The following is a 142,048-nucleotide window of genomic DNA, read 5'->3' as shown; positions in this document are numbered from 1 at the left end:
CCAAAACTTAGTAGCCCCCTATTTGTCGGCTATAAGTCATGTATACTGTCGCGATTTGGTTGATTTTCCCAACCCAATTCCAAGTGATTCCGATGTTCAACATTCAATCCTTGTTTTAAAACTCGGATCAGAGGGCAACCCGTTTTACTGCCCGGGTCACGGGTTGTAATAACTTCTTTCCTACTAGCATGCTTAGAAAAATATGCTATGAAAACATGCATACTTACTAAATGAAAAGTAGATGGACCCAAATTTTTCTTTACTAAACATATAATTCTTTACATAATACAAAATAACATATACAAGAGCTTTTACAATGGTGCCATTTCTCTCTGCTTCTTGACGTCCATCCAACCGCTTCTCACATATTTCTTGCAAAACATGGAAAACGAGATAAGCACAAAATGTTCAATAAGCAAATCATCTACTCTTTCCATCCCCACGACTTATCCTTGAGTTCTTTCCTTACTCTATTTTTTTCTTCTTTATTCTTTCTCTTTTCTTCATTGTTTCTAGTTCTCACTATTCTTTTCTTTCTTTCTAACTCTCTCTATTTCTTCTTTCTCTCTATTCTTTCTTTCTTTTTGTTCTTTCTTTCTTTTTTATTCTCACTAACCATGATGAAAATCATGATAACATGCATGAATGACATGCATATGCAGTAATGCATTTTTTTTTTTCTTTTCTATTTCTTATTCGATTTCTTTTCTTTTCTTTCTTGCTCAAGCTCTTCTTTTTTTTTCTTTTCTTTCTTTTCTCTCTCTTCTTCTTTCTTATTCTGTGGAAGTGATGTATGGGGTGTAGAGAATGGGAGGGCTGGTAAGGCTAAACCCTTATTAGCTCATATAAATAAACATTCTTTCCCATTTTACCCTTACACTTTCTTAGAAATTTCATCTTTATTCTTTAATTCTTTACAAATACAATCCCATCTCCAATACATTCTCCATGAAATTTTTTTACATTTCACTCCCCACATTTCTTGCTAATTAGGGGTAGAATGGTCACTTTACCCCTATGAAAAATTCCTCTAGAAACTTCACAAGAAAATCAGCCAACTCTTCGCCTCGACGAAAAAATACAAAGCGTATGTCACTGCAGCAAAGTTTATTCTTCGCCCCGACGAAGTCTGTAATTCTCTATTTCGCCAAGCCTTCACAAAATTCAAGGCGTCCAAGCAACTTTAACAACATACCAATTTAACTAAGGGCCAACACACAACTTTAAAGGCAAATAAACATGAATAAGCTATATACCTCAAAGTGGGCGTTACACAGGTCAATCGGTCCAACCAGTTGGACCGATCGATTAGACCGATGACGTCAACGACAATTTTATTTTTTAAAAATTATTATTAATCCCTCAAATTTTAATATATTACAAAAATTCTCCTAAAAAAGTTCAAATTAGTCCCTAAAATTTTTATTTATTTCAAAGATGCCCCAAAAAAAATTACCAATTAATTCCTAAACTTTTGACATATCTCCAAAACACCCTTATAAAATTACAAATTAACCTTTATAATTTTGAAATATTATAAAAACCCCCTACGACCTGAACCGGACCGAAGAAGCTGCCAAGTCCCGGTCCGATTTTTAAAACAGAGAATTCAATCAAACACCACCACCTAAACCACCGACCTCCACTCTACAATACCCCTCTAACCCCGACACTTAATAGCCCCTCATTTGTTGACCATGACTCGCATATTGGGTTGAATTTGCCAACCAAACTCTGACTTATTCCGATGTCCAAAATTCAATCCAACACCACCCTTTGAACTACCAACCTCCACTCTACAAAAACCCTCTAACTCCAACATGTGGTAACCCCTCGTTTGCTGACGATCAAAATAGGGATTTTGTGAATAATGAAAAATGGTAACCTGGACCAGAGAGGCTACCGAGTCCCAATTGGGAGCTGTCAACAATCGCCACACTATGTAATATGAAATGGTGATTGATTCTGACCTAATACAACATGCTTCTAAGTTCTAATTCAATAACCCTCAGCACGCTTGTTGCATCTAAAACACGTGCCCCGCTAAGGAGCAGACCCACAAAATAAAAATCCTACAAACAAGTTGCAAAACTAGATATCTTTATTTGTCAAAACACTCAACTTTCACCACATAACAAAGATATTTGGCAACGGATCGATTAGATGAGGTTCTTTTTGGGTTATCTCCAACTTTGTCATGGTTGACAAACAAAGATGTGCATGACATAACAAAGGCTAAAATGACACCACGACCCAAATACAAAAAGTTTTCAGTCGTTAGTGATGAACTGCTTTGCTCAATAACCAATTAGGCCACCTTAATCAAACATAAATATGACCTCACCTCCAATAGAAACACAATGAAAGAAAACTAAATTCAAAAAGGGGTGTTGCACCAAATTAGTTTCAATTACATAAAGAAGCATCACATCTAAAACCCAACTGAAGGCTCGGAAGTACATGTATCCAACCAACCATTCTTCTATTACAATATAGTCATAAGGTCCTAAAAACAAATATAGCAAAACAACAATCCAACTGTCTCAAGCAAAAAGGAATTTTTAAAAAAAAAAAAAAAAAAATAGATAATATTCACCCCTGCATCCAGAATTGCCAGTCCGCAAATGATCTTTAATGGCTTCATGCCTACAATTCAAGAAAACAAGAGAAACTAAGAACAGAAAAAACCTAACAGCAAAAAGTGAATATAGTACCAAGGCATAAAAAAATGCACAGATCAAATTCTATGATGGTAAAAAAACCCAATGTAGTGAATTTGAGTGACCACAAATGGAGGGCAGGCTTATGCTGCTGGATCGACATACTTTTAAATTTAGAATTTCTACTGAGCACAGTTTGGTTCCTACAAATTGTAGAAAATTTGTAAAATGGGATGCTTTCTCACCTTGTTAGCAATGTTGTTGGATAGCCAATCCAGACCTTCTTAAAGACCCTCACCAGAGGTTGCACAGGTGCTTTGGATGTACCTGAAAAAACAGAAGCATATTAGAACTCATCCAAAACATGATGCTAACAAAATAACAGCAAAAAGCGGCCAATTTTACCAGTGACGCTGCCTGAGGGAGTGGAGGCCGAGTTTATCAGTAATCTCAGCAGCATTCATTGCATTTGGAAGATCCTGTTTGTTAGCGAATACCAGCAAGACAGCATCTCGCAACTCATCCTGAAACCAATGAGCTTAAGATCAACTAACCATTAAAATGCTTCAAACTCAGAGGATGCTAGCTAGATTAGTAAGGCAAACAAATATTGTTGTGTAAAGTTAGGAGAGGGATGTATCTTGCTGAGTAGCCCATGGGTCCATGAGCCTCTTAAACAAAAAGGAAAATGAAGTAGACAATGGCTACGCAGAAATATACAAGTTGTCCATATAACATATCTTTTTATACTGGACATTTAGAGTGAAAATCTTTGAAAACATCCAGTGTAGCCAGAAGACCAAAACAAATCAATCAGCTTTTGAGAGATTAAACAAGATTGGTGTTTTGAGGAGCCTTGGGAGAGTAAAGCAGCAAACGCCAATGGAAGCCACCTACTGACCTTATTCCTGAGCTACATTGGCGAACGGCCTCCTTAAATAGACCTCACCAATGAGGACTAAATTCATGCCAATGAACTCTAAATGAAACTCTTTATTATTAGTCTTTTTGATGTTTTTAAATATTCCTTGTTCAAATCCAGGTCGGTATAAGTTAAAATTTAAAAAATGAATGAACTTCAATATTCCTTCTACAACCCACCACAAGTCTAGCCTTATCATCAAAAGGACGGTTGAGATTTGAGAGGTGGTGGTCATAGTCATTGCAGATGGATAGATGGCATTAAGGCATATTCATAGATATACTTAAAAACCAGGAGGAGAGATGTAAAGGCTATGCATGCATCAATAGTGGGAGTCTTTTCCTCCTTGCTGTAAAATATAAGAAGAAAATAAAAGATATGTAGCAAGCATCTGTGGATTAGAATCAGAAATTAAATTGCTGGACTTTGGAAATGATACTAAGAGAAACTGCAAAATTAATTATTGGAGACTTCTGCTAAAAAATGTTCTTCATTTTAAGTCACGTTTTCCAGAATCAATTAAATTAAAGCGAATAATATATATCAAATCTATAGCCAATCGTATTAAGTATCTTACTGAATACGTATTTTTATAAACTGGCCAGTTATAGTAATATAATTAATCTTCCTCTTCTCCTTCATATCTGAGTTATGGTTCTTGATGAAAATATAGAAAGATTGATTAAGAACATGCTATTAATGACCAACTTAAAAATATTCGGCCTTCAGTACTAAGAAAAGCATATAAAAAGAGAAAAAGAAGCAAAAGGAGAAGGAATAATATTATATGATGAAAATGCAGTGAAGAGCATGGAGTTGTGACAGCACAAAATGAAATGCTGTAGTGTTCACAACACAAAACAAAGATTCTCAAATCTGAATCTGTTTGATTTTGAAGGTGATATGATGAAATGGTGTACCTAACAATTACCCTCCTAAACAAACAAAATCCTAATTAATTAATATCATATTCAATGTAATTATTTATGCGTTGTCAGGCTTGAATAATTTTCACACTGCCAAGAAGGTAAGCATTTAGCGAGTGCGGTGGCATGATTGAGATGGGGATATATTAATAAATAAATATATTAATAATTAATAACTATTTTCTGAAGAAAAGTATGTGATTGTGGTGAGAAGTAATGGTTTGAATTGTAATTGGGAGAGATTTACTGTTAGCTCTATAGCTTTATGGGGTCAATGTGTTCTTGGTACTGCTCTCTTTTCCTTTTCGGCTTTCTCAGTTTCTCTGCAGAATTCACCGCATCCCTTTAGTAAAGATGTTTTGGGCTCCAAAAACCCGTTAATTCCGTTGGTCTTGGGATTTTTTATTTATTAATTTTCCTTTTAAACTTTTGTAAAGCTTTAGAGACATTCATATATGTTCAGGCGTCAGATCGACTCAGTCACTCAGAGCCATAAACGACATGTAAAATTAAAGATATTCCCCATAAAAGAAAAAATAAATAAAGTCTCGAGCTCATTGACGGAGGATTGTGAGTTGGTTTTCAAATCGAATAATGCATAACTTTTCCTTTAGGAAAATTATCATATAAGCTTTTAAATAACTATTAATATCAATTGCAAAATATCCTGTTTTTATGACAACTGTATGTGATAATCGGATGGATCTGTAATGGTAGATTTATTTTAATTTTGGTCAACTAAATTAATCAATAAGATGGGACATAATATCATAATCACAGAAACGTCGGTCGTGCTCTTGGCTTAAGTGATAAGTGATTCTAATATATTAATAGAATAAAAATATCCCAACTATGAAAGCTACTGAGATCATCTGGGGCTACAGGTTAGCAAATCTCAACTCTTTCTTCAAATGTGACCAAAGCAAAGGTCCCTTAATATACATTAATCGTGGAATAAAGAAAAGCTGAAAATATCTTTCACCAGGTAAAATCATCCTCCTTGTATTTATTAACATTATCAAATTTAAAGGATAAACACAAAAAACATCATGCAGAATCAAATACAATCTTAAAGATAAAGTAAAATACAATAACTAATTAAGAAATCAAATAGCTTTGTGTTACTTTTGGCTCCAGCAATTAGATGTAAATTTTAAGGTAGGAGGATAAGAACTGTGTATGACGGTGTATTACTACTGTTTAAGTTACTGTGACCGACTAATAATTATATTTTAATTTTGTACTTGACTGATCTTTTCTTTTGAATGAAAGTAAGAGCTAGGTTCAGTGATACTTCACATACATGATTAAGCATAGTCAAACTGCTTCTGATCCTCAACAGGAATTATCCCTGGTAGTGGTAGGAAGACCTGGCGCTGGGAAGAAACATAAAATCCAAATTTTGCTAAGTTCCTGTTATATTTTTCTTGATGTTCTTGTAACATGAATAAATGTTAAGCGTATGTTGAGAACGACATTAGTTTTGTAGTGGGTGTGGATATTTTAATGGTTACTGTTTTATTTCAGGTGCAACCGACGCAGCAATTTTTATTGTCAGAGGGACCCAAATCCGAGTGATTGAAGAAAACGACTGAGATATATGCAGTTTAATTGAAAAGGAAGATACAGCCCCTTCCACATAAACCTTATTGGTAATTAGGAAAATTACAAAATTAAGAGATGTGTACCAAATCGAACTGAGGCTCAGCCTACCAAAATTAGAAATTTGGTAGAATGAGAGTCATGCAGTTGTTTGTGGAATGTAGTTCTCTCAAACTATTCCAGGGGTTTCTGTCCACGGGGACAAAGTCAAATTATTATTGCCTAACTTGATTGGACAGAGAAACTGCTTCTCCTTCCGAGGTTATTAGCGAGCTGGGACTCAGTGTGGTGCATAAACAACCAATCCCTCTTCATTGGAAAGCATGCCCTTCGAATTTTCTGATGCGTGTGGTTAATTCACAAGTGTGTGTGTTGAGAAATTAGTGATTATTTCTTTCTTTTTTAGGTTTATTTCATGATGGGAAACGATTGGGTTCAGAAACAGTAGTTTCCTAATGCACATAACGCAACAGAATCAACACGTCCAAAATCACCACCACATAATTACTATCCTGTACATATATTAAACAATAATACTTTATGTGCAAAAAATTTATAAAGATTTATGTAAAACGTGATGTGATCGGAGGTGAATTAAAAAAAAATGCAAAAAATTAAACCTCATATTATCTTCTATTCATTTTCGTCACATCATTTTGTACAAAAAAATCTTTGCAAATTTTTTTATACATGTAGTATTACCCAATTAAAAGAAAATTTCAATAACGTTTAGATTTAAGATTGTCTATGAGTACTAGAAATATCTCAACATGCAAATTAAATATTTTTTGACTAGGACACATCGCAACCATGTTTGGTGGAGGATTTAAGAGGCTGCTTTTTTTTTTTTTTGGAGAAAAAAAAAAAAAACAGAGAGAGCTAGAGAGAGAGAGAGACGAAGAGGTATAACTTATATGCAGTAGGGGAAATAGACTAAGCAGCACCATAGTTTAAATAAAGGAAACTCCCTCTGGTTTAAAGAAACAAAACCTTCAGAGTATTTCCTAAACAGAACAAGTTTTTTTGTAAATTAGCTGCAGTGCTTAGAAAAGAGAAAAACTATTTTAGTCGGTGAAAATTTCAGTCTCATGTTCTAAAAGTTGACGTTTTGATACAAGATTTTTGGAAATGGCATTTATTCTCATAAATTCAACAACTATTACACAAATATAACTAATGAAGGAATATTGACAATAAAGTATAAACAATAACAGCATTTTCCCAACAACTTATCCCAAATTCATATCATAAGTATTGTAATTTGTTATCCTTTGTGGTATTGACATGTATAAAATATGATGTATTGAACGATATGTTAATACACATATATTGATGCATCATTTGGAATGTAAAATTTTGATAATGTTTGGGATGAGTGGCATACTCATGTATAAATACCTTTAATATAACCTCCATTATTTATTTTGAGATTTAATTGAGATGATTTGTTTAAAAGATTCATGTTTTGCCTAGTAATCAAACAATTTTGGAAAAAAATTCATGTTGATTTTTTTATTTGGAAAGATAAGAATTTAATTTCGTTATATTTAAGGGTATTTGAGTTTTTTGACATAATTTTTAATGGTTTTAAGAGCTGGGCATTTGGGACCGGGCCAAAAGCCCAGCTCCAAAACGGTCCTAGGACCGGTCTCGAGAGGACCAGACTAGGAGGCCTGTCCCAAAACAGGACTAGGCCTAAGGAGGAGGGCCGAGCCCTCCACTAGGCCCTCCTCCAATTCCCAGGCCTGAGCCCAAAAAATTTATATTTTTTCAATATAGTCTCCTGCCAAATTCATAAAACCCCCTGTTAATTTGAAAATAAATAAAATTAAGAGGCTAAAATAAAATTTTACAAATTTATAAAAAAAAAAATCTTCCATGTCTAAAAATTTATAAATTTTACCCTAAAAAACCCTCATAAAATTTCATTTTGCCCCAAAATATAAAAAAATTGAGGGGGGAAAAATAATTTTCCAAGCCCCATGGGACTGGCCTAGGACCGGTCCTGGGCCCATAGGACCAGTCCCTACCAGGCGTAAGGCCTGGTCCGGGTCCTAATTTTTCTCATGGGCCTGGGACCGATCCTAGGCCCATGAGTGACTGGTCCCATTTGGGACCAGTCCAAAGGGACCAGTCCCAAACGAGCCCAGGCCTGGGCCTGCTTGGGACCGGTCCCTGCCCACCTCTAGGTTTTACTAATGGATTTTAACAATAAGGGGGTAAATGTCACTATTTTCTAGAATATGGGGACTATAATATTTTACCATCGTAAGAACTAAAATTTCCATTAACTCCCACAAAAGCACATGACATGATTGTGGAATTCTAACTCAACTAATGTCAAGGCCTTGAAGTTGAAACCGGGTAAATCCTCTCAATGGTCATCCCTATTAGCAATCCAAGTGGATCGAACTTAGGACTTCTTGAGTAACACCCAAGAATCCTAGTTGACCACAGGGCCACCCAGTAGTGGTTTGTTCGTTTATTTTATCATTGAGACAAAAACTCATAACCTAAAACTACAGACATAGGGATATTATTAGTTAGGGTACAAACTTTTCAAATTTTATTAGAAAGACATAAGTTACAAATTTTCAATTAAAGACAGTAATAGTTACTTAGGGTTAGATTAGCTTTTATAAGGGTAAATGCGTAATTGAACAAATTTATTTTTTACAAATAAAAATTAAAAATAAAAAACACTAAACGAAAAAGAAAACTAGAAAATGTTTAATTATATTTTTTATAAAATTAGAAAACAACCAAAGATAAAAATAAAAAAAATAAAAATAAAAAAAAGCTTATTATATTTTTCTTAATTTTTATTTTATTTTTTGATATCCCTAAAAAAAATTGGTCTTAGTCTTTTTTTCTTTTTTTTTTTTTTAATTTTTAAATTATTGTAAGAGCTAAAACTAACTTCCAAAAAAGAGAAAAGAAAAAATCAAAGGCATTTAAGTTATTTTATCATTTTTGTTGAAGTTAACAGTAAATTAGATGTCCCTTAATTAAACATCTCTTAATTAAACAATTGGGACTTCGGTCTTTCCATTGAAAAAGGCTAAAAATTAATACCTTAATTGATAATTTCTTCTATTAATCATTAAATAAAAATAAAGGTTAAAAATAGGTCAAATTCATAAGAGTTCTCCATACACGTAATGAGTTATCTAACTATGACTATGATGAGAAAATGGGTGACCACTTTTAGTTATGACAAATTTTGCTTAACTATTTGTAATAATTGCATGGGGTAATTTTTATGTTGATTGAAGTTAGGAATCCAAGTAAAAGAACACTTTGCAATAAAATACCAAACATGTTTTTCACTACTTGCGTACAAGAAAATAATTTGTTAAAACTATAGATTAAATTTAGCAATGGACTCCAACAAACCAATAAATAAAATTGTATACAACTGTCAACCATATTTTTAAAACCAGACCCGTTAAGGCACTCGATAAGGCCATCGGGTCCTGGGTTGACCACTCCGACCAGTTAAACCGACGGCCTAATTGGTCATCCAAAAAGTTTAAATCTTGCAAAACACCCCTAAAATTATCAACCCTACAGGTTTAAAATCTAGCAAATTTACCCTTGTGATCTGTTTGCGTTTTGACTTTTCTGACAAAATCGTGGCCAAAATTCAATCTAACACCACCACCTGAACACCCTTCTCACTTTATAAACCCCTCTAACCCCAAAACTTAGTAGCCCCCTATTTGTCGGCTATAGTCATGTATACTGTCGCGATTTGGTTGATTTTCCCAACCCAATTCCAAGTGATTCCGATGTTCAACATTCATCCTTGTTTAAAACTCGGATCAGGGGCAACCCGTTTACTGCCCGGGTCACGGGTTGTAATAACTTCTTTCCTACTAGCAGCTTAGAAAAATATGCTATGAAAACATGCATACTTACTAAATGAAAAGTAGATGGACCCAAATTTTTCTTTACAACATATAATTCTTTACATATATCAAAAATAACATATACAAGAGCTTTTACAATGGTGCCATTCTCTCTGCTTCTTGACGTCATCCAACCGTCTCTCACATTTTCTTGCAAAACATGGAAAACGAGATAAGCACAATGTTCAATAAGCAAATCATCTACTCTTTCCATCCCCACGACTTATTTGAGTTCTTTCCTTACTCTATTTTTTTCTTCTTTATTTTCTCTTTTCTTCATTGTTTCTAGTTCTCACTATTCTTTTTTTCTTTCTAACTCTCTCTATTTCTTTTCTCTCTATTCTTTCTTCTTTTTGTTCTTTCTTTCTTTTTTATTCACTAACCATGATGAAAATCATGATAACATGCATGAATGACATGCATATGCAGTAATGCATTTTTTTTTTTCTTTCTTTCTTATTCGATTTCTTTTCTTTTCTTTCTTGCTCAAGCTCTTCTTTTTTTTTCTTTCTTTCTTTTCTCTCTTTTTTCTTATTCTGTGGAAGTGATGTATGGGGTGTAGAGAATGGGAGGCTGGTAAGGCTAAACCCTTATAGCTCATATAAATAAACATTCTTTCCCATTTTACCCTTACACTTTCTTAGAAATTTCATCTTTATCTTTAATTCTTTACAAATACAACCCATCTCAATACATTCTCCATGAAATTTTTTACATTTCACTCCCACATTTTTTTTTTTTTTGGTGAAATGATATTCACTTTATATTATTATTGATGTGATTTGATGATTATATTAATATAATCGCTTATTATTATTAGTTTATTTAAACACTTTTATAATCACTTATTATCTCACCCCCTTTCCCTTTGGTTAAAAACAAAGTTGTAGAAAGTTCTTACCTTCAAGGTTCCAGTCTGACTCTGATCCCTTTATTTTTATTTTTATTTTTACAGAAGAATCGATGTGGTGGCAAAGCGTCTCGAAGGTTGAAATGAACAAGAATTATAATCTCTTTAAGACCTAGGAATGTCCTCTATATTTAATGACAAACAAGGGGAAGCTATACGGAATTTCTTATAATTATATATATATTTATATTAGACAAAACTTACACATTCTTGTAGACATTTAAGAAACTTAGATCAAACACATTACCAAGAGTCATACCATACTGGCTTTGTATGAACTCTCGCAACAAAGAAAGGCCAAGTAGCCTAAAAAAAGTATATATGCATCTGCTAGTAGTACACCAACAATTTAAACGCTCTCTTCAAATCAAGCGACTTTTCAAGCGGCTGAGGGAGCCGGAATGTAAGAAATGGCAGGTTCCGGCATAGTAGAGATGATGGATGCCCTTGAATACGTCTCTTCTTCAGGAGCAGGATTTTCTGCCTTGAAATCAAGAGACTCATCATTATATATATCCCACCATTTTTCCACTAACACCTTGATGTCCTCTCTGTCCATATTAACTTCCTTACCAGTATACCTCCAGGGCTTTGAACCCTATTTTAGTTTACAAAAAAGAAAATCAAAGGAGGTTAAGAGTCTGAAATAAAAGGATTCTTTAAAAAGAATTGTATAATTTGAAGGCAAAAGAGTACTTACAGCAGCACAATAGTGCACCACCTTAACTTTCTCAAGCTCCACATTCTCAGGGTGGCGCCATAACATAGCGAGAACCAAGTTGTAGGCCAGTGGAATAGGTTTGTACACCTTTTGGAAGAACATGTTCAAGAAATCCTGTCAAACCCATACAATAAAAAGATGAATATAATAAAATCATAAAAACCTCTGAAAGAAAGTCCATGGTTATATTATATCTTTGAAGATCTCTAGAGATATATTTAAGTTCGAAATTAATTATTGAACTCACTTGCTCAGCAAAGGGTGTTGGTGGAGTGATCTGAAGAGTCTCGAGAAGATTTTCATAGGTTAAACGGCTAGGCTCGAACACAAACATTCCGGCATTAAAGTACAAAGGAGGAGGAGATCCCATCTTGGCAGGCCATGTAACTTTATCTGGGCACTGCTGGCAATACCCAATAGAGAATTGGGGCGAGTGGCTCCATGTCTTCTCGCAGAAGCAGTCCATTACGGCGTAGAAATACCCGTCTGCCATGTCGAAAAGATTGTCAATATTCTCGAACACTTGAATATCGGCATCCAAGTATATCATCTTGCTGTACTCCTCGAACTGTAAACATAGATAAACCTAACTATATCAAAATTCATAATATCCAGAACTGCCCCGTTTAATAAAACAACGAGTCTTAAATTCACAATTTTGTTCGCTAGGGACAAAAAATATTGGGGTCAACCAACGATCGATTGAGAATATGCATGGTCAAATCGAAAACTTGTGAGGTTCGTGCATGTGTGCCAACCAATCGTTTAGTAAATAATCTTACTTTTATATAAATATTTGTTCACAATAACAACAAATGGATTTAGATTTTTATGCTCTCCTGTCTATACCCATGTAACCCATCTCGGCCGATAAAATCCCAGTTATATGAATTTTCGATATATAAATAACGTACGGTTAACCAAGTTATGAATTACATCTTGATGGGATTTTTTATTGTAGTAAAATATATACGAACTTATGCTGAAAAAGAGAAGTATTAAGTATATGTGCTTAATTTCCAAATAAAAAACACGATGATGAGGATTTTGTTTTGATAGAGACCTAAAAGAGTAGCTTTGTAATTCTTTATACACAGTATATACTCGTGTGTATGGTGTTAAGGTTCACAAAAAAAAAAAAAGTGAGAATATTAATATAAGAGAATATCATGTATATTACTTACATTCCATATGCGAAGCTTGGAATAGTTGATGACATAGTAAGCCATGGCAAATTGAATCTGATTTTGTGGGGGATAAATAGGCTCGATTTCCTGAACGATGCATCCCTGAGACCTTAAGATCTCACGGTGCTCTTCGGGGACATCAGGCAAAATTGCAACAACTAGAGGGTATTCACTTTTTGCCTTGCGCAAACCCTTAGCCAACCCAACCACTCCTTTAACATAATCGCCATTGCCGGCTAAAAATGTCACGTAGGCCCTTTTTGAATAGCCCGTGTTCAGTGTAGAAATCTTGCCGCTGCCCGAGAAGACATCTACAGGAATTTCTGGGGCCATCACGTTGATTTTTGTTTGTTTTAAGGTTATTGAATGCTTTTGAGATGGCTGGAAAATGTTGAGAGATTAAACAAGATTGGTGTTTTGAGGAGCCTTGGGAAAGTAAAGCAGCAAACACCAATGGAAGCCACCTACTGACCTTTATTCCTGAGCTACATTGGCGAACTTGGCCTCCTTAAATAGACCTCACCAAATGAGGACTAAATTCATGCCAAATGAACTCTAAATGAAACTCTTTATTATATAGTCTTTTTGATGTTTTTAAATATTCCTTGTTTAAATCCAGGTCGGTATAAGTTAAAATTTAAAAAAAATGAAGGAACGTCAATGTTCCTTCTACAACCCACCACAAGTCTAGCCTTATCATCAAAATGGACGGTTGAGATTTGAGAGGTGGTGGTCATAGTCAATTGCAGATGGATAGATGGCATTAAGGCATATTCATAGATATACTTAAAAACCAGAAGGAGAGATGTAAAGGCTATGCATGCATCAATAGTGGGAGTCATTTTCCTCCTTGCTGTAAAATATAAAGAAGAAAATAAAAGATATGTAGCAAGCATCTGTGGATTAGAATCAGAAATTAAATTGCTGGCTTTACGTGGACCTTTGGAAATGATACTAAGAGAAATTGCCAAAATTAATTATTGGAGACTTCTGCTAAAAAATGTTCTTCATTTTAAGTCACGTTTTCCAGAATCAATTAAATTAAAGCGAATAATATATATCAAAATCTATAGCCAATCGTATTAAGTATCTTACTGAATACGTATTTTTATATAACTGGCCAGTTATAGTAATATAATTAATCTTCCTCTTCTCCTTCATATCTGAGTTATGGTTCTTGATGAAAATATAGAAAGATTGATTAAGAACATGCTATTAATGACCAACTTAAAAATATTCGGCCTTCAGTACTAAGAAAAGCATATATAAAAAGAGAAAAAGAAGCAAAAGGAGAAGGAATAATATTATATCGATGAAAATGCAGTGAAGAGCATGGAGTTGTGACAGCACAAAATGAAAATGCTGTAGTGTTCACAACACCAAAAACAAAGATTCTCAAATCTGAATCTGTTTGATTTTGAAGGTGATATGATGAAAATGGTGTACCTAACAATTACCCTCCCAAACAAACAAAATCCTTAATTAATTAATTATCATATTCAATGTAATTATTTATGCGTTGTCAGGCTTGAATAATTCTTCACACTGCCAAGAAGGTAAGCATTTAGCGAGTGCGGTGGCATGATTGAGATGGGGATATATATAATTAAATAAATATATTAATAATTAATAACTATTTTCTCAAGAAAAGTATGTGATTGTGGTGAAGAAGAAGTAATGGTTTTGAATTGTAATTGGGAGAGATTTACTGTTAGCTCTATAGCTTTATGGGGTTCAATGTGTTCTTCTGGTACTGCTTCCTCCTTTTCCTTTTCGGCTTTCTCAGTTTCTCTGCAGAATTCACCGCATCCCTTTAGTAAAATGGATGTTTTGGGCTCCACAAAACCCGTTAATTCCGTTGGTCTTGGGATTTTTTTTATTTATTAATTTTCCTTTTAAACTTTTGTAAAGCTTTAAAGATATTCATATATGTACCGGGTCAGACCAGACTCAGTCACTCAGAGCCATAAATGACATGTAAAATTAAAGATAAAAAGAAAAAATAAATAAAGCCTCGAGCTCATTGATGGAGGATTGTGAATTGGTTTTCAAATTCTGAATAATGCATATCTTTTCCTTTGAGGAAAATATATTCATATAAGCTTTTAAATAACTATTAATATCATTACAAAATTGCAAAATATCGTGTTTTAATGACAACTGTATGTGACAACCATGGTGGATCCTGTAATGGTAGATTTATTTTTAATTTTGGTCAACTAAATTAATCAATAAGATGGGACATAATATCATAATCACATAAGCTTTGAGAAACGTCGGTCGCGCTCTTGGCTTAAGTGATAATGTGATTCATAATATATATTAATAGAATAAAAATATCCCAACTAAGAAAGCTACAGGTATAGCAAATCTCAACTCTGTCTTCAAATGTGACCAAAGCAAAATATAGATTAATTGTGGAATAAAGAAAAGCTGAAAATATCTTTCACCAGGTAAAAGTCATCCTCCTTGCATATATTAACATTATCAAAATTTTAAAGGATAAACACAAAAAGCATCATGCATGAATCAAATACAAATCTTAAAAGATAAAGTAAAAATACAATTAACTAATTAAGAAATCAAATAGCTTTTGTGTTACTTTTGCCTCAGCAAATTAGATGTTAATATTTTAAGGTAGGAGGATAAGAACTGTGTATGACATTGACGGTGTAAGTTACTGTGACCGACTAATTAATTATATTTTTAAGATTGTCATTGATAATCTACTTGACTTGATCTTTTCTTTTGCAATGATACCTTACATACATTGTCAAACTGCTTCTGATCAGGAATTATCCCTGGTAGTGGTAGGAAGACCTGCGGCTGGGAGGCCATTGCCGCTTATCTAATTTTGTCTACACTCTCTCATTATGTGATGCATGTTAATTTAGTATTATATATATTATTTATCATTTATCAAAATTAATTATTTTAAATGTCATCACATTTGTTGATGTGTGATTTTGACACTAACGAAACGCATGTGTGAGATGCTGAGCTGGTCCAGAAGATACACGTGAAAGCAAAAGAATCGAGAGCAAATACAGTGAGAAAGGAGTTTTAAAATGGTTCGGATGCTAAGGAAGCAAGTCCTACGTCCACTGATGTTTGTATTAATGATAAGGGTCCGGTCGCTTTAGCCAACTGACTTTACAATGATAATACAAGGTATCAAATGTTGTATGTTCTAGAGAGAGGGTAGCTAATCTCTCAAATGAGAGGAGAGCTCCCAATTTATAGTGGGATGGATTAAGGTTATCATTATTGAATTTGTGAGTTGGTGGGATTATCCATGCAAATCCTTCTTTATGTCACATTGCCCACCTTCTAGAGTAATTCACGCGATTTGCTGCAGGGATTGGACACGTGGACATCCTCTAGCCTTTTTTCAGTCTGGCGCACACCCACTGTACTAACAGGAGTGTGCTGCTTGCATCATCACGCGACGCGGCTGTGCCAGAATGTCAGCGGACTCTTCTCGAGGTCTGACCTTTCGCACTTAACTAAGTGCCACGTCAACCCTATTTTCCCAGGCATAACAGAAGTCCCCTAGTTTTTAAGGTTTGAGAATCGAACCTTGGAAACTATAAATGCCTCGATTTGGTGTCCGAAGAGATGCTGGTCGCTACGACCTGTTTGTAAAGGAGATCGAGACACTCTCAGGTAGTTGAGGATCTGTGACCTCGTGGCCAGCGACCTGGCCTCGGGTACTCGATGCTAGTGGTGACCCCGACCTGAGGAGATTCTCGACCTGTTCTCACTTGGTAACTTTTTAGGACGAATAGCCATGCTGCTTCGCAGCAGGCGTCACATCACTTCGCAATTGTTGCAGCCCGAACAATCAGGTCGCCTCGCGATCGTTGCAAGATGGTCGAGCAATCGGGTCGCTTCACGACTGATGAGGTTCGAAGAGTCGCATCGCCTCGTGACTAGCGACGAAAAATGTTGCTGGTAACGACTTCTTCAGATATCTGTTGCACCTTTAGCTGTGAGCGCATTAAATGAAATGCTCTTTATTCTGACAGACATGTCCTTTGCGCAATAAGTATCACCTATGCACATTAAATGCGAAACATGTTGAAACGACATTCCTTATCAGGGCATTGAATGCGACAGTGGGGGCATTGAATGCGACAGTGGGCGTATTAAATGCGGAAAAGGGAAACCGTGCTGTCGCTTGAGCGTTTCAACGGGAGGGGGTGACGGTCTGGTTTCCTAAGGCGTGATGGTCACTCTTCCTCGTTGATTCGTGACACATGGTCGCGATCAATAGTCAGATGCACTTTTCGCTCAAACGTCGTTTGATTTCGGGAAACCAAAGCGCCACTTCCTCCATTATAAAAACCCCAAACCTTCTTCAGGTGAAGCCACAACATTTTCATTTTCAGAGAACAAGAAACCTTTGCCGTTCTTGATTCCTTGCTTTTCAGAGCGGCGTTTATTTGATATCTGGAACAGAAGAGTCAATCCTTCTCATTTTCAAAGGTATAGATGACTTCCTTTTTATCTTTAATGTCTTTAACTTTTGACAGTCATTGTGCGATGGCTGTCCGTTGGTAGCTCATCGGAGATGACATGTTCTTCGTCGGGTTGGAGCCGCTGAAGGCTCTAAGTATACTTGTTAGGGTTTTTATGGGTTTAAAGAGGAAAACTTTTCACCCACGTCATCGTACGAAAATGTACGAAGACTGAATGGTACCCTTTTGTCACTTCTGCAGATTGCAAAATGGACCTCCCAACGACCAGAGCCGAGGAAGGGGCTAACTTGCCCATAGAGGGTGCTTTCGCAGACCCCCCTCAAGAAATTTACTTGGCGCTTACCGCTGACGAGCTGCGAAGGGTAGTTAGCCAGTTCGCTGTCAGGGTAGATGACTTCCACGAGGTGGCATATACTGCCCGGGATCCACCACGTGGGTTCGCTGTGATCTCCGAAGATATCTTTAAGGGTGAGGGATTGATTCCTTTCCACCCTTTCACCAGGTCGGTCCTCGATCATTTCGGGATCGCACCGATGCAGCTTACCCCGAACGCGTACATGATCGCCATTGCCATGTACATCACGTGTCGGGAGAATGGACTGGGCGAGCTAACCGCGGTTGAGCTCGGCTGCTCGTATTTCTTAAAAAGGAGCAAGGACAAGGATTCCTTATACTTGTCCAGACGAAACACAATACAGGCTGGGATACATAACTATCCGAGCAATGCAGGAGCATACGATACAAAGTTTTTCTTTTTCCGTTATGACGGCATTAGCCGTTTCCAGGATCCGAGTAGGTTCTGTTTCCTTTTGAGCTCAGTTCGATTTTTGCTTTTTGCTAACGAGCCGTTTGCTTTCCTTGACAGTTAACAGAACGACCAGTCTAAACCTGCTCGTAGACCCAGACAGGATTGTAGCATTTGGCTTTCTACCCAGAGAGAGACACGACGCAAGGTTGCTCATGACAACCGAGAACTTACAGAGGTACGGCTTTTTCAACGAGTCTGCAGCGTTAGAGCCCCCACCGAGTAAGTTTCGACTGTCCTTTTGTTACATTTTTCTTTTGTAGCGAACTGTTTTACTAACGTTCACATGCAGCAACCATGCCTCCCCGAGTGTCCAAGTCGCCGCGAGCAAGACAGTTTTCTTTTCCCCAGAGGCGAACCACAAGACCCGTTGGAGCTGATCCCAGTGATCCCTCAGTCAAAGCACAGGTGGGTGCTCCAGCCCGACCTGCTGAAGTTCCTCCACCCGCTGCTCGCCCGAAGTAAAAGACAACAGCTTTGAGGCCCAAAAAGAGGTGGCAAATCCGGACCGAGGAGACGGAGTCTAAGGGGGAAAGTATGGGCATTCAGCCCGAGAGGTCGCAGCCTTACCGAGTGCTCGGCTCGGGAGGGCCACCTAAGAGCGCGACCAGCATTTCCATTGGTCAGCTGTCGCGACCTGCGACCGTAGTCCCTAGGAGGAGGTCGGGCAAAGAACCCGCGGGTCAGGCTCCACTTGCCGAGGGCGTCGACACACCTGTGCTAGAGTCAATGGCCCATCTCCCGGACCACCTGCAGCCGGTGGTCCTAACACTCCTGGAATGTAGGCTCGCGGAGTCGTTTGAGCAGTTTCTGACATCCAGTTCTGCCGAGCTCCTGTCCACATCGTTCCAACTGTTTAGCCAGGTAAATGAGCTGTCTTGGTCGGGGACCTTTATTCCTTAAAGGCAAATATGCTAACTCTTTATCTTATCGTGCAAGCTTGGCTTTCCCTGAACATGTCTTAGCAGAAGGCCCAGCTGGGGTCTACTGAGCAATTGGTCGAGTTGTGGGGGGAGAATGCCCAGCTCGTGCAGGACCTGGAGGCCACACAAGCTGACAGAGATTCGTCCATTACTCAAGCAGACCAATTCATGTCTGAAAGGGATGCTGCTCACCGCACCGTGGACTTCCAGAAGACTGAACTGGACAAGTGTGGCGAGGAGGTGAAGGAGCTCCAGCGGACTGTGGCTAGGCTTTCCAGGGAGGCTGGAGAGAAGGATCAAGCACTGTAGAATTCCTCTAAACGAGCTATGCAGGCTAAACAGGAAAGGGCCAACCTATGGGAGGCTACTGAAAGGCAGCGAACAGAGCTCGAGGCCGCGTTGCCTCGCTAACCGCGGAGATGGAAAGGCAGGAGGCGGAAACGGAGAACAGGGCTACGGACTGGACGATCAGGTCCATCTTCGCTCTTCAGGTGAAGAACCCTGAGATGGATCTGTCCGATCTTCCCAGCGAGTACCGGGATGAACTGGCTGCTTTAGCCCAGGCTGAGGCTAAAGAGACAGCTCAGGTGCCTGATCTGGAAGATCATCCAGAGTATGTCCCCGAGGTGGTTTCGCTTAAACAGGAGGAACAGGAAGTCGGCGACCAGCCTAGGATCATAGAGGTCGCTCCTCTGGGGCTTGGGAATGAGGATCAGTGATTCGTCCTTGTAGCCCTTATCCTACTTTATGTTCCCCCCCCCCCCCCCCCCCCCCCCCCCCCCCCCCCCCCCCCTCCCCTTCTTTTTATGATGAATAAAAGTCGCTTTGAGTAATTTTTCAGCGTGCATAGGAATTTTGAGTACCTTCTATTGCATATGAGATCGCATAGTAGTTGCTTACAATTACATTGGAATAAGTCTATGCGAACATAATTCTACATTCTATGCGAGCAGAATTGGATATACAAAGCGATTACAAAAAGAACTAAATTACGTTCGCTATTTACAAAAGCTTGCGAAAAATAAAAGTTTACAAGGAAACTGAGTTCGGAATTACTGATAGTAAGGTTGTACATGCTCAGCGTTCCAAACTCGCGATACCACGGAACCATTCAGCCTTTTGAGGTGGTAAGTCCCCACGGAACCATTCAGCCTTTTGAGGTGGTAAGTCCCCGGTCTTATCACTTTGGCAATGCGGTATGTGCCCTCCCAATTTGGTCCCAAAACTCCGGCACTTGGTTCTCTAGTACCGAGAAAAACCTCTTTCAATACAGGTCATTGACCTGGAAGTCTCTTCGTCTGACCTTAGAATCAAAGAACATTTTCGCGGTTTTGCTGATAGGCTGCTATTCTTAGCGAAGCCTTGCTACGACGTTCTTCAACAAGGTCCAGACTTGCGCGCATAAGCGCTTCGTTGTCTGCTTCATTGTAAAGGTCCCTTTGAAGTGAGCCGGTTCCTACCTCCACATGGATCATTGCTTCGTAGCCATAGGATCATTGCTTCACAGCCATATGCTAGCAAAAAGGGAGTTTCCGAGGTAGAGGTTCTCGGGGTTGTTCTGTACGCCCACAGGACTTTAGGAAGGTCGTCGGCCCAGTTTCCCTTGGCTACGCCAAGTTTGGCCTTCAGAGTGTGCTTGATGGTTTTGTTGACGGCTTCAACTTGACCACTTGCTTGTGGTCTCGCGACAGAGGCAATTTTTTTATGGATACCCAACTCGTCGCAAAACTACTTGAACTCCTCGTTGTCAAACCGTTTACCATTATCTGAGATGAAGGTATGAGGAATCCCATAACGGCACACGATGTTCTTGAAGACGAAGTCCTTGAGCTTTCTGGTCGTGATCGCGGCTAATGGCTCGGCTTCGACCCATTGGGTGAAGTAATCCACCGCGACCATGGCATATTTCACTCCCTCTTTACCAGCCGACATGGGGCCGATGAGATCGATCCCCCACATAGAGAACGGCCAGGGGCTGGTCATAGTCGTCAGTTGGTGAGAGGGAGCTCGCGGTATGTTCGTGAACCGCTGGCACTTATCACACCTTTTGACAAAGTTGTAGATGTCTTTCTGGATCAGGGGCCAATGGTACCCTTGGCGAACAACTTTGTTGGCAAGAGATCATGCGGCGGTGTGATTACCGCAGATCCCTTCATGTATCTCCCTCATGATATAATCCGTCTCTTCGTTATTTACACATCAGAGGAGAAGGCGCTGAACCCTCGCCTGTACAACTGATCTCTGATGAGGGTGTAACGGACAGATCTTGTTCGTAAAATCCTTGCCTCGACCTTGTCGTCAAGCAAGGTCCCATCTTTGAGATACCGAATAATGGGGGTCATCCATGAATCTGAATCTATTACATTCACGGCCTATTTGATTGGGCTGATACTAGGGATCTTGATTAATCGAACAGGAATGCTCTTCGGTGCATCCGACTCCAATGATGAGGCTATTCTTGCCAAGGCGTCTGCCATAGAATTGCTATCTCTAGGAATTTGAGTGATCGTAAAGTGCTTGAACAGCTCGAGTGCGGCTTTAGCTTTCTTTAGATAATTGATCATGTTATCTTCCTTGGCTTGGTACTCTCCCAAAATCTGGTTAATGACCAGCATGGAGTTACTATGGACGTTGATCGCGGTTGCGTCCATTTCCCTGGCCAACCTTAGTTCAGTGAGCAGAGCTTCATACTCGGCCTCATTATTGGTTGCTTTGAAATCGAACCGGAGAATGCCATGAATGCGAGCCCTTTTGGGACTCAACAAGAGAAGACCTGCCCCGGCCCTCTTTCTGTTCAATAATCCATCGACGTAGAGGGTCCAGGTCGAGAGATTTTGAACAGTTTCCTAGATGACTTCGTTGGGCTATTCCGACTCGTTCGCTGGATGATGCGAGAACTCTGATATGAAGTCGGTAACAGCCTGCCCTTTAATAGTTGCTCTCGGTTTGTAATGGAGATCGAACTGACTGAGTTTCATGGCCCATTTGAGTAATTTACCCGACGCCTCTGGTTTTTAGATGACCTGCCTGAGCGGGTAATTAGTCAATACGTGAACTGTATGGGCATGGAAGTAAGGTCGCAACTTTCGGGAAGCGATCAGCAGGGCATAGCCTAATCGCTCCATTTTCAAATACCGCATCTCGGCATCCAACAGATGCTTGCTCGTGTAATATACTGGCCATTACATTATGTTCTCTTCCCGAACTAAAGCTGCACTGACCTCAAACTACGAGACGGACAGGTACAAAAAAATGATCTCTTGTAGGAGAGGTTTGGACAGAAGTGGTGGCTTCTCGAGGTGTTCCTTTATTCTCTAAAAGGCCTGTTCGCACTCGGGAGTCCATTCAAACTTCTTATTGGCCCTGAGTACATTGAAGAATGGCAAGTAGCGATCTGTTAGCCTCGATATGAAGCGACTTAGAGCCATTATACGCCTGTTCAGGCTCATGACCTGTTTTTTGTTGGTCGGGCTCTTCATATCAAGGAGAGCTTGGATTTTTTCGGGGTTGATCTTAATTCCCCGCTGGTTAACCATGTACCCTAAGAACTTTCCCGAGGATACTCCGAATGAACATTTGAGGGGGTTCAACTTTATTCGGTACTGTCGGAGGGTGTCGAACATCTCAGCGAGATGTGCTACGTGATCTGAAGCGAGATGTGCTACGTGATCTGAAGCGACATGCGACTTGACCAGCATGTCATCTACGTAGATCTCCATGGATCTGCCTATCTGTTCGGAGAACATCCGGTTAACCAGTAGCTGGTAAGTTGCACCAGCGTTCTTGAGGCCGAAGGGCATAACTTTGTAGCAGTATAGTCCTTGGTCTGTAACAAAAGATGTATGTTCTTCGTCTGGTACGTATATCAGAATTTGATTGTATCTCGAGTACGCGTCCATGAAACTCAACAGCTCATGCCCTGAGGTGGCATCCACGAGCTGGTCGATCATTAGTAGGGAAAAACTATCTTTCGGACATGTCTTGTTGAGGTCAGTGAAGTCGACGCATGTCCGCCATTTGCCATTAGGCTTCTTTACTAGAACTGGGTTGGCAACCCAGGTTGGATAGAGTGCTTCTCGGATGGATCCATTTCGGATGAGGCTATCCACCTCAAGCTTCAAGGAAGCATACTGCTCCGGATCCATCGCTTTCCTCTTTTGGTGAACTGGCTTGGCTTCATTGTCGATGTTTAATGTATGGCAAATAACATTCGGGCTGATCTCGACCATATCTGCGTGCGACCATGCGAACACATCAATGTTTTCCTTGAGGAAGCTGGTCAGTTCGGTAGCGAGCTGGGGATTGAGATTTTTACCGATCCTTAACACCCTGTTTAGTTCGTTCTGGTCGACCAATACTTCAGTTAGGTCCTCAACTGGCCCACTGGAAGGGCAGTCCTGAATGCGAGGATCTATATTATCCTCGGCTGGGTCAAGCTGTGGCTCGATCCGGCTGATCGCCATTGCCTGGTTGTGATTGCCACACGAGGTGCCTTTGCCTTTGCACGCCATCTGCACTGCTTTCACATAGCAATCACGAGATGCGCACTAAGACCCGCTAACTTCCCCAATCCCCGTCGGGGTGGGGAACTTCATCTTCAGATGGTATATTGAAGTGACTACCTTGAAGTGTCTCAGCAGAGGTCGCCCCAGGATTCCATTAAAGGCGGATGGACAATCCACTACCAAGAACTCAATTACCTTGGTCACCTCGTCAAAGTCACCTAGCGTGACTAGGAGTGAGATCGTTCCCTTGGGGAGCAGGTGGTCTCCTATGAAGCCATATAAAGGGAACGAGGCAAGCTTCAGGTCGGCCTCATCCAAATTCATTCTTTCGAAAGTTGAAGCGAACAAGATGTTCATAGCACTTCCGTTATCCACTAACATTCTATAGATATTATGGCGCCCTATGAGGGGCGTGATTACAAGAGCATCATCGTGAGGATGATGTAGTTGGGCCGCATCTTTTTCGGAGAAGGAAATTTCCTCCTCCCGGCGAACCTTTTGTGGTCGTTGTGCCACGCTCATCATTCTGATGGGGTCGTGATGTGCCTCGCAAGCATACCTTTCTTGAGCACCTCGTGAGTTCCCCGCGAAGTACAATCCCCCGAAGATTAAATTGAGGGTGTACACTCCTTTCTGATCAAAACGCTTCTTACTTGGCTCCCCCTGATTTTTCTCTTGTGAGGGAGCAGAGTCATCAATATACTCCTTGAAATGTCCCTACTTGATGAGGTTTTCGATCGCCTGCTTGAGAGCTCAGCATTTATCAGTATGGTGCCTATTGTCCTGATGATAGCGACAATATTTTTTACTGTTCCTGGCCGATGGGGGATTTTTCATGGGCCCAAGTTCTCCGAGCAGGTTGGCCTCTTCTGATTTATCAAGAATAGCCGATACAGATGCATTCAAGGGGGTATATTGGTTCTTATCGCGATCGCGACGAGGAACTAAGGTATAAGACTTTTTGGGCTCATAGCACGGCTTCTTCCCTTTTTGCTGATCGTCAGGAGCCCATCTGCGATCAACTCTCATTCTTTCTTCCCGACCAAGCGCACTGCTTGAGGTGCCGCGATCGCGGTGGTGGAGTGCCGCTATAGAACTTTCAATACAGAGATACTTCTCCGCGAGATTGTAAAAACGGGTGAGGGAAACATCATCCTCAACCTGTAGCTCTTTCCACAGGTCGGTTTGTGGACAAACTCCTGCAATGATGAGAGTCCGAATAGACTCCTCAGGAGTGTGAGCCACTTTGTTGAGTTCTATGTGGAATCTGTCTATATATGATCGGAGTGATTCATCCCTTTCTTGCCTTATGTTGTTGAGGTAGCTCAAAGGCATTGAGAACTTTATGTTCGCTTGAAAGTGTCTCAGAAACGTTGTGCTCATCTGAGGCCATGAGTTGATCGATCCCGCTAGGAGCGACCTGAGCCACCGTTTGGCATGAGAGGTTAAGGTCACTACCAAACACCGACATTTTGCCAAATCTGAAACCTGGTGAAGCTCCATCAGGTCGTTGAATTCATATAAGTGATCCTGCTGATCAGAATTTTCATCGAACGCCCGCATGTCGGGCATTCTAAACCCCGATGGTAGCGGGGCGGCTAATATCGCCTAAGAAAAGGGAGACGCCGATGCGACCTGCCCTTGCTCGTTTTGCTGAGCTTTCAGTTGATCAAGAGCTCGCTACAGCTCTTCGATTTGAGGTAGCGGCGCTACCTGGGGATTACTTTCTGCAACGTGGGTGCAACCCTCATGGTTACGGTTGAGGAATGACCGTAGGTCGGATTCCCCCTCGCCTCTGCCAGCAGTCTTGACCAATCTTAACACACGCTGGCTAGAGCTGTGTGATGGTGTTGCATTATTCGGGGAACTTTCACGACCTTCGCGGTGGTGCGAATCGACCCGCGGAGTGTGGTAGTTTCCCGTGCGACGATCAGGATCGTTCTAGCGGTAATGAGAATTGCCCTGCCCAGCACTTTTGTAGGGGTTTTCACGCAACGTGGCGTGAGATGGCTCGAGCTGCACCCTTTCACCGAGTCTCAACGCCACAGGTATTCTACTAGGGGCGTGGTCAGCGTTCGCCGGGCCTTTTGAGCTTTTAGGCCCATTCGCCACTTGCTTACCCTTTCTTCGTCGCGTTGCAATGCTCGCAGCAGGCGTTTTTGGCGGTTGCACAACCTTATTCGACTTGGGCAGTACATCCTAGTCCAAACGGTCCAATCTCCGCGTGACCGTTTGGAGAGTATTATTGAACCTCTCCAAGTAGCTTAGAACGGTAGGGTCAAGTTGTGAACTTGACGGGATGTTCCCCGCGGTAGTCTGCAGGTCTGAGGGTACCCCGAGGGAAGTATCCTCTTGCATTTGAGGGATCCCCTCAGTATTCTCGTTGGTTTTCTCAGGTTCAAATCGGTGAGCCATTTGCTGTTGTAGGGCCGACAGGTTAAAGATTCTTCTGATGAAAGACGAATGTCAAATCAGCCCTCCTTCCAGTGCCAAACTGTTGATGCGTGATTTTGACACTAACGAAACGCACATGTGAGATGCTGAGCTAGCCCAGAAGACACACGTGAAAGCGAAAGAATCAAGAGCAAATGCAGTGAGAAAGGAGTTTTAAAGTGGTTCGGATGCTAAGGAAGCAAGTCCTATGTCCACTGATGTTTGTATTAATGATAAGGGTCAAGTCGCTTTAGCCGACTGACTTTATAATGATAATACAAGGTATCAAATGTTATATGTTCTAGAGAGAGGGTAGCTAATCTCTCAAATGATAGGAGAGCTCCCAATTTATAGTGGGATGGATTAAGGTTATCATTACTGAATCTGTGAGTTGGTGGGATTATCCGTGCAAATCCTTCTTTATGTCACATTACCCACATTTTAGAGTAATTCACGCGATTTGCTGCAAGGATTAGACACGTGGACATCCTCTAGCCTTTCTTCAGTCTGGCACGCACCCACTGTACTGACAGAAGTGTGCTACTTGCGTCATCACGTGACGTGACTGTGCCAGAATGTCAATGGACTCTTCTTGAGGTCTGACCTTTCGCACTTAACTGAGCATCACGTCAACCCTATTTTCCTAGGCATAACAACGTTAATTTGGAATAATAGCATTTTAGTATTATTCCTGATGTTCTTGTAATATGAATAAATGTAAAGCATATGTTGAGAACGACATTAGTTTTGTAGTTGGGTGTGGATATTTTAATGGTTACTGTTTTATTTCAGGTGCAACCGACGCAGCAATTCTTATTGTCAGAGGGACCCAAATCCAGAGTGATTGAAGAAAACGACTGAGATATATGCAGTTTAATTGAAAAGGAAGATACAGCCCCTTCCACATAAACCTTATTGGCAATTAGGAAAATTACAAAACTTAAGAGATGTGTACCAAATCGATAACTGAGGCTCAGCCTACCAAAATTAGAAATTTGGTAGAATGGGAATCATGCAGTTGTTTGTGGAATATAGCTCTCTCAAACTATTCCAGGGGTCTCTGTCCACGGGGACTAAAGTCAAATTATTATTGCCTAACTTGATTGGACAGAAAACCACGTCTCCTTCCGAGGTTATTAGCGAGCTGGGACTCAGTTGGGGTGCATAAACCAACCAATCCCTCTCCATTGGAAAGCATGCCCTTCAGAATTTTGTGATGCGTGTGGTTAATTCGCAAGTGCGTGTGTTGAGAAATTAATTGATTATTTCTTTCTTTTCTAGGTTTTATTTCATGATGGGTTCAGAAACAGTAGTTTCCTGCACATAACGCAACAGAATCAACACGTCCAAAATCACCACCACATAATTACTATCATGTACATATATTTAAACAATAATACTAGATGTATAAATAAATTTATAAATATTTTTTTTATACAAAGTGATGTGACAGGAGATGAATTGAAGAGAAAATACAAAAAATCAAACTCATCATATTTACTCTTCTATTCATTTTCTGTCACATCATTTTGTACAAAAAAAAAATATATTTACAAATTTCTTTATACATATAGTATTATCCATATTTAAAACGAATATCACATAACGTTTAGATTGAAGATTGTCCATGAGTATTAGAAATATCCCAACGTGCAAATTAAATATTTTCTATGACTAGGACACATCGCAACCATGTTTGGTGGAGGATTAAGAGGCTGCTTTTTTTTCTTTTTTGGAGAAAAAAAAAAAAAAAAAGAGAGAGAGAGAGAGAAGAAGAGGTTATAACCTATGTGCATTAGGGGAAATTAGACTAAGCTGCCCACCATAGTTTAAATAAAGGAAACTCCCTCTGGTTTAAAGAAACAAAACCTTCAGAGCTATTTCCTAAACAAGAACAAGTTTTTTTGTAAATTAGCTGCAGTGCTTAGAAAAGAGATAAAACTATTTTAGTCGGTGCACATTTCAGTCCTCATGTTCTAAAAGTTGACGTTTTGATACAAGATTTTTGGAATAATGGCATTTATTCTCATAAATATTAAATTCAACAACTATTACACAAGTATCAACTAATGAAGGGAATATTTAACAATAAATGTATAAACAATAACACCATTTTCCCCAATAACTTATCCCAAATTCATATCATAAATATTGTAATATGTTATCCTTTGTGGTATTGACATGTAATTAAAATAATGATGTATTGAACGATATGTTAATACACATATATTGATGCATCATTTGGAATGTAAAATTTTGGATAAATGTTTGGGATGAGTAGCAATACTCATGTATAAATAACTTTAAATATAACCTTAATTTTTATTTATTTTGAGATTTAATTGAGATGATTTGTTTAAAAGATTCATGTTTTGCCTAGTAATCAAACAATTTTGGTAAAAAAATTCATGTTGGTTTTTTTATTTGGAAAGATTAAGAATTTAATTTTTGTTATATTTAAGGGTATTTGAGTTTTTTGACATAATTTTTAATAGGTTTTACTAATGGATTTTAACAATAAGGGGGTAAATGTCATTATTTTTTAGAATATGGGGACTAATATTTTACCAATCCTTAAGAACTAAAATTTCCATTTACTCCCACAAAAGCACATGACATGATTGTGGAATTCTAATCCCTCAACTAATCCATCGAGGTCTTGAAGTTGACAGCCAGGTAAATCTCCTCAATGGTCATCCCTATTAGCAACCCAAATAGATTGAACTTAAAGACTTCTTAAGTAATACATTCAAGAGTTCTAGTTGACCGCTAAACCACCCAATAGTAGTTTGTTCATTTATTTTATCATTGTGACAAAAACTCAAAACCTAAAACTACAAACGTAGGATATTATCAGTTAGGGCACAAACTTTTCAAATTTTATTAGAAAGACATAAGTTACAAATTTTTCAATTAAAGAACAATGAATAGTTACTTAGGGTTAGATTTAGCTTTATATAAGGATAAATACGTAATTGAACAAATTTAAGTTATTTTTTTAACAAAATAAAAATTAAAAACACTAAAAAGAAAAAGAAAACTAGAAAATGTTTAATTATTATTTTTTTATAAAATTAATAAAAATTAAAAATAGCAAAAAAACAAAGATTAAAAAAAAAAAAAAAGCTATTATCATTTTCCTTTAATTTTTTAATTCTATTTTTTGATATCCCTAAAAAATTGATTTTAATCTTTTTTTCTTAGTTTTTTTTTTTTAAATTTTTAAATTTATATGTAAGAACTAAACTAACTTCCAAAAAAAGAGAAAAGAAAAAATCAAAGGCATTTAAGTCATTTTATCATTTTCCGCTGAAGTTAACAGTAAAGTAGATGTCCCTTAATTAAACATCTCTTAATTAAACAATTGGGAACTTCCATTGAAAAAGGCTAAAAATTGATAATATCTCATTTACTAATCATTAAATAATAAATAAAGGTTAAAAATAGGTCAAATTCATAAGAGTTCTCATACACGTAGTTGAACTATCTAACTATGAATATGATGAGAAAATGGGTGACCACTTTTTAGTTATGACAAATTTTACTAAACTGTTTGTAATAAATTGTCATGGGGTAATTTTTATGTTGATTGAAGTTAGGATTCCAAGTTAAAAGAACACTTTGCAATAAAATACCAAACATGCTTCTCACTACTTGCATACAAGAAAATAATTTGTTAAAACCATAGATTAAATTTGGCAATGGACTCCCTCACAACAAACCAATAAATAAAATTATATACAACTGTCAACCGTTGTTTTAAAACCAGACCCGTTAAGGGACTCGATAAGGCCATCGGGTCCTAGATTGACCAATCCAACCGATTAAACCGACGGCCTAATTGGTCATCCAAAAAGTTTAAAATCTTGCAAACACACCCCTAAAAATTATCAATCCCTACAGGTTTAACATCTAGCAAATACACCCCTGTGATTTGTTTGCGTTTTGACTTTTCCGACAAAATTCCGACGGCCAAAATTCAATCTAACACCATCACCTGAACCACCGTCCTCCACTCTACAAAACCCCTCTAACCCCAAAACTTAGTAGCCCACAATTTGCCGGCTGTAACTCATGTATACCGTCGCGATTTGGTTGATTTTTCCAACCAAATTCCAAGTGATTCTAAAGTTCAACATTCAATCAAACACCACCACATAAACCACCGACCTCCACTCTACAATACTCCTCTAACGCCGACACTTAATTCCCTCGTTCGTCGACCGTAACTCACATATTGGGTTGAATTTTCTGACCAAACTCCGACTTAATCCGATGTCCAAAATTCAATCCAACATCACCCTTTGAACCACCAACTTCCACTCTACAAAAGCCCTCTAACTCCAGCATTTGGTAACCCCTCGTTTGCTGACGATCAAAGTATGGATTTTGTAAATAATGAAAAATGGTAACCCAAACCGAAGAGGCTACCGAGTCCCAATTGGTCCAGTCCGACCGGCTGATTCGGTCTAGATTTTAAACCAGAGCTGTCAACAATCGCCACACTATGCAATATAAAATGGTTATTGATTCTGACCTAATAGAACATGCTTCTAAGTTCTAATTCAATAACCCTCAGCGCGTTTGTTGCATCTAAAACACGTGCCACGTTAAGGAGCAGACCCACAAAATAAAAATCCTACAAACAAGTTGCAAAACTAGATATCTTTATTTGTCAAAACACTCAACTTTCACCACATAACAAAGATATTTGGCAACGGATCGATTAGATGAGGTTCTTTTTGGGTTATCTCCAACTTTGTCATGGTTGACAAACAAAGATGTGCATGACATATCAAAGGCTAAAATGACACCACGACCCAAATACAAAAAGTTTTCAGTCGTTAGTGATGAACTGCTTTGCTCAATAACCAATTAGGCCACCTTAATCAAACATAAATATGACCTCACCTCCAATAGAAACACAATGAAAGAAAACTAAATTCAAAAAGGGGTGTTGCACCAAATTAGTTTCAATTACATAAAGAAGCATCACATCTAAAACCCAACTGAAGGCTCGGAAGTACATGTATCCAACCAACCATTCTTCTATTACAATATAGTCATAAGGTCCTAAAAACAAATATAGCAAAACAACAATCCAACTGTCTCAAGCAAAAAGGAATTTTTAAAAAAAAAAAAAAAAAAATAGATAATATTCACCCCTGCATCCAGAATTGCCAGTCCGCAAATGATCTTTAATGGCTTCATGCCTACAATTCAAGAAAACAAGAGAAACTAAGAACAGAAAAAACCTAACAGCAAAAAGTGAATATAGTACCAAGGCATAAAAAAATGCACAGATCAAATTCTATGATGGTAAAAAAACCCAATGTAGTGAATTTGAGTGACCACAAATGGAGGGCAGGCTTATGCTGCTGGATCGACATACTTTTAAATTTAGAATTTCTACTGAGCACAGTTTGGTTCCTACAAATTGTAGAAAATTTGTAAAATGGGATGCTTTCTCACCTTGTTAGCAATGTTGTTGGATAGCCAATCCAGACCTTCTTAAAGACCCTCACCAGAGGTTGCACAGGTGCTTTGGATGTACCTGAAAAAACAGAAGCATATTAGAACTCATCCAAAACATGATGCTAACAAAATAACAGCAAAAAGCGGCCAATTTTACCAGTGACGCTGCCTGAGGGAGTGGAGGCCGAGTTTATCAGTAATCTCAGCAGCATTCATTGCATTTGGAAGATCCTGTTTGTTAGCGAATACCAGCAAGACAGCATCTCGCAACTCATCCTGAAACCAATGAGCTTAAGATCAACTAACCATTAAAATGCTTCAAACTCAGAGGATGCTAGCTAGATTAGTAAGGCAAACAAATATTGTTGTGTAAAGGTAGGAGAGGGATGTATCTTGCTGAGTAGCCCATGGGTCCATGAGCCTCTTAAACAAAAAGGAAAATGAAGTAGACAATGGCTACGCAGAAATATACAAGTTGTCCATATAACATATCTTTTTATACTGGACATTTAGAGTGAAAATCTTTGAAAACATCCAGTGTAGCCAGAAGACCAAAACAAATCAATCAGCTTTATTGATGGTTTTGCTTTTACGTCTTCATCTATAGAAAATCTATTCTACAGATTGTAATTCTACACCTTACACTATATCTTTGGACCGTTACATCAGTAACAACTGTGACACTTGTTATCACACCATGCTAGAACTAAGCAATGACAGAATTAAAATTAAAATAGTCGCTAGCATCAGCAGATCAGATTACCATTTAATTGCCAAGCATTTCATGAATCTGACATCATCTTTTTATTTGAATAATGTGTAATCATGAGGTTGACCACAACTTCAAGCATATTATCAATGTTACACAATTCACCTTTTCATTACTATAATTTCAATGCAACATCAGTTTACCTAATTCATTAAATGATTATAATAGTAACAGCACGGAACATAAAGGAAAGCCTACAAACATATATAATTCTACATTTTACTAGCTAAACTTATATACCTCATTCAACATCCTATGCAGTTCTTCCCTTGCCTCAACAATACGGTCTCTGTCATTGCTATCCACCACAAAAATGAGACCCTGAGTATTCTGGAAATAGTGCCTCCACAAGGGACGAATCTGTGGCCAAAGCAAACATCATTGTCAACCATTACATGAATAAAACACCACTAACAAACTCTTTATGATGGACTTTAGAGAGTCAATAGTCCAATTAGCAAACTTAAGCCTTACTGATAAGACAGTTGAATGGATATTCAATTGACACCCGTTCAATGCCAAGAAATTTTAGTTCTTCATACCTTGTCCTGACCCCCGACATCCCACACAGTGAAGCTAATGTTCTTATATTCCACAGTCTCCACATTAAACCCTGAAGATGAGTTATATTAGCATGATTCCCCTTGCACACTCTATGCACAAAGCTAAGAGAAACAACTTTAAACAGCCAACAGAAAGAAACAAATAAAAAATTGAATAGTGAGTGTTCATGCACTAAAAACTATCTGTATCTAAGCATTGTTGATCTCATTCAGCATACTAGGTTGCCTAATTTTTTTCTGCTAGGAACTCAAAATCATCATCTTCAATGCACAATTTTTCTTTAGTGTAGAAAATCACACTTCAAAACAAAGTCATCTGCTCCTAATTTAATGGCCCTAAATCATTTGTAGCAATACCAGAAACACAATCTGATAATAACATTAATAATACGCCAAAAGAACTTACCAATAGTAGGAATTGTGGTCACAATCTCTCCGAGCTTGAGCTTGTACAAGATGGTGGTCTTACCAGCTGCATCGAGACCAACCATAAGAATACGCATCTCTTTCTTGGCAAAAAGCCGGCTGAACAGCTTTGTGAATGTCAACCCCATTTTTCCTGGCTGTAGACCCTAATAATCACCACAACGACATCCGAAATCAACCAATTTAACTTATATTCCAAAAAACAGAAATCAAAACCGTACAACACAAATAATTCGTGTTTCTAGTCAATGACACACAAGAAACTCGCACAGATACGTGGCAGCTTTTAAAAATAATCTATTTCTGATTAAAGAAATAACAACAACTGAGACAAAGACTTCCTAAGAACATGATACAAAATCAGATAGATCTGGCGGCAAAATGAAAAGCTTAAAATAATATACAGTGAGATCAACTCTTAATCCGAGAAATTCAAATCGCCAAGCTATAAGAAGAAGAAAAATACAACAGATCTAAGCGGTTTAAACGCGCGATCATCAGATCAACACGGAAACCAAACAGTAAATTCTAAATTTGATCCATTAACCAAATGGAATATAACAAAACCTAAATCAAATAAAATGTCGAAATTCACAGAAATGGTGTGTAAACTTCTCGAATCACCTTAAATCGTTAAAAATGAAAAAATAAATAAAGAACAATGAACATGCAAACCAAAATCTGAGTAAGCAAAAACAAAATAAAAATGATTGAGCAAAATAAGCTAATTGTTAGATTGAATCTAACAGTTTCGAAATTGAAGAAGAGAAGATAGATTAGGATTAAAGAAATTGAAGTCGTAGATTTGAATTTACCTTGAGAGAAGGAGAGAGGAGAATAAAGCTTCACAACAACGCGAAATATGGGTTATGGGATGAGAAATGTGAAGCAGGGATATTTATAAAGAGGAGAGCAAGGGCAGTGAATTTGTTGAGAATAACGGAAATGCACCTGGCTTCAGTGTAAGTGGAAGACTGTGATCTACGCTATCAGTGACTGCTATTCAAATCTGGGGTGATGGACTTACTCTTGCCCGCCAATTGTTTATAGCCACGTAGTGAGATTTTGTAAGTACTGTGACGAAAGGAGTCGTTGATGGTTCAAATTCAAAGTGAAGAGGGGCAAAATTTATTGAGAAAGAGAAAACCTAAGTAATTGAAAAAAATATTGTTATTGGGATTTGGGAGGTCAAGAATGTGTTTGATTTTCAATTAATATATAATTCTTTTTTTTTTTTTTTATTGGCAAACGGAAAACTATATATGGGGAATATTAATTAAAGAATAAGAAAATTTGTTCCAGTTAACAAATTCAACATTAGTACATTACAATTAAAAAAAAAAAAAACATATCTAACAACAACAATTGTTCAATTTCTAAATTAAATAATTTAAATCTGAGCCTTTCATTTATCAATAATATTGAGAATGAATTAAGATATGTTTATATTTATTTACCTTCACATCAAATTAAATTTAGTGCGATGCTACATATAAATTAAGGAGACGTTTATTTTTTTTATCTAAAAACTGGATTAGACTAAATTTGTATATAAACTGAATAAATCCTAATAATTAATTTTATGTTATATAACTTTTTTATATATATATAGTTAGTTACAAATATTAAATTATTACTTTTTTACATAAAAATATAATTAAATTATGTATGCCACTTCGATATTAAATTATATACTACTTAAATAATGGTTTAATTTTTATCAGTTTAAATAACGTAAGAACTAATAAGTTGACAAATATAAACTAAATTATATCAAAATAAAAAAATTCTATTTTTTTCCAATTAATTCAATACTAAAGAAATAATAATATTTTTAAAATCAAACATAATATTACTCTAGCTTAAAAAAAAAAAAAAAAAAAAAAAAGTAAATACAAGGACTGTGAAACCTAATTTAACTACAATATTTGATTAAGGAGTTCAATAATTATAAAAACATGAACTTTGAAGTGAAAAAAGTTGGGTTAGAAGAAGCAAATTAAAAAAAGATCATGTAAATGGGCAGGGATTTAACTGTAAATAATATATAAGGATAATGTTGTCAATACAATTAAAACAAATCATTCAAATAATTGTTCATTAAGTGAAAAGTAATATATATATATATATAGGTTTTGTAATTAACTGAATTTTAAGAAAAAAGTGAACATTCAACTGAAAAACAAACAAAAAGACTGAAAGTTAAAAATTAAGTTAGATTCAGACTTAATTAAAAAAACAAACAGGTCTTAAGTATACAAACTATTGATAGATTATTTGTTTTATTAATGAAGCTTCATTTATTTGATGAGACATCAGTTTGTATGAAAAAATTTATACATATAATATTATTCTTAAATTTATGATTAAAATCATCAATGGGCATTACTAAAGCTGAAAGAAACTTTCTATTTAATGTGAAAAGGCATCAAATAGTCAAAATATAAAGAAGTAATAAATGTAAACGCGTAAATGGCAGTGGCACCGACCATGCCTAGCCTAGACAAGCAGTGGTGATGCCAACCTGGATTTTATGGGCAAATACATTGAGCCACAAAGTAAGTTCATAGCCACCGCCATTCAAATATGGGCTTCAAGAACCGCTATATAGTTTTGAGATAAATATATGTACAAAATTTTCTGATAATGTTTAATCCAAATCCACAATGAAGCTAACAGCTTAAAAATAATTATATACAACCATTTACAAATCTCATACTTCTTCCCCTCTGCCCATCGCACTTCCTCAAAAGCTGTCTTTTACCCTTCAAATTCACTTTCAATCCTGTCAAGGAGATAAAATATTAAGGAAATTAAATTTTACTGAGATATAACACCCTCTTCTTCGCCTTAGCTCCAGAAATCATGATGCTGGTCAGAGATCAGAATGCACAATTCAGCTTAAACATCAGAATTGAGGACACTGACTACCATTTATCAGACCCACCCTTGGTTAACTAGTTATTAAAAGTGCAGTACTTGCACCATTTAACTGCTCTGAAAATCCAGTTAGGACCTACAGAGCGTTGAAAAACCATAAAGGAAGATATTGCGATGATAAAATATGGATGTCGGGAGAAAATAAACACCTAAACACCCATTTAGAACGAATGCAAACATTCATCAAGCTCTAGCATATCATTTCCAATGTATTTTTATTTATACACACACATCACACATGTTTGTATGCTCATAATTTGCATTTCAGAAAACAAAATTAGAACCACAACAGAATAGTTTAAATATTTACCAGGTCATGTAAAAAGGCATAAGATACACCCAATCCGCTTCTTGAATCAGCGCCAGTATTGAGCCCACCTATGAATGGTTTCAACCATCTGAGGGAACAAAGCACTAACACTCTCATTTATGAGATCCTGGAAGAAATGCACACAGGCTTCATCATCCAAGTCCAACCGAAACTTCTCTTGAAGCTACAAAACCAACAAAATATCAGTCATATAAGGAAACACACAAGTCTATGAATTAGAAACATTAAAGTTAGTACCTTAAGAATGCCTTTTTCAGGATCAGAAGCTATGTCAGGAATGTTGGAACCCGCCATCAGATGAAACAGATTTAAGATAAGGTTACTAGATTTCCTCAGGATGTTGTATGCTTCACAACAATAGGATTTGAACCGTGTATAATATTGGCTGCAAGGAAAAAATAACATTTATGCACTCAAGTAAAGATATCTCTCCCAAGTGATGATATAGTCCAGCAAATCAGGACAAACATGAAAAGCAGAACAAAGTTAGAAAAAAACCTTTCTGCTCCACCCATTGCCTCAACCATTTCTTTACAGAGCTTCATGGGTGGGGGGAATGGCTTGGGATCTCGACCAAGAATATAACCAAAATCAACATGGAAAAGACGTCCATCATCCCTAAGCAGAAGATTGTCTAGATGCCTGCAGACAGAAAAAATATTACTGTGTTCAGGAGCGCAATTCATATATACAGTGACAATAAAATTTCAGTTAGTGACCAAAATGGCATAAGTTTGCAACACAAGAACAAGAATTACCTGTCTCCAATACCCAGTATGTATGTGATAACAGAATAGCCAGCACAGCTTTTTATAAATGTTTCGAGACAGGTGGCTGTAATTCCAAATGGTCCATGTTCATCAGGATGAAACTTTTGTAGATAGCTTATAATGCTTCGATGCTCTGAGAGAATCTGAATATGGAAACAAACAGCTTACCCATTGCATATTTGTATATGTTAGCAAAAAACGATAAAAGTTATCCTGTACTTTTGCGCAGCCATTGTAAAAATTAAATCACATCAGCAAAACAAATGAATCAAAATATTCCAAAGTAAACTAATATGGCATCTTATGTTTCTTGTTGGAGAGGGAAAAAAAAAAAAAGTGAAATATTGAATATGGGTAAAGTTTAAAAGCATCTTCAACTAAATGATTTTTTACTCAATCATCTAGGTAAACAACGTGATTGAAAACTGTATGCATGAACTTCACTTTTCCAGTCAAAGAAGCATCCTTAAAAGATATAATACCAGAGCTAAAGAGTGAGATGGTATGAATTCCAACATGCCCTCATCTTGTCCAGTTGCAAGCACCTTATATGGAGTTAAGTGCAGATCAAGATTTTCCAACTTAAGCAATCGATCCATGAGTGACACCATTTGGACAACCTAGAATAAGCACACATCAAAATATGAACAATTCCAAAGGCTTGCCACCTTTCTTCCCCACCCAGATTACCAGTTAGTTAAGATGGGTGAAAGAACGGAATGATGGAGAATTGGGAGAGAAAAATTAGACGGGAAGAATAAACTAAGATTTTGTTCTAAGCAATAGCAGAAGTTTAAAATTTTACCAATTGATCCTGTCGAATATCATCGCCCTTCTTAAAAATAATCTTGCAAGTTCCACCATTTTCTGTTCTAAAAGTCAGACGCAAAGGATGCAAAGCACTTTTAAATATAGATGACTCCGATGGCACAATCCCAGTAATGAGGACACGTGGAGCCAGTGGTGATCGAATTGGCTGCAAATATAACAGACCAACAGAAGACTTGAAAACAATAGGTGAAAATTGACTATAGAACTGAATAGATGTGAAACATCAAATATACCACAGAAGGTCATAAAGTGCCCAATTGACTAGAAAATTCATATCAAAGAACTACCTCTTCAAAATAAGTAAGTTCACTAAGAAGACCAGAAAGAAGCTGCCTAAGCTTTTCAATTTTCTTCTGGGTATTGCCTCGTACATTTCCAACATCTCTCGTTATAGAACCCAACTGAGCAGTCAATTCTGTCTGGCGGACCAAACTGTGCCACAATTTAGATCCATCTTCTCCATTCAGACCAGGTGCCAACTGCTACAAAGAGGATGTAATTATTGAACAGTAAGAAGAAATTCAGTATCAAACAACTTATCATTTAGAAGCAATTTGTTTAACTCTTTATCCAAATTGCGGTGGAATCATTTAGATTGCACTGTATTTCAAGAAATCAATTCTCTTCACCAAAACAGATCCATGTTTCATGCATTGAAAATAATACATTGAAGTTGTACAATTGTATATCAACTCTTTTTATACTTAAGAACCATACATAGTGAAATGCAAATGGGTACTCCAGAGGAACACTGTACTTCTAGAAAATCTGATTGTTATTATAATTTTATTCTTGGTTAGAGGGGCAGGAGATGGGGGCACTCAAAAAGCAAAGGTTTTCTCAAAAGTTGAACTTTCTCATGTAAATTCACAAAATTAATGCATATTATATATAAAGGCGAACACAAATGAATAACTCATACCTTTGTCATACTTTCTGCGAGCATCTCATGTGTTGAATAAAAACGTTTGGCGTGCACGGGATCATGAAATTCAACAAAAACGTACCAGCGAAGAAAGCTAGCCAACTCAATGTTGCTTGATGCTGTAAAAGTTCAAGAATGTTCTCAGATGCCACCAAATCAACTTAACAATAAATAAAATGTAGCCCTTAAACATGCGCATACTGCATATGCACTCACGCGTGCACATGCACACATACACACACAACATTAGTTGAACTTGTAAAGTGCCTACAGCGGTGTACAAGAAATTGAGAAAGGCGAGATTTATCCGAGCGTTCAAATCGAAGAGCTTGAACTAGTTGCAGTAAGTAACACTGGAGCTCTTCATCATCAGCTCTTTCAAGAATACTGACAGCATAAGCACGGACCTGTTAAAAAGGGATTTCAATCCTGCATTATTCCGTCTGTTATAAGATGTGTAATTTATCTATGTCGTTAACAAATGAATCTAAATTCCTACTGCATTGCATTTATTAGTCTGAACTCAATACTAGCAAGTAGCATGTTTATAAGGAACCAAAGCAATTTGAACTTTAAAGGTTTTCTAGTATATTCTGCCAAAAGCAAATCCATTGAGTCCATGAAGCTTCAAGGTCAAAACACAGAAATATAGTTTTGTAGCAGCAATCCCCACAAAGTACCCACAGTTACATAGAGGAATTCTTTCAACACCCTTTTAATAAAGAAGGCTGCATGAATAATACATATTTCTATTTTTCTAAAAAAATAAAGACTTCTCATAGAAATTCACATACCTCTTCACTTTCAAAAACAGGTGATAGAAGCTCCAGTGCATCACAGACGTCAATCATTTGCCACTTACCCATCAGTTCCAATGCCTGCTTCGCTTCCTGCAGTTTCATCAGCACAACTATCTTCAGGAAAGCCCAATATTAATCCACAAAATTAAGCAGAAATAGAGTAAGGTGAGCTAGTGCAACCTAAAATGACAGCAAATCAAAAATCGAAATTAAAAAAAAAATTATAAATTACTGAAATTCTTGTTCAATTTAGAAAACTGATATATTCATGAATTATCATAACACACTGAAATTTGGGAATTTGGGAAGAGAAATAAGGAAAGCAAGATACGAGCAATGTTCCAATTAAGAGGCCCATGCATTAATAGTTACAAGAAGCTAAAAATGCAGACCTGAACATCACTCCATTCAACACTTCGGAGAAACTTTGTGAGAGCCCTCTTCTCAGACATTAGTGAAAAACGGAATTTCCAAAGGAGCTGTTTCTCATCTCCACTCAAAGTCCTCGTAGGTGGGTATTTTAGAATTCGTTGTATTGACCTACAATCAAGAATTAGGAAAAATGATATGCTTCTTGATCCAAAATAACCAATCAATAAAAGGCATATCATGGAAGCATTGCTAAAATATGGAACACAAATAAAGTAATATAAATCAAGCCATTGAACTAATAAGCAGTCAAGACCAAATGGACCAAAAGTTATGCCACTGTAAAGAAAGCTAAATCCACTTGGAAGAAGACATGAGACCTTTTGGAGGATCTCTTATATATTTCCTGTGCAGAAGGGTAAATCCCCTTAATTGGCATTTTTTTCAAATTTAATAATTACTTAATAATAAAAATGAGAACATTCTGGTATAGACCAAGTAAGTTTTATGTAAATTCAGCATTCAACACTGAAGCTCCAAAATTTATGAAGCATGGCAACCAAAGTCTAATTTAATATGTGAGTGAAATGCATCAGCTAGATGAAGGGAGAAATTGTGGAAAAAACATAATATAAACTGCTAACTTCTCTCATTAAAGCTAGAAAAGAAAATTTTTTATATTTCTGATAAGAAGATTGTAGGCTTACTTCCGTTCAGTAGAACTTGGTTTAAGGTCCCTGTCAATGATACCACGGGTTAAACTCCGAGCTAGCTTTAGTTGCTTGTGCTCAGAGGGATTCATCTTTCCCACTTCTGGGTCCCAGACTGTAACAAGTTCGTTCGTTGAAGTTATAGGCGGTGGCGGTAAGAAATTTGCTCCTGATTCCTACATTTCGTAAAATAAGCACCACCACATTCAATATTTAGGTCAATGTAATACAATCAATTTCAACTAGCCAACATGTGCATAAGAAAAAATAATGTTTGATATGATAAATGGATATAATAGGCATCTAACATATTGACTACTAAGCCCAGGATCAATTGAAAAGAAAGAGACGAATATTGACGCAGTATCAAAATTTGGATTTAGAATTATTAAAGCTAGTACAATCAACCAAGATACTAGAGCTGAATAAAACTAGAAAGAATCTTGGATACATCAGGTAGTCCTAAAACAGTATCATATCATTAATATAGACAAGTGTCCGCTAGCATTTCATTGACATACTTTATAACAAAACAGGCTCCCACATGAAAGCATATTGGAGAAAGGGACAACTTAATAAACTTCTGGGCCATAACATAATAGTGATTTTTATAAAACCACAGTCAAGCCAAGGTTACTCAATGACAATTTCCCAAACTACACAATGTTTGATGAATTCCCATAGCTAATTCATCAAGCAGAATTATATGACTAAGGAAATGAAAAGCAACTAAAAATAGAAGAGGAAGAAAAAGCGAGAGCATCAAAGAGAAAATTAAACCTACACTGATATTATTCAGAAGATCATTTGGACACTCATACAAATTGAACAAAAAAATATAAACCAATAACTAATCAAATGATTGGAGATGGGATTACCTGGAAAACAACTCGGTGTTCAAAACTACAGAAATCAACAACCAAATATAAATATGAATTTCCATTTCTACAGCTTTCACGATCCTTGATTCTCTCCATAGCTTTGAATGTGAGACGGTCCAGCCAATCAACATGCTGAATCTGCCCCCGTTCATACTTATTTACAAGCTTTTCCAAGCGCTCCAACTCTCCACGCTCATTCCTAGGGACCTATGGGAGGACAAAATGCGGTATAGCAGCAAGATTAGCCATGTCATACAAATAACATGATGAAACTTTTCCATATTAGTTCCATGATTTTTATTAATTGATGATCAGGAACCTTTCCAGGAGTAGTTGTTGGCAATGATCCATCTGCCTCTTTTCCTTGCCAAAGCCTAAGCTTTTGCTTCCCTGTTTTAAGTTGCTTTTTGCTGTTAAAGAGAAGTATGGTAGCCCCACCAACCAATCCCTCATCTTTTCCACATGAAACATCCCAAACCTGAATTTCCAAGGAGATCAACAATGAATGAAATATCAGCTCCTAGAAATGTACAAAATGTCCCACAAATCCTACAAGACCACAGCCTAACACAATGCGCTCCTCTCAAAACCCATAATTTAACTCTTACAGATAAAATCAATTGAAAAGAGAAAAAGAGAAATTTCTAACTCACTGTTAAAGCAAGTTGGGAGTGTTCAGTTAAATCCCGATACTTAGTACTCAGTGTAATAAGTTCATTCCAGCAATATGATGGTCCCATAGATTCCAACCTGCCATCAGGTATAGGAAACCAAAAACATGATAAGTAATAGAAAAGAAAAAGCGTATGCTTATGACACGTGAGACTAAATCCAGCTGGGTTTTGATTTGGCATCATGTGGGAAACAATAGAGCATACAATAGGAAATTCTTCAAAAACTTGAATACAAGCAAACAATTGAATGAAGTGGTGAAACCTTGTTCTTGTTGGAAGGCCAAAGGGAGCACCATCAATGTACAACGCACACTCAACATACAACTCTGGTCTCCTCTCTTCTGTAGTGGAATCAATTACTGAAGAATTATTCAAAAAAAAAAAAAAAATTAGTAACAATCATGGGGAAATTCGCAACGAATATAGGAAAAAAACTCATAAAAAATAAAATCAAAATTCAAATTTAGTGGAGAGATACCTGAATTTGGAGAGTTAACAGAAGGGAGAGTTCCTTCTAATCTCTCGACGCGAAAAGTTACAGGGAGATTGATGTCGCACGACAAGAAGAATCGGAACTCGTTACTACCCATGGCTTATCGCTCTTCAGTTTACCAACACTGCAATTTCATAATTAATTTAGGGTTTCGAAATACTGAGATGATCGATTTGCTGAGATGTAGGATTGATGTTTCAGACAAATTGGCGTGGAAGACATAAACTGAAATCAACTGCTTCCGTTCCCAGGAAAGAAATAAACCGGGCTTTATATAGGAGTGCCACGTTGGCAACTGGTGGACCAAGTGAAGTTCGATAACGGATATGGCTCCATCTACAAATCCTACGGTGATCCGCGCTCAGATTCAAATCCAGATTTTACTTAACTGTACTCTTATTCAAACATTTTACAAAATAAATACGTAATAGTATATAAAAATTAATTCAATAAAATATCTAATAAATAATATATTAATCAAAGAGTTGTATCAAATGTCCAAATAGGTAAGTATTATGTATAAAGATTGAAGTGTGCACAGCTAGTATAAACACCTCTAGTCATTAAAAAAAAAAAAAAGAAACTTTGAAATTAATAATTTAAACATAGAGTAAACGACTTTTTCCCACCCAAGACTTGTCTTAATGACATTTTTTCACCTAAAAAATTTTTAAATACAACTTTTCCACCTAAAGTTTATATTTTGTTAATATCTAAAATATACTTCACTTTTTCAGCCGGCATTTGACGAGTTACCAAGAGCCAAGGTAAGAGGGATTTTCTACGAACTCATTTGGGAGAAGAGAAAGAGAATCTGATTTCTTTATTATTCAAGTCTAAAAGAGTAAAGTAAAACAATATCACACTTATTACATTTCAGTAACTATGGTTAATTAACCATAGTTGAAAGTAACCAAAGTAACTAACTCAACCAACTAATCTTAACTATACCCAGCAATTAACTACTACTGACTTACTAACAAAATACGCATTATATATCAAGGAGAAAAAATAATAATAAACCAAGACCTTCCCTCAAGTTGGCGGGTGATGAATGTCAAACACTCCCAACTTGGATAGTAAATGGCGATGGAGAGGACCAGCAACAGCCTTCGTGAACAAATCAGCAGGCTGTTCTTGAGTAGGAATGTGAATAGAATGTAGCAGGCCTTCCTTGATTTTAGTACGAACTATATGACAATCAATGTCAATATGTTTCGTACGCTCATGAAACATTGGATTAGAAGTAATATGGATGGTTGATTGACTGTCACACCCAAGAGGAATAGGCTGGGGAACCGAAATGCCAAGATCAGTCAAAAGTTGAGTAAGCCATACAAGTGCACAAACCGTAGAAGCCATGGCACGATATTCTGTTTAAGAGGATGACCTGGAAACTGTAACTTGACGCTTAGATTTCCATGACAGTAAAGAACCTCCCAAGAAGATGCAGAAACCAGTAATAGACTTACGCGTCATAAGGCAAGAAGCCCAATCAGAATCACAAAAAGCTTGAAGATGGATAAAACCATTTGCTGGAAAAACCAAGCCTAAACCAAGAGATCCTTTGATATATTTGACCACTTTGAGAGCTGCATTGAGATGGGACTGTTTTGGCTGATGCACAAACTGACTAAGTAGATTTACAGAATAACTCAAATCTGGTCTAGTATGACACAAATACAGCAACTTCCCAATCAATTTCTGATAAACAAAGGGATCCTTTAAGGTAGGATCTGGTGCACTAGGAAATGAAGCATCAAATTCCACTGCTGTAAACTTCTGCTGAGGATCAAGGGGTATCAAGGCTGGTTTAGCAGCAGCCAAACCTGAGGTGGCAATCAACTCTAACGCATATTTCCGTTGGCACAAACTAATGCCCTTGGATGATCTAGCAACTTCAAAACCTAAAAAATATCTAAGAGAACCAAGATCTTTTAACTTGAAGTTAGAGTGCAACAAATCTTTAGTAGCTTGAATAAGAGAATGATCATTACCTGTGATAACCAAATCATCAACATATACAAGCAAAATCACAATATTAGAATTGTCTTTCTTAAAGAAGAAAGAATGATGCAATGGTGATTGGTGGAAGCCACTTGATATTAGTGCAGTAGTAAGCTTTGTATTCCATGCCCTGGAGGCTTGTTTCAAGCCATATAATGACTTATGGAGCTTACATACTAGGGACTTATCATGCTGTTTAGAGAAACCCTATGGTATATTCATATTAAGTTCTTCTTGGAGGTCCTCTTGCAAGAAGGCATTATCAACATCTAAATGGTAAAGAGGCCAATCCTTCATAGATGCTATGGCTAAGACTAATCTAATTGTTACCATCTTAACCATAGAAGAAAATGTCTCCTCATAATCAATTTCAGCTTGTTGAGTAAATCCTTTGGCAACTAATCTTGCCTTATACCGTTCTAGAGTGCCATCTGCCTTGTACTTGAGTTTATAAACCCATTTACACCCTATTGGAGATTTACCAGGTGGTAAGGGAACTAAAGATCATGTGCCATTTCTTTCCAAAGCCTGAATTTCCTGTTGCATAGCCATAACCCAGCGGGGATCTTTGGATGCTTGGGTAAATGTAGTGGGTTCAGTAATGGCTTATATACTAGATAGACATGTTTGATAGGGTGGTGAAAGATGTGTGTAGGAAATGTAATTCTGAATAGGATATTGGACAGTAGTTGTTAGATTAGTTTTAGGTAATGTAGGACATACAAAATCAGTGGTCCAAATAGGTGGTTTAGTGACTCTACCAGATTTTCTAAGAGGACCAGGTTGTTATGAAGAGGTACTAGGCAGATTGGGTGAACTATATGAAGCTGGAGAAATAGGATCTGCTGGTTCTGTTTCATGAAGATCATTTGTATTTTCATGCAAATAAAAAATAGTGGAAGATGCAGTTTCAAAATCCTGTTCCAGAAATGTTTCTCGGATAAAAGGTGGTTGACTAGATTTATGTAAAGTTAAAGGAAAAATATATTCATGGAAAACCACATCACGATTAATATGAACAGATTTGGAATGTAAATCATACAAAATGTAACCCTTTTTTGTAGTAGAGTAACCAAGAAACACACAAGGAGTAGATCTAGGAGTGAACTTGTCATGGGGAATCAAATTGGTAGCATATACTAGGCATCCAAAAACTTTCAAGTGGTTCAACTTAGGCTTATGACCAAAGAACTTCTCATAAGGTGAGAGACCATCTAAGACTTTAGTGGGTAATCGATTTATGATATAGACTGCAGTTTTGACTGCATAACCCCACAAATAGTCTGGAATATGTGATTGAAACTTAAGGGCTCTAGCTATGTTAAGTATATGCCTATGCTTACGCTCTACAACTCCATTTTGTTGTGGAGTGTACACACATGTGCTCTGATGTATGATACCCAAACCAACCAATAAATCATGACATTGATGATTGAAAAATTCCAAACCATTGTCAGTTCTAATGCATTTGGGGGTCTTATTATGCTGATTTTTGACCATGTAAAGGAAATCTTTTAAGTTTTGATACACATCAGATTTGTGTTGCATAAGGAAAAGCCATGTAGTCCTAGAGAAGTCATCTATTATGGTGAGAAAAAACCTAGCATTTCCTTGGGTTGGGATCTTATAAAGTCCCCAAACATCTAAGTGTAACAACTCAAAGATATGTAATGTATGTGTTTCACTTAAGGCAAACGGTAACCTGGTTTGTTTTGCTAAAGGGCAAATGTCGCAGTGAAAATTAGAGTGTGCAGGGAATTCATGATGTAATTTTTGTAGGACTGGTAAGGGTGCATGTCCTAATCTCCTATGCCAAAGTACAATGTCATTACTATTTAGTGTTGTGGACATTACTAAAGGTCTTTTTATTGATGAATCAAAGGTTACATCACAAGAATTACAAACAGAATTCTTTATTCCTAAAACTAGAAGACAGTGTTTTATTTGTGAAAAAGGTATAAAATGGTATAGCCCTTGATATTGCTTACCAATCCCCTTGAGTTTGCCACTCTAAAGATCCTGGATAACACAAAAATTTGGATAAAATGTGATTGAACAGTTACTTGATGTAGTTAATTTGGATATCGACATCAAATTATACTTAAAATCTGGTAAATGTAAAACCTTTTCAAGAGACAAATTTTCTTACAATTTTACAGAACCAACATGAGTGATTGGTGTTTTAGTTCCATTAGGAAGTCCTACATAACTTGTTATGGGTGGACTACTAGCTACAGAACATTCAAGGTTTTGGAAATCATGTGTCATATGGTTAGTGGCCCCAGAATCAAGAATCCAATCAAAATTATTAAATTTTGAGTATAGAGACACAATTGTACCTACTAGATTAGCAGACGATGCACCCATGTTCTCTTTTCCCAACAACTAAAGTAGTTGTGCATAATGCTCTGGAGTTAACACATTACCGAGATTAGCTCCTCCTTTGGTATTGTCACCTACTGTTTCAGAGTTCACCAACTGATCCTGAGTTGAGTGGACTTGATTAGCTTTAGGTTTTGTCCCTGACTTGCCCTTAGTGAACACAAAATCAGCTGGATAACCAAGTAGTTTATAACAGGTTTCCCTCTTATGCCCTGGAGCATGACAGTAGTCACACTCTATGTAGGGTTTCTTCCCCTTGTATTTTGAGCTTTGATTCTGATTCCTCTGATTGCCTTGTGAATATAGCGCTGTAGTAACCTTAGTGTTGTGATTGGAACCAGTCAAGACCTTCTGGCTTTCATCCTGACTTACTATGAAATATGCTTGCTTGACTGAAGGCAGAGGCACCATCAATAAGATTTGACTCCTTACCAAGGTGTACGATTCATTAAGTCCCATTAGAAACTGCAAAAGCTTCTACTGATTGAGATGAGCCAAATATGCCTCAGCTGAATCACTGTCTGGAAGTGGTAGACTCACTAACGAACTCAGTTCATCCCACAAAGTTTTCAATTTGTTATAATAGACTGCAATCAAACTCGTACCTTGTACTAGATTAGCAATTTCCCTGTGAATCCCAAACACTCTTGTACCATTCACTTTATTGTATTGTTCTTGGAGATCTTGCCAAACTTGTTACGCACTATTTGAATGCACAATACTGTTGAAAATGTCTTTTGAGACAATATTAAAAATCCATGATAAAACCAGAGAATTGCAGCGTTCCCACTGAGCACGCAATCCTTCATTGAATTTCGATTTCTCGCAAGATCCATCAACAAATCCCAATTTATTTTTTGCCCTTAGCGAAACCGTCATGGCAGTACTCCATATCCCATGGTTCTCAGTTCTGGTAAGCTGCTCTGAAATCAGAATTGAACCAGGGGTGTCCGATGGGTGAATGTAAAGAGGGGAACCTGAATCTGTGATATTTGACATCTGCTGTTAATGAAATTAAATTGATCTGGAACGAATCAGCTTGATTCTGAACAGAAATGGTGAAGCAGAAAAATCAATCTTGAAAAATTTTAGACGCAACTTCAAACTTGAGCTTGATTCTTCAGTCGAAGTTGTTGATTTTGCAGCAAAGAATAATTCTTCAGTCGAAGTTGTTGATTACGCAGCAAAGAATAATTCTTCAGTCGAATTTGTTGATTTGGCAGCAAAGAATCACTGCTCTGATACCATCTACGAACACATTTGGGAGAAGAGAAAGAGAATCTGATTTCTTTATTATTCAAGTCTAAAAGAGTAAAGTAAAACAGTATCACACTTATTACATTTCAGTAACTATGGTTAATTAACCATAGTTGAAAGTAACCAAAGTAACTAACTCAAACAACTAATCTTAACTATACCCAGCAATTAACTACTACTGACTTACTAACAAAATACGCATTATACAACAAGGAGAGAAAATAATAATAAACCAAGAGAATTTGTAAAGTGGAGGCCGGTGGATCGAATGATAGTGACTGATTGAATATTCGCCACCAGAATTAGTTGAAAATCAACAAAGAATAAGAAACCTTAGCTTTGTACTTGTCGACAATTGACAAGAAATCAAATGCCGAAATGACAAAGGTTTTGTAAAGAAGGGACTAGATGTTCAAATGGTGATGACAAAGAGAATTTTCGCTATCAGAATTTACTAGGATCGGCTTTGGGTAGTAATGGCTATTAACTTTGAGTGAAAAAGTGGTATTTTGAAACTTTTTGGGTGTGAAAATGTCATTAAGGCAAACCTTGGGTTGGGAAAAAGTCATTTACTTTTTGAACGTATAAGTACAACGGGTGGGCTGTAGCATGCAAGAGTACTGTTCATATTTCATTCCCACTCTTCACTTTTTTATTGTTCTAAATCTAAAATTTGAAAGTGCACAAAAATAAGTTGACAAACACTTCTCACAATTTTCTCTCACAAACGTTGATGTGGGTCATATGGCAGTTCACAATTGATCAGTTCACATTTGGGTTGGTGAGACCCATTACGAACTGACCAATTGCGAGCTGACACGTCGCATTTGTAAGAGAAAGTTAATGAGTGTAGTATTACTATTAATTGAATATTTTTATGAATAATTTTTTCGTAAATATTTTTGGTCTAATTTTTAATTATTTATGAAAATAAGCATTTGTTTATTAATTTTGTATTAACTATAGAGATTATTTTTATACTTAGATATTATTTTTAAAATCATAAAAATATTTTATTTAAAAATTCATTAATTTTAGAAATTTGTAATAGCTATTAGAAAAATGAGTACTTAGGGTAGGGATGTAAAAACCTTGGGCTTAGGTTTTATATCCTTTCTTAAAATGCAAGCCCGAGTCGGGTAAAAAGCCTCCGTTTGAAAAACTCGGGCTTGCTCGGGCTTTAGGCTTGGGTTAGATTAAACAATTTGAGGGTTTACGAAATTTTACTTAATAGTGGGAGTGTAGCAATTTATTAGGTGGTTATAGACTTATAGTAGTTTTACTTGATAGATAAAAGCCTTTGTTAGTAAATACAGGTACGACAAAAAAACAGTAGGAGAATTTTATGAGTATGATACGGTAAATAGTGAAAATACTTTTGTAAAAATTCAGTCATAAAATTCGGATATAGGAAAAATACGGTACAAGTATATATGAGTTTAATACTGTATATTGTCAATAATACATTTTAAAAAATACGGCAATATCAATCTTGATTTTAGCACTTTTCATTGACCACTTGGTTGAAATCAATATAGCATTTCAAATACAAAGTATTCAATTAACCAATAACTATTAGACCTAATAATATAACACAATATATAATTGATATGGCAAAAATACGGCTACGGAAAAAAAAGGGTACAAAAATTTTATGGGTACGATACGGCAATTGGTGAAAAATATGTTTGTAAAAATATGGGAATAATTCGGATACGGGAACAATTAGCAAATAAAACGTCTTAGGCACATAGTTCGAGAATAATAGGGATGTGCTAATAAAATATGGAAATTCGTGAATGATACGTGAATTATACGGCTAGGCGTATAATTCGCGGATTTACTAACTAGGGATAAAACTATAGGTGTGTAAATTTTTAGGGTAGAATCGGAATCGACAAGTACCTAGGGTATTGGTTCTAGTTTCAAATTTGGTGGAAATGACATTGTGTGGGTCTGGTTCCACCACTTCAAGAACCGAACCAGGAACTAGAACCAAGGTTCGGATACCTGGGGTGTATTTGTAATTTCTGTAAAAAAGTTGGGGTTATTTGTAGTTTTCATAGGGTATATTTGTCATTTTTTGCGAATATGAGGGATACATTATAATTTTGCATAACAGTGTCGGGTACTCGGACCCAAAACTGAAACCTATGGTTTAGGTTCCGATTCTAAGCATTTAGAAACCAAAATTGACTAGATCGATCCTAAATCCTAGGAAACGCTGGGTTCGGGTTCGGGTTCCTTCCAAGGGATTGGGTGCAGGTACCTAGACCCGCTCACCCCTTGATAGAAGGTATCTGAGTGTTATTTTTAGGGGGTTTTCTAAAACTCACATAAAAGGTTTTATAATATTTTCATTTTCATATATTATACCTGGGCCGTGATTTCCTACCAAAGCTCGGCCCGAGTGTACTGTATGCTCAGGCTGCGTCGCGAATATTTTATATCCTTAACTTAGGGTGCATATTTATGTAATTCCATCAAATAAAGTATACCCTTTCAACATGTATTATTCTTTGAATAATAGTGACATTATTTATTTAGCAATCACAGACTGATTTGCTTTGCAAATAAACAGTCAACTGTGTGAAGAGAGAACAAAATAACAACATTTATTGAGAAATTTATTGGTCTGTTCTCACAACTGACAAAATGTTATTGCTAACAAGATTGAAATGTGCACATAATATACCAAAAAATAAACTACCAGTTCAAGGTATATTTATCTCAAATTTTCTCTCCACCAGTACTTGTAACATAAATTTAAGCCACAGAAGCAGCAGCCAAGCAAGTCTATGCCGTTGATAAACTAAGAAAAGAAAGTAACTCAATATTAAGGTCGTCGAGGAAATTTTGAGAAATCTGGGCGCCTGCGATCCACATATGCAGTTTTTCCCTCATTACCTTCCTCGGTGCCATAAAATATGAGTGTGGCATCTCCTCCGAGTGCCTGTAATGCATACGATATAAAAGCAATGTAATTGACTGCAGATCTTGGGAAATAAGGCATGTCACTGCTTAATTTCTTCTTCCACATTTTCTAACCTCTTTTGACAAGGAATAATAAATTAAAGATACCTGGAGTCCAGCATGGCCATCGTCAACTGCATTTAGCGCTGATTTAAGCACTCTAATAGCAGTTGGGCTATTCCTTAGGATCTCTCTACACCATTTAATGGTTTCGCGTTCTAAATTCTCTAGCTGGAAAATTCATCCATCAAGTACCTTTAACTACTGAATCGTAGAATAAATGATCACCAAGGGAAAAAGAATAGAAGTTGGGGAATGGGAGGGAAGATAAGCATTGTGTTGAGAGCACGAATTGTATAACAAATTAACTCACCGGTACAACAGTGTTGACAAGTCCCATTTTCTCTGCTTCAGCAGCATTGTAAAATCTTGCTAAAAACCACATTTCACGTGCTTTTTTAGGTCCAACCTGTAAACCAAAATCATGTCCAAACCCAGAAAATTGAGAACTTTAAATAAATTATGCTCAAGAAAGTTCACATATTGAAGTACATTTTCGACTAAGCAACCACTCACAACACAAAGACGAAGTGCTTAACGTCAAGAAATCACATTATAGGATTTTCAACATAATAGAAAGCAAAGTGATACAAGCACCGATAAAATATCAAAGACACGTTTATTTACCAGGACTTACCAAACGAGACATGATGGAACTTCCATATCCAGCATCGAAGCTTCCAACCTTCAATATGCACAAAACCAATTTGATTGCAATAGCAATACAATTAAACAGCAGTTAGCTTGACATCTCAGGTAAACCTTGCCATGCTTGATTAATTATGGCCAACAAATCGAAATTCCCTAAAAGCAAGAGATGAGCGGATATGGTAGAAGCACCTTTGGACCAGTTTGGCCAAAAATAGCATTATCCGCTGCAATGGTGAGATCACAAACCATGTGAAGCACATGCCCTCCACCAACAGCATAACCTGCAACCTGGTTTGGGATTTTTATGATAAAAAGTAAAAATGAACAAACAATTAACAATTTGGCGATTGTCAAACAGACTCAAACCCATGATAAAGGAACTGTAGACTAGCATACATGCATCCTGAAACCACATAGAGCTCAATTCTAACCATAATGTCCAAGAACTTTTATTTACACAGCTCCATACCAGAGAGTCTGTGAGATCATTTGTATGTAGAAATTAGAAGCTATACCATTGCGATTACTGGTTTGGGAAGACGACGAATTTGTACCTGCATCATGATAATGGTGAGTAACATAACATGATTAACTAGGAAGGAAAGGAGAAAGAGAGAAAGATATATATGTGATGCAGAGGCATCCAGTACAGAGAGCATACCCTAGACTAGAAGGTGGTGATGAAATGTTAACAATTGCAAGAGTTAGCATTTAAATGACACTTTAAACAGGAGTGATGCCTATTGGGATTGTGAAGTAGGTCAAGCAAGCTTCCATCAACTTTTGGTTAGGAGCAAGGTCTCAGAGGTCGATGTAATCACATTTTACAACAGTACTTTTATAAGAGTAAATTTAATACCTGCAAATCCAAGACATTAAGACGACCAAAATTTTCATAATCAGCATAACCATCTGTGGTTCTCAAAGCCTGGTCACCACCACTACAAAATGCTTTGGTTCCCTACAACAACAATTTTTCAATAATGACGAATCAATATAAGCTTCCATAGAAACAAAAAACACATTAAATCCAGAAATATGACACTGGGATTTGCATAGTTGCAGTTTCATTGATATCTGGTATTCATATCCACAACTTCACTTGGAAAATACAAAGCATACCATCAATTCCTAAAATGGATTTTCCATTTGACAATGCAAGAACCAAGATTTTCAAATGCTTGTATGGGAAAGAATGTACTCTTAATGCATACAGAGAATAGACCTTTGAACATTTACTAATCACTATACAGCTTTACAAATAGCAGGTGAGTGAATATACAGAGAGCCAGAAACATTTTTCAAGTAAAAGTTGGCTTGTAACCAGTGAATAAGAGAAGCATATATAAGCAATAAGCATCACCTTCCCAGTAAGAATAACCACTCCAACCGAACTATCATCTCTAGCATCATTAAATGCTCGAATAAGCTCCTTAACTGTCTGTGGCCGAAACGCGTTTCTTCTCTCCGGCCTATTTATGGTAATCTTATAAACACAAAAGAACAATAAGTAAAAAAAAAAAAAAAAAAGTTTTGAGTTTAATTAAGAAATACTTGTAGCCCATAACTCTCAAACAACTTAACTACGATCTTACCTTGGCAATCCCTTCATCGACAGCTTTCTCATAAATAATGTCTGTGAATTCCTTGCCGGACTCATCAAATGCAATTCGCCAAACGACGTCGTGCGTTGGCACTTCACCATGTATCCGGTGATAGCTATCATTCATTGACGCATTACTTAAGACAATAGACTCGCAATTTGAACTTGCGATAACTGGAACAAGATGGTTAGCAACAGTAACCACTCTCCTTCTCATTGAATTCAGCTCCTTCTCTGAAACTTGCGCCATTGGATTCGAAAGGTAAGTGTTGAGCTCCCTTGAATGTGATTAAAGATTGATCAAAGATCGTTATGTGAAAGCTTAATTTACTTCTTTGAATGCAAGTGTATGCTTTTGAAATAGAAAGAAGGCTTCTAGTTATTACTGAAGTTGAAGATGGCAGTTAGATATCGTTATTTTTATTTTTCTTTTTAATTGTTGTTATCTCCTGCCTTTTTAGCCACCGGATAAGATAAGGCGAAGCAGGGGATTCGGTCTCAATTTGGACACAACGGTTTGACACAAGTTATGATGCCAATTTAAATCTAGGTTAATTACCAACCACCCCTTATTTTGAAAACTAACACATAGATGCTGATTTTAAGGATGGTTCTGGGTATAATAAGTTAACTTTAATGTTTAAAAAATTAGTCAAATACCACTCTTAAACTGACACCGTTTACATTTACCGTTACTGACCAGGGACATATTTGTATTTTCACTCAATACCAAATAAAAATAAAGAACCCATTTAAAACCCCTTGAAAGGAAAAGGAAAAAAGAAAAAAAATCAGGATTTTCACGGTTACATCACCAACACGCTTCTCAATTACTAGGTATGTTTATTTTTGTATTTTGGATAGTATTTTTGATATTTTTAGAGTTAGGTGAGTATAACGAGGTAGAATTTAAAAATTAACAAAAACACCCTCTAAGTTTGTTAAATAACTAAACACCTCTGTAATAAAAACATTAAAAATTACAAAAACACCCCCCACTCATTAAATTTCGACAGCGGCCATCACCGTCGGAAGGTGGCCAGAGTCACCATATCGGCGCACGATCGACTGGATCTGGTCGATCGTGCACCAAGATGACATTTTCTAGCTAGATCCACATTGGATCTGACCAAAAAAAGGCCAGATCTACGGCGACGGCCAGATCTGGCCATATTTGGTCGTCAACGACGGCCAAAGATATGGCCGTCATTGATGGTCAACAACGACCATATATTGGCCGACGTTGACGACCAGTTACGGCCAAAGATTTGGCCGTCAATGACCAAATCTTCGGTCATGGATCTGGCCTTTTTTTACCAGATCCACGGAGGATTTAGCCGAAAAATGACAGATCATCGCACTACCGACCAGATCCAGCTGGTAGTGCGCTATTATATCAGATTCCAGTCACCTTCTGGCTGTGGTGATCGGAATTTGACAAATGTGGGTGGATAGGGGTGTTTTTGTTAATTTTTAAACCTTTTTTTTTTTTTAGTGTTTAGTTAAATTAATAAACTTAAGAGGTTTAAAAAGTTAAAGAAAATATAATAGTAGAAACAAACTTTTGAAAATAGTATGAATAGGATAGTTAAAAATATTTAAACAAACAGACTACGTTACCAAATTAATACAATGATACAAAAGAAAATAAAGACAAAAAATCAACAAAAGTAAAATACTCACCACTTGAATTACAATCTTAGGGTGTGTTTGTCTTTACCACTTAAATCTCACCATAAAACCTTTGAAATCTATGATGGTAAAAAATTGATCTCAGCAGCAGCCACTCTCCTCTGCTCTCCACAAAGAGTGGCGATAGGTAGTTCAGATCCATCAACAGAATCCTTTTATGGCTGTTCAAAATCCTCAACACTCTCATCCCTCATCTGGTTACCAAAAATCATTCAATCGAAGGGCTGCGGCGCAATAAAGGCGCAAGAGGAGAGGGGTAAGAACTAAGAAGTTGAACGAGTTAAAAAAAAAAAAAAAAGGAAAAGAAAGCCTAAGTCAAGTCTTAGGGGTAAGAAGGTCACTTCATATTATGGTATGACGGAAGTGTGACAAAACTTAACCCAAGGGGCCGATGATATTTTGAATAATTTTTGAAACATCAGGGCTTCGTTTGATTCGTTATTCTGATAGTTTTTAGAATAATCTTTTGAAAAAAGTTAAATTGGGTGGGTATTACGATGTAAGATTTGGAAATTAACAAAAATATCTCCTATGTTTGTTTATTTATTAAACACCCCTATAATAAAATATTAAAAGTTAACAAAAACGCCCTCAACCCACCCATCAAATACGGACAGCCGGCCACCCTATCGGAGGGTGGCCGGAGTGTTTTTGCAATTTCTAAAAAAAAATATTTGGGAGTGTTTAGTTAAATTAAAAAATTTAGGAGGTTTAAAAGAAATTGAAAAATATAGAATAATATTTTGGGAATAATGACATTTTATTGTTTAACTTTTTTGGGAATACTAATAATACTATTCCCAAAAGCGAAACAAACGACGCCCAGGTTAACTTCAATATTTGTTTGTTGACGGCGTGTATTTTAAATTGGATTATATAAAACTAGACATGAGCCTTTATTCAATATTTTTGAAATAAATTATAAAAAAATTTATTTTAACAAAATAAACCAATTAGATTAAGACATAATAATCGTTAAATTATACAAATTTTAAAGTAAATATAAATTATATATATATACAAAGTTGTGTTAAGATAAAATTAATAATTGTACCTGTATAATTATTGATATCAATTATAGGTAGATATCATTAAATCATGATATCATTAAATCATTCATCAAACTTGAGAAGATCACCTGAATATTATATGATCTAATTATATTTTCAGGATTATCACCTTGTACAATTGATATTATTTTTGCAGACATTTCTTTAATATTTGATGTCAGTATCTTGTAATGAATCGTGTATGATATTTAAGATCATCCAAATATTATCAAGATCAACCATTTAAACTTAAAATTTATACTGACTTTCTGCAATTTCTGTAACTTATATTTATTTTCAAGTTGCGTTGTGCGGGTATGTTTATTATTATTATTATTTTTATGTTATTATTGGTTTTTTGGTGTTTTAAATATATATTTTCTATATTGAAGTTCATTTTATAATTAATTGATAATTAAAAAATCAATAAATAAAATATCCACAAATTAAACTCAAAGTATATATCATCATGGTTCTTCTCAAATATGTCACCATTTGAAATCCGCAACCAAAGTTTAAAACTTTGTCAAGAAAAGCAAAAAAAATTTGCAGGATAACCCACTGGGTATTATTGATAAGTCTATAAATCAATGAAAAAGAGAAACATTGTTGAAAAATGTGAACTTTTAAGCAAGAGACTTGCAGAGCCAAGTAAAAAACCAATTTTAATTGTTGAAAAGAGAAAATGGATTATTATTATTTTAGAAATTAAAAAAAAAATTAAGAATGTTGAGAAGAGAACTCAGATAGAAAGCATTAAACAACTCCAATAGTATAATTTAAAGACAACTTAATTGAAGCTATGAAGATAAAGGTCTTGTGATACAAATCTATGTGCTGCAATTAGAATTGACCACCACCTATAGCAAAAAAAACATTTGATGATAACATCCTAAAGAAAGATGATAATTGTAAAACCCACAAATCAAACAACAAAATCAATCCAAAAATCAATAAAAAGAGATAGAATAAATATAATTAAAACTACGTATCAATATTTGTTTTCCTTTGTCATCACCAAAATTGAATTTGTTTAATGTGTATGATGATAAAATGAACGGTTCGGAAGTAGGTCTATAGTTATCCTAATTTATTATATTATATCAAATTAAAGCTCTATTTTTCTAGTTTCCAAATATTCAAACTGCTCATCAATTGAATTTTTATTGAAAAAGTATGACTAATTTACTACTAATTGTTAAATGGAAATCGAGAAACAGGGAAAACCAAAATATGTATGATAATAAAATGAATGATTCGATAGTGAGGCTACAGTAATCCAAATTAAGCGTATAATATATCAAATTAAAGCTCTGTTTGTCTAGTTTCTAAAAATTCAAGCCTCTCATCAATTAGATTTTTATTGAGTAAGTTGTGGTTAATTTACTACTAATTGTTCAATAGAAGCCAAAATGTGTATAATGATAAAATAAATGGTTCTTCAATGGGGCTACAGCTATCAAAATTAAGCATATAATATACCAAATTAAATTCTTATCTGTCTAGTTTCTAAAGATTCAAGCCTCTCATTAATTGGATTTTTATTGAGAAAGTTATGGTCAATTTACTATTGATTGTTTAGTGGAAATCGAAATATATGTGATGATAAAAGGAATTGTTCGACAGTGGGGCTACAGTTATCCAAATTAAATGTATAATATGTCAAATTAAAGCTCTTTCTGTCTTATTTATAAAGATTCAAATCTCTCATTAATTGGAGTTTTATTGAGCATGTTATGGTCAATTTACTACTGATTGTTCAGTAAAAATCTAAATGTGTGTGATGATAAAATGAATAGTTTACTAAAGCTACATGGTTTAGCATCAAACATTAGCTGATATTTGTTAAATAAATGAAATTAGTTATATTCAGCAACAACCTCTTTTCATGATATATGTATGTAACAGAAAAAAATATATCAACAAAAAGAGATAGAACAATTATAATTAAAACTACATATCAAAATTTGTTTTCCTTTAAGGATAATAATAATTGTTTGATATATTATAAATAGTTTACTAAAGCTACATGGTTCGGCAACAAATGTTAGATGATATTTGTGATACAAATAAAATTTGTTATATTCAGCAACAACCTGTTTTCAATATATCTATGTAACATAAAAAAATATCAACAAAAAAAGATAAAACAAATACAATTTAAACTGCATATCAATATTTGTTTTTCTTTGTCATCACTAAAATTTAATTGATTTTATGTGTGTGATGATAAAATAAATGGTTCGACCATAGATCTATAGTTATTCAAATTTATCGTACAATATATAAAATTAAAGTTCTATCTTTCTGGTTTCCAAGGATTCAAACCGCTCATCAATTGGATTTTTATTGAGTAAGTTATGACCAATTTACTACTAATTATTCAGTGGAAATCGAGAAACATGGGAAACCGAAATGTGTGTGATGATAAAATGAATGGTTCGGAAATGAGGCTACATTTATCCAAATTAAGTATATAATATATCAAATTAAAGACCTATCTGTCTAGTTTCTAAATATTCAAACCTCTCATCAATTGGAGTTTTATTGAGCAAGTTATGGTTAATTTACTACTGATTGTTCAGTAGAAACCGAAACATGTGTGATGATAAAAGGAATGGTTCGGCAGTGGGGCTATCCAAATAAGCGTATAATATATCAAATTAAATCCTTATCTGTCTAGTTTCTAAAGATTCAAACCTTTCATCAATTAGAGTTTTATTGAGCAAGTTATAGTCAATTTACTACTAGCTGTTCAGTGGAAATCAAAATGCGTGTGATGATAAAAGGAATGGTTTACTTGACCCAAATTTAAGGGATTATCATATTATGACTGATAAAAAATATTTCAAATAACACCTATTAATTAAAAAACAAAATCAACCAAAATTAATTCATTTAACTTATATACTCGCACATCAGCAGGACATAAACAATTAATCATTCATATAACAAATTAAAGTATACAAATATTTTTACAAAAAAACATATTCAACACAAATGAACTGTTTCTACTAATATAGATATGACACATACTTATAGTTCGGCTAACAATAGGATCATCTTCGATTTAATCTTAGTAAAGTACATAAACATTTCCTTGAAAACAAACATAACAAAATTTAATCGATCTTTATGTTAAGATTGTTAAGGAACAATTATTTATTCGTATAACAATTGTTACCTGAAAACGAAATCAACAAAAGTTAATTAATCTTCATATTAAAATTGTTAAGGAATACACTTACCGTTCGGTAGGACTAACACAATTAATCATTCAAATAGATTGACCGAACAAAAACAATCATTCAACAAAATAATAATTGTTAAAATAGTTAGGAGATATACTTACAATTTCGTATTAAAATAGTTAGATTATATACTTATAGTCAGAAGAACGAATCAAAATAACAACTTATTTGACAATGTCAATTGGACATCCTTCCTTTATTCTATGCCAATTCATGAATCTTTGACCTATAGACAATAACAAAAACATAAATAAATAAAAATCATCGATTAACAAAATCGTGAAGAACAGACGTATTATTGACACAAACCAACATAACCTATAAGCAATTAACAAAAGATCACACGTATTGTTGACACCAACTAATATATTACGATAATACACAACTCAAGCCTATTTTATAACCCCTTATTTAGACATTTCGAATGCCAACACAATTAAATACGAATTGAATATGAAGAAATGTTTGCAATGTCAATACAATACACCTATATAATTATTAATAAACATATATGTTTTTACTATTAATGCAATGCACCTATATAATTAATATTATTATTAATTATTAATACAACCAATGCAATGCACCTATGTAATCCAATATCTATGTCTATTTATTTAGACTTTGGAATACTAATGCAGTAATTAATATTGTCTACATCATCACCAATAAAATTCAACCACATGTCAATCACAAATCCAATGTGTCATTATGATTAGACTTTTAGAATGCTAATGCAATGCACATGTATTATTATTATTATTCTTATTAATTATTAATATAGATTCTATTTTTTAATTAATTAATAATTATAGATAGAGCAATAAATACTAACCCAACGTGTCAAGCAAGGGCGGACCTAGCCCATTGGAGGGTAGGCCCAGGCCTACCCTCACATTTGAAAAAAAAAAAAAAAGTTTATATAGGCCATAAAAAAAATTCTATTAATATATATATCCAGGTCTACCTTCAGATTTTAAAAAAAAATGAGAAATATTATACATATATCCAGACTCATAAAAAACTTATTATTAATATATATATTCCAGACCTACATCATATTAAAAGTTTAAAACTCTCACCACTTTTTTCTATGTCCACCTGTTTTTTATGATTTTATCCCTAAAATTCTTTATTCTCTCATTCACTTTCTCTATGTTATCCACTGAAATTGTTGAAGCTTTCACTAATCAAGGTGCCACAATTAGCTTCGTTTTTTGTTTAATCAGTTTTAGGTATATGTATTGCTCATTTCATTTTAGTTTATTTTAGGGTTGAATCATACTTATTTTTTGAAGTTTTTTATTCTAATTTGATGGAAAAATGCATGGATCTTGTGAGTTTGTTTTGTGTTTTGTGTTTAAGAATGTTCATGCTTTCTCAAATTAAACCTTAACTATATTTTACTGAATGTTATTCTTCATCCTTCACCCATCACTTTCCTACATTTCAAACATCACTGTTTGACTGTTCAAAATTATTTAAGAAGTTTGAGTTATTATCTATGTTTATACTAAGAAAATTTTTCCTTTTTTATTAATTCATATTAAAAGTCAAGGCAACGTTGACTTAATTTAAGTTTTGATTGACTTTAGCTTAGGCTAGGTCTGATCAAAGTCATGAAAATTTATATTATAATCTTTGAGAGCGAAAAAAAATTAAAAAAAAAAAAAGGAGGAGAAATAAGAAATTTGTGATTTTTTTGGATTGTGATTGTTGTAAACTCTTTTAATTATATTGAATTTAAGTGGATCATTAGATTCTCGTGGTCTTTTGCTCTCTTTAATTGAAAAGGTTTTTCTGCGTAAAAATTTTCTTGTGTTTCCTCGTGAATTGGATGTTATTTTCAACATAATTTGCTCAAGGTTTTGCTTCTCATAGATTTATTCAAGTAGTAAAATATTGTATTATTGCATTATTTTCTTTCAGATTATTGATATTGTATTATATCCTTTGCTTAAGGTTTGGTAATTTTTTTAAAGTTTTCATTAGTTGTTTGACAAATAATGGCGGAACTGCAAAGGCCCCCCCGGGCAAAAATCTTGGGTCCGTCACTGGTGTCAAGATAGAACAATTTGATTGACTTGTCAAATATGTCAAAATGGAATAATTCTAGAGCTTCCAATATGTGCCATGTGTCGCTCAACACATATGGGTTTTCAGTTATATATATATATATATATATAGATGAGTGTGTTTATATACTGCAGGTTAACTTCAATCTTCATCCCCTCGTTTTTTCCAAATGTGAACATGTAACAGAAATTGTTGCATTCTGATTGAAGATAAGTGATACAGATACTGACATTTGAAATGAGATTTATTTACTCCAAACCTGTAAATTATATATCTCACAAGCATCTTATATAGTATAGCTTCACTCACACGATATCCTAATAAAAAAAGAAGAAAATTCTGCAAACTAGAACTGACTAAGTATACACTCTTTTGACTAACTAACTGAAGGTGTGAGAGGGGTCAGCAGTCATGCCTACCACACAAATGAATACACTATAGTTAATTACTTTTAGCCTAAGCTCGCTCAGCTGCTGCATACATCATGACCTGACTGAGGTCGGTTGCTTGATGGCTTGCCAATCTGTAAACAGGCGATTGGGGGGACCGTAGGAGTGGTTAATTCTCCGAAAGTCTGCCAGCAGAAGGGATCATACATGTGGTACTTTTCCACTTGTGGTTTTAACTCTATGAAAGATAGAGTTACATCTATACATGGTAGGCTGTCACTGCAGGCAAAATGAACAGGTTTTACTGTGTATGTCCCTCTAATTCTTTCATACGTGATTCCTGATAGAGACACAGCAGATGTTTGGTTCTTGCATATGCTTTTGTCACAGTAGAATTGATCGATTACAATTGGAAGTTGGACCTCAGAGACTTGAATGTTTGAGAAAAGTACCCCCTGCACAGAGCCTGATCCACCCTGCAGATGTGAAATTTGAACTCTTTAGAGAAACTACTAGTAAATAGCTTGGAAGTGCCTGGGAAACATGTAACAGTGTTTTATATCTATAATCAATTACAACTTCGGAGATGCTGGACCAACTAAAGAGATGAAACGGGAGTATTAGAATAACTGCAGATTATGTTGAAAATTTGATTAAAACTTTCTGAGAGGATGAAGATAGCATTTCAAAAGTTTAGCGATATCTGTTTAAAACTTTGGAAACCATGTCTGTATTAGATTTAGCAGAAGTATATTTGTTAAATTTTCTTAAACTAGTGCACAAGGCATTACTCTGAGCTAATTCAATCGCCTGTTAGTTAAAGCACTCAGCAGTAAATAGTCCCAATTCTATGTTTGTTAATCTAAACAATCACTTACCTGAGTTTCAATTGCATTATTTTAACATTTAGAGTTCCTCATAACCTTGCCATTAAGGATTTGATAAATGCAATACTTAAAACTACAAGAATTTTCTTATAGAACATGGGATTGTAAGTGGTGTCAATACCTGCCATGTCTTGATTCTGACACCATTCATTGTGTTGTGCATCATGACATCTCGGACAGTGATGTTTGAGACACAGGCTTTGGTGTTATCTTTTCCCAGACTTCCAATGCTGATTCCATGTCCTGGACCACAATTCACATTGTGTACATACACATTTGAGCATCCGGTTTGGATAGAAACACAGTCATCTCCTGCAAAAAGCATAACATTTTACAAGCTTATTTAGCATAAGGGCAACATATGGTTGCTAACATTTGTTATCTATATCATACTAACTGGCTTTAGTTGATCTCTATCCTGCTTGCTGTTTGTATGCCCACTGCATTTAGAAATGCTTCATTCGATATTATAAATATTACTCTACATATTGTCCGGTTGTATGTTCACTTCTATGTTATATGCCCTCTAATAAGGCTTTCATTTAAGCAGAACTAGACAAGACAAGAAGACAGAAACAGAAGATCATGTCGCAGGTGAAGACAAAAGCAAACTTGGAGAGAATACAACAATATGGTGCTCAAAAGCCCACCCTAAATTGGTCCATCCCCTGACAGTCTTGATAAGCATCCAATAACCAGTGGCTGAACTTTTTTTTTGGAATTTTTTAGATTGCTTTTGCTATGATTCTAAACTAAGGTTTATCAATCATGCAACAATATTTTTGTATATGGTTATGGAATTAAGTGCCATCTACTGAAAATGTCTTATCCAAAATAAACTCAATTTTGACTTTGCAGGTTTTATTCTTGCTTGTAAAGATTCAAGCTCAACCTGCAGCCCGGAATTTAAAAGTTGAATGTGATGGAAAAGACAAAATTATTCGGTTTGTGTAATTAATTACCGCAAGCAAGACTGCTGCTATGAATTAGCACATCTTTGGAGTTCTGGAGGTGGATTCCATCGGTGTTGGGACTGTCACCAGGAGATAAAACGCTAATATCATGCACCAGAACTCCCATGCAGTTATCAAACTTGAGGTGGCATTGTGGGCTGTTCTGAATCCTAATGCCAGTCACAGTCGCATTGAAACTCCCGTAGAACCTCAGTGCCTGTTACAAAACAAAACCAAACAACAAATCATGTTCAATAACTGCATAGTCAACAAAATTCAACTGGAATTTCATAGTGTTACTAAGTGGTCCTTACAGTTGGCTTTATGCTTGGCATTTTCCCATAAAGTTCACTTCTTGTCTACCACACAGTTTCAAGGAGAGACTAAATCAGTGGCTGAACAAATTGCATATCAAAAAAAAAAAAAAACTGATGGCCGGAGTTAATTGTTACCGGCATCGGCGGCCTCTCTTGTACAGTACTGTTTAATGGGATGATGAGTTTGGTTTCATCATCGATTGGATCATCATAAGGGGAGTCCTTCCACCAGACAGAGCCTCTTCCATCAATTACACCCTTTCCCTGGATCGTAATTCCTTTCAGCTTTGAAAATTCAATCCACCATAGTAGATCTTTTCCCCAATCTTTGTTGCTCGTTGGAGCAATGATTGTCCCATCCAGCTGACCAAAATCAATTAAAACAGAATTTCTAAATTGATATTTGGGTAAATTAATCCCTTAAATTAAAGACAACATAGATAATAAATTCCTGAATAATTACCTGAAATAAAATGTTAGGCTGACAGTAAGGACCAGAGAATGAAATGGGTCCTACAAGAAAAACAAATTTTGCCGGAACATTAACTGTTGATGCTTCAACTTTACACGCAGCTGCCCAAGCAGCTTCAAACGCCTGCATCACATCACGTGTTAAACAATTAAAAAAGTTAAAAACTAAATAATTTCATTCATAGAATTACAGTTGGTGCTGAAAAAGAAAAACAAAACCGTATTCAATTATGGTTGGTATTAATATTATGACCAAACTGCCTTAACGAGAATCATTTTTTATTGAGAGGGACCACCAGCTTGGTAGTTTATTAGTTGTGTTATGTGTTGTCTTTTTCCTTGTACTTAAGTTATTCATTTTTGTATACACTTTTCCTGTACCCTGTACCCCTCTTACCTTTTTCTCTAATGCCAAGGCATAGCCACAGCCCACGGGACCTATTAACTTGTGTCAAATTTTGTGATTGTTGACCATAATATATTTTAATTGAATTAAAGAATCTTTTCATCAAATGATTCGTTAAAATTTTGCCCACATATAAATAGAAAATTCTTGTGCATGCATGAGTTATTGTAATTTCTTAAATTAATGAATTACTCAAGATAAGAACATAAGAAATGTGTGGAGCTCTGCATTTTGAATCTTTATAATAAGTGACATTAAGCTTCTTTTACCTTGGTGTCATCGGTAATTCCATTGCCCTTAGCGCCAAAATTCATCACGTCAAACACTATAGAATGGCTGCTGCCGTAGCCTTTCTGTGGCGGAAGTGGAGGCGGAATGTCTTGTGCTGGCGTCGTAACTACTGGAGGTGAAGGTACGGGAGATTTATGAGACGGTGGTTTTGGTTTCGGTTTCGGTTTCGGCTTTGGTTTTGGTTTGTATTTATGGTTACCATGACCAGTATGATGGGTAGTGCTTCCTTTGTTTTTGGACAAAGAAGCTGAAAAACTTCTACTATTCCTCCAATGCCTGCCTCTTCTGGCATTGCAGCTCTTAAAACTTGAACACCATAAAAGAATAACAATGAGGATCATAAATGTGAGGCTTCTGAAACTAAATCCTCTCATGTTTAATGTAGAGAGAGAGAGAGAGAGAGAAAACAGAGGGAAAGAGAGGTTCTCTTATTTTTCTTGTCTAAAGTAAGTTAATGAGTGTGGTTTATATAGGCAGAGGCCATAAGAATGAGCAGTTATAATCAGAAATTGCTTTTGATAATGCTATGCATTTATGTTTCATTCAGCATTTTATTAATCACTTTACACACATTCCTTTATGTGAATTCTAGTTGGGATTAATTTAGGTCCGATCAACAGTGATCACAGGGCTCATTCTTTTGCCACATGTCACAATGGTGCTGCACGTGAAGCCTTCCTTTCATCAATTAACAAGAAAATTAACTGGGGATTTCATTATTATTGAAGATATGGATACAGTTATATTGGTTGTTATTGTGTCGTTTGGTTTGTGGAGATTTCTGTGGCCTTCTTCTCTGGTTTCAATTGGTTCAATATTTTAATACAAATTCAGAAAATAATGCAAAAGCCAAAAAGGCACACGTGAGTGGGTCTATATGGTGTCAATGGCACTGATTATAACAGCTCTTTATGATCACATGGAAACGTTCACGGGCTCCAGTTTTGTACTTTGTCTTCATAATCCTCCCACAATCACAAACAATGGCTACCCTTTATCAAATTTCCCAATCACACAAGAAGGCAATTTGCTCAAACCAACACTCTGCAAGGGAATAATGGATGGTGATGGTCCCTTTTCAGTTTCATTTTTAGGGTTATATATATGTATAGAGTTTTCCCTACTTTTTGCTGAATTTTTTTATTGATTTTGATAAATTTCATCTAAATTTTCATTATTGAATTAGAAACCTGTCTCTTCTGATACGTCAAAAATCTGCATTATGAATGAATAAGCTAAAAACGTATATAATTTTAGAGTCCTGCATGAACACATACGTTGTCAGAAACTGCTGAAAAACCTCTATACTGTACGCCCATAGTTTTCGATCATCTGTAATTATTTTAATTGGCTCATAAAAGAAGTACAAGTAGCGTACAATTGACATTAATTTATTTCACAAAATTAATTAACAAGTGAAAAAAATACTCGGTTTATCGATCATGCAAAAACAGAAAAGAAAGATTGTGATAAAGAGGGTAAGATCACATTATCTGAGTTTTCAGATATACAAAATTATGATCACATAAAATGGATTTGATGTGACCACCCCACGTCCAATGAAATGGTTTGATTATTTTGTAATTGATTTTTCTTTTCTTTTTTGAATGATATAGTGGTTTGAAACAAAACAAGAATAAATGAAGTAAATATAATTAGTACAGAAGAGTGGATAAACGTAAATCGAAGTCCCAAAACTGAGTGAAAATGATTGAAATGCAGTTGAGATGAGAATATTTTACATAAGAGTTGTTTTGTTCGTTTACTGAGAATGTGTAGAATAATATATGTGGGCTCCGTGGCTGTCCTCATACAAATCTGTAGCCAACACATTTTACAGAGATGCCATTCACAGCCACACGAAACTCAGCCAACAAATAAATATAATGTTTTATCTGAGAGTCTTTGACCTCTTCCCTCTAGTCATTTTCCTCTCTGGATTTGCCTTTGCCCATCACCAAACCCAAACATCTCTTTCTCACTCATGTGCTATGTTGCACCAGCTACGTATCTTGCTTCAATTCCCAAATTGTGATGGATAGATATACGGGAATTTACAGGAAAAAAGAAATTGTTGAGACAAACTGAGCTAGGCATATCTTTGTTCAATCTCCATCGTTTATCTACCAAATATCCACCAAAGCAAAATAATTGGATCCCTATAAATAATACCCATAAAAAACTCTTAATATATTGATTAAATCCGTTATTGGGCAGCAATATTCTCATATTTGGTTGTACTGTACAGTTTCTTATACTGTGACAAAATAATATATACATAAGATAAGACAATAATCTTCATAATAATAATTGCCATGTGGGTTAATTAAGGAAATGAAAGATTATAAAATAATCTCCTATACCTTAGGACATTTATATTTAAGGCCATATACGTATAAAAAATGAAAAGAATCACAAGCTATTATTAATTATAGAGACAAGCATATATGTGTATGAATGACTTTTGGAGAGAAATAAGATAGTAGGACCTTCTGTTAGCCGTCTTTTAGTGGATCAAAGCTCGTGAACTTTTGGTTCTTCTCCGTGAACTCCATGCGTAGAGTTGTAGAGAAGGTTATTAGGGTTTCTCTGCTCCATTATAATTTAGGTGAATCATTTTCCCACAACCGAGGCATCAATCTTCATGCTTTCTTTTACTTATTAACATGAGCAGCCTCCATAGCAATTTGTAAAGTATTTTTTATAATTCATAGCAATCTGCTCAGTCTCGATCTCCCCTTAAAAATAAAGATGAAAATCTGAGCTTTTTATAAAGTTTTTGAAAAAAAAAAAAAAATAGTGTTCTGTTAAAGCAGTATATACAAGGTCATATCATGTGCTTCGTTATAAATATATATTTTTATAGGTTGAAAACCAATTCATGGTGTATTTCAATTTTTTTATGAGATTATTTTAAATGCTTAACTATGATAAACCAAAAATCCAATGATGAAATATTTAGACTGTTTAGGAATAAATAAGTGTCAGCATGAGCTGTATGTGAGGTGTAATTACTAGATTAATTTGTAATTAATCCTAGAATCAGGTAGTGATATTCTTTGTTTAAATGTAACTAATATAGGAATATGAACTGTATGTTACATATTTTGAATATTTTCTGATCTTATTTGAATTAAAAAACAAAATATGGTTTTTTACTTATTGGGTCAATTCATTAGAAAATTAATCCAACTCAAATTGATTTTTTGTCTCAAAATAAAAAGTGGGTGGATGTTTTAATTATCTATTCTATTTAACTCAAAAATTTTTCCAACTCATTCAACTAAAAACAATTACCTTTCACTCCTTCCAACTAAAATTAATCCACCTAAGACCACCCACCCCTACACAACCATGCGACTATCGACATTGCTAACCGTCATGGTGGAACGCCACACGACGCTGGATCTGGCGATCGTGCGCGTGAATGGGATTTTTCTGTCAAATCTATGGCCAGATTTGGCCATCGTTGACGGCCAAAATCTGGCCATATAGCTAATCTGTTTTTCATCTAGCGAAAATGGTCTATTGTGCACGATCAACCGATCCACCGGTGCGGTTCTGGCGACTATTGGCTACCGGTGATGGTGGTGGTGGCGGCTGGCTTTTTTAGGTGGCGGGGTGTTTAGTAATTTTAACTTTATTGTGGGGGTGTTTTGTAAATTAACAAATATAAGGGGTTAAAATAGATCTAAAATATTTAAGAAAATTCTACAAACAACTTGCCATTTTATAAACCGAATATACTTTCGATATTTTACCAAACACATTTTCAAAACTGATCCAATTCGATTTAATCCAACTAACTCAACTTAAAATAGTTATTCAAAATAACATTTTTCAAATAATCTACCAAACGGCGCCTAGTTTTCCTTAGAGAGGTTTTTCCTTTTTAAAGTAGTCATTGTATCTATATATTGCCTCCATCTTGGAGAAGAAGGAAGATAACAATTATTCACAGAAACCATTGTTTGACATGGTATCAAAGCAGGTTATAGTCTAAGGAAGTCTGTGATAATCAATGTATTTTTTTCAAATTCGAATCCAAATATCACCACTGCAATGTTATGAGTTTGAAGGCCACACTATAGAATATCAACAATCAATCCAACCAATCCAACACCAGCACCGTAGATTATGTTCATCAAGACAACTTCATTTCCTACCGGAGACACTGTGGGAGAACAATTATTTGTTAGGTGTCAACTCATGAGATACGTATGGTGCTTACAACAAAACTGGATACCTACGAAGTAGCAAAAAAACTTGCACTGAGATCAATCTAAAAATAGATTACCGAAAATAACAGAGTGAAAAGTTGGCTTATAAATTTCATTAGGGGTAAAATGGTCTTTTCACTCATAATTAGTTGAAAATGTGGGGAGTGAAAAGAGATAGAATTTCATAGAGAATGCAATAAAAATGAGGGCATTATGGTAATGACTAAGGGCATAGATGAAATTTTATAGAAAGTGCAAAGGTAAAATGGGAAACTATAAATAATATTTTTTATATAAGAGTTGAAGAATGAACCCTAGCCAGTTCTTCTCCTCTTTCACGCCCCCTTCATCCCAAATTCTCTCAATTCTTCAACTCTTTTTCAAGGGAAATTCATAGATTTTGGGTTATTTTTAGTGGAATTTCAATCCCAAGCATCCTTAGCAAGATCCTTGCACTAAGATAGAGTTTAATTTTTAAAGTGTTGAATTCTTATGATTGTGTTCATAGGATTTAAGAGAAAGGGATTTGTGCAGGAAGGCTACTAAAGTGTTGGATTGCTCACATAAGGTAAGTAAATCCAACCCTAGTTATGATTGGAGAATATTGTGTAGAGAATTTCTTTTAGCATGTATGTGCTTAATGAAGAATTGTTGATGGAATGGAGTGAATTATGGTTAGAATTTTCATGAGAAATAGTGTTTGTGTACTGATGTTGTGTTTGATGGAGTTTGGATGAATTATGGAAGAATTGGAGTAGAATTTATGGAGTGTAAATCCTGGACAGGTTTGGCATTAACTTAGAGAATTTTGTTCAAAGTTTGGTGGCTTAGAAGAGAAGTAGAAGTGTAGTCAATTTACAGCTTGTGTGGGCACATAATTGTTTGATGAAATGTCAAAAAGAAGGCTGTATGAATATGATTTTTGTTATCTTGAGATGAGTTTGTAGATGGTAAAGAATGACATGTTTACACTCCATATTGATTATTGCATCAAAATGAATTTAAAAGAATAGTAAGCATGAGGCCATCTACATGCATACATACTATAAGAGCATTAAAAAGCATAAAGAAAATAAAGAAAATAGAAAGAAATGAGAATATTAAAGAAGTTCAAATCTGAAATTTTATTTTAAAAGAAGTGTAAAGATAAAAGAAAAGAGTTGTTGCGATGGGGAACCGTGAGTGACATAGCCCCGCATGCACGCCGTCTTTAGTGAGCGGCCTCAGAATTCAGAAAGAAGAATTGTACAGTCCGTTAGAAGTGCATGTGGATCAGGACTGTACCCAGAATTAGAGAATACACTCACACGGCTAGGGTTCCAAATCCATGCATCAACCGAGTCTGATCAGCAAGAAAGAAAGAAAAGAAAGAAAGAAAGAAACGAAAGAAAAGAAAAGAAAGAAAAGAATAGAAAGAAAGAAAGAAATATAGAGAAAAGAAACAGAAAACATAATAAGAAAAAATAGAAAAACAGAAAAGAAAATGCACATTCTATGCATTTGTGCATTTGCATCATATCTATGCATGATACCATGCCTACTATCATGAGTAGTGAGAAATTAGAAATTGAGAAAGAATAAAGAAAGAACAGAAAAGAATAGAGAAGTGTGATGTAAGGAAAGAAATTCAGAATTTAAGCAACAGAGAGAGAAGGGTAGCATAGCGGGTTTACTTATTGAGTAATTAGTGCTCACTCTGTTGTTTTCAATGTTTTTGCAGGTAGTAGGTGAGATACGGTCACTTAGAATGTCAAGAAGCGGAAGGGTTTGGCAACACTGTCGAGTTGTTGTTTTGTGACTGTATTATATTATGTAGAGATTTGTATATAAAGAAAAATTAGATATGGGCCCATTATTTTATACTCATCTACATGTATATTTTCTTATATATATTTAGTGAGTTTTACTGTTATTTTACGAGTATACTAGCTAGAGAGAGAAAGTATTACATTTTTGATATCAGAGTAAAGGTTTTGGGATTTGACAGTGTGCCTCTCCCTCCGTATTGACATCCCGTAGTTGACCGTTGTAAGTTATTTCTTTCCTTACTTGCAGTAGATGAGTTAATTGAGTTGACTATAAGTATTGGTGTTATGTAGATGAGACGTAGAACTTGAGTAGGCAGTAAGAAGGCAATGAGTACGGGTGAACCTTCTAACCCGTCAGAATCTACTCCCCCTATCCTCGATGAAGCGAAGATCCGTAATATTATACAGCAAGTCTTGGGAGAGAATCAGGGGAGATCGATACTAGAGAGAGTTGAGACCCTAGTTATTGTACCGACCCTCATAGAGGAGAGAAAGAGGTTGGTACCCCCAATAGTGCATAATCGTATTGAGCCGATATATGGGTTGTCTAGTCAACACCAGTCGTAAGGATTTAGGGGTACGACGGACCCAATAGTGGTAGAAGAGTGGTTTAGATCCGTTGAGCATACGATGACTCTTTTTCCCAATGACAGACCGGGAGAAGATTCAGTATGCAAGCTTTCTGTTTAGGGGTGATGCCCGTATATGGTGGGAATTGATGGAGAATACTCACGATACAGCCTCGATGACTTGAGGGGATTTCAGAAGATTGTTTACTTACTGAGCAATTAGTGCTCACCCCGTTGTTTTCAATGTTTTTGTAGGTAGTAGGTGAGATGCGGTCACTTAGAACGTCAAGAAGCGGAAGGGTTTGGCAACACTATCGAGTTGTTGTTTTGTGACTGTATTATATTATGTAACGATTTGTATGTAAAGAAAAATTAGACATGGGCCCATTATTTTATACTCATCTACATGTATATTTTCTTACATATATATAGTGAGTTTTACTGTTATTTTACGAGTATACTAGCTAGAGAGAGAAAGTATTACAGATGTAGAGATTTATTCGCCTCCCTACAACCAAGGAGATATGTGATGCTATAGCAAAAATCTTTTGTGATGAATCGGATGAAACCTATATTTTTTAATTAAACCAGAGATTCTTCTCTACTAAGCAAAATAGTCGCCATTAGTAACGTACTATAATGAGTTGATTGCTATTTTCTAGGAAATCGATCACAAGACTATGTTGTAGGAAGGGACAGTTGAAGGTGTGGTCCAGTTGCATTTTGTAATGGCAAGGCCCCAAGTTCATATTTTTTTGAGTGGACTCGACTCCGAATTTGGTCAAGTCTATGGAGAAATCTTACAAAAAGATCCAAAACTCGATTTGGAGAGTACATATGCATATGTTCAAAGAGCATACCAATAGAAATAGACAATAAAGGGTTCTCATCCAATCTCTAAAAGCTTGGTGATGCTGGCCAACCGAATGCATCAAGAACCATCATCTAGCTCCTCGAAAATCAAAATAATCAATCCAATGGAAAGTCTAGAGGTCAGACATGTTCTCATCGTGGTGAAATAGGTCATTTGAAACAACAATGTTGTGAAATTATTAATATCCTAAGTAGTGGGACTTCACAAAGAAACCTCGAAAGCAGATTGTAGGAAAAACTATGGTAATCTCTACGGAGGAAGAACAACTGCAGCCTACAACAAATGTTACTCACCTAGGTATTGTTGGTAAGACATTTGTCTTTTCTGCAATTTCTAATAATAGTACTTGGATTATTGATACAGGTGCATCCGATTATATGACTCAGGACTCCAACCAATTACAATCTGTTTCCCCATCTCCTCAATATGTTATCTCCACAACTAATGGTAGTACCTCTCCTATTACCGGAGAGGGCTCTGTCATCTTATCCAATACTCTCATATTAAATACTATCATGGTTGTTCCATCCCTTCAATGTAATCTTTTGTTTGTTAGTCAAATTATCTCCACTTATTCCATCCCTTGCATTGTAACTTTTTGGCCCTCATTTTGTGTTTTTCAAGACATTCTCACTTGGAAGATTCTTGGTTATCATGTTAGGTAGGGCAAACTTTACTACTTGGAGTTGACAAAAAATGGGGGACCAAAATTCTGTTAGGCAAATCAAACTAGTAGTAAGGACAAGCGAAATGAAAGCACTACAAGAATATTTGGCTGGTAAATTCAAAATGAATGATCTCAGCCAACTTTAGTATTTCTTGGGGATTTAGGTCGCAAGATTGAAACACGAGATTTCACTCTCATAACAACAATACATGCTAGACTTTTAACTAAAACTGGAATGCTTGCTTGCAAACCAACAAAGGTGCCCATAGAAATGAATCACAAGCTCGTAGAATGTTTAGATTAAGCTCCAACAGACAAGGGTCGTTATTAGATGTTGGTTGGAAGATTAATCTACCTATCAAACACGAGGCCAGATATAGCTTATGCAGTGAGCGTTGTGAGCCAGTTCATGCATGTACAACTTGAAGAACATATGAATGTGGTGTATCGAATCCCAAGATACTTGAAGAGTTCTCTAGGAAAAGGATTGTTGTTCTCAAAAAATGATATTTCTAACATTGAAGGCTACATAGATTTTGATTGGGTAGGCGATTGAATTGATAGAAGGTCCACATCTAGGTATTTTATTTTCGTGGAAGGTTATTTTGTCACTTGGTGAAGCAAGAAGCAGAAGGCAGTAGCAGGATCAAGTGCATAAGCCGAATTCCAAGGTATGGCTCATGGTGTGTTTGAATTGTTGTGGGTTAAGAGTGTACTAAAAGATTTGGGGATTAAATATGCAGAACCTATGAGTCTTCATTGTGATAATAAGGTTGCTATTGAGATTGCACATAATCTGGTACAACATGACTGCACCTAATATGTCGAATTTGATCATCATTTCATGAGGCAAAACCTCGATCGAAATATTATACAGTTACAATTTGCTCAGTTTGAAAATCAGTTATTGATATGCTCATGAAGATGATTTCAAGAAAGGTGTTCCATGGCATAATCGACAATTTTGGCATGATAGACATCTATGCTCCAACAGTCCAATTTGAGGGGGAGTGTCAACATGAGTTGTATGTGAGGTGTAAATTACTAGATTAATTTTGTAATTAATCTTAGAATATGGCTAGTCGACTATTCTTTTGTTTAAATGTAATTTAATATAGGAAGATTTAGTTTTCCTTAGAGTAGGTTGTTTCCTTTTTTAAATGTAGTCATTGTATCTATATACTTTCTCTATCTTCGAGAAGAATTAAAGATAAGAATTATTCACAGAAAGCAATGTAATTTAATATAGGAATATTTAGTTTTCCTTAGAGTAGGTTGTTTTCCTATTTTAAAAGTAGTCATTGTATCTATATACTACCTCCATCTTGGAGAAGAATGGAAGATAAGAATTATTCACAAAAACCATTATTTGAAAATAACAATAAGTACTTTTCTAAACACTTTTGCTTTCTATTTTCATATTACGTTTTAGATATTGCCATTGGTTGCTTAGAAAATTTATGCACTCACTTAGTACTAGTAATCATATGAAGCAATGACAGCCATAACGTGGTTAATTTGCGCTTATTATTGTCATATTCATTGTCTTTATCTTGAGTTCTCACGTTCCCATTTAATCAATTCTCATAAAGCTTGAGATTTAAGAAATTACCAAAGCACTACTAGGGGTGGGATAATCCGGTTAACCGAACCGGTTTATCCAAACCGAAAACCAAACCGGTTTTTCGGTTAAAAATAGAATGTAAACCGAACCGAATTTTCAGTTCGGTTACTGGTTAACCGGTTTTCAAATTATCCTTTAATCCTTAAAATTTTTCAATATTTCATTTAAGTCCCTAAATTCAAATATTTATTATTTTATATATAATAATTTTTTTGCTTTTATATTTACGGTAAAACCGGTTTAAAATTCTTTTCAAACCGAACCGGTTTTCCAGTTTTTTGAATTTCACAAACCGAAAACCGAACCAGTTTGTAAAAAAACCTAATTTTCGGTTCGGTTCAGTTCAGTTTTCGAATTATTTATCTCACCCCTAAGCACTACCATTCATGACTTAATCATACAAGTTTTTTTGTGATTCTTTTTATTCAAGACCTCTGCTTACCATTTTGTAAAAAAAACACTTCTCAACCAATCAATTAAGTTAAGTTATCTCAAACAATAATACTAGTCTCACAAACATCTCTTACTAACCCCATGTGACAGTTTGCAATTGGCTTGGTCAGACGGGACCCATGCAAGTTGACCAATTGCCAGCCGACACATGACGTTTGTGAGAGAAAGTTAGTGAGAAGTGTTTGTGACTGTAGTATTACTCTATCTCAAAACTATTCAACATCCCTTTTTAAATTGACTGATTTCAAAAATCATTTCAAAGAGTAAACAACTTTTTCCCACCCAAATAATGTCTTAACGACACTTTCCCACTTACAGACTTTTAAAATACCATTTTACTACCCAACTTTGTATTTCATTTTTGATTCTAGCATCTTTGCAACTCTACATCACCATCATTCTTTTCTCCAATCATCACTCACTAAAACCCCTCAAGCCCTACTCCCGTCTGTTAGTAAACGGTCCTGTATACGCAGCGGAAACAAAAATTAATATATAACAGGATCGTTTACATGAGCCAAGATCAAGGGTATAATTTTACAATTCATATTAAAGCAAGAATCTGCAGAAATTAATAATCTGTGTTTAGAAACCATACGCACGTTTGGAGGCTCCAACTGATTGTCTTTGAACGTTTTGCTACCGATCCAGTGTAGATCGAATCCACGTAGTCCACACGAAACAATCTCAAAAGAACAAAGAGGTATTGCTAGATCCTCTTTGGCTTCAAGATAAGAAGAAAAGAAATCAAATTGAATTGATTTAGGCCAAAAAGGTTTCTGGCGTGGGAAGGTAAGAGAGGCTGCTGTGTTTTTATTTTTCAAGAAAAATCAATTCACTTTATAATTACACACACTTTTTTTTTTATAGTAAAATAATCAAGTTGCCCTACCCCATACGGAATAGGCTTGGCTCCAACCCAAACGCCCCAGTTGCCAAACACTCCCAATTTGATTTATTTTATTCCATCATTATCTCAATTAAAATCAATTAATAATATTTAAATATATATTAACATTTAACAATAATGATAATATATTTAAATATGTGCGAACACACATTTAAACGTAATTTTACTTATTTAATTTTTCTAACAATTAAATAAGGCTACGACCTCACAAATTTAATTGCACTGTAAAATTACCAAAATACCCTTTCACCTTAAAGACGAAAACGTCCTCTTTCTTCTTGAGTCTTAATTGCTTCTATGTGTGTGACCCATAGGCTCCTCATCATATCGCGGTGTATAGTATCGCGATTAACACCAATTAATCTTCTCACTAATACACAGACCAAGATTGGCCCCTAGCAAGGCATCATGGCCACCCGATAGATTCGGATTCACAAAGTAGCTACCTGTCAACGATATGGTTACCGTGCAATTCGATCCTTTCATTATATGTTATCTCGACGAGACGAAGACATAGAAATTGTCAACCTTTGGTTACTCTCGATATTATTTATTCAGTTTCTGGACCAATGACCCGTATATAAACTGGATAAGCAATAACTCAATCCCACTGTGGCCACAGTTTAGTGTCATTGCCATATACTGAATTCCTGTGAGATAACTTTCTCCCATACCCCGGGAGTGACGAATCCTCTGTCAATCCAGCATAGTCTTGATACCCTCCTTGATGCAGCCAATCCCACCGTATTGACAGCTCTGAAAAGAACTGCGTTAGGCTGTGTCAACCTACACCAACGATACCAAGGCGCTCCGGTGATCTCAAATCTAAGGATCACATGCACCACCATTCGTTAGAGGATTTGTTCCATAGACACTGGGGTTACCATCCATATGGAATCCTCTGGTGGGTCAGTCCAGTGAACTTGCTACGGTATAATCGCCTACAGCAAACACCTATGTGTTGCACCAAGTTGTCACCAACACCTTGACAATGAGATCAGTCACTGCCTTTCGACGGGTCGTTCAACACTATGATAGCCTTACCGTATTACTGTGCCCTTACTTCAAATAATACTGGGCTACGGACGTTTCAGAAGGGCCACCATATTTGCTCATAGGGTTCTCACTATCAAGATTTGAAACACTTGATACCCTCGTCACGGTTCTACCATTCTAAGGACATATATCAATACATATGCATAATAATATTTACGCAATTAAGTATAAAATGTCTTTTTATGGATTAATGAACATTATTACAAAGAGTCAATCTACAATATTGATTGGCTCTAGGGCATCTACTCTAACACCGTTGACCCACCAATCATCGGTAATCGAGCGATTAGTTTCATACCGTCGCTCCCAAGTCAAATTCTGATCGATCCTAACTACCAAAATCCAACCTTCCGCCATCAAAAGATTATCGGCCTCCTTCTTCAAAAGTCTAACAGCTGAAACTATTTTGCTCTTTGTCCGCCGTCGAAATATAAATTTAGATAATAAAGTGATATTTAAAAAGTCTATGGGTAGAAAAGTGTCATTAAGTCATTATTTGGGTGGAAAAAAAAAAAGTTTGTTAACTCCATTTCAAATTATTAAAGTTATATATCACAACATGCCCAATGCAAAAATTAGAGATTAATTTCAACTAATTATATCCTCCTAACTTGTGCCGCATTCACATTATAGAAGGAGTGTATAATAGTGATCATGGATATGATAATCTTATTATCTCTAAAAGTCAAATTTTGTTTCCCAAAAGATAAAAGGAAGTTCGAGATAGAAAGAAAATGCCCCCGATAACTTTCATCTGAATGTATAGAAAGTGCAATTTAGATGTGATTCTTGATATTACAATCTCACTTTAGCTTTAAGGTTAACAATAATTATAAAAGAAAGAATGAGTTGTTCACAGATGATTCTAGAAGTTGAAGCAATTATATATTATATCTATATATGAAACTGATAAGTTATATATATTGAGCAAAGCAAAACCCACAGATGTTATTATTATTGTTGGTGGTGGGGTAATGGTTATAGTTGTGAGTTACTTTGTGCATGTGAATCCATCGCTGAATTTTCTTCATTTTGGATTCTTAAATTTAGGAAGACAAATCTGCTTTTGTCGCCACTACTTTTGTTTCTACTACAAGAAACACCCTTAATTCATGGCCTACTCAAGCTTACCAATGTCACGGATCATTGATTTCAAACCCTAAGATTTGCTTCATTATTTTTATCATTTAAAAATTAAGGGGACAAGAATGCAACATCTCGTGCACTTTTCTCTGTTCTTCCTTTCCTTCTTCCCTTGGCATTTCATGCAATAAAGGATTTCTCAATCACCATTACTGATCGCACATGGTTTTTTGAAGGCAGTATTGTCCCATCATGTATCTCAATTTCTACCTAAATAAATACAAAATCAAATCCAACTTGTGTCTAATTTGAGAGGTGTTTGATCTACGAGATTTATTTTTGAAAGTTGGAATGTTCTTTTCTTGATGACTTTATGGGAATGGGACCCTAACCCTAACATAATGTACAACTCCACAGTGGAATTTATTTGTATTTAATGAGGCACAGTAACTAATTGACAAATTTTGTATTAATTGATAGAAGATAATTTCATTGTCATTTTTAATCATACATTGCATCCATCCTCCCAAACAAAACCAGCTCCAAACAATTGTCAGTTTCTATGCATTTCCAAAATGTAACAATCTTTGAAAATGCAAAATATAATATAAAGAGTAAACGACTTTTTCCCACCCAGCGTTTGTCTTAGTGACACTTTTCCACCCAAACGGTTTTAAAATACCATTCTCCCACCCAAAGTTTACATTTCATTAATACCTAAAATACACTTCAATTTCTCAGCTGACGTTCGACAAGTTGCCAAGAGCCAACTTAAGAGAGGATTTTGTAGAGTGGAGGCTGGTGGATTGAATGATAGTTGACCGATTGAATATTCTATGCCGGAATTAGTTGGAAATCAACTTATAAGAACAGAAAACCCTAACTTTGCGGTGGTCGACAATCGGTCAGAAATCAGGTGTCAGAATAAGAGGGGTTTCGTACAGAAGAGACCAAGGTGGTGACGGAGAGAATTGTAGCCGTCGAAATCGGTTGGAATCAGCTTTGGGTAATAACGGAATATTAACCTTGGGTGAAAAAGTAATATTTTGAAATTTTTTGAATAGGAAAGTGTCATTAAGGCAAACCTGGGTGGGAAAAAGTCGTTTACTCTAATATAAAATTAAAACCATTCATGTTCCAACCGGTTTTAAGAGCTATTTATTATAACTGTCAATCCCATTATGCCATTAAAATGAACCTGCGACAAAATTAAGTTAGAAGAGACAACTACTTGTTACAAACTGAGAATCCTTGCTGGCCTCTCAGAATTTTTTTTTTTTTGGGGGGAGGGATTTTTGTCTCTCTCAATTCTTCCAATTGAATCTGGTAAAAAGTATAGATGAGTTGGCGTCTGGATTAGTTAATTTTATTGATCAAATCAACTGGTGTGTATATTTATATTCCCAATTTTGAAGGGATGTTTTCTTGACTGCATTACAAACTTGAAATCAATTAAAAGATGACAACACAAAAAACAATTCATTGTTGTTGTTGTTGTTTTATTAATCTTAAAAGTTTATAGGTATCTGATAATCTATATAATCAAACATAAAATGTGTCGTGTAATGTAGAAAGATCAGTAAATTGTCAGTTAACTATGAGTAAGAGGGAACCAAGTTTAACAAAAAAGTTGACCGATGAGTCAGGAACGGGGATTCTTCTTAACAGATAACAACAAACCCTTTTTTTTTTTAAATTAATTAATCAGTTGGTTCTGGGATTAGGTTAATTAATCAAGTATTATCTATGGACTTGCCTCTTTTGTTTGCCTGAGTGGTCCCTAATTGTCTACATTTCATTGTCCCATGCAAATTGATCTTCTAAGATCATAAGTTAATATAAATAAATAAATGATCTCTACCACAGCCTGGCTCCATTTCCAACCCAGTTGATTATTTGCTTCGTTAGCCATTGTTACACAGTTGAGCTCTATTGAAAAGACTACAATGTTTGCACATAATTGTTAAGAAGTGAAACAGTGAAATATAAAATATAAAATTTTTTTTTTTTTTTTTTTTTGTTTCTTTAATATTTAACTGCATCTTACAATTGCCTTATGTTTTCTGTGTATCAACAGTATTAGTGCAGTTTCTGTATATAACTATATAACATCCGTAACTTCCCATAAAATGTTTACTTGGTCACCTCAATCCACCTCAACCTATCCTAGTATTATCTACTGTCCACGTACCAAATTAATATTCTATCACATAATTATTTCAGTGTCTATAGGAATAGAAGCCTCAGAGCTCAGTGTGAATGATATCGTCTGTTATGACTTCTGCTAGCTCGGCATATTTGTCCTCGGAACTAATGTCATCTGTTATGGGTTCTGCTAGCTCAGCATCTTTGTTGTCCTGGGAACTTAGGCAGTCTGCCGAAGGATGCACAAAGCCATACCCGAAACCTTGGGCAGAATTGCAGTAGGTCTCAACTGTTCCATCCTTCTTCTCTAAGTTGACATTGCTCAAGACTATGCTGCTGCAGGGGACAGTGTCACTACAGGCGAATTTCATCGCTTTCGAGCTCTTTGTAGTCCCAGTAATGTTCCGGTACATGATCTCACTTATTTTCACAGCTGATGTCTGGAAAATCAAGAAAAAACAAGAGTTCACAATTTTCAGGATTCTGATTGGATGACTAAGATGGTTATCACAAGTTTGCTGAGTTGAGACTCCCTTGTTTCTATTACCACTAAGTGGCTTTTAGAGGTGATAAAAGGGAAACTGGAGAAAGTACCTGATTCTGACAGGCTGTTGGGGAATCACAGTAGAACTGATCAATAATTATGGGATTTGCTACATCTTCCATCCTGACATTTTCAAAACGTACCCCATGAACATAACCCGAACCTCCCTGGAGCATAGAACCATAAAGAAAGTGATTTATGCCAGTTTCAAAGAGAAAATTACCTTAATAGCAGTTAAGATGAGTTTTATATTTTTGACATGTAACCCTATGAACTGTGTTCTATCTACAACGATTGAATTCCGACAAAAAAAAAGGTGCATAGAGCAACGAAAGGGCTCTTTTGCATCTCTAAGGCATAATAACAAACAACAACTTTTTGCAATAGAATTTAAAAATAAAATAATAAACAACCTTCAAATTTGAACTTGAAACAACATTCAAACACCATCATTACCACTCACTCAAAAGAGTTACTAAGTCACTTAGATGGACATGATGTAGAAAACAGTCTCTTTTCAGGTTTAGACAGTTGAAGTCCCATTTGATCTTATTCTATTATCTCTTCCAAAGTAGGTAATTTGGTAATGTCGTAATACATCATACTGATGTTGATCATTTGCTCATTGTGATAAAAAAATATATTACCTGCCAAGTCTTAATCCTGAGGCCATTAGTAGTTTCCCTAAGGAATGCTGTATCCAAGACCACTTTTGTGACTATGCCTGTCGAGTTGTCCTTCCCAAGGCTTCCAATACTAAGAAGTAGAATTTCACAGAAAAATTAAGAAAAGAAAAAATAGAGATAAAATTTGAGTTTCAGCTTTCTATGCTGAGGGACAGAATACTGATTAAATTCTGCCCGTGTATCTTTAACAAATGGAATATCAAACTACACATACCTGACTCCATGTCCTGGTCCACAATAAATTCTCTTCATTTTGATAGCAGAGCTACCATTGACAATTGAAATGCAATCATCACCTGAATGTAACACAAAGAATCACCATGAAAGAACAACCTGTCAGAATGCTTCAGCATGATATCAATGGGAAGACCTTGGTGCACCTTTTATTTACAAAGATTTGTTATATGTGTAAGAATTGTGTGCATGATTTGTATAGAAGGCACCATTTCAGCTGTCCTTTGGATATTTTTCCCAACATGATGTGCTCTTTTGGCCCTTTTGATGACTAAAACTAGTAAACCTTAACCATCATTTGTCTTCTATAGCCATTTTAGTTATCATCATTTGCAAAATGAGATAAGAAGAGTGTTCTAACCTGTTCCAATTTTGCAGTCTTGGAGTATAACATTAGTGGAATCTGAGATATGGATTCCATCAGTGTTTGGACTGTCTCCAGGAGCTGAGACTAGTACTTCAGATATTCTCACAGATTGACACCGGGAAATGACAAAATTCATCTGTTGGCTGTTCTGAATAGTAAGGCCTTTTACGCTTACAGCTGAGCTCGAATCTATAGTCAATGCCTGCAGCAAACTCTTATATTAAATCTCACTCACCATATATGACGTGGTAGTTCTAGTCCGACGTGCTTTTTTTATGTATTGTTTTAAAGCAAAAATAAAACAATGAAGGAGAGATCCTTACTGTTGGTGCCCCTCTGCAAGGCTGTAAACAAGGAAGATGGGACAATACATGTTAAACTTTATCTTTTGGTTGAAGAACAGAATGGAAGATATATAGAGTAAATGCAGAACAATTACATTTGACTTGTTCTTTTTGCAAGACGCAGCCCACCATTGACTGCCCGAGCCATCAATGACTCCACCCCCCTGGAAAAGGACCCCTTTCAGCTTTGAGAAATCAAGCCAGAGTCGTGAGAGATTTGGATCCCAGTTTTTAGGCTCATCTGGGGCGACTATTGTTCCATCAATCTGTATAGCAAAAATAATAACGTTAGAGGTAGTAATGCTGATGCTATACAATCATCATCAATAAGGATATTAGTATTGAATGATAGTGTTGATGAAAATTTGTACTGCAGATACTTAATATGTTAAATAAATATATATATGCTTGATTTGATAGATATTGAAGAATACCTGAATGACCAAACTATCAGCACATGGCCCCTGAAATCTTGTTGCATTAATTAAATAACGGCGTCCTGGAGGAACCAAGAAAACTGACTGTCGTGTGGAGCAGGCTGTGTTCCACGCATTTTTGAAGGCCTGATGATAATAAATAACATTGTAGAAGATCAAATGCTAACTTACAATAGAAGAAAGAGCATAAGAGCAAACTGTAGTTGATGAAGAATAACAAGAAGAAAACAATGCCGACAGTTAAAGCTATGAAATCAGAACCACTGCTTTTCTGACACATTTATGTTCAGAATAAATCAACCTTTTATATCATGTCAACTTGTAATTTATTCAAGTGCAAAACATGTTTTTTAAGATTTAATTTAAAAACACAAGCATGCACCTGGGTGTCATCAGCCACTCCATCTCCAACAGCTCCAAAGCTATCCACATTTACAAGAACCTTGCTACCGCGGTCACTTGTCCATGATGGCATATCAACAAGTTCCACCTCATCGTCTTCTTCAATGTCCAGGTTCTCAAGCTCCCCAGGCACGGCAATATTGTCAAGTACCATGTTTCCTGCAGCTGCATGGGCTGCTATTAGTAAACCAAAAATGGAAACCATGAAGAATTTATCCATGTTTTTTTTCTTCTGTTCTTGTTTTTCCGCAAGATTTGGTTGATTTGTACAAATCTAATGGACATATTGGATTTTAATTTATAAGTGCACATTAGTTTTGAAAATTAAGGGATTTGTGGGCTATATGGCTTTGCTTAAAAGTAGATGAAGGTGCTGCAATTTGTACATGCCTACACTTAAAGTACAAGGGAAATTTTTTTTTTTTTGTATTTCTTTGCTTTACTCTTCAACCAGTGCACAAATATTTCACCAGTCAAAAGTGTTCATGGGCTGTGTCTGGCTTTTGCTGTCTCCCCCGGTCAGATAAAATGGATAAAAGAAGTATTGTGAAGGAATTTTTTCTAGACAATCTGAGTTCTTTAATTGTAAAAAAAAAAAATATATATATATATATATTATTTGTGTTTCCAGTGCTAGTATCCAGCAATGCAATCAATTTTCATTTAAATATAGAAGAAAAGTTCAATAGATTAGTTAGACCAAACGGAACAACAGAAAAGCAGATCCTCTTTGTCCACTACATGCATGCTAAGGCCAAGGCTTCAAGGAAAATTAATAAACCTTTCCATTCTAGTCCAGTGCAGGAGAAGTAAACTTCACAGACACGGCTCAGCTTGTTCCCAGCCTTCGTTTAAATGATTAAAACTTCTTCTATGTGACAGGGCAGTCTCCTGAGATGGAAGATGAGGTGCTTAGTGCTTGGTTTCGCCGCGGATACCATATCCTGCAAGTTCATATCGCCAGCTAATGTTTGAGGTACATAATACAACTTCTTGAAAACAAATCTGAAACACCATATACAAGTCTTGGGCTACAGGGCTAGCCATGAATTTCTTTGATCGGTATAGTATGGAATACTAATGGAAATTGTTTACTTCAATTAAACTATGACCGATGTCCCACGTCACTTTTCTTGCCACAGCAACCTCTCTAATTTGCATTGACAATTCAAATTCCCCTATTTCTGAATAAAAGTTCGACACTTGCAAATAAACAGCAAAATCCTTCGGCTCAAGCTCCATCAAGTTTTTTGCTATTCTTCTTCCCACAATTTCATTGCCGTGAACCCTACAACTACGCAGCAATGAACTCCATATTACACAATCGCCCTTTCCTGGTGTCTGCAGCAGCAACTCTTCAGCTTCATTTAGCAGACCTGCACGGCCTAACAGATCTATCATGCATGAATAATGCCGCCGCTCTGGTTCGATGCCATAAATAGATCTCATTGAGTTAAACACCATGCGTCCTTCTTTTACCATCCCTGAATGATTGCATCCTGAGAGCACACACAGAAAGGTTACTTCATCAGGAGTCACACCCTTTTGAATCATTGCTTCCAGCATGTCAAGGCATTCTCTTCCCATTCCATTCCGAGCATATCCATTAATAATTGACGTGAAACAGACAACATTTGGCGATGGAATTTTGTCAAAAACTTGTTGAGAAAGTTCAACATGACCGCATCTTGAATATGCATCTATTAAAGAACATGATACAGCAGTTTCATATTCAAAACCAGCCTTTATTGCAACACAGTGCAGCAATCTGCAGCTACTCATGTTTGCCCAAGCAGATACTGATAGGGCTTTCAGTGTCGTGGACAAACTAACCTCATCAAATCCAACTCCTTCATCGACCATCAAACCAAACATCTCAATTGCATCCAAAATGATTCCACAGTGTAAAAAAGAAGTCATTAATGAGTTACAACACTCCAAAGTTCGCTCAGGAACAGCCTCAAATATAGCCACTGAACTCCCAATGTCATTGCACTTCCCATACATATCAATCAAAGCAGATTGAATATGGACGCTCCTGTGATCAAAACCCATTTTCAAAATATAACAATGAATCTGTTTCCCAAAATCAATATTCCCAGTCCCACTAGCTAAATTCAAGAACCCGATGAATGAACGTATTGATGGCCTCTTCCTCCAAAATTGCATCCTAGAAAACAATTCAACAGCATCAAATACTAAACCATGATCAGCAAAAACTGAAACAATTGAATTCCATGAAATAACGTCACCCGCCGAAATAACCTCAAATGATTTTCTCGCATCTGTCAAACACCCACAAGCAGAATAAAAATCTACCAAGGAATTGGCAACAAAAGTACTCATATCCACCCAACCAAGCTTAATCATATCACAATGTAGTTGCCTCCCTTCACTAAGAAACCTCTTATTACTACACCCACGAATCACATAACAAAAACTCAGCTGATTTGGCCCCACACCAATAAATTTCATTTCACCATATAATCTTAACAGCTCATCTGACCGATTCACTTCACAAAACCATCGTAACATCAAATTCCACGTCGCTAAGTTTCTTTCAGGCAATTCATCAAACAATCTCAAAGCTTTATCATCGAATCCCATGCGCATATAAAGATCAATAAGTGCACTGCCAATATATAAATTCCTTTCAAATCCAAGAGAAACCAGTCTACAATGAACTTGCATTCCTTCTTCGTAGAACCCGAAATTGCTACAAATACTTGTAACAGAAGAAAATGTGGAGGCACTTTCTTTTATTCCATGTGAAACCATTTCATTATAAAGAAAAAGAGCCTGTTTCGGGTTCCCATATTTACCATGCCCCGATATTAGCAAGTTGTAAGTAACAACATCACCAATACGCATTTCATCGAACAGTTTCTGGGCAGAGCTCAACTCACCAGATTTTATTAAACCATCAATTTCTTGGTTTTTGTAGTACGTATACAGTTGAGGATCGGGCTCACAATACGAATCTAATAACAAAGGTGAGGTTCGGGAAACAATAGTTCTACCCTTTGGTGTTAAGGATGTTATAGTGCGGATTAATTTATTGCTTAGCATTAGTTTTGGGGTGAATTTCACAGATTACTAACTAGGTATACCATCGGCTTTTAAAGGGTACGGAACTTTTTATTTTTTATTTTTCTTTCTTCTCAACCAAAAGAGACAAGGAAATTGTTCCAATGGTGGCTTCTGCAGACGTACTCTTAGTATTCAAGACCAAATATGTTAGACCGTCACACAAAATGGGTACCACTGAATCCATAGCTACTCCCCAGTCCACCAACCCATTGACAATTCTCTCTTATTTGCAATTTTCTCCTTCAATTGACAGTGAACTTACCTTAAAACTTTCCAATATAATAGTGAAACTGAAACTTCTTGTACTTTTCCCCTTTTTTTTATGTCATCCGCACTGAAACAGAAGTAGCATTGATTCCTCAATCTTTTGCGCTAAGGCAACAATAGGAGGACCGGCCTTCTAGAGTTTGTTGCATCCAGGGCCCATCATGATAATATAATTCAACCCCTGAATGGTTCGTGGTGGGTACACACTACACACAATCCTCTTGCTCTTGCGTGCAGAAAACACATTGCGTTAAATTTCAAGAAGACTTGCCGCAGTCCCACAAAATATTCTCATCCACCTGAAAGTAGTTTTTTTTTTTATTATTATTATTATTATTATTTTAATTAGACAGAACCCTATGGTCAAATTTTGGCAGTTTCATCCTTCCGATATTCCATAGAAAAAAACGTAACTAAGAGAAACAGCAAGAAAAATAATAAACAGGCTAAATTGCGATGACAGTAGGTCAATCAGTTCCTTATAAAACCAAGCAGCAGTGCAGAGGTCTTAAGGAATATTTATTTTATAATTTTATTGATATGGTAACATAAATGCAGCAGCAGATGACTGACAGGCATGGACATTCAAATACTCATACAGATCAACAATATTAACATGTTGATGCAATAGCCTCCAGAAGGGAAGCTGCAAATTGCATTTGGGTTTCTTCATCAATTTTTGAGAAGAGAGGAACATGTACAAATAGAGATTTGTGGCAATTCTGCTCGGCGAACCGAAGAGAGTGATAGTAGACATAATTGCATACAAAACGACCTGCATCATTTGATATAGCGACATCATAGCCCCCCTTCTTCAAGAACTTCAGGATTGCCCCAGTGGAGCAAGTAGTCTTCAAGAACCAAAGATGAAAATGTTAACATACGCATTGGAAAAGAGATAGACATGATGGATGGCTATGCAGAGCAAACAGATGCTACAATGTGTCCAAACGGTGAGTATAATGTTAAGCAAGTACAATGATTATTGTGTTGATTAAACTCACAAGATTTATAAAGACAAATTATTCATGGTATCCAAAGGCCAAGTCAATTACTGTAAAGTTTTCACATTTGAGACTTTAGATTAAATCCAGCCCAACTAGTGCAGCTACATTTTCTATCTCCACTTTTACATGTAAGTTCATCCTACTCCCTCTTCGTTTAAAAAGCATATTCTTAGTTTATTAGACTACATCATAATTAAAAATACATCTATAGTAACGAATGGCATTTTGTATCATTGTGCTTCTCTAAATTCAAATGTTTAAACAATTGCATAAAGGCAATGGTAAAAGATAAAGTTAAACACTAAACCCTCAATCTAATTATTTGTTAAAATACTGAAAATAAAATTAAATGGTTAAAAAATAGAAATGGTACCTGGGAGAGCAATAGTGATCAAGTGAATTTGCTGATTTATAGTATAATCCAACAAAAACTTTATGAAAATGCTGTTGAATATATTTTGGCAATACCCATTTTCTAATGTCTCACAAGAAACGATGGTGTTGGGGGATATGTACAAGTGTTTAAGGATGAAAGGTGTTGCTTAAATTACCTCTCTTGTCCGGGAGATTCCTCCATCTTCAGGGACTATTGGAACTTGCTGAAAAACAGCCCAAGCGAAATCAGTATAGTAGATTTTAAGGTAGTTTAATCAGCAACACCCAGGAGTGTATTTATCTCTTTTACAATGGAGGGTTTTCACATGTTTGAATTTACAGAAATAAACTAACCAAAAAAGACTTTATGTTATAGATTTGCAAGGCTACTAAATCATAATTGCAACTCTAAAAAGGAGAGACCTTGATAAAAGGGTAGAGGAGAAAAGCTCTTTAGATGAAAGGAGGAAGCAAATTTACCTTAGGTTGCCATCCTAGTTCATCTGGACAACAGAAACTGGCTTCATTTACTGCCTGCTGCTCAATGGCAAACTTTGAAGCCCCACCATTCACCCCAAAATGAAGCTGAAAAACGATAAAATTGAATCTCTTAGATCACCAATGCTTAACCCAAAAAAACTACACACTATCAGCAGCATCCCTTCTTATATATCAATTTCCTGTGTTTAAGACAAACTAAACCTCCATTTCCGATTAACTATTAAAGAACCAAGGGTAAATATTAAGAGAAAGCTAAGCAATGGTTATAAATTTCATCTTATGCCTAAAAATTCAATTACTTTAATGTCAAATCTCACACCACACAAGTAGCTAATGTAGCAAACATGAAGTAGACAGACAACTCACAACAGTTCAAGATCAAATGCAACGGAAATAGAGAAGAAAATTGGAAAATAAAAAATTAGGAGATACTATTGAGTAAAATAATCAAAGTATGCATGAAAAAAGACAAATTTCATCAGATTTTTCATGTCCGATTCAATTTGAAATTTTCAGGTCAGCCTCATATCTAACATATCGCTGAAGGCATCCTGAGAACTCTCATGAATAATTAATTTTTTTGGAGCTGCCAAGTTAAAACTGCTACAACTTTGCCTCATTGAATTATTGTAACCAGTTCATAGGCCCCAGGAATCCAGGACAGATGCTCTTAGGAAACCATTTAATTCTGCAAGGTAAATTTGCATAAGTTTCTAATTTGCACAAGTTTCTTTTTATCACATCAACCATAAATTTCAAAATATTAGTGATTTTCAAAACCATTTAAAGTTGCATGAAGAAGCTAACCCATAATACTTGTTCATTGTGAGATGGGATCCCTGATTCAAAGATCTTGTAAAGCACTGGAAGTGCACCTTCACCAGCAGTCTCAAGAACAGTGCAACTCCCTAAAGTAATGCCAGCAGGCAATCCTCTTCTTTCAACAAAACCCTTTAGGTTATTAACTATGATCTCTGTAGGATTTTCAGCAACTCCTTGAAACTTCTTAAATCCAGTTACATGAATAGTTACAGCATTCGGTGCTTCAGATCCCATCTCCTCACTCTGGACTAGTATGCAGTTCCCAATTTTTGATGGATGCTGTCAGTAAATCCTGTCACTGGACCAACCCCCCAACCTTTTGGAAACAACAAAAACAAGCAAGAAAGAACTATGATTAGTTTTCTTATATAATACACATAATAGCCCAGTATGCAGGTATACTTTTATTTGACCACATTTTGCATCAATAACAAGACTGCCGAATGCATAACTTCCAACACTGAGCCTCAACACAGTCCTAACCTACTACATTTCCAATGAGGATCACCCATAATAGCCCAAGATTCACTTCTTAGTACCTAACAATTGCCCCTTCCCCTTCCCCAACCAAAAAAATAAATACATAAAAATGGATTGCTTATATACAATAACTAGGAAGAGTGCTTGAAGAACTTGGGTTAAAACAGAGGAGCGACTTCAATCCTTTTTAATTTTTCCATGAAAAAAAAAATCAGCATTTATACCATTCACTCTCATGTTATAAGGGAAAGGAATTCAATGCTCAAATATGCATTCAAATGGAGCTTATTATTTTTCTTCATACTAGATCCTTTTTTTCTGTTTGCCATGTAAACAGGGGGCCAATAACTCAGAACAATGGAATATCTGGATGTAGCTTCATTCCAGTTTTAAAAAGAATTAGACATTCACTCCACATGCCACGCTCACCATATACTCATAACACAAACCACGCCTCCCACTCAAACAATTGCACTAACTTAAACCATAGCCATATCATAAGAGAATTCTCCCACATATGCCACTTTGAATTTCTAAAAACAGGAAAAAGCTTTGCAATTAAAGTTATGAATGGTAAAATAGATGCAATTTCAGACCTATAACAACTCATCCACCACCCCTTCACCTAGTAGTAAAATCTTTCTTTTTTTTTAACATTAATCATATGCTACACCCTGAAAATTATATCCATCACAATTAAAAAAAAAATCCATAAAAAGAAAATGAAGAAGAAATATACAACAGCTTAGCAACATAAAATCAAACAATTGAAGAAAACATCAAAAGGATTATAACTGAATTTAAGTTAGTTCAGCATCATCTAAACACAACAGCTTGATTTGACCGTTAATTAAATTGAAAGCAGTTAGAAGTTGAGTTTGAAGAAGATTATTACCTGGATATCCAAGCCGGCGACGACTGGGCTGAGTGAGAATCTTTTGCTCTCTTCCTCTTATTGGCTTTCACACACAAAATTGTAAGGAAATGCCCTTGGGTGGATGGTTAATAACGAAACCTACCATCGTTTCTGTCAGAATTCGACGATTAAAAATACAAGATACCCGCCGCCAAAAGCATTGGCGGTGAGGTTTGTCGTTATATGAATCATAGTGGCTAACGACAAAACGTGGCGTAATCCCATTGGTCGAAAGCATTTGAAACTTAAATAAATGGTCCCATGATATCATTAAGAATGTAAATTTATAATATTATAAATTAATTTAATATTCACTTAAATCTAATTAAATATTTCGTTCTTATCTATTGGTTGAACATTCTTTTTTTTTTAACTTAACATGAATGTTCACACTATGGTATTATTTTCTTTTAAACAATATATTAAAGTTTAAATCTGAACTATTATGAAATGAAATAATAAATGAAATAAGTTTTAGTAATTTACTAATTTACAAATAAATTAAAGAGAGTAAGAAAAATAAGAAAAAAATAGTAAATATTCACATTTAGGCTTTAGGGTAGCTAACATATATATAAGAAGCGTAATATTACGGACACCAAAATTTTACACTGAATTTTTATTTCGAAGGATATGGTAACCAGTCAGACACGACTACATTGAAATCTTTCGTGAATGAACGGTTGTCCAACATTTATGGACTCTCACCCATATTTAATGAACTTCCGTTTATATTATATGGACGAGTGTTCATTTATTGTGGATTCCCGTTCAAAAAAAATTAAAAGAAAAATAATAGACGTCCATCCATCTTATATGGACGAGTGTCCATTTACTAGCCCATCCAAAAAAAATTAAAAGCAAAATAATAGGCGTCCGTGATCATTAAAGGGTCGTTCACCTATAATGGACACCCGTTCATGAGAAAATAACAATGGACTCTTGTTCATATAATATGGACGGGAGTCCATTTACTATAGACGGGCGTTGACCTAGAATGGATGCTCGTCCATTGTTTAAAAAAAAAAATTAAAACAAAAATTATGAACGTTTGTCCATATATTATATGGACATGCGTCCCTTTTAGATGGACGTCTGTCCATTGTTTGATTTAAAAAATTTTACAACATTTGAGTTTGTAAATGTCCTATCTTCATTAAATTCTTGTCTATATTTAAAGTAATTGGACAAGTGTCATAAGAATAAGACATTAAATTTTTGTCTATATTCAAAGTAATTGGACAAGTGTCATAAAAATAAGGCACTAACTCAATTAGGATTCACAATTAATGCATTAAATAAATTTAAAATTTAGAATTTGTTAATATTAAAAGATGGAACGGTTGTCCTCATAAGAGGACAGGCGTCCATAAATAATTTAGGCCAAATTTTTTTAGTTTAAACTATGAACAAGCGTCAATTCTAGATGGACGGCCGTCCATATAATATGGACAAGAGTTCATTTCAAATGAACGGCCGTCCAATAACAATGGACAGTCGTCCATATTTGATGGACTACCGTTCATTTGTGGAATATTTGTTAATGTGATACGTGACTCGTCTGATTCAATAGACACATTGTTCGGTGTAAAAATTTGGTGCAAAGCGTCAGTGTCCGTAACATTTTTCATATAAGAAAGGGTTGGGCAACCCTTTTTTTCACACAATTTTTGGCAAAGTTTGTATCCATTAAATTAAATTAAAATGAATAGTCAATATGGAAATGATGTGAAATTACATACGCATTAAATTAATTTATATTAATAATCTCTTTCATATTTATCTACACAATCTTTTTCCTCTTATTAATTATACAAAATCTCTCTCTCTCTCATATTCCTTCTCCACACCCCAAACAATGAAATTTGGTTTTGGCTTTGTGGTTGATTATGTTTTTCAGCTTTTATTTTGTGTTTTATATCAATCAAAGGGTAACTTTTGTTCTTTCAGTGTATCTAGAATCCATAAAGATGCAACTTTTTTATTTATTTTGAGATAATAGGTCTTGATGTTGTGATAACGAGAGTTATGTCATTGATATCGTTAGAATTATGTCGGAAGCTTGCATGATTCTAATGGATCAACAATGAACTAATGCGATTATATGAGTGCAGTAAATAAACACAGACCACAAAGTTATGTATTGAGAGTATTTGCGATTTGAATTACAAAGATTTATCTTAAGTTTCCTCTCGAGTTTTGTCTTTTTCTTAGCCTAATCGTCTTTCTCTTTGTATACTTTTTCCATCCCCTCAAAACATATTAGGGTTGGGTTTATATAACACATGTTATAAGTTCGAATTGAAAATAAACACATAATCATTAAAACAGGAAAACGACTTGATCTTTGGCTTTGATTCAGGAGTCCATATCGCATGATATCTCTTTGCCAAAGTTGAAATTATCCTTTCCTGATTGGAAACTATTCTTTCCAGATTTACCACACATCAACAAGTCTAGTAGATCGAAATACCAAGATATTTCCTAATTAGATTGTTAAAATACAAGATATTAATAAAAAACAAAAATAGGATATATGTTCTAGTACAACTAAAGCTTTCTATGCCTAATTACATGAAAAGAGATAAATTTATACGTGTTATTTGACTCATTTATTTAGACTTGTTATTTAAATATAACATGTTAAATCTATAAAATTCTAATTATGAGTACAATAAATTTCACTTAACAAAAGTTTTTTTGTTTTTCTAATCGTATAATATTTTTATATATCTTTCAAGTCATGAACTTGTTTGTTTACTCACTTTTAAAGTTAATATTTCATTTTTAAAAAAAGTTATAGGTTAAAAGAGAGTGTATGTTGAGAGAGAGATCTGGAGTGTAGACTGTAGAGAATGAATATGGGAGAGAGAAATTTTGTATAATTATTGAGAGGAGGGAGATTTTGTACGATCGATGAGGAGTTAGATTTTTTACCATTAACGAAAGAAGAGATTGCATTGATAAATAAGAAAAATATTTTAGCATAAATTAATTTTATAAATAAGCAATTTCATCTCATTCCTATCTTCACCATTCGTTTAGTTTAATACATAGTTAGTAAATACGGGTACGGTAAAAAAACGGTACGGAAATTTTACGGGAATGATACGGCAAACGGTGAAAAATACGTTTATAAAAATTCGGCCTTAAAATTCGGATACGGGAAAAATATGATACGGGTATATACGGGTTTAATACGGTATATTGTCAATAATACGTTTTGAAAAATACGGTAATATTAATCCTGATTTTAGTATTTTTTATGATCATTGAATTAATTATTCTCTATTTTTCTTTATAGGTGTATGATTTATATTTTTTTAATTATAATATTTTAGTTTATTATTACAAATATTATAGAAGTGATCAATTATTAAATAAAACAAATAATTTTATTTGTTTTTTAAGTTGAAGAAGAAGAAGAAGATAAGACAAAAAGTGGTGTTTGTTGAAGAATAGTTGAAGAGGAAGAGAGGTAGACTGGTAGAGACGCCAAAAAAGAGAAGAAAAGAGAAAGAGGGAACAAAAAAAGAGAAGAAGAAAGAAGAGGGCGCCAAAAGAAAGAAAGGAGGCCAAAAGAGAGAAAGAGAAAGAAGCGGGCGCAGAAAAGGGCAGAAAAGGTGTCAAAAAGAGACTGATATCGCGCTTAAAAGACTGAGCATAAAACGACATCGTTTTGATTAAATTTCATCTAAAACGACGTAAGAGAGAAAGAGAAAGAAGCGGGCGCAGAAAAGGGCAGAAAAGGTGTCAAAAAGAGACTGATATCGCGCTTAAAAGACTGAGCATAAAACGACATCGTTTTGATTAAATTTCATCTAAAACGACGTAAGAGAGAAAGAGAAAGAAGCGGGCGCAGAAAAGGGCAGAAAAGGTGTCAAAAAGAGACTGATATCGCGCTTAAAAGACTGAGCATAAAACGACATCGTTTTGATTAAATTTCATCTAAAACGACGTAAGAGAGAAAGAGAAAGAAGCGGGCGCAGAAAAGGGCAGAAAAGGTGTCAAAAAGAGACTGATATCGCGCTTAAAAGACTGAGCATAAAACGACATCGTTTTGATTAAATTTCATCTAAAACGACAAAAGAGAGAAAGAGAAAGAAGCGGGCGCAGAAAAGGGCAGAAAAGGTGTCAAAAAGAGACTGATATCGCGCTTAAAAGACTGAGCATAAAACGACATCGTTTTGATTAAATTTCATCTAAAACGACGTCGTTTTGGCTCAGTAAATAATAAAATTTTATTTTTAAAAATACGGCTGAATTATACGGGAATTATACGCGAATTATACGGCTAAGGCATATAATTCGTGTATAATTCGACTGTGCTTATAGAATACGGGAATTCTCGTTTTATACGGGAATTATACGGTTGGGCGTATAATTCGCGTATAAAACGCGAATTTACTAACAGGGGACTTTAATATAAGGGATAAAAGTATGTGTCTTTTAGATTAAACGAGAGGAGGTGGAAAGAATATTTTAACATATTCCTATAATTAATTTATATAAATATAATAAAAATAAAAAAATCTCTCTTCTCATTACTACAAATCATCTCTCTCTTCTATATTCTCTTTTTCACAATATAGCTAAAAATTATTTAATGTATCTTGAATATGTAAGGATACTATTTTTACTTAATATTTTTTACAAATAAAAATTAAAGCAATCATATTGATCCTAAAACATATGTTTTTAATGTTGAATAACTTCACAAATTAACAATAAAAACTAGGCATAGAAAGCTTTAGTTGTACCAAAACATAATCCCATTTTTTATTACTATCTTGAAGTTGAACAATTTAATTTTGGTACACCTTGCTATTTCAAATAAAAAATAGCATCCCTACATATTCAAGATACAATAAAAAGTTTTAAAAGAGAGGTTTTGAGGATTATGCTTAGAAAATCTTCCTACAAAATGTAAGTATATATAACTAATTCAGGTTTGAAATGATATTTTTCGGGTTTTTATTTTTAATTATAGGAGGATTTTTAATACATTTTGTCGAATAACCACAATCCAATATATTTATATCATATTAGGGCGTGTTTAATTGGTTGAGGGGAATGTCAAATAACTCCAATAATGTCATCTTATATTATTGACATTACCATGTTTGATTATCAAGTAATATAAGATTCTGGTAATCCTCCAAAACCATTAGTAATTAATGTTGGTTATATAGGTTATAATATGAATATCAGTATTTTCTTAGGTATTCTAAGATTACTTGGTAATTAATCTTAATTTTGGAACGATTGTACCCCTAACAAATCAAATTTTAGGACATTATTACCCTTTTTCTTAAAACAATTTACCCAGAACATCCCAACCACCTTCCGACGACTGTCGACCACTTCCTTTGTCGTCGTCGGAATGACGCATGAATAGCCAGATCTGGCCAATCATGCGCCGTTGTGACCGTTTTCGACCAAAATTTGGTCATCGTTAATAGCTAGATAGATTTGGCCGTTTCCGGCTAGATCGGCGCATAACCAGCTAGATTCAGTCAGTCGTACGTCGTTCTAATGACTAACGGTCGATGGTGGTGGTCGACGGTCGGTTGTCCTCTTGGACCGTTAGGGTGTTTTTGTTAATTTTCAAACTTTTGTTGTGAGGGTGTTTTAGCTAAATTCTCAAACACAGAGAGTTAAAAAAATAATCTAAATAATAATATTGTAATATAATAATAAGATTAAAAAAGAAAGGCAATTCAGTAAACTATATGACATACTCACCAATTTATTCCTTCAAACCAAACATATCAATATTAGAGGTGGAAAATTAACCCACCCGGTCAGATCCGTGGCGGGTTAGGCCCGCCTCTTTGGCCAAAAGGATTAGCCCAGCCCGGCCTACCAACCCTAACTCGACGGGTTTTTATGCGGGTCGGCTCGGAATTTTTTATATTTTTTTCTTCTTTTGTGTAATTTTTTTAGCTAACTTTTCAAATATGAATTCAATTAAATTAATTTTTTTTAATTAACATTTCAAATATTAATTCAATTTTAATACAATTAAATTGTAATATAAGAAAAATTAGATTTATTCATTTATCAAAAACTAAAATAAGAAATAAGAAATTACAACAATTATTGCCTCGTTAAAAATCTTACCAAGAAAAACCCCATTGGGACAAAAACTTTGTGAGAAATAAAGAGTGCAATAATTGACAGTTAATTTACAAATTACAAAGTTACAATTTACAAAACAACTAATTTGAGGGTTGATTATAACATCCCTCATCTGTATCATCTAAATTACAAAATTGAAATGATTCTATTAAAGTATCATTGACAACCTCGTATTGATTTTGATCGCGCAATTGTTTCTAATCTAGAAAACATATGAGGACTTCAATCAATTTTGATGAAAGTTTAGTCCTCCTTTTCATTTAAAATTCTTCCATTGCACTAAATGTTTGTTCGGATGAGACGGTTGAGACAAGAACAGATAAAACATCCAAGGCAAGTCTTGATCATACCGAAAAAATATATTTTCTGGTTTTCTAATATTCTAAGACATCAAAGTTGGCTTTTTGTTGTGGATCTGTTGATAGCAAGTCAGGGGTTCCCAAATATTGGTGAAGCTCATTACTCTACAACTGCATGGAGGACATTATATTCGTTGTTGATGCTTCTGAAGAGGAGGTTGTGCTTTGGGTTCGAGTCTTCTTCTGCCTATTAAATGCATTCCAAGAGTCAAAGTCTTCATTTGTGTCTTCCGCTGCTACTTCCTTGGGTATTGTGCCTCTTTGCTGATTCTCATACTTGTTTTCATATTGCAAATATACATCTCCAAGACACTGTCTTATCTCTCCTAGTTGATTAGCATATGCTTCTTTTTGTAAATTTTCACTTAACGTGTCTAAGCCATTTTATAAACCCGCTAATTTAATCCTAAGATCAAATATGACAACTAGACCAAAAAGAAAAGGAATGGGTTTCCAATATTTTTTAAATTTTAATGCTTCTATTGGTCTCGCTGAAATTTTATTGTTTCTGTTTCGAGTAAATAAATATGAAATTGTTATAATTGTATGTATTACCAATGGACTAATAGGATACTACACACCATAAAGTTTTAAAATGGCAAGATAAAAGGTTTTAAAAAAAGAATGAAATTTTTAAGCTATATGCCAATCAGTCTCTGCCAAATAATGAGGACCCCTATGATTTGCTACAAAATAACTAATTAAATTTGCATAAGGTAGACATGAATTAAACATTAAATAAGTACTATTCCACCTAACAGACATGTCTAATGCAAAAGTTCTAAGAGACAAATTTGATTTTTTATAAGCATCTTGAAACTCAACATTTCTTATATTACTACTAGTAATCTAAGCTAAATAGTCTCTAATTCCATCAATATTATTTCTAATTTTTTCATATCATTTTTTACAATTAAATTAATAATATGACATGCACAACGTTGGTGAAAAAACTTCAAATTATCATAAAAAGAAAAAATTATTTTTAAAAACTATATAGCTTTACTGTTAGCACTTGCATTATCTAAAGTTAAACTTATCACTTTGTGAACAATATATGATCCACATCCATTAATTTAAATCCCAATAAAAATTTATTTAATTTACATTCATTATCAAAACAATGATTAGTCACACACATATAATCTTGTTTAGCTCTACCACTCCAAATATCGACGGTTAGAGTCACACTAACCTGACAACTATGTATTTCATTTCTTAATTCTAATTTCATTTTCTTAAATAATTTTATTAAATCATTCCGAGTTGCAATTTTAGAATAAGTTTTAAATTCTAGTAAAAATGAATTTTTAATAAATCTTTCAAAATATTTATCTTCAGCTATATGAATAGGTTGATCAGTTGCAACAATATATAAAACTAATTGTTCACCTATATACATCAGAATTATAACGTCAAGTATTACTCATACTAGTTATTTGACTTTGATTGGTTTCTCTATTTCCATGATGATTTATATGTTTACTAGCATGCATTTTTAAAGTACTAATATCATTACCTGCATCAGCTTTATAAATATGTCAACAATACTTGCATCTTGCTTTCTTCACTTGAACTCCAATTTCGATCTCATAAAACTTTTCGAAATGCACCTAAACGTCTAATGTGTGCCTGTCGTCGGTTCCAGTAGCTCCAATTGGACGAGGACGATGATTACAAGAACGACCTCTAGAACCATCGGGAGCTATAGCAGCATGGGGAGAAGGGGGTATATTATGAGGGGTATCGAATTCTGAGAATGGGAAAGCGAGACTGTTTGAATCTACTACGTTTATGTTAGTAAATTCAAGGGGACTAGCATAATTTTCTTCATCATTGAAATTGATGGTGGGATGGAAATATCTATCAATTCTAGTTAAAAAAAAATGGATATAAAAGAATTAAAGAAGGAGAATTGGAATTTGGAAATATGAAATGAAAATTGCAAAAACTAATAAAAATTAAAATGAGAGCAAATTGACAACAAAGAGATTTGAGAGATTTTTATACAGAGAATGAGAGAATTTGGGATGTGAGCAAATATAAGAAGTTTAGACCCTATTTATAGAGAAAAATGGGAAAAAAATTACCAAAAAAACCTCTCTAACTGCTATAAAACGACTGTATTTGAAGGGTAAAGTGGGTTTTAAAAAAAAAATTAATTTTTTTTTTAGGCCCAACGGCCAACCCATCAAGTTGACCTACGGTTGACAACGTCCAACCCGGCAGGTTGGCCCAACGGCCAAACCATCAAGTTGACCTACGGTTGACAACGTCCAACCCGGCAGGTTGGACAGGTTATTTCAAAAAAAAAAAAAAAAAAAAAAAGACCCATCGGGTCACCAGGTTAGCTTATGAAGGCCCAATCCGTCCAACGGGGGATACTCGAGCCGGGTCAAGCCCAGGTTGATGCAGGTTAGGTTAGGGTTGACCCGCCTAGCCGACCCATTTGTTCCACCTCTAATCAATATAACATACCCACCAATTTATTCCAATCTAACCAAACATATTTTATATAACATTCCCATTAATCTTTAAAGTAATTTATCTTTCCATTAATTTAACATTTCTCATAATATAATATTCCTTGAACCAAATGGTTCCGTAAAAGGTCGTTTGGATCGAGGGTATATAAGATAACGGGGGTAATCTTCGTTCATTTTGCAAGATTCTTGAGTTTAGTTTGCAAGTAATAAAATATTACGGTAATCTTTTATTGCAAATAGTGTTTACTGTTGGTAATGTGGGGAGTACTCTTATTACCTTGCTAGGGGGTATTATTAAAACATTACCGGGGTAATCTGATTTTTCTACTCATTTTGCCCTTAATTAAAAACCATTTCGGACACAGTTACCCTCAAATGTCTACCAAATAACAATTACCCAGCCCCCCTATATTTGAGAAATTAGCTAAAACCCCCTAGTCACAAAAAAGTTTAAAAGTTAACAAAATACCTCTAGCCACCCAAGACTACCGCCGACTGTGACTTATAGCCGCCCGGTCGCCGGCGTCAGTCGCTGAATGGTACACGATCGGTGGAATCTAGTCGGTTGTGTGCCGGTAAGGCATTTTCCAGCCATGGATCACAAATTCATGGTTGGAAATGGCCAGATCTAGCGTTTCTATGGTCGTTTCATGGCAAAAGATATGGCCATGAAATGACCATAGATCTGGTTGTTTTTCGGTCATGGATTTGTGATCCATGGCCATTTTCGGCTTTGTCGATGCACGACTGCCATATACGACCAGTCATGCACCATTTTGTCGACTATCGGCGACGGGTGGTGATGGTGGTGGTTGGCTGCCGGCAGTGGCTTGGGGTGGGTGAAGGTGATTTTACTACAAATTAAAATATGACTGTGGTGTTTAGCAAAATTTCAAATGTAGGGGATTAAAAGAAATGATTCAAATAATAATAATAATAATACTATTATATTAATATTTAAAAAGGAGGGTAATTTAATAATCTATAGAACATACCCACTCATTTATCCTTCCAACCAAATATATTATTCACCAATTTATTTGAACGAACCAAACACATTTTCTAAATATTCACAGAAATCTTCAAGGTGATTTTTCTTTCCGTTAATATAATATATCCCTATAATAAAAACATTATATGATTCAAACGCCTCTTAAGTGTTATATTTAATAACTAATAAGCACATTACTTGAAAAGGTAAAAAATAGGGAGTTTACCCTTCCATTAAAGATATTGGCTAGTGATCTCAATCATGCGGTACTTTGTATCTTTGATACTTTCTTGATATTACTTTTTTTTTTATAGTATTAAATATACAAAATGTCTATTAATTCTTGTATTTAGAGTGTATGATAGAAAATAAATATAAGAAGTCAAACTCAATAAATTTTTAATAAATGAGAAATAAACCTATATACCAATATATTTATGCCATTTAGGCATTAGATTTAATAACCAATATATTATACCAATATATTTATGCCATTTAGGCATTAGATTTAATAACCAATATATTACGTTCCAAAAAAAAAAAAAGAAAAAAAAAAAGAAAAAAAGAGAAATTCACTTTTCCCGTCAACTTATGGGCCAATGATCTCAATGATAAGAAGTCAAGTGTGTGAGGGTAATTCAACAGTTAAACCTCGATAAATTAACAACCTCGATTAAATTATATTTTTTTATCGATCCCAACTTAGGACTAATGTGGTAAATTAATAAAAAAAAAAAAAACACATTGATACCACTTGATATATAAATTAATATTCTTCTTATACATGAAAATTATATATATATACATGACTCAATTAAGAGACTTTTGTAAAATATGACTCCAATGTTACTTGTTTCCTTCTAAAATTGATGTCTTCTTATACCTCACCTCTAATTGAATTTGAACTTGAACTTGAAAAATTTTGATAGAAGATTTCGAAAGGGATTGTGAATTGCTTGAGTGCCAAGAAAAAAACAATCATATATTTATATATAACAAGAATAAATAAGTATGATATTTACACAGAGAAAACAATTTCCTATAGATAACAAGAATAAATAAAGTATGATATTTACAAGGAGAAAACAATTTTCTATAGACTAATTCTTATGCCACATTAATGTTATTTCTATTTGCTATTGTTTATACCACATTAATTTTATAAAATATGTATTTGCATTAAATTTAATATTTTAGAAAAAGAAAATAAAGAACATCCCGATATGATTAATTAATATACCGATTAATTAATTAATAAGTTTTCATAGTCCCAAGATATTAACTTATTGAAGCTTATCTGGACATGTTTTGGAGTGGAGGGGAGTAGAGTGGAGCGGATAGCCGGATACGAAATTAATAGTCATGGCACGACGTTACAGCTACTTACATGAATTCCCTCCTCTCTCTCTCTTATAACACTTTCCCATCTTCATATTTTCCGGTTGTTTTCGCAAAAACGGGTTAGTGGTCGTACCGGAGCTGACATTATTTCTTTTCTGTTACACAAAGGTTGCATTTTGCTTAGCTCACAACATTCGTCCTCTCCCTCTCGTTCCTTTTGCCACGGCCATTCTTTTTCATCTTTTGCCCACGGACTGCTACGCTGAAGACCAAAAAACTACCTTCTAAATCACTTCCCACTACTCTTAAGGAAAAAAGCCTTGGTTCTTTTTTTTTTTCCGGTCTCGCATAGCGAAGTAGGGACTTGTCTCATTGAATTTTAGTGCAAAAATCCAACCTGGTAAAGAGGATAGGTGGGTGGGGAAGGAAGGAAAACACAAGTATATATGGTTTCTCCTTATAATCTACTATGCTTATAGCTCTATTATTCATTATTCATTGTAATCAATATATATGTAAAGAGAACCTTTTTCTGTAAATCTATTTTCCCTGCGGTTAATTTACTCCAGCTATGAAGCTCAGAACAAACCAAGGGAATCGGAGTGACCGAAGATTAGTAATCTCCGACATATATATTTTCATAGATGTTCAATCTTGCTTCAGATTCTAAAAGACATGATAGAAATATATTTGAGCTATATGTAATATATGCATGAACCTTAAAAAATGCATGAGAATCGAAAAGAGTATTTGGATTATCTTGACAAATCCTGACTGTTCATAAAACTATATATATATATTTTTTTTTTTTTCAGTTTATTTGTGGGTTTGGGGGTGGAAGCTGCTTTTTGTCCAAAGCTAGGAGCTTAAGAGCTAGCAATGGTATGATCTCCTCTTATACCATAAATATATTATAGGCAAAATATGTAGGTTGAGCAATTTCAACGGTTCAGCATATGAAATATGACTCGCTCTTTATGATCTTTGCTTTGCCAGCCTGATAACAAATATTCAAATAAATCATTAGAGAAGGAGGAGAAACTGTGGCTTCTGGTGGGTATGGGATATACCGCCGAGGAGGCTTTGACTGCTATGGATAAGTGTGGTATGCCTACAGTACTAAGGTTTTCTGTGATCTTTTGAAGAAAAAAATATGTTTCTATATTATGTTTATTAATGTTTCTTGGTCTAGTACATTTTGAGAATAAACGCTAAGAGCTAATGGAGGAGCAGGGTCTAAAATTATAATCTTATGCTTTAGATTTTTAGCTGCCTACCCAACTTTAACTGCATGGTTCTAGATTCTTAAGCTTACATATTTTACTCAATTTATCAAAAAGAGGGAGGATGTTAATTGTTGCTGTTGCTCATATAAAGTGATCTAATCCTAATTTATTTAGTATGCTTCCACTCCCTCTTATGAATTTGAGTCAATATGATCTCATTTTCACAAGGAAAAGATTGTTGTGGTAAAAACACAATCTCCATACGTATACCATTTTCTTTTCCACTTCAATAATTCCCTGCATCAGTTGATGATCACTATGTAAGAGGAAAGTAGCAAAAGAAGTATGTTATTATTTCCTGAGCAGATTATAGTATTTCTGCTTTTACCCTGTATGACATTTGGTAAATATTACTGGTAACTTGCATATAAAACATGTATAAACAAAAGATCGTATTAATATTTAACCCCTAAAAAAATCGCAGGTCCAGATACCCAAATAGCTGAACTGACAGATTTCATATATGCTGCTGAACTGGAAAAGGAATTGGATGTCTGCATTAGAGAATTACCTGATGAGGAGGATGAGAAGTCATACTCACATGTAATGGTTTAACGCTTTCCTCAGTTTTTTGTGAAGCTAACGATGTGCATGTTTATTGTTTATACATGAACTAATTTTTTCTTTGACGGCGTTCGGTAGCCAAGGAACCTTGAATTTCTCAGTAATAACAAGAGGAAACTTGAAAAACAGGGAAGCAGAGGTCTCTGGAGAAGTTCGAAGAAGCAAGAGTGTGGAACCGAGCGGAGGATATACATTCCTAACCCAATGATAGGATTTTGTGATCCTGATGAATCATGGCCTATAGTTGAGAGAAAGCTTCCGGAGGCAGCTAAAAGACTTCCCTATTTTTATTATGAAAACGTGGCTCTTACTCCCCAGGGAGTTTGGAGTAAAATATCTCGATTTTTGTATGACATTGAACCAGAATTTGTTGATTCTGTCTACTTTTGTGCTTGTGCAAGAAAAAGAGGTTACATTCATAACCTCCCAATTCACAACCGCTTTCCTCTTACGCCAAGACCCCCGCGCACTATACAGGAAGCTATACCGTGGACAAAAAAATGGTGGCCTTCTTGGGATGGAAGAACAACACTTAATTGCATTCATACCAAGAGTGGGAGCGCCAAACTCGCAGAAAGGATAAGGCAAGCGCTTGAGAAGTACGATGGTGAACCGGAACCTCCTCGCCATGTTCAAACGTATGTGCTTGCAGAATGCAGAAAATGGAATTTGGTTTGGGTTGGAAGAAACAAAGTTGCACCTATTGAACCTAATGAAATGGAGATGTTAATGGGATTCCCAAGGAACCATACAAGGGGTGGTGGAGTATGTAATGGAGATCGATACACAGCTCTGGGAAACTCCTTTCAGGTAATTGGAACTTTTTTAGCCTTTGCATTTGGGATAAATTAAGCAGTATATATTGAATTCCTGATGTAAATCAAAAATTGATTTCAGGTTGACACAGTTGCCTACCACCTTTCTGTCTTGAAGGAACAGTTTCCAAATGGGATTAATGTTCTTTCTCTTTTCTCTGGCATTGGTGGAGCGGAGGTTGCATTGCATCGACTTGGGATTCCTTTGAAGAATGTGGTGTCAGTAGAGATTTCTGAGGTGAACAGAAATATTGTACGGGGCTGGTGGAAAGAGACAAACCAGTGTGGAAATCTAATTGAAATTGCAGATGTCCAAGAAGTCACCTGGGACAAGTTGGAGCAGTATGTGAGCTTATTTGGAGGATTTGATCTTCTGATTGGTGGAAGTCCATGCAATAACCTCAGTGGCCGCAACAGAGTGAGCAGAGTTGGGCTTGAAGGTGAGCATTCATCTCTATTCTACGAGTATTTTCGCATCCTCGACCTTGTTAAATGTATAATGGGATAAGCTCAATGAACCTACATACTTGATTCTCTATTTTTGTGAAGTCTTATTTTTGGTAAAGCTTCTGTGCAAATGTGCACTTGACACACTATATTCTGTAGTGCGTTACATTATCTATAATTTTCATTTGGTTTTATGTTATTAGATTTGAAAGGAAGAGTCATATACCAGTCATTTATCGCAAACTTTTGCGCGAGAAATGTAATGTCCGAAATTGATAAGATTCTTTATTGTCCCTTTAATTATAATAGATACAAATATATGAAATTGATGGAGATTACAAAAGTGTGAAGTAAATACAAAATGATAAACCCAAGGGATTGGTTTAACGATCAAATAGGTTTACTCACTTTCTTAAGTTTTTCGGTTCAAACCTTGGACCACCTACCACAATAACATTATGGCTTACCCGATCCTTTGAGTTTATAGAGTATTCAATGGACCCTGAGAATAAATTGAAATACGCGTAAACTAGCCCTAAAACCTCAGTTACAAAAAAAAAAAAAAAAAAAAAAAAAAAAAAAAAAAAAAAAATTTATAGAATGGTAGTACATAAGGCTAAGTATAGTTAATTTGGCTTCGTTGGTGTAGTAGAACTGGAATTGTCCATTCTCTTCAACTTTGTACCCCTTTTTTAAGGAATCTGGATCATGGGTGGTTACTTGTATTTTAGGTTTTGGAAGCATGACTAATTTTGGGGCTCAATAGTGCATTTACTTTATCACAAGGCATGATAATAAGAGCAGGTGCTTTTTTATTTTGTTATTCCCAGTTCCCCATTCTTAGGGAAGTTGGTTTTAACTTGAAATTCATATGGTTTTGGGCTCTTTGACTTTTTCCTTAGATCCACCTTATTTTTATGGGCTGATACTATCTCTTTAATTGACGCTTTTATCCTTGGAAAGAATAATGTTACGGGCACTAACTGAAAACCATACAACCCAAGTACTAACTAACATGGCATACCTTTTTTATTGCCACGTCAATTCCTCCCAAAAACTAAAAATAAAAATTCAAAATTTTAATTGTTAGTACTTAGATGAATACAATTTAGTCAGTACACATAGCATTACTCCCTTAGAAAAATGCTACGGACACTGACGCTTTACATCGAATTTTTACATCGAACGACGTGTCTACTGAATTAAACGAGTCACATATCACGTTAACAAATATTTCACGAATAAACGGTCGTTAATTTTAAATGGACTCCCGTCCATATTATGTGGACGGTTGTCCACCTAGAATAGACGCCCATTCATAGTTTAAACTAAAAAAATTTGGCCTAAATTGTTTGAGGACGGGCGTCCTCTTATAATATTAACAAATTTTAACTTTTAAATTTATTTAATGCACTAATTGTGAATCCTAATTGAGTTAGTGTCATATTCTATGACACTTGTCCAATTACTTTGAATATAGACAAAAATTTAATGAAGATGACGACATTTACTTTTTGGATTGAGACTCAAATGTTGGTGTAAAATTTTTTAAATTAAACAATGGTTTAAAAACAATGGACAAGCGTCCATCTAAAAGGGACGTCTGTCCATTGAACATGGACGTCCATCCATATATTATATGGATGGACGTCCATAGTTTTTATTTTAAATTTTTTTTTTTGGATGGGCGTCCATCTTATATGGACGTCCCGTCCATAGTAAATAGACACCTGTCCATATAAGATAGACGGACGTCTATTATTTTTCATTTAAAATTTGGGCGTTCGTCTATAGTAAATGGACACCCGTCCATATAATATGAACGGTAGTCCATTAAATATGAGCGGGCGTCCATAAATATTGGACGACTGTTCATTCACGAAAGACTCTAGCATGGTCGCGTCTGACTAATTGTCATGTCCTTTGGTACAAAAATTCGATGTAAAATTTCTGTGTCCGTAGCATTACTCTTATCCTTATTCGGTCATATATTATTGTGGACTGCATGTCTTCATATTCGTCTTTCTGATTTGGGAACCCCCAAGGTATTATTTTTTGTCCGAACAGCAAAATATATTTTAAAGACATTACTCATATAAGAAACGATCGTACAATTATAATGGCCTCTAAGTTACCAAAATTATGGGTTCTCTCGGATGTTTTTTTTTTTTTTTTTTTTATCAATTTAGTGTATTCATTTTAGTTTCTTATATAAAACGGGGCTCAAGTTTCTCTTTCCTAATCACCATTTGCTCTCTTTTCTGGCTTAAAATTCGGCAAAATTGGTAACTGAGGAAGATTTTTGCGAATTCCTACACAAGAAAATTGGTAACTGAGGAAGATTTTTGCGAATTCCTACACAAGAAAAATTGAAATGGAAATGCAAAAACCATAAACGAGCGTATTTAATATTTGATCTTGGGTGGTGAGAAGAAAAGGTCTACACAAAGTTGCACCGATAGCGATAATCTCCTGAAAGAGATGTGCAATGAAAAAACATAGCTTATGAAAATTTCTTCTGTATGTTTATCCTATTTATATTCAAAGTTTTTCTGAACACAAAGATAATTTGTATTTGATCTTCCAAGAGTACTGTACCCATGAGAAAATATTATTCCACTTGGCCTCTGACCCCAGCAAGATTTTACATAAACATAGAAAAATAAAAAAAAAATCTTGTACAAATGATAAGTTTAACATTTTTTATATTATATTTATCTATTTCTTACATGTGTCAGAAGAAGAGTAGTAGTATATGAATGTAATTGCCCACATCTTCTTAGTCACACTACAAATCATTACTAAAATGCGAACTAACTTTCAAATAATAGGACGACGTGTCATTTTCTTTATTGAGACAAGAACGACAACTCTGTCATCAATTCAAAGGAAAAGAAGAGAAGACAAACCGTTCTCCACTCCTGCGGTTTACTCTAAATTCCAAAACCGACATCGGCGCCAACATCATAGTTTAGTTAAATTAAAGTTCTGTTAAGTTATGACAAAACGACGCTTTCCCATCTTTCCTCAAGTTTGGTTAGTTTTTTCTATTATTTAATTAAAAAAACGAAAAAACTTTTAAATAATTTATTATAAATTAAAATTTAGTTAAATCAAAATTTTTACTTAATTATTTATTAGTTCAAATATAAAGATTTTTTTTTCTTTGCTTATTTAATTAATTATGAATATTAATTTTCTATAAAAATAAAAAATATTATAAATTTAGTAAATTATTAAATAATAGTGATGAAATATTGATGATATTATAAATAAATAAATAAATACATATTAAGGTTTATTTAACTTTAAACAATTTCATAACATTAATCCTAACTTTTTAGGTGGGGTTAACTATTTTTTCTTTTTTGACTTTTTGGCTAATTAAAAAATTATAAAGTCAAATATTAAGGTATTGTCGTTTTTTCAATAAAATATTAACAAAAAACATAATAGAACCTAACAAAGACAGGAAAGTGTCATTTTGAAACTTGAATTGTAGAAAAGGGTCGTTTTGCCAAACGTTGGGTGGGGAAACGTCGCTCTCCCTTTATTATATGAGTAATGATATATGCACTAATTAATCTGTACTAATCCAAGTACTAATATTGAAAATTTGAAATTCTCTCAAAGAAAATTTAAATTTTTAATGTTAGTATTTGGATTAATATAAATTAGTTAGTATACATAAATTTTCAATATTAATATTTGGATTAGTATAAATTAGTTAGTATACATAATATTATTCTTATTATATTAAGAAGTGTGTTATGTCCATTTTATTTTTTAACCGTTAAACATCATTAACGTCCGTCAATTAAATGAAATTATGTATCTCTTTCCGAAGGTGTATCGTTCTTCACTGCGATTTCACTAAACCTTGTATCTCTCCAGAAGAAATCCCGATTAAGTTAAATTGTTGAACGTACACAGACCCCTAGGGTTGAGGAGCAAACCATGCGTCGATACAAAGACGAGCCTCCTGCTGTGCGCGTATATACAGTCTGCGACGAATCTAGGTCTCTCTCTTTTACTAACTTGCTAAATTTTATTAATTCCTGTTTGTCTCAACTTTTACTAATGGTTAATATACTTTCCAGATATTTGATTGTGAGAAACGTTCCAGCATTAGGATGTGGCGATGATTTGATGAAATTGTTTGCTACTTATGGAGACATTAATGAGTAAGTAAGTTCTCTCTGTCTTTGTTTGTTATAATTAGTTTCTGTAATATGTAATGTTAGGTTAATTTTAGGCATTTGCATGTTTAGATGTAAGCCGATGGATGCAGAGGACTGTGAGGCATTTACTGACGTTTACTTTATCAAATTTCAACGGTTTAGCAATGCCAGGTGAATAAAACTAGTTTACTAGTGATCTTTTTTCTAATCGTGATGTTATTTTAAATCGTCTTCTTTTTTTTTTTTTTTTTTTTTTTTTTTTTTTTTTTGCTTCTAATTTAAACTATTTTGTTTGGTATTGTCCAACTTGATAGATTTGCGAAAAGAAAACTGGACAAATTTGTTTTTCTTGGAAATAGACTGGAGGTTTCATATGCTCCTCATTTTGAGAGTGTGGATGATACTAAGGACAAGTTAGAAAGCAGGAGAAAGGAAGTTCTAGCTAGATTGAACCGTAAGTTTAGATTTCTATTCACTGAAAAACTATTTACTTATGAAAGTGAATGGATGGTGGTTCTTTTTATCTCATGCAATTTGTTTTTCCTTTTTGTCTTTATATCAGCTGGAAGATCCAAAGCGCCAACGGTTCATAATTCTGGCAGTTTAAGTGATTCATTGTTGGTTGAAGCTCCTTCTCAATTTAACTTAAATTCCCAAAAAATAACATCTAAACAAATGTAATATGAATTTATGTTTCAGTTTAGCAGTCTTGAAGGCTGTTTTTGGTTAGATATGATAGATTGTTTTTCCTTTTTGTAGGGACTTTAGAGAATTACACCGTGTTTGTCAAGTGAATGATTCTCCTATCACTTTCTGTGGGGACTCTAGTAAATCACAACATATTTATCAAGTTAATGATTCATCAGTCACAAGAGTTTCCTCTGATAAGGTATGTTCGTCCTTTTCTTTACTTTCATGCCAAACTTTAAAAATATGACTGAAGTTGTTGCACAATATAGCAATGGTTATTGCTACTGTATCTTTCACAATAATGTAGCCAGATTTGGGTAGGTTGGTTAGTTTGGACAAAGACTGCCAAAGCCCAAATTGGAGATCAGGGCAGAACTCAACTATGTTCAGGCTCTGAGGTCATGCTGCTGACCCCAAGTTTGATTGAACTAGATCAGCATTTTTCTGATCAGCATTGAGTGCATAATTTTCATCTTGAGCTCCTTGAGTGCATTGTCTTTTCTTGTGAATGTATGAATTGACAATATCTATTCAGCTCAAGTTCTTTTAAAAATATTATAAAGGATAAGATACAAAAGTATTCTTGAAATTTGAACATTCTTTGTAATATATGACGTAAAAGAAAGCAGCATTTATTGACGTGATTATGTTTAATAACTTTTCATTTTTACAATACATCTAGCTTACATAACCATTGTGATAGGATATTTATGTCGTACCTTTATATGGGGTTAGGTTGATGCAATGGTTAATCCATGCTGAGTTCCACCTTAATTGGGTTGACATTCTTCAAACCCAAGTCATATATTTTCTTGAATTCAGTTCGTTCTCTTGGCCTTTTGGTTTGTAAATTGAGGTCAACTAATTGAAATTGCAGCCTCAGTTTCACACTTACTGGTTCGAGATATGTTACCTAAAACTGGATGAGACTTGGTTCTGGTAGTCGATGCGTCTTTGTTTTATTATGCAATACTGTGGCATTGAGTTGTTTATTCAATTTCGGCATTTTCTTGTAAACTAAAGGAGTAGTTTTCTGCTTGCATCAAACTTCTTTAGGTGTTAGTTATCACCATTTACATGCAAATGTACTCTTTATACTCACATCGGGTTCGATTAGCATAGATATTTCTGACTGCTGGACAGCGAGGCCGTAAATTCCTGCTGCAGTGCTGTTCCAACTTCAGTATGTTGTATTCATCTTGCTTCACATTCAATGTATTGAAATTAATATCATTAAATTATTCCTCTGATTAAGGTTTGTCACTGTTAAATTGAAGTTATCTTTAGTGTCCGTCTTTTAGGGGTCAGCCAGAGCATTTATTAGGCATGATATGGATAAATATTAGTTGACAGTGACACCTTAACAATATACCTTATCATGCAAAGTTTTGGAAGTTGTTTGATGTTCAATTGCCCAAGCCTGATGTTTATGTTTACTGTAATTGATCTCAGGATTATTTTTCATCCCAATCAATGAATCAGACAGTTCGTTTTGTCAGGGAGAAGTTGAATAAGGTGATAAAGCTATACAACATAATTTTCTTTCAAGGGATTTAGTTACTATTGTATTCTGTGGAAGGTAAGTTTATTCCATTTCTTTCCCTTTTTCTTTTCCTTGCTTTAGATTGAATCAAGTACGGAGCATCTACAAGCTGAACCTGCATCTAAGAAAATGAGAGTAGACAATAGGAGGAGGATCTGAAAATTCTTTGGGTGGAGAGAACCAATCGGATTTTTCAGTGTTCTTCCTGCCACCATTATTATGTTGCTTCTGCAACCTCAATGGATTAAGTATATACATTATATGGCGGCACCTGTAAAGTATGCATTAGTTCTTGATTCTTTACATAACAGATTTTTTTTCATTTGATTTGATTTTTTTCTATTTCGGTATCAAATGTAATGCACATTCTGTATATTGTTGAAATATTGCTCAGTAATGTGCTTTTGTTTTTTTTCTTGTAATATATATACAGAAAGAACTTGTAAGTTTTTCATTAGTATTTTGTTAATCAAGTATCATTATTTATCTCAATGCTATTTGTGTTTGGGACCTTTAATACTCTTAGTTAGGGGTGTTCAAAAGCGGTTAACCGAACCGGTTAACCACTTTTTTTAACCGAACCGGTTTTTCGGTTTGGAAAAATTTTCGAACCGAAACCGAACCGGTTTAGAGGAAAAACTAGTTTTTAAAAAAAGCGGTTAACCTGTTTTGAACTTGTTTTCCCTTTTTTTTTATTTAAATTTTTTTATTTTTTCTTAAATTAATTTGTAAATATAAATAATACATATTCAAATAAAAAATTAAACATTCATATATATCTATCGACTATTACTAACAATACATTAAAAATATTATTATTTTTTTATTTAATATAATATAATATTTTATTTTATATATATATATATAAAATTGGTTCAAAAAATCGATTTTGGTTAACCGTTTTTTATTTTTTTCCGAATCGGTAACCGAACCGAAAATTTAGCTTTTCAAATTTTTTGAACCGTAATCGAACTGATTTTGGTTTGGTTACTAGTTTGGTTCAGTTTTTACATTTTTTTTTAATACTCTTAGTTACGGTTAATTCTTTGACTAAAAGGACTGTTTCTTTGGTTTATAAATTATGATAATGTCACTGTCTTGTTCTTTAACCATGTAACAACATATTTCTAGAAAAATCGTAAGTGTGTCGTGCCCGAAGCTAAAATTTATTTGAAACGCATAAGTTGGAGAGACATTTTAGCAAGCCTGATATTCTATTTTCCACCCTAACTTCTCAGAAAGTAACCGCAAACGTATACTAAACTCGAGCTAAAGAAGGGGCAAGAAGGGAAGCGAAAAAACATATGGCAATAACCCAACCGCAGATAGAGATCAAATATACAAAAAGAAAATTACCCAAATTCTTTTATCTTTTTTACAATTCATAGTTTCACGACAGTGCCATTCGGCGTGCAAGTAATTTTCATTTTCGAGTAAATTGCTTTATCATTTAGGACAGGCACACTGGGACACTGGCCTTTTTCACAAACTGGCAGACAGGACAAACACTGACCAACACATCACAATCTTTACATAAACAAAGGTGCCTACAAGGCATCAACAAAACAGAGACTTCCTTTTTCTTGCATACTCTGCATGTCATGTGATGATACCTAGAACCTGATTTTGAAGATCCACCGGGAATGCTTAAATAGGTGTTTGGGTCAATGTATGATGCGGCATCATCAACCTCACTGTCTCCAAATCCTTCCTTCCCTTGGTCAGCACCCTGTGAAATTGCCTGCTGCAGGTTGTTCTTCAGGAAATTAACGACAGACTCATTGTATTTGGCTCTGTAGTGCCAATTCTGGGCTTCTGAAGCCACCTGCTTTATTCTCTCAATCAGTTCCCTATTCTTGCGATTCATGTTTTCTATCTCTAGGTCTTTCTCTCGGAGTTTCTTACCCACACCGTTCTCTATAGTTGAAAGGAATGAAGCCATTTGTCTCTGCTTCAAGTCCCTAACCCCCTTTGCCAAGTGTTCTTCCTGTTTGAAAAATGCAATAAACATTAATACCAAGGTGCAAACAACAGCAACAAGTCATTACAATAACAAAAAATCTGACAGGTTGATTACTGAGTTTAACATCCAATTAGGTATGGATATTGGCTGGATTCTGCCAATAATAAACTAAAGCATCCTATTTCTCGTAAAAAATAGTGTACTTGAAACATCTGATCACAGATATCATACTAATTTTACCCAGAAAATAGTAAGGCAACATAATGGAAAGTTAGGAAGATGCATTTGTATCTTCACCATGAGAGCATATATACCTGAATTTTGATATACTGGTCAAATTCTTCTTTCTGACGATCAAGCTCAGTCCTAACATTGGCACCAAGAGACAAGATGATTGGTGGTGCAGCATTCAAACTACCACTTGCAGAAGTTACAGATGAGTTACGTTCATCATCATCATATGATAGCCTTAATCCTGTTGATACAGGGTTTGGCTTCGGAATACTTGCAGAACGATCAGCTTCATCTTGGCAGATGTTTGAATTCAAGGAGATCTGCAGCTTCTGCTGCCTGGAGAAATCTTCCATTTCCCTGCCTCGTTTATTGGGCCGCAGCAGAGGAGTGATATGCTCATTTCCAAAATAATTTACTTGATCGATGTTACACCCAACTGGTACTGAGACAAGGATATTAAATTACAAATCAGTCAAGCAATAAGAAGTTTGACGTTAGAGAAAAAGAAACAGGACTGCACTCAATAGTCTCATCAAGCAAAAGATCTGACAAAGGATCCAAAACAGAGTAAGTCAAAACAGCATATCCAGAAAAGGAGATGCAACCAAAGACCAAAAGCTAGCAGAGATTGGACTCATAATATATTTTCTTTCTCAATGACTACGGTTAACAAATACAAAGGAACACACTGCTGTATGCAAAGCATTGTACATACATATCATAAGGATTTCATCAAGGACATAATGTTAAATTTAATAACTCAATTATATGAGAAGAGAACTCACAATTTCCAAATAACTGCAGTTGATTCGATGAATTAGTCTGATACTGAAAACGATTCTCATCCAGGAAAACTGGAAGAACAGGATTACCACTGTTGCCTCCCAACATTTTTACTAGTACTGAAACTAGTTTACTCTAAATTGTATAGCTTGCAATGGTTGCTAAATTACCTACAACAAGAGGCAAGGGAAATTTAAAATGCGAGTTAAAGCAGAAATTCTGGTGATATATGAAGAGTGCCAGTAACACAACCATATTCAATGGAAACAAGGAAACGACATAAATTTTCTGCGACATAAAAATGTTTGATATAACAAAAGACCCCTGTTCAACTCAGCAAACTTGACAAGGTTTGCCTCAGGGAACATTTAGGACAAAAATTACCTGAAGCTCAAACTTGGAACCTAGAATGCTTGGGTGTTAAAACCTCAAAAGATAAGAAATTAACTTCATTAATGTCACTGACCTTGGTAAGAAGGTGCAAAAAGCAATAGGGACATCAAAGGAAGAAACATCATGACTGGTAGCTATATACTCAGAAGATATGATATCCAAACACAAATATATGGGGGAAATAAAAATCTGTAAAGTAATTGGTAAACTATAACTCATTGTTCACCTTAAAACACATATCTCGAAACCAAAAAAAAACAAAAACACATATCACAAACCTCAAGAATGTACTTTAGTATGTACGAAATTGGAAGCAGGGTTTCACAAATTCATAGAAGGGCTATTAATCAGTTTCACAATCAAGAGACATAGGAGCAAGATCCACAATAAAGAATGAGAATACAAGATAACATAATTTAATGATACGGGATATGGAATATACTAACAACATGACATCACCATCGACCCAATGCATTTCATTATTAACAAGTGTCTACGGATTCAAGAAGGAACACATTCAAACGGTGGTATCACTTCCCCTCTATTCAGTTCACAGGTCACAGGTCACATTAAACACAATGTAATTTCCATCGAGTTCATATGATTTAAACATAGTGGGAATATGTGAAGAAGTATTATTAATTTGCAAAACCTATGAAAGGTATATACATAAATTGACTGAACAAAAGAGGAAAAAGACATAAAATTTATCTCTAGATCATTGAAACTACGGATTGAAAAGTCAAAAACAGGTAATGCAGTATAAATAGCAAACAAAAAAAATGCTATTGACCGTAAAAGGGATGCCCAAAAATAAGAAAAATAAATAAAACAAAAATAGCATGTAGATATGCAAAAGAAAAAGAAAGTAACAGAAGCAAAAACATATGCATCTATAATACCCAGATGACCAGATAGAAAGTGAAGAGAGTAGGCAAAGAGATACATCAATTGTGATGACATAATTTTTTTTTTTTTTTTTTAGGCTTTCAAACACAAAAAAAGAAAAAAAAAACACAGTAATCATACGAAGATGGTGAGATAATCATCATCATCTGAAGAAGAAAAATGGCAAAGAGAGAGATATTCAACCAGTTTGATCATATTTTAATTTAAAACAAAATCAAACATATTAGAATGCAGAAAAAGCATCAAAACTGAGAGACTTAGATCTCCTGACCCAAGATTTAAAAAAAAAAAAAAAAAAAAAAAGTCAAAAATAATCAAGATCATACAAAAAAAAAAAATTAAGAAAGAGCGATCAGCCAAGTTACCAGCAATATATGAAACAAACGGTTTGATTCAGTGCGCAAAAAAACACAGTCCAAGATCCTGCAAAACCACACAAAGTTAACCCAAAATCAAAGTAAAAAGAAATAATCCCCAAAAAAAAAAAAAAAAAAAAAGACCTGGAGTGTTAAGAGGGAAGCGATGAAGAAAGAAAAAGAAAAATTTATAGGGAGGAGGTGCGGTGGGAGTGGGGGGTGGGTGGTGGGGTGGAAATTAATAATAAGAATAAATGGAATGAATGAATGAATAAATGAATCGTGGAGGCGTTGTTGTTCTTCGTGAATTGTGGTTACGCAAACTGATTTGTTTTATCACTATAACTGCAGTGAAACAAAGTAAGTTATTACTGACTATATTTCTTTTCTTTTTTAACTTTAATATTGAAGATAAAAAAAAAAAAAAAAATGTGTGGATCCCACTTTCATTCTGCATCTTTCCCTTTTTCTCAAGCTAATACAACGGCCCGGATTTTTTGCCCTTCTCTTTAAACCATCCAATTTTATTACCCTTTTTAAATTTACTGAATTTAATACCATAAAAACTACTCAAATCTTATTAACCAACATATCTATAATACTATATTATTTTAAAAATCTCTTATCTTTTTAATTATATTAAAGGTATTATATCCCAACAAAATTATAAAAATAACAGTATAAATGTTATATTATTATAAATTTATAAATATTTTACTAAAATACTCTCGTGTTATTTATTTTAATATGTAAAACTTAACAATAAAGAGATTTATGTTATTTCAACTACTTAAGGAAGATTTTTGTTGTTTAATTAAATCTAAGGGATAAATTTTATAAACTCTAGAGAAGTTATTATATGGGTTTAAACTGATTTGTAAGAAATTTATGTAAAATATAATAATTATGGGGATATAAATGGTAAACTTTTTTACAGGGTTGAATGGTTGGAGATTGATGGGTAATATGTACAAGACGTGATAATGGGAAGAAATAAATATGAGAAGGTACATTTAGAGTAAACACTTTTCCCACTCAAGGTTTGCCTGAATACTTTACTACCCAAAAATTTCAAAATATCACTTTTCCACCCAAAGTTATATTCCGTTAATATATAAAATAACTTCACTTTCTCATTTGGCATTCAGGAAGTTACCAATAGTCAGGTAAGAAGGGTTTTGTAGAGTGGAGGTGGTGGATCAAAAGGTGGTGACGATTGAATATTATCGCGGAATTAGTCGTAAATCAATTAAGAATAAGAAACCCTAGCTTTATGATAGTTCATAATTGACAGAAATCAGGTGTCGAAGTGAGAAGGTTTTGTAGAGAGAAGATTGGAGATGAAATGATGGTGATGGAGAGAACATTGCCATTAGAATTAACTTTGGGTAATAATGAAATATTAACTTGGGTGGGGAAAAATGGTATTTTAAATATTTTAGGTGGATGAGGTATTAAGGCAAACCTTGGGTGGGAAAAAGTGGTTTACTGGGTACATTTAATAAATAAAAATAATAAATGGAGAATCATGAGTATGCATCGTGGTGGTCGGTACGAGAACCATCAACAACAATTTAATATAAAAGCGGGAAAACAGAGTGCGTGGTTGCCTGACTCTTCTCATCCGGGGCCCCACCCTCCCTGGTCCCACCTCACCAGCGTTGTTGTTGGCGTTGGCGGGTAAATTTTGGCGGGTGAGCAAACGACGCCCCTTATTTCACGGAATTAAAATTACTTTATATTTTATTAAATCTTTAATTAAAATATTTATGGAAAGAAATAATCGATATCGACGGTGCCAGAAGATTTCATCATTATGAAAGTTTTGATGACCGTACGATCTTTACTCTTCCATGGACTAATCAGATAACCGTCCACGCTTAAATCATATCATCGTTGCGGGGATTTCAAGTTTGTCCAACACAACCATTTTAATCAGTAGATTCATTCAACTCTATAAAAGACAAATGGATATATTACAGCCATGTTTTAATTAATTAACATTTTATTAGTAAAATAAGTGTTGTTGATATAATAATAAGCAACAGTGAAATTACATAAAGGTATCTGAATTTCGTAAATCCAAAAAGTCAAATGTCAAAAGGCGTGTGTTAGACTTTTGGTTTAATAAGAATTAAGAACACGTTTAGGCGTACAAAAACATGATCCCATTATTCACTCTGAAAAATCCATGTACATAGTATTGGGTCAGCAATGCATTAGCTTTTTGTTTATGCCAACTCTTTCGTTCAAACACAATTAATAATTTACCGATTACGTTCCATCAAACTGATCTCGCGGTTCCCTGTGATCTAAAGACTCTCATTAATTTTTTTATAATTTTTTTATTTCAAAACAAAATTTGTGGTTGAAGGTGTTCATCTTTGTTTAAATTTGGAAATTGGACTCCCTGTTAAATGTTATTGCTAAAATCTTACCATTTTTAATTCTAAAAAATATGATTGAATTTTTCAAATTTTTGTTAAAGGTAGAAATGAAAGTTAGCTATTTACTTTAGATGTGTTTGATTCAAAAAATATTATATTAATAAAAATAATAAATTATTAGATATGTTATAGTAATATGTTTGGTTTGAATGAATAAATTGGTGAGTATGATATATTAATATGTTTGGTTTAAATGAATAAATTGGTGGGTATTTCATATAATTTACTAAATTGTCCTCGTTTTTAAATATTAATATAATGTTATTTTTATTTATTTGAATAATTTTTTTCATCCTCTACATTTTAGATTTAGCTAAAACACACCAGCAACAAAAAGTTTAGAACTTAACAAAAACACCCTAGCCCATCCCAAGTCACTGTCGGCGGCGTGCCACCACTGTCGTCGACAACGAAAGTGGAGATCTATTCGTGAAAGGCCAGATATTTGACTGTGAAACAACGGCCAAATATCTGGCCTTTCACGGCTGTGAAACGCCCATAGATCTGGCTGTGAGAGGTCATATTTGGCTATTTCCAGTGGCTGAAAACAACCTTATCGACGCATGGCCGGCCAGATATGGCCAATTGTATGCCATTCCGTCACCACCAGTGGTGGTTTCTAGCGGTTGGCAAGGTGGCCTGATCCAACCACCAGTCTTGGGTAATTTTTTAAAAATTAGGGGTATTTATGTCCTAAAAACTTTGTATATAAGGATAAAATTGTCAATTGATATTTTTGTAAATTGTTTTCAAAACAAGTGCATTATTGTGCTAAAATTTTATTAATAAGGGGTAAAATTATAACAAAAATAAAATTACTAAGTGATCTTAAAATACTTAAGAAAATAGAGGTAATCAGATTACCTCCTACACTAACAGTAACTACTATTGGTATTAGAAGATTATTGGAATCTTATATTACCTAACAATCAAATGTAATAATCAAATAATATAAATTAACATTACCTTAGTAATATTATATAACCCCCAATCAAACACACCCTTTGTGTCTTTAAAGAAAACCTCTTTTTTGAAAAATAAAAAATAAAATCATTTTCCAAAATCTTATGTACTAGTAATTTTTTATAATAAAAATAGATTAAATAAGACAATGTAATAAATCAAATGGGTATATTATAAAATGTTATTAGGAAAGGAAACTACAATCTTCCTCACATATCTACCTTTAGATGGCCTAATGGTTCAATAGAAACTCTTGAATGTATTACTTAAGAGGTAATGACTTTGAATCACTCTTCGATTGTTAAAGGGGTAGACGGGTAGTCACTGGAGCTCTTACTTGACCAATAGTTCTAAAGTCTTGGGAGTTTAATTGAAGAACGCATAAGCTGACCCGGGAAGCCCGAATCATAAAATCAAAAAAACCTCCCTCACATTTTCAAAAATAACACCGACCTCGCCTAACTTCCTGTTAAATAACAGTAAATTGCATCTAAAAATTTTCTTATAAATAATATAATTATTTTAATGTTTTAATCTTTGATAAGAGTTTTTCTCAACCTGTGATGATTTTATCAACTAACAAATTTTTCTCTGAAATTTCAAAAATAATAGAAATTCCTCTTATCTTTATTGAGTCTTTAGGGTACCATTAAACTTTATAAATGATGGTTAATAAATATTTACCATGTTACAATTTATTTTAATACAAAAAATTTAACAACTGATGATTTTTGTTATTATTATACGGTAATTTCTGTTATTTGATTATAGCTTAGAGGATTATTATTATAAACGCTTTTAATTAATATTTACATTCTTACTTTGTGTTAATTATTTTGTGTCTTCACTTGCTACGCTGCGTTTTGTGTTAATTATTTTGTGTAATGAAGTCTTCACTTGCTACGCTGCGTTTTATAGGCATTAGGCCAAACTTAAACGACGGCCCGACTGATGTATCATGTATTCATGTATGTATATGGATCTTAAGAATAAAACATTAAAACCCCAACTTCACTGAACCCTTACCTCTAGAGCGCAAAACTTCACTGAACCCTCTACTTCTAGAACGCAAAAGAGGAAAGATGATTATTCCAGTTCGTTGCTTCACCTGCGGCAAGTTAACTTTCATGTTCAACTCTCGCGGCTTAGCAACTTTCTTATCTTTCGATTTGGGTTACGTGTTTCTTCCTTCAAACCGTTCTAGGGTTTTGATTAATTTGTTTTCAGGTCATCGGAAACAAGTGGGACACGTATCTTGACCTTCTCCAGGCAGACTACACTGAAGGGTGAGAACTTAATTTCATTGTTTATCATTTCAATATCTTCTGTATTATTTTTGCTCTCTTGTTATATATTTTCCCAATTCTGTTCAACCATTGAAGCTGTTTCCGGTGAGAGATTGTTACTGGTTGAAGATTCAAGTGGTCTAGCTGTGAATAAATCCTGTACATTGCTGCATAATCTATATTTTTGTTTCTTTCTATTGTACTTGGTTTGGGTGGTTTTAGCGAAAAATAGATTCGTGCTTGGTATGCTTAAAGGGGCTATAGTTGAAAAAAAAAATTACAATTTTTTAAAATTTTTTTAATGTAAATTAATAATTTATTATATGTTGCATAACTTATTTTAATTTTATAAGAAAAATCGTTTAATTTATTATATGTTACTTAACTTATTTTAATTTTCTAAAGAAAAATCTATAAATCTTAGTAAAAGATTTTAATTTTCAAAGTCAATTAATCGCTTTTTGGTAAACAGGAATAATTGTCAAAACCACAATCCATGAAAACAAAGAAACATTTTTTTTAGAATTAACCAAATGTCTTCTTTTCTCTTGTTTTCACATATTCTCTTCTCCAATTTTTTCTAAATTTTTACAATATTAAAAGAAGTTCAATTTACCATGTAGACATTTATTGTCATTTTCAAAATAAAATATACATTTTAAATGATATACCTTATTATATTTTATAATTTTCTGTTGTCTAGATTGATAATTTTTTATAGTGTATAGTTTAAAAAGTATTGAGCCCTCCCAAAAAAAAAAAAAAAAAAAAAAAAAGTCTGGTTTTGCCCCTCTATGCTCTGGTACCTATAGTTAATTGTGTTAAGAATTATTGTTAGTGTGGGTTATGTGGTTTACCTGTCTTGTTTTGAAGAACACATATGGTTCAGAATTGCAATGAATTGATAATTGATAAACGTAAGCCGTATGCATTTTATTAATTTTCTGCATTACTGTTTATTGTTTGTTGGCCTAATTGTTTATGTGTGTTTTTGGAAATACATGCACCCTAGAAGTATGAAAATGAATATATGTAGTTAATCTGAGCCTAAAATATGCAGAGATGTGTATCAGTGTATGTATAATATGAGTTCTCTGGCAACTATGTGTGTGTTTCTATTGCCCTCCTTATGGATATGGAAGAATGTCGTTTTTTAGTTACTTTGTTTCTTATTTGAACATGACTAATGGTATCACCAAGTGTCTACATATATAGAGCATTAGATTCATGGTTATGCATATTTTGCGTAGAATGCTAACTTGCAACTTTATGCAGAGATGCACTTGATGCGTTGGGTTTGGTCCGTTATTGCTGTAGGCGAATGCTTATGACTCATGTGGACCTCATTGAAAAGCTTCTGAACTACAATAGTAATCTCTCTTTCAGTTTTCATTCTGTATTCCTATATACATGCATTTCAGTGATTTCACAGCTGGGGCGTTTGATTTCTCTTGTCATTTCTTTGCACTGATTTCAATCATTGTTGCAGCTTTGGAGAAGTCTGAGACCAGCTGAGGGAGCTGATGGAGTGACAAGAAGTTGTTTTCTCGTATACCCTGTTGCCCTTGTTTGTCAGCTTCTATATTGTAATATCTTGTGAACACTTTCTGTGTTTACTGAGTTTTCTTTAGGATGGAGCATTATTAGAAATCAGGTACATGGGACTGGTTGTGCTTATGGATTAGTTGCCATGTTTCATGGATAATTATGTGTAAGAAAAGCTACCTAAGAAGCTGAGTTATCAAATGCTTGGTATAATGTGTTTCTTGTTGCCTGTTATTTGTCGTGATTCAGATCATTGTCATTTATCATGGATATGCATGTTATGAGTGAAACTATGTTTGTGTACTCCAAGCAATATTGACCTGCGTATTTTGGTTTCTAGTGCAGGTTTGATGACCAAATTAGTTGTGGCATTTCATGCCATGAGACTTTTTCTAGTAGGGAACATTTTTTCATATTAAAGGGTATAGATGACCTTGTATGTTGGATCATTTGCTAGGATTCTGTTAAGTGTGAACCATAGTTTAAATTACATCTTTCTTAGGAAACTGCTTCTAACTTTGGAGTACACAGGCAGTTCCGGCATGTAGAGTTTGGGAGATTAAGTAACAGAGTTGGTGGTTGTTTTGTTTGAAATTCTTGGGCAAATGAAGAAAAATTAAATAAAAAGGGCAAGTGAACTCAATTTTAGATTTATGAGTTGATTAGATATTAATAATATTATTTCATTGATAAATTTCAAAGTTAAAAGGGATACGGAGCCTTAAATAATAGGAAAAATGTTACGTTTATAATATAATTTCATAATCTTTTCTTATAATCTTAGCGTGACAGTAGATTAGTATTGTCACGTCAGCTTCTAGTCTATCACACCCAAGACATTCAAGACACTATTAGAAACCAGCATTCATTCTTTTAGAAAGAACGGTTATTCTTTATGAATAAAAAACAATTCTTTAAGAAATGAATGACTATTTCTTAAAGAACAACTATTCCTTTAGTTTAGTTAAATTTATTTTGTACCTTCTATGTAGTGGACTTGACTTGATAACGCTAAGTCATCTGTTATGTTAGGGTTGGAAGAGAAGTTTGTAAAAAAAAATTGCTAAGGACAGCATTGCTCAAATCATAATCACGAAAATAGAAATGTTATGTTGTGTGTGGTTTTGGATAAGTCCACAAAGTCAGTAGTGTTGTGTGTGGTTTTGGAGAAGTCCAGCAAGTCAGTGTTTTATATACGTCCCGTTTGAGATTATGATAATTTCCTGAAGCAACCAGCAAATGCAATAGCGTAGTCGTAACTCTTTTTCCCATTTTACGAGTGTTCCGTCTCGGCCATCGTCAGTAGCGAATCTAGAAATTTTTTTTAGGGTGAGTCAAAATATATAAATTATACATATTAATATTTAAAAAAAAAAAAATTGAGGGTAGGCCATGGCTCACCCAAAAAAAGTGGCTGGATCCGCCGCTGGCATCATAAAGATTAAAGAATGTTTTCTTCTCTCGTGTCATGCACCATAACCATATTGCGTAATTTGAATGTAAACCTGTAAGAAGAAAAGCATAAAGAAGCGGTTTTTACCCAGATTTATTACGGCCCGTCTAGTATCCTTTTTCTAGTAGCACTTAAAAGAAAAAGAGTTTGTTAGTGCTTTTATGAAAATTTTGTTTGTTGGTTGACTAAGAAAATATAAAAGAGATTTCTAAATTCTGATATTAATTTACTAAAAATGGTTTTAATATACAAAAATAATCTAGAGAAATTTATAAAAAAAAAAAAAAAAAAAAAACTCTTTTATCTCAACACACATAACAGTGTTTCAACGATAATAAAAGCCTCTCTAAGATAATCAAAACCAATTTCACTCATAATACAAGTATATTTAATTAAGCCTAAGATTTAAGACCAGAAGATTGGTTAAATTAATTCTTAGCGATATCGGTTGAGTTTCGTCCAAGAAATGGGCATTGCGGCTACTTGCTTTTAGCATTTGGATCAATTTCTTTCTGAAACTCCACTTTGATGGACGTCCACGTGTAGAATTTGCACTGGGACTGGGAAGTGGAAGTTGTTGAGGGGAGGGGGAAATCAGTTTCTCCAGTGCAGTAACGTCTTCAAATAAGAGCTGATAGATCTTAAATCACTCCTAAGGTTCATTGAACTCTTAAATATATGCTATGCCACACACGTTATTACCTTAACAACTTGGATGGTGGTGTTTGTGGCGGCATTAGCAAGGCCAAGTCATGTTCATTCTCACAGTAATTAGTGGAAAAAACCTGTGTCTCTCCTGCTTTCAAAGTAAAGCACGACGTGGCGTGTGTTTATACACGAAAGAGCTCTATCTAGCTAGCCTCATAAGGTGGTAATTCATTGATGAAGAGTGGGTCAAAACTCAAAAGTACATTACAAAATAGGGGACCATTGCACACTCACATTGAAGGCGCGGTTGAAGAATGTAGGTCCCTGCACATCCAGCAATTGGGTTTGCAGAGTGGTAGCTCAAGTGGCCAGACTCCAGAGGGTTGTCATCGTCAAAATATTTACATTTTCATCAATCTCTAAAAAGAAAAAATCGGCAGCCTCTTATCTCCTCAAGATGAGGTAAATCTATCGTTTGGATTTCTTGGTGCTTTTTTGGCCCTTCACTTGGATATCTGTGGATAACAACCTAATACTAATTTACTATATAACTTTCCTAAATATCTCCTCTTCCTTCCACTTTTCATTTGTTTGCATTCTCTCTTCACTTTGTTCTGTTTGTTTGTCCATTTTTGTATGATCAAAGCTTGAAGCTAAAAATGTATCATAACCACCACTTCTCTCCTCCTCCTTGTTTGCATTGCCACCCTCATAGCTACATAAGGATGGTTGGTGAATCTTACTACCTCTCTCTCTCTCTCTGATTCTCACGTCATATATGCAACTTCACACGAAATCAACCTTGTATAAAAGGAACACTCAAGGATTAAAATTTTTGTAAAATCTTTTCTTATTTTGTCGCTAATCGTATTATATGTTATACTGATGGTTTAGCATGCATGGGAAATACAGGTTCAGCATCTAATAGAAAGGTGCTTACTTCTTCACATGANGGCATGTAGAGTTTGGGAGATTAAGTAACAGAGTTGGTGGTTGTTTTGTTTGAAATTCTTGGGCAAATGAAGAAAAATTAAATAAAAAGGGCAAGTGAACTCAATTTTAGATTTATGAGTTGATTAGATATTAATAATATTATTTCATTGATAAATTTCAAAGTTAAAAGGGATACGGAGCCTTAAATAATAGGAAAAATGTTACGTTTATAATATAATTTCATAATCTTTTCTTATAATCTTAGCGTGACAGTAGATTAGTATTGTCACGTCAGCTTCTAGTCTATCACACCCAAGACATTCAAGACACTATTAGAAACCAGCATTCATTCTTTTAGAAAGAACGGTTATTCTTTATGAATAAAAAACAATTCTTTAAGAAATGAATGACTATTTCTTAAAGAACAACTATTCCTTTAGTTTAGTTAAATTTATTTTGTACCTTCTATGTAGTGGACTTGACTTGATAACGCTAAGTCATCTGTTATGTTAGGGTTGGAAGAGAAGTTTGTAAAAAAAAATTGCTAAGGACAGCATTGCTCAAATCATAATCACGAAAATAGAAATGTTATGTTGTGTGTGGTTTTGGATAAGTCCACAAAGTCAGTAGTGTTGTGTGTGGTTTTGGAGAAGTCCAGCAAGTCAGTGTTTTATATACGTCCCGTTTGAGATTATGATAATTTCCTGAAGCAACCAGCAAATGCAATAGCGTAGTCGTAACTCTTTTTCCCATTTTACGAGTGTTCCGTCTCGGCCATCGTCAGTAGCGAATCTAGAAATTTTTTTTAGGGTGAGTCAAAATATATAAATTATACATATTAATATTTAAAAAAAAAAAAATTGAGGGTAGGCCATGGCTCACCCAAAAAAAGTGGCTGGATCCGCCGCTGGCATCATAAAGATTAAAGAATGTTTTCTTCTCTCGTGTCATGCACCATAACCATATTGCGTATTGAAATGGTAAACCTGTAAGAAGAAAAGCATAAAGAAGCGGTTTTTACCCAGATTTATTACGGCCGTCTAGTATCCTTTTTCTAGTAGCACTAAAAGAAAAAGAGTTTGTTAGTGCTTTTATGAAAATTTTTTTGTTGTGTTGACTAAGAAAATATAAAAGAGATTTCTAAATTCTGATATTATTTACTAAAAATGGTTTTAATATACAAAAATAATCTAGAGAAATTTATATTAAAAAAAAAAAAAAAAAACTATTTTATCTCAACACGCATAACAGTGTTTCAACGATGATAAAAGCCTCTCAAAGATAATCAAAACCAATTTCACTCATAATACAAGTATATTTAATTACGTTCTAAAACGATTATTTCCCGGAGCGAGCCTAAGATTTAAGACCAGAAGATTGGTTAAATTAATTGTTAGCGATATCGGTTGAGTTTCGTCCAAGAAATGGGCATTGCGGCTACTTGCTTTTAGCATGTGGATCAATTTCTTTCTGAAACTCCACTTTGATGGACGTCCACGTGTAGAATTTGCACTGGGACTGGGAAGTGGAAGCTAGTTGTTGAGGGGAGGGGGAAATCAGTTTCTCCAGTGCAGTAACGTCTTCAAATAAGAGCTGATAGATCTTAAGTCACTCCTAAGGTTCATTGAACTCTTAAATATATGCTATGCCACACACGTTATTACCTTAACAACTTGGATGGTGGTGTTTGTGGCGGCATTAGCAAGGCCAAGTCATGTTCATTCTCACAGTAATTAGTGGAAAAAACCTGTGTCTCTCCTGCTTTCAAAGTAAAGCACGACGTGGCGTGTGTTTATACACGAAAGAGATCTATCTAGCTAGCCTCATAAGGTGGTAATTCATTGATGAAGAGTGGGTCAAAACTCAAAAGTACATTACAGAATAGGGGACCATTGCACACTCACATTGAAGGCGCGGTTGATGAATGTAGGTCCCTGCACATCCAGCAATTGGGTTTGCAGAGTGGTAGCTCAAGTGGCCAGACTCCAGAGGGTTGTCATCGTCAAAATATTTACATTTTCATCAATCTCTAAAAATAAAAAATCAGCAGCCTCTTATCTCCTCAAGATGAGGTAAATCTATCGTTTGGATTTCTTGGTGCTTTTTTGGCCCTTCACTTGGATATCTGTGGATAACAACCTAATGCTAATTTACTATATAACTTTCCTAAATATCTCCTCGTCCTTCCACTTTTCATTTGTTTGCATTCTCTCTTCACTTTGTTCTGTTTGTTTGTCCATTTTTGTATGATCAAAGCTTGAAGCTAAAAATGTATCATATCCACCACTTCTCTCCTTCTCCTTGTTTGCATTGCCACCCTCATAGCTACATAAGGATGGTTGGTGAATCTTACTACCTCTCTCTCTCTCTCTGATTCTCACGTCATATATGCAACTTCACACGAAATCAACCTTGTATAAAAGGAACACTCAAGGATTAAAATTTTTGTAAAATCTTTTCCTATTTTGTCGCTAATCGTATTATATGTTACACTAATGGTTTAGCATGCATGGGAAATACAGGTTCAGCATCTAATAGAAAGGTGCTTACTTCTTCACATGAACCGAGACCAATGCATAAAGGCACTGGCGGAGCACGCCAATATTCGCCCACTCGTTACACTAACAGGTCGATCATCATCTCTCTTTTATATATATATATATATATATATATATATGTCAAACTTCTTGTTCATTCAAACACACACCACCCCACCCGCGCAAATTATAACATAGTTGAGTTCATGTTTTGCAGTGTGGAGGGAGCTACAAAAGGAGAATAAGGACTTCTTTCAAGAATATTTCCATGCTATCTCTCCCAGGCCTTTCATGAGTAAGACCCCAAAGACAAAGTTAATTTCTTCTAAAACTTTTATTGCTGGTGATCGTTGTTGATTTGTACCTTTCACAAATTTGGTAAGCGGAAAAAATAAAATAAAAAAAGAAAGTGAATTCCTGTAAAGAATATCATACCGATACGATGCATTTTATTTTTCAGGTAGATATATTCGAAGAAGACCGAGGTTCACAAGAAGGAGACAATGGATGTGAAAGAAAATCAAAGGAAAGGATCTTAGAAATCATAACTTATTGTTGAATGATAAGTTAGATTAGTTTACGCAAGAGGTGTATAAGCTTTTTGTGTGTAGTGTTAAGATATATAGATCGATATACAGTAATTTTTCATAAATATATCTTTTTCCTATGTTTGTGTGCGATAATGAGAGGGAAAGAATTTCTGATAAGTTCTTATAATTCGTGACTATCGAACTACAATTATCTTCCAAAAACAACTATAGATGGGATCTTAAACTATCAAGAAGTTATTTCCAAAAGCAAACCGCCACATTAATGCTTTGAGCTACACCATTAATTGAATTGACTGAACATGGTCTCAGGTGTACTTAAATATGGTTTACAGAATATGGATGTGCCTTATATATGCTCATCAACACACGTTTCTATATCAGAAAATAGAAATCCTAACAGATAGAAAATTAGTAATATGAACTTCAATCTTAGTCCTAATCCAATCAATCAATAAACCTAATTAAGCCTAAGAAACTGTTATTCAGACGTTGGATGTTAATTAATGATCTAGCACTAGTAAATTCCACGAACTATATATTAATAACCCTTTGAAAGCTGAAGTTTTCTGAGTCAGTCATGAGTCTTATATAACTCGATGTGAATATGATCTCTCATTCCCAAGAGCATCTACCTCAAAAAGGCAAATGACCTGAATACAGCCCTAACCCTAAAAGAGATACAACTTCTTAAGGTAGTTTATATATCTAAATCTAAATCGTTTTTACTCGAACGGTGTCTTTGCTCGTATTGAACGCATTGGGGATTTTCTTTCACGGAAGCAATTATTGTCGTCTCCATAGACCTGTAAAATTTTACAACAGAAAGTAAAGCACTCGTTTTAGTGGCATAAGTTTCCACATACTTACTAGAGCTGAAATAGTCTTAACTGTCTCTTCAAATACCCTTAGGGGTAACTCATAAATTTATCATGTGGTAGTAGTTGAACATTTATGCATGCTCATGACTTGTTGATTTTTATGTTATTAAATGGATTCAAATTATGGCCTTTCCTTCCCTGGCGGAACACTGAAGATTTCTAAACTGAACTCGGATAGTACTACAGACCGCCGCTTGAAGTTCTCTAATTATGTTAATCATCTCAAAATAGCAGATAGGCTAGCATTAGATATAAAAGATTTCTAAAGTGCAGCTTTCTAGTGGAGGGACATGCGTTAATTATATGATAATCAAATTGAAAAAGTCTAATGACCATAAGCTGATATTCGTATGAATCAAAGAGGGAAGTGGCAGTGTTATTCGAGAATGCTTCTTATCATATAGTGAAGTCAAAGTTTTGAACAATTTATATATACCGATTACCTGATCAGTCTCAATGGCATTAGAGTTCCATGCTGCCTTTTCTTGTTCCTGCCCACAGCTTTCTCCATCTCCTTTGTACTGAATTGGAGGGAAATGGGCCCACTGAAACAGGCAAAAACGTCCATAGATTTAGTTCACATTTTAAATGAAATATCCCTTCTCTTTCCGTTTTTATTTTTTTATGTTTTCATTCATGTTGGCTTTCTGATGCTTACATTTTTTGCAGCGGTACTGAAAGCTTCCTTGTGAGCCATGTTTGGATTTTCAGCCTTGAGCCTTCTGATTTCTTCCCTGCCATAGATCTCTATCTACGTGAGAACTCCTAAGATCGTAACGTATGGATGGTAGTATAATTTTAAGATAGTTAAAGTTTGAAAATTACTTAATGAAGCTGTTATAAGCTGATGGAGCTCTTTGTCTCTTCTCAGGAGCTGTAGAGAATCAGTTAAATCAAAATAATCAAGAATAATCAGAACAAAGTTTCCTCCAAATTGAAAGAAAAGTTAGATAGCCAAACGTTTATTAACGATGTGATTCACACAGGACTCTTCTTCATTGTCAGAAGAAGTCATTATGGAAGGGCTGAGCCTGTTCAAGGCCTTCTTGGCATCCTCTTGCTCTTTTGGCTGGAAAGAGATCAGCAAGTGTATGAGGATCTTATATAAACATCAAAGACACCGAACGGCGAAATCAAATTGTGTGCATGTTATTATTTTAATGTTGGGAACATAATAAGAAAACGAGCTGGAGAATATATATGTATATGGCAAGTATTATTGATGAAATGGATGCTTGATTCATGTCCTTGATGTTTAATGAAGAGACAAAAAGAACCCACAAAAGAGGATACCTCATCATCATGGCTAAGAGAAGCTAGAAGATGAAGAGGGAGAAACGAGGCTTTCATCATGTTGACAGAGAGGAGGCTTGTGCAGTGGCCACATCTCACCGTTACCACCATGGATAAGCTACCACATGGGACACTTACCTGCATATATATTTGATAAAATTAAGATAAATATATTAGCTTCTCTTCTAACTTTGTATATGGATACTGCAATGATAATTACCAGTAAAATGGTGGTGCAGAAACTACATTGCACATAGCATATCTGTTCAGGGAGATCAAAGAGACGGTTGAGAGTCGACATATTTTGTTTTGGTGATGAGTTTAGGCTTTGTGTTTGTGTTTGTGTTTGTGTGAGAGATGAAGAGGCAGAAAAAAGTGAGACAGAGGACCACCAACAAAGACAATTGGGGCATGTGGGTCTCTTGTCATTGAAGAGGGATTTATAGATGTTAAGTTAGAATTAGAAGTGACTTATTATGTTTCTTTCAAGTTTTCTTTGCCAAAAATGTAGTATCATAATTCTATTACTCACAAAAAAGAACAAGTAGTATTGATAGGCAGTGGTCTCAGAATTTTTATAATCTGTTTTTGATTTATTTTAGTGATGAAAATTACACTTGCAAAGTTTTGAGGTTACTTTGCAAAGGTTCAAAGTTCTAAGGACAGCAAGTACAGTGACTACTGCTGATTTGTTTCATGTGCTGCTTTCCGAGTCATTTACTTCACCTATCTCTTTTTTCTCCAATGAAAGTGAAAGTGCAGTAAATTTTTACCATTTTGGAGGAATGGAGAAACTACTAGATGTATTGAGAAGGAAAAGTGGAATCTTAGGTTTGTCTTTCCTTGAACAAAGTAAATATAATTGACAACCAGAATTGGGTGAATGAATCCAATTTTGTGTATTTTCCCTGTTCATGTCATTTCAATTGTCTTTAATAGTTAATGCTAACATCTACTCTTTTACATCCACCATCATCTATTAACCTTGCCAATGTTGTTGAGCTATTCCACTTGTTCTTATATGTGAATAATATATAATGCTACATCCACAACCTTCTCTTACAACATTCTCTTAAAACTTTATCTCACAAACTCTTACATAGTAGCATAGTTGGCAATTGACACATCAACTCTCACCACACCCCTAAGCAATGTCAGCTGGCGAGAAACTTAAAAAAAAAAAAATTATATCTAGAATTTGACTTTTCACCCTAAATTACCCTTGTATCAAATAATTTATTTCCCCATAAACTGAAAACTCAAAATGCAAAATCTCTCTTTCCCGTAATTCATTCTAAAATGCAAAATATCTCATTCCTGTAATTCATTTGAGCCCTAAAATCTTTTCTCCATTTTAGTTTCAATTTGAAATCACCATAGACAACATCTTCCAACCAGAAAGCATCACCCAACCTGAAAGACTAGCAGAGAAATTTAACAACTCAACTGCCATTCCTCTGTACTTAGCAGGAAGCTAAGCAACATTCTGGTGAGTTTCACCCTGTACATGTTTATTGAAAATGTATTATTCTTTATTTATAATCAGTGGAAGTAATATAGCAATGAATGTAATTTAGCTTTTAGTCATCTTTTAAGCTAATGCTCTTTTCACTTTCAGGTAATATTTAAACAGAAGATGGAAGAGTGCAGTAAAGAAAAAACAGAGAACTATAATGTTGTTGAGGTAATGTTGGTTTTGGTATTTTGTTTTTATTCTTTAATATGACGTTTAATATTTCAATGGTATTGTTTGTAACTCTTTCAAGTGTTATTATATTCTAATTCCAGCTATCTTATTGTCAATAAAACAAGGTAATCATCATGAAGAAATAGAAGATATGAGAAGTGTGGAAGAGGAATGGGAGCCTAAGCCTAGAATGATGTTTGATTCATTTGATGAGGTTGTCTAGTATTATAAAAACTATGAGAATAAAATAGGTTTTGAAACGATGATCAGAACTTCCAAGAGGGGAGTTAATGGGGAGTTGAAATACGTAACATTGGCTTGTTCTTGTAGTGGGAAGTACACCAATGTCTCAAGAAATGCATTTAAGTTGCACCCAATGACAAAAACGTATTGTAAGGCTCGCACTAGTGCATCTTTACTAAATGATTGAAAATGGCAAATATGTTCAATTTTCTTTGAACACAATCATGAACTGAATAGTCTTAGCAAAGTAGATATTTCAAGAACAATCGAACAATACAACCTTATGTTAAAAGGAGCTTGAAGTCAATGATAGGGCTGGGATTAGACCGAACAAAATTTTCATGCTTTGGCTGTTGAAGTTGGGGGTGCTAAAAATTTGTCTTTCCTACAAAAAGATTGTAGGAACTACATTGATAAAGTTGGAAGACTATGACTTGGTGATAAAGATGCTTTTAGAATTATTTTCTGAAAAATGCAAAAGAAGAATTCAAATTTTTTTCTACCTAATGGATTTAAATGATGAGGGTTGCTTAAAGAATGTTATATGGGTGGATACAAAAGGTAGGGTTGCATTTAAAGAATTCGGTGATGTTGTGACATTCGACACTACATATTTAACCAATAAGTTTGATATGTCATTTGTCACTTTTGTTGGTGTTGATCATCATGGGCATTCAACATTGTTAGGTTGTAGGTTAATATATCATGAGGATACTAAGACAGTTGTATAGCTTTTTCAACATTGGCTTACATGTATGTGGAATTGTGCTCCTAAGGCAATAATCACCTATCAAGATAAGGTAATGAAAAATGCAATCAAGATTGTGTTCCCTGACACACGACTTGTGGCATATAATGAAGAAATTACCAGATAAGTTAAGAGGCTACAGGGAATATGAAAATATTAAGTTGAGTTTGCAAAATGTCGTTTATGATTCATTAATACGGGATGAGTTTGAAGAGCGGTGGAGTAGCTTCATTGATAAACATAACGTCCAGGACAATGAATGGTTAAGTGGATTGTATACTGAAAGACAACGTAGCATGTTAGCATTTGTTAAAGATACTTTTTGGGCATGAATGTCTACTACTCAACTTGGTGAAAGTATTCATGCATTCTTTGATGGTTATGTCAATTCGAAAACTACTTTAAAACAGTCTGTTGAACAATATGAAAATGCATTGCATGATAAAGTCAAAAAAGATAAGGAGTCTGACTTTAGATCTTTGAAGTCATGGATCCCTTGCATAAGCTCTTATCCTATGGAGAAGCAATTTCAAGATGCATACACTACTGCTAAATTTAAAGAGTTTCAACATGAGCTAACTTCTAAACTGTATTCTGAAATAAAATCTTGCAAGGAGATTGACTCGTATAAAGAGTTTATAGTGAAGGAAGATATTGTGGTTGGGCAAAAGTGTAGTCGAGTACCATTTGTGGTTTGTTTTTATGGAGGTAGTTGTGATGTGTATTGCAACTGTCGATTGTTTGAGTTTAGAGGGATTGTATGTCGACATGCAATTGCGGTGTTGCTTTATAATGAAATTTATCATGTTCCGAAAAAATAAATTTGAAGACGGTGGAGGAAAAACATATACAGATGTCACACCAAGGTACGTGTAAATTATATTAGTTGGAGTACAAGTGATGAAGGAAAATGTTTTGAATAGTTGTCCAACTCATTCTTAATGGTAGTAGATTTGGCATCAACTAACAAGAATACAAGTAATATGGCTATGCAAATGATCAATGAGTTGAAGACGAAGTTGGAGTGGATTGTTAATGCCAGAGTGATTAATATCCACGTAAACATGTCCACTGACAATATTACAAATTGTCAAAGCCCTCAATGTACTTCCAAAGAGGGAAGTAATAAAATTCAGACTCCACGGTCTATGCACAGCAAAGGTCGGTGGCCTCCATTGAAAGAAAGCAATCAAAACTTGAGCAAATAGTTTGTAAAATTAAAGAGAAGTAACCACTCAACCAAGTGAGTTTAAGTAGCAACTTTTGTAACATCCAAACACCAATTAAATGTTTTTTTTTTATTTTAAACATGTCATTTAGACAATAGTATTGTATTTAATAAATTACAAATTTAAATCAATTGAAGGGTGGAAGTTCTCAAGAATTAAGAACAACCACCAAAGCTAGTGCATTTGGTATTAACGTCCAAGGTGGTGAAGCCAGGGGTCATGTACTAAGTCAGGTTTGTGTCCTGAGTCCTCATGTTTTATTTTTTGTTCGGTTGATGTTAGTTGTGTTTCAATTTTGAGCATTTTCAATGTTGTAATGTTATTCAATTAACAATTTATGATTGGTCTGATTGAAGGTTATTATGGTGTTATGAATTAATCTTTACAAAATATATCATTCCATTTTCAGGGTTACACAAAATTTTCAATTAGTTACAAGCCATGACAGATAGAGCACTTTTGAGATTATATTTACGACTGAGTTCATCTGAGATGAAAGTGTTGTAGTGGTTTAGAAGTGGATGGTTAGGAGATATAAAGTACAAATTGAATTTTGGCCTTGGTAATGTACATTTTTTTTTTTTTTTTGTTTCCATTTTCTGCGGTCAATGAATGTGACATATATATTGTTTCATGTTCTCTATATAGAGAATTACAAAGTAAATATTTTGTTTAGTGGCATTGTTATGGTTTGACTTGATTTGGAAGTAAGAGTTTATAGTAATTTGTATATTTAATTTGTTGAAATTTAGCAAGGAATATAAATGTATCAAAATTTTGTCGTTCCCTTGAGTAACGATATCGTTCTTATTGTTATACTAACTTTCTAAGATGTTCCTTAAAAAACGAGGTCGTTCAATTGCTCGTTCCAAACAGAATCCATGCCGTGATGCAAAGGAATGGGTTGTTCAAAAAGGTTATTTCTGATTCATAACAGAAGTAATGGCCCGTTCATATACCATGAATGGCCGTACTTATTCAATTGCATGGTTGCACTTTATATATTACCAGTCGTTCCACTTAATATATACGGCCATCTGGATACAGTAACGGTCATGTATCTTTCCAAGCTGTTCTAGTAAGAAACAGGGTTGTTCCCTTGATCATTCTCCATTCTGTAATTCTATAGTGGTGAAACAAAAAATTCTTTCAAGAAAGTAATAACCGTTCAAATTACAAGAATGTTTGTTTTAATTTCAGTAACAACCGTTCAAATTAAAAGAACATCCGTTTTAATTTCAATAAGCCCGTGACACCTAGAAATGGGGTTGTTCAAAATCCCGTTCCTTGAAATATATTTTAAACGCCAATTAATATTATCAAAATTTAAACTTAAAAATTAGGATACAAAAAATTCTTTCAAACAAGTAACCGTCGTTCAAATTACAAGAATGACTATTTGAATTTCAATAACAGTCGTTCAAATTAAAAGAACGATCGTTTAAATTTCAATAAGCTCATGACAACTAGCAATGGGGTCGTTCAAAATCCCGTTCCTTGAAATATATTTTAAACACCAATAAATATTATCAAAAATTCAAATGAAAAATTATGATACATAAATTATTGGATAATGTTTTTAACATGTGCTTTACCTCGGATTTTCTAATGTTTGAAAGGAAATTAATTATGCATGAAGACTTGAAATCAAATAACTATAATATTTTAAAATAATTATAATAGTCTTAATTGAAATCAAATAATTATAATATTTTAAAGCTGTGGTTGGTGGCCGTAATTAATTATTTTAATTGAAATCAAATAATTATATTATTTTAAAAGTGTGGTTGGTAGCCTTTAATTAATTATTTGAATTAGTGAGGAATGACCAAGGTCATTCTTTATTGATGAACTGGGGTTCTTATCATATGAACGGTCATTTTTCACTTGCTATATAATTCTTCCTTTGGCATTCTTTCCCATTCTACTAAAAAAAAAATTCTCTTAGGCCTCTCTCAAAGTCGAAAGAACCCCTTCCAAAATCAAAGCCAAACAATCCACTCAAACTTCATCTACAACTCATTTTGATCATTTGCATGACCATATTACTTGTATTATCGTTAGTTGATGCCAAATCTACTACCGTTGAGAAATCGTTGGACAACTGATCAAAACATTGTCCTTACTCACTCGTGCTTCAACTATTATAACTTACACGCACCTTGGTGTGACATCTATATATGTTTTTCCTCCACTATCTTCAAATTTATTTTTTCGGAATATGATAAATTTCATTATGAAGCAACACCGCAATTGCATGTCAACATACAATCCCTCTAAACTCAAACAATCGACAATTGCAATAAACATCACAACTACCTCCATAAAAACAAATCGCAAATGGTACTCAACCATAATATCTTCCTTCACTATAAACTCTTTATACGAATCAATCTCCTTGCAAGATTTTATTTCACAATACAGTTTAGAAGTTAACTCATGTTAAAACTCTTTAAATTTAATAGTGGTGTATGCATCTTGAAATTGCTTCTCCATAGGATAAGAGCTTATGCAAGGGATCCATGACTTCAAAGATCTAAAGTCAGACTCCTTATCTTTTTCGACTTTATCATACAATGCATTTTCATATTGTTCAACAAAATGTTTTAAAGTGGTTTTCAAATTGACATACTGATCCATTTCCAACCAATACAACACAACAACATACCACAAATCCAAGTGAATTCGGCCAACACAAAAATTAGAATTCAAAACACTTACAATTTTCGAACCACGACAAGTAATAACACTTCAAGCATAAAGGATTGCTCCACCAACCTGAATTAATTCACCACTAGATCCATTGCCAAGACTTGGATAAAGAATTCACACTCAAGAACACAATAGTTCTCTCAAATGGATAAACCAATTTTATATATTTCAAAAACTAAATGTTACAATGGAATAGTTGCCCTTATATTGGTAAATACAAGGATAAACAAGTAATTGACAAATACAAGAAAATGAAATAAACTTAACTAAATATTACAAACCATTCATTCAAAAAATAAGGTCATGCCTATTTAATGCAAAAGAGACACAATTCCCTAATTTCAGGATCTATCTTTAACCACCACATTAGTTAAAATAAGTTTACTTCCATTAGATCAAAACTTAATCAATGATCCTAATTAAGTATACTAATAAGGGTGTAAGAATTTGGGCCCTGAGAATCATGCAATTGGATCTAATAAGGGATCATGTGGATCTTCCCCTTTAAAATGAAACTTGGGCCGGATTGGACTTTTTTAACATTTGGACTTCTTTCTTGGTAGGCTTGAGCTTCCTTTGTTGTGCTTGGGCTTGGAGTGGCTTGGGCCGAAATGTTTGGATTCCCTCCCTCCGTGGAACTTGCTTGGGCCAAATATCCTCCATTGCTTTCCACATTCCACAATCCAAGTGTTTTAGGATGTGGAGTGAAATTCTTCAATTTAACCGAATTACCAAGTGTTTTAAGATTGCAATTCCTTGTCTACTCATGTTTACAAGTGTTTTAAGACTTGTAAACGTATCATCCTCCCTAGGTTGAGAAGGATTTGCACTCAAATCTAGATCATCCTCTAAGTATGGGCTTAGATCCCCCACATTGAAGGTGGCCGAGACTCTCCCATACTCATCAGGCAACTCTACCTTATAAGCATTATCATTTACCTCTCAACACCCTCAAAAGGTCCATCTATCCTAGGAGCTAATTTACTCTTTCTCTTACTTGGAAACCTCTCATTTCTCAAGTGAATCCACACTAAATCCTCTGGTTGGAAAAGCTTAGGCTTTTTATGCTTATTTGTCTTATTCTTGATCTTTTCATTTGATTTTTTAATTTGAGCTCTCACGGTTTTATGGAGTTTCTTCATTTGCTTCAATTTCTCATTAGCATCCACACTTGGCTCAAGATCAAGGGATAGGGAAGTGAGATCAAAAGGGATAAGTGGGTTTACTCCATACAACACCTCAAATGGAGTAAGACCTATAGTAGAACTAGGTATTCTATTGTAATACTCCGTATTTTCTTTGTGGGTTTTACTTAATTTTATTTATGTGAATCTAGGGGGTAATATGTAAGAATTGAAACTTTTTAGAGATGTTTTAGTAAGAAATAAGGCATGGTGGGTTATTAGGTAGTTTTGCAAGAGTACTTGTGTGAAATTGGAAGTGTGAAAATCTTTTAACAACTTTATGAAATGATAAGATGAGGAGTCCTTTTAATATTGTGTCATGCAAGGGTACATGCATAATTCTCAGGGGTGAGATCATGATAAAACTTAACTTTATTTAAAGGATTTTGGGGTGCAAGATGTAGAATCAAAGACTAAGATGCATGCATATTGGCCATTGCAAGATGGATTAAAGGCAATTTTTAGGAGAATTAGCCACGGTTTTGGCACATTGTTTGCCATTGATGGTTGTGAAATTTTATTAATTGAGATGAGGAATGGTGGAGTGGAAAAAGAGAGATAGCCGAGAAAAAAAGAAAAGAAAGAGAGAAAGGAAGATAGAGAAGGGAGAAAGAAGGAAGAAGAAGAGAGAACGTCGGCCAAAGAGGAAGGGAAAGAAAAAGAAAATGAGAAGAGAAGTGAGGTGAAGAGAAGGATGATGCTTGGGGCAGCTGGGTATTTCGGGTTGAGCTAAATTTTTGTGTGGAGTGGACTAGTAATGCATTAAAATTCCATGCATCTTGAATTCACATTTGATTGGGTTAATTTTTTATATTGTGCTCGCTGCTTTATGTTGGTATAATATGTTTGAGTTATTAGATATAAAAGTTATTTTGAAGTAAGTTGTCGGCATGCATTTGCTCACTTATTGATATTTGCGTTAATTCGGCTAAGTGTTGAATTATGGGAGGTATTCATGTATGTTATGAACTTTTTGGTTGGAATTTGAAGTCTAATTCAGATGCTGCAGGTTGGGTATTTTGGGTTATGTGCGTGAAATGTTTTGCTAAAATATGGGATTTGGTAATGGGTGGTGTGGAGCCTTATTGCATGCTTGTGATTGTTATGTGAATTTAAATTGTTGCTGGAACTATGTTACATGTATTAGGCTGTCTTTTTGGCCTGGTTGGGTTTGGTTTATATATACATGTGTGGTTGTGGACAATTTGGATGTTATGCATGTTGTCACTCTTCAATATTTTTGTTGTGTTGGTTTATGGGTCGAGAATGCTAAGCAATGTATTGTGACGAGGAGAAGACATGCAATCGATAATTGATTGGTTAAGTTGGTTTGACACAATGAAATTTAACAATAGGCAGCATTTGTGTTCTGGTACTGTCATATTGATGATTTATTGTTATGGGTTTAGTTCATGAATTTTGCAATTGGAGTTGCCGAAAGTTTATCTTGAGTGTTTATATTATTTTTGTTGGGTTTAGGCTTTGATGTTAATTAGTGGGGAGATTATTATGGGAAAAGAAAATTTTGGTGAGGCATTGTGTTCTCGGTTATGGGTGTGTAATTATCAAAGTTGAAAGTCAGTTTGGGGGTTGACTGCAAAGATTAAAAGTTTTGAGATTTTAGTGAAATTGATGATAAATATAGGGTGTAAATAAAATTTTTACATACTTTTGTATTTTGACGTGGTGAGCATTGCATTCATGATTTCATACCTTTTGATTGAAATTTTATATTATACTTTATATATGCATAAGGCATGCATGATGCATATTTGGAATGAAATTGTGGATGCATGATTATTATTATGTTTGACTCCCGGATTGGAAATCGTAACCGTCCCCCTTTAGACATCAGCTAGTATTTGATATTTATCCTCATGCGTACATTGAGATGGTTTGTCCTACCGAACCATTGGTATATCCTACTAGAACAAGACGGACGCTTGACGAGCTCCAAGCGGGATTACACCAGGCGGTTATTGGCTGGTGTGGGATTTTGGAAGCCCCGAGGGTAGACTGTGGGCGAGATTATATTTGATACCATATCATGATACCCCGAAGGTAGACTGTGGGTTGAGCATGGTTATCCAATGATGTTCGTACCATCCCGAGGGTAGACTGCGGATGGTGCCACCCCGAGGGTAAACTGCGGGTGGTGTAGCTTCATGTCTGAGTTAGGGACTAGTTCAGATAGTTATGATCTTGGCCCCTAAGTGCTAGTAGGGTGGTGATAATTGATTTATTTTATATGATAGTGGTGTGTGATTTCATGGCATCCGAGAATAATATATATATACTGTTGTTGCCTTATCATGTAAGTGCACTAGTGTTGTGTGGCATACAATTATTCATACATGTTTTCAAAGTTAAAGTTATTTTCGTATAAATTATATTATCCGCTCACTGGGCTTCCCAGCTCATTGTTTTATGTTTCCTCCCCCAGGACCGTAGATCGGGTTCGTGTGGAGCATACTCTACGCTCTAGGGACGCATGATGATTTGCATCTTTTACAAACTTTAGTGGACTCTGATACTATGTTTCTTTTGTAACTGGATTTCAGTTCCTGTTTTTAGAATAATTATTTGTGTATTTCCACCTTCTAAACCTTAAACATGCAAATGCACTACTTTTCACTTTCGTCTATAGACGAAATTTTTTTTATGAATGTTTTTTTTTAAAGAGTATTCAC

General features: G+C 34.9%; 13 protein-coding genes and 2 long non-coding RNA genes across 25 annotated transcripts; 4 read left to right on the top strand and 11 right to left on the bottom strand.

Annotated features, from left to right (window-relative positions):
* Positions 1-2,352: 2,352 nt before the first annotated feature.
* On the bottom strand, positions 2,353-3,211 carry LOC116135474. The gene is made up of 3 exons (XR_004128901.1): positions 3,066-3,211; positions 2,906-2,987; positions 2,353-2,646 (listed from the first exon to the last, which is right to left on the bottom strand). It is a non-coding gene; the product is annotated as an uncharacterized LOC116135474 (long non-coding RNA).
* Positions 3,212-11,084: 7,873 nt separating this feature from the next.
* Positions 11,085-13,332, bottom strand: LOC116135471 (galactinol synthase 1-like). Its single transcript, XM_031421190.1, has 4 exons — positions 12,837-13,332; positions 11,900-12,220; positions 11,632-11,766; positions 11,085-11,529 (listed from the first exon to the last, which is right to left on the bottom strand). Exons 1-4 carry the CDS (start codon positions 13,170-13,172, stop codon positions 11,311-11,313), a joined length of 1,011 nt encoding a protein of 336 aa, XP_031277050.1. The 5' UTR covers positions 13,173-13,332; the 3' UTR covers positions 11,085-11,310.
* A 17,582-nt stretch (positions 13,333-30,914) lies between these two features.
* On the bottom strand, positions 30,915-34,184 carry LOC116135472 (ADP-ribosylation factor-like). The gene is made up of 7 exons (XM_031421191.1): positions 34,035-34,184; positions 33,200-33,365; positions 32,773-32,843; positions 32,471-32,590; positions 31,619-31,737; positions 31,459-31,540; positions 30,915-31,199 (listed from the first exon to the last, which is right to left on the bottom strand). The coding sequence occupies exons 2-6, from the start codon at positions 33,345-33,347 to the stop codon at positions 31,498-31,500; spliced, it is 501 nt and encodes a 166-aa protein (XP_031277051.1). The 5' UTR covers positions 33,348-33,365; positions 34,035-34,184; the 3' UTR covers positions 30,915-31,199; positions 31,459-31,497.
* A 1,567-nt stretch (positions 34,185-35,751) lies between these two features.
* On the bottom strand, positions 35,752-43,174 carry LOC116135461 (phosphatidylinositol 3-kinase, root isoform). 3 transcript variants are annotated; one of them, XM_031421174.1, is made up of 18 exons: positions 42,929-43,174; positions 42,713-42,809; positions 42,430-42,526; positions 42,096-42,254; positions 41,774-41,983; positions 40,893-41,071; positions 40,209-40,356; positions 39,811-39,906; positions 39,288-39,423; positions 39,014-39,135; positions 38,379-38,573; positions 38,066-38,236; positions 37,743-37,880; positions 37,249-37,403; positions 36,989-37,132; positions 36,728-36,875; positions 36,470-36,653; positions 35,752-36,004 (listed from the first exon to the last, which is right to left on the bottom strand). In XM_031421174.1, exons 1-17 carry the CDS (start codon positions 43,038-43,040, stop codon positions 36,516-36,518), a joined length of 2,445 nt encoding a protein of 814 aa, XP_031277034.1. In that variant the 5' UTR covers positions 43,041-43,174; the 3' UTR covers positions 35,752-36,004; positions 36,470-36,515. The 3 variants fall into 3 exon arrangements, with proteins under 3 accessions (XP_031277034.1, XP_031277036.1, XP_031277035.1); XM_031421176.1 differs by having other exon boundaries at positions 35,753-36,004; positions 38,379-38,570; XM_031421175.1 differs by lacking the exon at positions 35,752-36,004 and adding an exon at positions 36,055-36,090.
* An 8,053-nt stretch (positions 43,175-51,227) lies between these two features.
* Positions 51,228-54,291, bottom strand: LOC116135462 (1,4-dihydroxy-2-naphthoyl-CoA synthase, peroxisomal). Of its 2 annotated transcripts, XM_031421177.1 has the most exons (9): positions 53,869-54,291; positions 53,637-53,759; positions 53,133-53,234; positions 52,789-52,827; positions 52,463-52,561; positions 52,260-52,307; positions 51,936-52,031; positions 51,671-51,793; positions 51,228-51,542 (listed from the first exon to the last, which is right to left on the bottom strand). In XM_031421177.1, the coding sequence occupies exons 1-9, from the start codon at positions 54,124-54,126 to the stop codon at positions 51,426-51,428; spliced, it is 1,005 nt and encodes a 334-aa protein (XP_031277037.1). In that variant the 5' UTR covers positions 54,127-54,291; the 3' UTR covers positions 51,228-51,425. The 2 variants fall into 2 exon arrangements, with proteins under 2 accessions (XP_031277037.1, XP_031277038.1); XM_031421178.1 differs by lacking the exon at positions 51,671-51,793.
* Positions 54,292-62,141: 7,850 nt separating this feature from the next.
* Positions 62,142-66,079, bottom strand: LOC116135458 (polygalacturonase At1g48100). The gene is made up of 7 exons (XM_031421168.1): positions 65,637-66,079; positions 64,954-65,085; positions 64,626-64,853; positions 64,488-64,532; positions 64,183-64,390; positions 63,342-63,532; positions 62,142-62,809 (listed from the first exon to the last, which is right to left on the bottom strand). Exons 1-7 carry the CDS (start codon positions 66,030-66,032, stop codon positions 62,411-62,413), a joined length of 1,599 nt encoding a protein of 532 aa, XP_031277028.1. The 5' UTR covers positions 66,033-66,079; the 3' UTR covers positions 62,142-62,410.
* A 14,868-nt stretch (positions 66,080-80,947) lies between these two features.
* On the bottom strand, positions 80,948-84,970 carry LOC116135444 (probable polygalacturonase At1g80170). 4 transcript variants are annotated; one of them, XM_031421144.1, is made up of 10 exons: positions 84,863-84,970; positions 84,062-84,246; positions 83,677-83,805; positions 83,338-83,508; positions 83,222-83,242; positions 82,893-83,100; positions 82,512-82,593; positions 82,259-82,367; positions 81,662-81,778; positions 80,948-81,507 (listed from the first exon to the last, which is right to left on the bottom strand). In XM_031421144.1, the coding sequence occupies exons 2-10, from the start codon at positions 84,233-84,235 to the stop codon at positions 81,166-81,168; spliced, it is 1,353 nt and encodes a 450-aa protein (XP_031277004.1). In that variant the 5' UTR covers positions 84,236-84,246; positions 84,863-84,970; the 3' UTR covers positions 80,948-81,165. The 4 variants fall into 4 exon arrangements, with proteins under 4 accessions (XP_031277004.1, XP_031277005.1, XP_031277006.1 ...); XM_031421145.1 differs by having other exon boundaries at positions 84,062-84,240; positions 84,863-84,925; XM_031421146.1 differs by lacking the exon at positions 83,222-83,242.
* On the bottom strand, positions 84,724-87,150 carry LOC116135500 (putative pentatricopeptide repeat-containing protein At3g47840). The gene has a single exon (XM_031421216.1). It carries the CDS (start codon positions 87,148-87,150, stop codon positions 85,159-85,161), a length of 1,992 nt encoding a protein of 663 aa, XP_031277076.1. The 3' UTR covers positions 84,724-85,158.
* A 745-nt stretch (positions 87,151-87,895) lies between these two features.
* On the bottom strand, positions 87,896-91,672 carry LOC116135445 (pyrrolidone-carboxylate peptidase 1). 2 transcript variants are annotated; one of them, XM_031421147.1, is made up of 5 exons: positions 91,519-91,672; positions 90,129-90,459; positions 89,301-89,405; positions 88,997-89,044; positions 87,896-88,289 (listed from the first exon to the last, which is right to left on the bottom strand). In XM_031421147.1, the coding sequence occupies exons 2-5, from the start codon at positions 90,375-90,377 to the stop codon at positions 88,050-88,052; spliced, it is 642 nt and encodes a 213-aa protein (XP_031277007.1). In that variant the 5' UTR covers positions 90,378-90,459; positions 91,519-91,672; the 3' UTR covers positions 87,896-88,049. The 2 variants fall into 2 exon arrangements, with proteins under 2 accessions (XP_031277007.1, XP_031277008.1); XM_031421148.1 differs by having other exon boundaries at positions 90,138-90,459.
* An 11,829-nt stretch (positions 91,673-103,501) lies between these two features.
* On the top strand, positions 103,502-106,030 carry LOC116135499 (DNA (cytosine-5)-methyltransferase DRM2-like). The gene is made up of 5 exons (XM_031421214.1): positions 103,502-103,558; positions 103,854-103,962; positions 104,568-104,686; positions 104,786-105,517; positions 105,605-106,030. Exons 1-5 carry the CDS (start codon positions 103,502-103,504, stop codon positions 106,028-106,030), a joined length of 1,443 nt encoding a protein of 480 aa, XP_031277074.1.
* A 3,778-nt stretch (positions 106,031-109,808) lies between these two features.
* LOC116135466 (RNA-binding protein 48) lies at positions 109,809-112,869 on the top strand. Its single transcript, XM_031421183.1, has 8 exons — positions 109,809-109,988; positions 110,070-110,153; positions 110,241-110,321; positions 110,465-110,604; positions 110,713-110,827; positions 110,910-111,039; positions 112,293-112,355; positions 112,465-112,869. The coding sequence occupies exons 1-8, from the start codon at positions 109,927-109,929 to the stop codon at positions 112,540-112,542; spliced, it is 753 nt and encodes a 250-aa protein (XP_031277043.1). The 5' UTR covers positions 109,809-109,926; the 3' UTR covers positions 112,543-112,869.
* Positions 112,870-113,720: 851 nt separating this feature from the next.
* On the bottom strand, positions 113,721-117,086 carry LOC116135478 (E3 ubiquitin-protein ligase BOI-like). Of its 2 annotated transcripts, none has more exons than XM_031421196.1 (4): positions 117,031-117,086; positions 115,366-115,533; positions 114,661-115,022; positions 113,721-114,370 (listed from the first exon to the last, which is right to left on the bottom strand). In XM_031421196.1, exons 2-4 carry the CDS (start codon positions 115,469-115,471, stop codon positions 113,834-113,836), a joined length of 1,005 nt encoding a protein of 334 aa, XP_031277056.1. In that variant the 5' UTR covers positions 115,472-115,533; positions 117,031-117,086; the 3' UTR covers positions 113,721-113,833. The 2 variants fall into 2 exon arrangements, with proteins under 2 accessions (XP_031277056.1, XP_031277057.1); XM_031421197.1 differs by lacking the exon at positions 117,031-117,086 and adding an exon at positions 115,748-116,419.
* A 4,567-nt stretch (positions 117,087-121,653) lies between these two features.
* LOC116135469 lies at positions 121,654-123,496 on the top strand. The gene is made up of 3 exons (XR_004128900.1): positions 121,654-121,717; positions 122,993-123,087; positions 123,207-123,496. It is a non-coding gene; the product is annotated as an uncharacterized LOC116135469 (long non-coding RNA).
* Positions 123,497-125,954: 2,458 nt separating this feature from the next.
* LOC116135468 lies at positions 125,955-129,500 on the top strand. 3 transcript variants are annotated; one of them, XM_031421188.1, is made up of 4 exons: positions 125,955-126,091; positions 128,819-128,924; positions 129,051-129,128; positions 129,294-129,500. In XM_031421188.1, exons 1-4 carry the CDS (start codon positions 126,023-126,025, stop codon positions 129,344-129,346), a joined length of 306 nt encoding a protein of 101 aa, XP_031277048.1. In that variant the 5' UTR covers positions 125,955-126,022; the 3' UTR covers positions 129,347-129,500. The 3 variants fall into 3 exon arrangements, with proteins under 3 accessions (XP_031277048.1, XP_031277046.1, XP_031277047.1); XM_031421186.1 differs by having other exon boundaries at positions 129,051-129,211; XM_031421187.1 differs by lacking the exon at positions 125,955-126,091 and adding an exon at positions 128,476-128,634.
* Positions 129,501-129,859: 359 nt separating this feature from the next.
* LOC116135481 (axial regulator YABBY 4) lies at positions 129,860-131,889 on the bottom strand. The gene is made up of 7 exons (XM_031421200.1): positions 131,776-131,889; positions 131,556-131,693; positions 131,223-131,331; positions 131,088-131,136; positions 130,921-130,996; positions 130,706-130,807; positions 129,860-130,187 (listed from the first exon to the last, which is right to left on the bottom strand). The coding sequence occupies exons 1-7, from the start codon at positions 131,854-131,856 to the stop codon at positions 130,107-130,109; spliced, it is 636 nt and encodes a 211-aa protein (XP_031277060.1). The 5' UTR covers positions 131,857-131,889; the 3' UTR covers positions 129,860-130,106.
* Between the last annotated feature and the right edge of the window lie 10,159 nt (positions 131,890-142,048).

This window comes from Pistacia vera, unplaced genomic scaffold (assembly GCF_008641045.1).
Source record: "Pistacia vera cultivar Batoury unplaced genomic scaffold, PisVer_v2 Contig30, whole genome shotgun sequence".
NCBI lineage: Eukaryota > Viridiplantae > Streptophyta > Magnoliopsida > Sapindales > Anacardiaceae > Pistacia > Pistacia vera.
Note: the sequence above shows the minus strand (reverse complement) of the source record. Positions and strands in the feature narration are given on the sequence as shown.

Excerpts from the sequence above, each read along its gene's own strand:
- LOC116135471 (XM_031421190.1), bottom strand. The coding sequence starts at position 13,172 with ATGGCCCCAGAAATTCCTGTAGATGTCTTCTCGGGCAGCGGCAAGATT. Across the intron at positions 11,767-11,899 it reads CAACACCCTTTGCTGAGCAA|GATTTCTTGAACATGTTCTT; the intron begins GTGAGTTCAATA and ends TGGGTTTGACAG. Across the intron at positions 11,530-11,631 it reads TGGTGCACTATTGTGCTGCT|GGTTCAAAGCCCTGGAGGTA; the intron begins GTAAGTACTCTT and ends AAACTAAAATAG.
- LOC116135472 (XM_031421191.1), bottom strand. The coding sequence starts at position 33,347 with ATGGGGTTGACATTCACAAAGCTGTTCAGCCGGCTTTTTGCCAAGAAA. Across the intron at positions 32,844-33,199 it reads GACCACAATTCCTACTATTG|GGTTTAATGTGGAGACTGTG; the intron begins GTAAGTTCTTTT and ends ACTCATCTTCAG. Across the intron at positions 32,591-32,772 it reads ATGTCGGGGGTCAGGACAAG|ATTCGTCCCTTGTGGAGGCA; the intron begins GTATGAAGAACT and ends CTTTGGCCACAG.
- LOC116135461 (XM_031421174.1), bottom strand. The coding sequence starts at position 43,040 with ATGGGTAGTAACGAGTTCCGATTCTTCTTGTCGTGCGACATCAATCTC. Across the intron at positions 40,357-40,892 it reads CCAAGTTCTACTGAACGGAA|GTCAATACAACGAATTCTAA; the intron begins GTAAGCCTACAA and ends TCTTGATTGTAG. Across the intron at positions 38,574-39,013 it reads TCGCAGAAAGTATGACAAAG|CAGTTGGCACCTGGTCTGAA; the intron begins GTATGAGTTATT and ends TCCTCTTTGTAG.
- LOC116135462 (XM_031421177.1), bottom strand. The coding sequence starts at position 54,126 with ATGGCGCAAGTTTCAGAGAAGGAGCTGAATTCAATGAGAAGGAGAGTG. Across the intron at positions 53,760-53,868 it reads TCGATGAAGGGATTGCCAAG|ATTACCATAAATAGGCCGGA; the intron begins GTAAGATCGTAG and ends TGTGTTTATAAG. Across the intron at positions 53,235-53,636 it reads TGGTTATTCTTACTGGGAAG|GGAACCAAAGCATTTTGTAG; the intron begins GTGATGCTTATT and ends TTGTTGTTGTAG.
- LOC116135458 (XM_031421168.1), bottom strand. The coding sequence starts at position 66,032 with ATGAGAGGATTTAGTTTCAGAAGCCTCACATTTATGATCCTCATTGTT. Across the intron at positions 64,854-64,953 it reads AGCCTAACATTTTATTTCAG|CTGGATGGGACAATCATTGC; the intron begins GTAATTATTCAG and ends GATTTTGGTCAG. Across the intron at positions 62,810-63,341 it reads TCAGAATCAAGACATGGCAG|GGTGGATCAGGCTCTGTGCA; the intron begins GTATTGACACCA and ends TCACATCTGCAG.
- LOC116135444 (XM_031421143.1), bottom strand. The coding sequence starts at position 84,301 with ATGGATAAATTCTTCATGGTTTCCATTTTTGGTTTACTAATAGCAGCC. Across the intron at positions 83,243-83,337 it reads GCAAAAAGAACAAGTCAAAT|CCTTGCAGAGGGGCACCAAC; the intron begins GTAATTGTTCTG and ends CCTTGTTTACAG. Across the intron at positions 82,368-82,511 it reads GGACCAGGACATGGAGTCAG|TATTGGAAGCCTTGGGAAGG; the intron begins GTATGTGTAGTT and ends TCTACTTCTTAG.
- LOC116135500 (XM_031421216.1), bottom strand. The coding sequence starts at position 87,150 with ATGCTAAGCAATAAATTAATCCGCACTATAACATCCTTAACACCAAAG.
- LOC116135445 (XM_031421147.1), bottom strand. The coding sequence starts at position 90,377 with ATGGGATCTGAAGCACCGAATGCTGTAACTATTCATGTAACTGGATTT. Across the intron at positions 89,406-90,128 it reads ACAATGAACAAGTATTATGG|CTTCATTTTGGGGTGAATGG; the intron begins GTTAGCTTCTTC and ends ATCGTTTTTCAG. Across the intron at positions 88,290-88,996 it reads GAATCTCCCGGACAAGAGAG|ACTACTTGCTCCACTGGGGC; the intron begins GTAATTTAAGCA and ends TGGTTCTTGAAG.
- LOC116135499 (XM_031421214.1), top strand. The coding sequence starts at position 103,502 with ATGTTCAATCTTGCTTCAGATTCTAAAAGACATGATAGAAATATATTT. Across the intron at positions 104,687-104,785 it reads ATGAGAAGTCATACTCACAT|CCAAGGAACCTTGAATTTCT; the intron begins GTAATGGTTTAA and ends GGCGTTCGGTAG. Across the intron at positions 105,518-105,604 it reads CTCTGGGAAACTCCTTTCAG|GTTGACACAGTTGCCTACCA; the intron begins GTAATTGGAACT and ends AATTGATTTCAG.
- LOC116135466 (XM_031421183.1), top strand. The coding sequence starts at position 109,927 with ATGCGTCGATACAAAGACGAGCCTCCTGCTGTGCGCGTATATACAGTC. Across the intron at positions 110,605-110,712 it reads AGTTCTAGCTAGATTGAACC|CTGGAAGATCCAAAGCGCCA; the intron begins GTAAGTTTAGAT and ends TCTTTATATCAG. Across the intron at positions 112,356-112,464 it reads TCAGGGAGAAGTTGAATAAG|ATTGAATCAAGTACGGAGCA; the intron begins GTGATAAAGCTA and ends TCCTTGCTTTAG.
- LOC116135478 (XM_031421196.1), bottom strand. The coding sequence starts at position 115,471 with ATGTTGGGAGGCAACAGTGGTAATCCTGTTCTTCCAGTTTTCCTGGAT. Across the intron at positions 115,023-115,365 it reads ACTGCAGTTATTTGGAAATT|TACCAGTTGGGTGTAACATC; the intron begins GTGAGTTCTCTT and ends TCCTTGTCTCAG. Across the intron at positions 114,371-114,660 it reads ACCAGTATATCAAAATTCAG|GAAGAACACTTGGCAAAGGG; the intron begins GTATATATGCTC and ends TTTTTCAAACAG.
- LOC116135468 (XM_031421186.1), top strand. The coding sequence starts at position 126,023 with ATGTATCATAACCACCACTTCTCTCCTCCTCCTTGTTTGCATTGCCAC. Across the intron at positions 126,092-128,818 it reads CTCATAGCTACATAAGGATG|GTTCAGCATCTAATAGAAAG; the intron begins GTTGGTGAATCT and ends TGGGAAATACAG. Across the intron at positions 128,925-129,050 it reads CCCACTCGTTACACTAACAG|TGTGGAGGGAGCTACAAAAG; the intron begins GTCGATCATCAT and ends CATGTTTTGCAG.
- LOC116135481 (XM_031421200.1), bottom strand. The coding sequence starts at position 131,856 with ATGTCGACTCTCAACCGTCTCTTTGATCTCCCTGAACAGATATGCTAT. Across the intron at positions 131,137-131,222 it reads GAATCACATCGTTAATAAAC|CTCCTGAGAAGAGACAAAGA; the intron begins GTTTGGCTATCT and ends GATTCTCTACAG. Across the intron at positions 130,808-130,920 it reads TCAGTACCGCTGCAAAAAAT|TGGGCCCATTTCCCTCCAAT; the intron begins GTAAGCATCAGA and ends TGCCTGTTTCAG.